Raw genomic sequence first — 144,179 nt, 5'->3', positions numbered from 1 at the left:
AGTTGAGAATAGCATCGATCTGAGTTACCAGATCCAGCCCGGATCCAAGAGCCTCTAGTTCGTTGATATAGCCCATCATCCGGAGACAATGGTCGTGAACTTGTTGGCCCCTGGTCATCTGCGCGGTCATGAACTATTTCAAGACCTTCTGCCGAGTAAAATGATTCTACTCTTCGTACATTGTCCTAAGACTGTCCAATACGTCCTTAGCAAGTTCGATCTAATCGAACTGCCTCTGAATTGGATTGTCTAAGGAGGCAATGATATAGCAGCGGGCAAGGGAGTTTTTCTCCTCCCATTCTTGGTATTCTCTTCTTCGGGCCTCAGAAGCCCTATCCCCCGGACGATCCGGGGCAGGATTCTTGGCTACCTTGTCCAATTTCTCAGAGGTTAAGACCAACATAAGGTTCCTGTACCAGTCAGCATAGTTTGGGCCTTTCAACTTGTTGTCATCAAGTAGCTTTGCAAATGATCCGTTTGCCATTTTCTGATAAAAAAGCAAACATCAGTCCACGACCTAATTCGATTCATGTTCATTTCATAGATATGGATTTTAATCTACGATCCATTTCCATTTATTCATCTCTGAGATTTCCCTCCTTTCTCAGTGACGGAGACTACGGGTTGTCTCTGGAAATGTGGGAAATCACATAGGGTGCATGAAGCCAACTGTTTCAGCTGCATAACCCCACCACCTTTCTGTGAAGGATCATATCCACTCATCATATGAGTTTTCCCTTTGGCCTCTGTCAGATAAGGTTCATAGCCGTTTTCAGGTAAACCTTTCTGTCCAGTGAGTGCTTACCCATCATATTCGTGAACGCCAAGGTACCGTGAGAGAGTTCCCATTTTCTAGTGAAGCCCCTCCCACATCGGTCTATGACGCCCCTATCATCTTATGAAACACTTAGACAAGCCCAACAGCAAATGGATAGCCCATTTTCTGGTGCGTTTCCTCATTACTGAAGGACCCATCCTCGTGCTAATGATGGAAGGCCTTTAGAGAGTTCATCATATGAATCTCCCTATCACATGCACTCATATCATCTGGAGGGAACAGATAATTACGCCCTAGTTCCATCTTTAGGTCAAACCAAAGTGGCTCCCACTGACTTTCATAAAGCCAGATTTTGGTGGGCCTAAATTGGCTAGGGTTCCGCACGAGACCTCATGATGAGGTGTGGGGCCCACCACTGAGGGAGGTCATCCAATGACCAAAAGGGACACCATGGCAATGATGTGCATTCAGCCATGGTGTGCGGAAGAGCCACTGTCGATTGAGCATGGGTCAAGTACTTATGGCCCATGTACGTAGTACATCACACATCCATACATCACATGCAGGGATAAATTGATCCAATCAATTAATTATCTGTAAAGCCCATTTGAAGCCCATTTTAAATCCATAATATTAACCATTAATATTATCTAGGTATATGGGCCGAACGGTTCAACCCATATAGCTTTATGTGTTAAGTGGGCTTTTAGCAGTTTTAACTGTTTAAAACTGGGCTTTTACAGATTGGGCCGAATTAACCATTTAATTAAATATCAATCCTTAGGCCCATCAGTGGGAAAATTAGGGCTGACTTTCAGCCTTGATTAAACCCTAGATTCGGTCCAAACAGTTTGAACCAATCTTGGTTCGAATGGGTCTAGGGTTTGATCTTTAATTAAATCTTTAATTCAAGAAAATAATCTGAAATTAATTACTGATAAAAGAAAAACAACTATCAGTAAATCAGGGTGGTTTGCACAATCCATCCTGCAAAACAGAGGTTAGATCACAGAATGCAGTTTCACAAACTGCAAATCGCAGATAGCGATTCTCCCATCTGCGAAATCTTCTTCTCTGCGAAATCTCCCTTTCTGCGCCGCCACCTTCGATCCAAAATTAAAATAAATAGAAATCCTATTTCTATTAATAATTACATCAGATCGAATACCTATACATTGAGTCTAGAAAAAATAAAAAAAAATTATTTACAGACCAAATGTAATAAATAAATCAAGAAACTGCAAATCTTGCAGGTTCCCTCCGCAAACCAAGATTTCGATCTCCTCTTGTACGAACAGCCCATAAATCAAGAAAATCATAAAGAATAATTCTAAATAATAATCAGATTTATATAAAATTAATTTCAGATTATTCGCCTATCAATTTTGGGAACAAATTTCCCAAAACCCATATCTGCGCAAATTGGGTAGAACACCTTCTGCCCAATTGCGCAGGTTCAGATCTGAAACAAACTGGTTCAAGATTTGAACCTGGCTCTGATACCACTAAAGGGATGAGAGATCCATCCTATGGACGCCCAAAGATTGCGGAATAAGGGGCGAATTTCAAAAATTTTTCTCTCCCTTCAACTGGGAATCGTATTCCCTATTTAGAAAATCATATTTTCAACGATCAATCTTGAACCATAAACTGAACCAGATCTGAACCAAAAAGGAGTGGGAAGGATTATACCTGATACGGAGAAGTAATATCTCCCAACGAAGGTGTTCACGCCCAAGGAAGGATCCAAAGACTACTCCCACTGAAGATGGCGCAGTGCAGGTGGAGCAGAATCAGCAGTGTTCTTCTCCAAGAACTCTTTCCTTCGCAAGAATCAGCAAGATGGTACGTGAGCACAGATTCCTTTCAATCCTTTCTCAAATTACTGATGTCAAGATCCAATCTTGACTTTTCCCACAAGTGGAGATCGAACTGGCAAACAGGGCGACAAGAACAGGGAGGCGGCAAGAGAGTATTTGCAGGGAGCAGAATTCTCTCTTCTTGATTTCAGCACTAAAGAAAACCTGATGATCTGTGTGTTGTGTGTCTAAAGGCTGCCGCCCCCTTCTTCTTTTATAATCTTAAAGGGATCAGCTCCTAATCAGATTAGGAGTTGCTAATCCAAATCATATTTGGGTTAGAAGTCCCTTTAAGTGATTAGGGATAATCCTTATCTTATCTGGAGATCAGATCAGCCATCTCCTAATCTGATTAGGAGGTTTCCAGATTTAAATCTTATTTAGATCTTGGACTCTCTAAGTGGATAGGGTCTAAGCCCAATCCTATTAGCTGATCCACTTCAGATTTCGCCCCTTTATTAACTAGATAAGCAGCCCAGTTCGAAATGGGCTTTTAGGCCCATTAAACTTATGTGCTCACTTAACCCTCTTAACTGCTGCCCAGTTGGGCTTCTTTGTATGAAGTGGGACCCAAGCATTGTTCTACACATCAGCCACATGGGTTCAGCCCAGCCTTTGTTACAAGGCCTGGCCGAATACACTGTTAAAGACAGTGCACCCCCTGAAACCCATCAAATGGGCTCTACGGGCCCAACACTTACCCTAAGAGGTCCCTGGGCCAAGCCACCTTGTAACACCCAGGGACTGTGGGCAGATGCAAGATTAGCCCATCAGGTATTATCCTCAATGGTCTTACACTTAACCTCTCAGCCCATAATGATCATACACTGCCCGACAAGAGAGGACCTCTCCCTCGGCTGCAAGGAACAGTGTTGCACTCTCCACTCATATGGATCCCGGGAATAAAAACCTTTTGCAAACATTTTAGAAACCATATATATACTTTTATATCTTATATAAAATATATTTTGCAAAACAAATCTCAACGGTTGAAATCGGTTGCCGGCAGTCTTGGTTTCCATCAGTGAGAGTGCATCCCCGATCATTACCTTTGTCCGACAAAGGGGCTGATCCTGTCACTATGATCACCCACTCAGATGAATTCTCGGACTGTCCCAACATACCCAGGTTTTGACCCCCGCTAAGGATCTCACTGATTGGTACATCAAAGATAGCCCAATCCGACACCTAGTGCAGTATCATAATCGAGTCTAGGGGTCGGGTGTAACTTTCCAGTTTTGCCCATCAATCTCCAAGGTCCAGGGCAATACTGGAAATCTGGTCCAGTTCAAAGATTCAATTAATCCTACACTGTATGTGCCTAGGGTCTCACCCTGGCAGCTGAGACAAGCCACCCCAACCGACTTGGTGGCACTACAGTGCCAGCCTTGTCAGGATAGGTCTCCCCAGACCGACCCACTGGCTGTGAACATTCTAAACTAACACGAGTCTCATTAAGTGTCCAGTTTAAGGGTATTACACAGAAACATACCAAGGGAACATGAATCAAATATGTATCTTTATTCATTTACAATAAACTCATAAAGTACATCATTCTGATTGAAGCTAAGGGCATACAAAACTGTCTAACACTCACTAAGTCCCCAGGACCCCTCGGCTTTGCGACTGGCTGAAGCACGCAACCTCTCCCGAGGACCATGCGCTCGTGCTAGACCGTCGCCAAGGCACATAGCTAGCAGTGAATACCCTAACTTAATGCCTCGCCAAACTAAAATACATCAAGACGGCCGAGACATCTCACCCCTCACTACCCGCCTCGGTGACGGATGGCCTCCTGGTCGTATATACTTAACGAATTAAATAAACAGCAGCTCCAACCAACTCGACGGTTCACCTCGGCTCGAGACCCCCGACCTCCCTAGAGCGCCACCTCGGCCTCGTCGAAGTAACCACTTGGGAAAGAGATCAGCCAAGTGAGCTACATCTCGGCCTCGGCCTCCCTCCCATAATTTGGCAGACCTCCTCGGCCTAGCCTAAGTAAACACTTGGGAGAAAAACAAACCAGGCAAGTTGCACCTTAGTTGCAAACCATTGCCTCGGCCTCGGCCCCCTCAACAATCTAAAGCGAGCGTACACCTAAAGTGAGCCATTATGATCCATTTTTTGAACTGTGATCTCCTCATTGGGAGGGGCAGAGACCTCTCGGTAAAGAGAGAGAGAGAGAGAAGAGAAAGAAGAAGGAGAGAACACCATACAAAAATTGCTCTAAGTTCATTCATTCATCATGTAAAGCATTTACAAAAAAAAATCTTTTCTACGGCCTCAACGGCAGAGCACATTTACATCATAAAAAAGAAAAAACAAAAACAAGAAGAGGAATCACCTTCAGCCCCTCGACGTCAAAATCGGGCGTCACCGGCAGGAGGGCCTTCTTGGTGTCCTCGGTGCCATCCAGGTACAATGTGGAGGCATATTCCGCAAGGCCCTACTGGTATTCGAGCGAATTCTTAAAGGCCTCCACCGCCTCAGCCGCTACCTTAGCTGCCCGCTTCTCCATCTAGGCCGCCTGCTTCTCGGCCTCGGTAGCCCACCCTTCGGCCTGGGTTGCTTGCCGTTGAGCCTCTATGACAATGCTGTCGTGGCAAACCATCTCCTCTTGCTCCTAGATGAGGTGGGCCCACGTCTCCTTCAAGTCGGCCTCCAGCTTTGTCCAGAGCAGCTACTCATCCTTGTAGGCCTTCCTGAACGTGTCCCACTTGCCCTCAACAGTGGCAACAACCGCCTGGAGCTTCTCCTACTCCTTCTCGAGCCTGCCCAGGTGCCCCAAAGTAAGGCTCGTCCAGTCTCCCAGACCGACGAAATGGAGATAGACCTACAACAAGAATCATCAGTAAGGACTACAACAAAGAAAGAACCAAAAGACGAAGTATGAGGACAAAAGCTTACCTTGGCCAAGTGATACAGCCCCTTGTCGTGGACAAATTGAGGCTCACTCTACATCATCCAAAAGCGATCCCTCGAGAGGATTTCCCCGCACACCAGGGCCTGCCTGACCCCTTCTTCAGTTATCGAGTCCCCCTCGTGAATCGACCACCGAGAAAGGAAAACTTTGGAGGGCGGCCCGGCTTCTCCAGCAAGCTCCTATGCAGATGCGGGGGCGGATGAGGGCCCCGCAGGGTACCCCTTGTCGCGGCACCCCCAGCAGGATGCTCACCGTGGGCCGCCTTCTTCAACGGCTGCTCTCTTAGGGACTCCTCGGCAGGCCACTTCTTACCCGCCTCAGCCACAACGCCAGGCTTCATCATCTAGGCCGGCTTCTTGGCCCCCTCGGCCGGCCTTGTTCCCTTGTCTTCTCAGCCAGTGGGTAGTTGTTGTTGAGTGGCCCCCTTGGCGGGGACTTGTTGTTAAGCAGCCCCCTTCGTGGGGACCGATGCCCGCTCATCCCTCAAGAGCACGACCTCAGCACACCTTCTCGGTGTCTGCCCTCCTGCTTTCTTGCTCGCCTGGGCCTTCTGCTTGGCACGAGCAATCTCCAACAACAACTTCTTGGTGTCCATCGGCACCTCTACAAAAGGAAGACAACGAATCAGTACCACCAGACGAGGACAAATGGAACGTGTAAAAAAGCTACGAAACCTCTCCTAACAAGGGGGGCAGAACTGAGCCCCGTGAACACCAAGGGGAGCTCCTCCTCCACCGAAGGCTTGGCCTTTACTGTCCCCAGCACGATTAGGTGAGCCACGGCTGCAGCCTCCTCATCCCAAAGTGGAGGGGGACACTTCTCGACTATCATGCAGGCCTCTCCCCACTTCGACCTAAACGACCAACCTTCGGGGCAAGAGATGAAAAAGAATTTGCCCTTCCAGTTGTGGACTGATGTGGGGTTATCGACAGGCCTCCCCCTCCGTGGCTGAAGATAATACATGTTGGCCTCGGAAGAGTGCTTCCTCTGCACAAACATGGCATGGAATAACTTTGAAGTCAACTCCACGTCCAGAAGCCGAGCCCACACCAACATGGCTACTATGGTCCTAATGGCGAGCTGACTGATCTTGATGCCATACCACTCCAGCAGCTCGGAGATTAAAGGATGAAGAGGGAACCTAAGGTCAAACTCATCAGGAGTCCACGGCCAGTCACCGACATCAGGAACCCTAAGCTGGTAGGACCGAGGTATATAAAACCTCCTAGCTAGGACCTTCACTTGGTCCACGTCCAGAGTGTTGTTGAACTCAAAATGTGGAAGGCCGGCCTTGGCCACCCTTCGAGCAGCACATTCGGCCACCGTCCCAGGGACGGGCTCCGGGACCCGCTCCCCCTCGGCTTGGGGGACCCCTTTGGCTCCCTCGGCGTCACAAATGCAGTGCTCTCACAGGGAGGGTCATCGCCTCAGTGGCTGCCCTTGGCACTCCCAGAGGCTACCCTCTCCCTCAGCACCATCACCTCTCACTGAAGGGGGAAGACAGCTAGTGGCCCTAAGGGAGAAAGGGGGGAAGGAGTGCAAGGAGAGATCCCTTTCGAACCAACTGGAAGGCCATAGCACTCAGGGCCAGAATCAGAGAAAGACATGGTTTGAAAAGTTTCCTAAAGACGAAGAAGAGAAGAATGAAGACAAGGTGTGTTGAAGAGTTGGAGGTCTGGGAGCAATGTTCACTCGACAACAAGGGCGCCTAGAGACAAATGACGAAGAAAAATCACCACTAAGGCCCCTGTTTATAGAAAAATGAATGGCTCAGATCCCACCGGATCCAATGGTCGTGAAGCCTTCGCTTTCGCTGACCATCCGCGATGTGACACTCGGCGCCCAGCCTCAGGGAAACAAAATGATGCCTAATGAACCAGCGTATGCTCAGCCTCAGGGAAACGAAACAACGCCTAGTGAACCAGCGCTTAGCCTTGGGAAGACGAAACGACGCCGAGCAAACCAACAGGCCCACTCGCCGCAACCCACCAGTTCGGGTGCACAAACCCAATGGATGCGTAGACCGGTTCGCCCAGAGCGCCCGTCCCCCCTACGGAAGGCTCTCCTCAGGCCAGACCCATATTAGGAATGACCCCGATGTGCCAGTCCGTGAATCCCATACCACGCACGGCCCTAGACCGTCACCGCGTGAGTACAAGGCACAAGCTCGGCTCAGCTGGGCCCCCTCCACCTTGGGCTCCCTAGCCAAAACGAGATGAAGGTGATGCCACTGCAAGTTACATTCCGCTAAACAAGCCCGATGGCACCAGCCAATATCAACACTCCCTTTCGCCGAAGCCGAGGCCCCTTCCGTACCCCCACCTCGGCCTCGGGAGTGGGGGGCAAGTGATGTAGGCACATTCGGCTGGCCTATACAAGGCTAACACAAGTCAAATAGAGGGCGCCAGCATAGGCTCACCATGAGGACGCTCAGGTTTACCCAATGCGGACCAGGTGGACCCAATCGCAAGGCACCGCGTGGCTCTAGTAGAACATCTCGCCAAGCCCTCGTACAGCTCGTATCTAGACCATCTGAGCCTAACTACCCCCTGGCAACTCTGACTATAAATGCAAAGCACCCCCCATAAGGTAGGGGATTCGAAACCTTTGTGATCTCTAGTGCTCTCTCTCTCCTCTAAGGACTTAGCGCTATCTGAGACCTCGTCTGGACCCCTCGGTTCCAGACTCATTTCTTACCTTGGGCACATAATAGCTTAACCTTCGGAGTCCTTACCTCAAGTTATCACCCGAGGCCTCTGACATCTTCTCCCTTGCAGATTCACTACTGCGGGGGCTGCACTTCGTCCTCCCTCGGATGCCCTTCTTAGTACTAGCACTCGGCTTCTACAGTATCCGAATGAGCGATTCGCCTCGACCTCCAACCCTTGGCCTCGACTTGTCTCCCCTGGACCTTCAAAGCCTCCGGCCTTCCTTTGAAGCTTGGGAGCAAATTTACTATGTTGCCCTCGACCAAACCGAGCATCAATAGTAAAAAACACAAATTGTATCTCAAAATTCTTTCATTTCTTGTTTTTCTCGTTAATTTTATTTCATTCTCTTTTCTTTTCTTTGCGTCTATCTTTCTATAGAAAACTGGTCCTCAATGCTTTTCTTAGGTTCATTTGATTGGAGACTCTAACCCACATCCATGGAAGAATGCGAATCGAAGAGAAATTCCAACATTAACAACTCCTATTTCAGCATCATAGCAACAACTTTAGCCATGTTTGATTCATTGCTCTGGGCCTCTTTTTTTTATTTTTGCTCATTTTAGGCAAGAATGAATAACATTAGAGTGTTTGGTTACAAAATTCTTGCCATGAGCCACATTCTTTTTAAAATGAAAAATCAGCCCCATAGCACAAAAAATTGAGTAGCTTGCAACATGAAAAATAATCATGTCCCATCTTGCTCATTTAATTCTTTGAGGAAACTCTACCTACAAAACTGTTTCCTAAATATTTACTTTTGTGAAAGCACTTTTACAAAACTACTTTTACGAAAGCACTTTTGTAAAAATAAATTTATGAAAAGTACTTTTACAAAAGCACTTTTACAAAAGTACTTTTACGAAAGCACTTTTGCATTAAATCACTTTTATGAAAGCATTTTTATAAAAGCATTTTTCTAAAAGTACTCATATAAAAGCACTTTTATGAAAGCACTTTAATAAAAACACTTACGAAAGTATTTTATAAAAGTACTTTTACGAAAGCACTTTTATAAAAGTATTTTTATGAAAGCACTTCTATGAAAGTACTTTTATAAATGTACTTTTATGAAAGTACTTTTATAAAGACACTTTTACAGAAGTACTTTTTATGAAAGCACTTTTATATAAGTACTTTTATAAAAGCACTTTTACAAAACATCTATGCCTATAGTTTTGGAGACCTAGGCTAGCGATTTATGAATACCAGCACAGTTTTTCTTTTTTTTTTTTTTTGAAGAATGAAAATGCACAACATAGGACACTAGTTAGTCTGAAAAGAATTCACTTTTAGGAAAAAAGTGTTTGGTTCATAACAATATTTTCTCATTCTGCCTATTTTTACCCATTCTTGTCCATTTTAGAATTTCATCTTAGGTAAGAATGAAAAGGAATGAGAATTGAACCAAACATGGCCTTTCTTTCCCCATTGGTTATCTCACTCTCTTCCTCTCTTCTGTTGTTGGAAGAAGAAGAAGAGAAATATTATCATCGAAAAATGATACAAAAAGAAGAAGAAAAATATCACTAACGAAGAATGATACAAAAGAGTATAGGAGGGTAAAATAAGAATTTAAACTTTTTAAGTCCCACGGGATCAGCCCATAAGGGGCTCAGATCTGCTACCACAAGTTGTTCCCATATACCTACTCACTGCACATAACAGCTGCTTATTGGGAATATCTCCCTTTTCATTCATAGGGAGATGTTCCCAGTACATGGCGGTGGTGTTCCATGGGTAGAGATGTGGGAACGTTTTGTGGTTAACAGATATGAAGTGGCCCATAAGGTATATTTAAGTCTATTTTAAAACCTTAAGGTATGTTTAAGTCAATTTCTGTAAAGTGAGGATATGTTTAAGTCTTTTACCCTCTTTTTTTTCGCTCATATAAAGTGGGGACCACATGATTTTGCTTCCTACCTTGCTCTTTCCAAGCAAATAACTTTGCCTCCATTCTTTTTCTTTTTTATTTTTTTAGCATACTTCCATTCTTTTTCATATATACTAGTAAACATGAACACACATTTGCACGTGACAGTATCTCTAAGACAAAACTATTTATAATTCATTGACAGTTTTTGAACAGTTATAAGTGGACATTTTCTAGACAGTTATAAATGAACAGTTTCTGGATAGTTATAAGTGGACAATTTCTAAAATGAGAGTAAAGGAAGGGGAGAGACATTGCAACTTAAAATTGCCCACTTCCATGTAACAGACATGGTACCCATTTTGGTCTTCTCAGATAAAAATATACTTAAAAAGACTTGCCAAACAACCCCTCTTGACCCTTCAAAAAGACAATTTCCAAAAAAAAAAAGACCATAAAATCTTGGTATGATTTGAGCCCAAAGCCCCAAACCCATTTAGTGAGAAGGAATGGATCCGAAATATGTCTAGACACGTTGCAACTTTGTAAGGTGCCAACTAGCTGGTTGGTAAGGTCTCCTACTGATCGTAGCGATGATTTGGGATCGAATCCCACCTGCACCTGGGTTGGGGGATGGGCTACCCCATTGTGTAGCCCTTCAGACGATATATATAAAAAAAAAAAAATTCTAGTTACATTATTTTGAGCGCATATAGGCTTAAATGTCACACTAGAGTTTGCATAGTTGTAATATTCAGGGTACACCACAAATTCACGAAACAATATGATGGCCTGAAGGCCTCATTTGCAGTGCGAATTTCATTTACACGGGCTTAATTTGGGAAGAGAATAAATACAAAAGTGTACATTGTAAAACCTTGTATCTTGTATTTTTAAACTTTGTATTTACACTATGCATATTTGCATTTGTATTCTGTTCAAATAGAAGTAGAAGGAAATTGGTGTACATTTTGCATTAGTTTTAGGATGCAAAACTTGTACAGCCAATAAATGCAAATTAGACAAAAGAGTAATTTTTGTATCAAGTAGGAGTGTAAATCATAATTACAAATAAACAAATGTAAAACTGAAGTGGAGGCTAAATTTGCACTGCAAACAGAGCAAAAATTAAGTCATTTGTGCTACAAAATATAGTCATTTTGGATTCATGAATCCTGAAGCAAGTGGGTGGTGTTTCTTATATTTATCCAGATGGTTCATACTTTATATAAGCTATTAAAATATATGCTTTTATCCTTAACTTATTTAAGCCGTACGACTCATGTGAGCTTTAGATTTAGTGTTATTGATGTATTAGTGGGATTTAAGGATGTCGAAGGATCGGGTTCCGTATGGATTTGCCTCAACCCTAACCCAACCTTCCAATGTTCCCACCAAACCTAACCTAACCTAACCCGACTAAGTAACATATAGTTTCCAAACCCACCCCAACCTTATAGGGCTATAGGGCTCAACCTGATACCAACTTGACTTAATCCACAGCCTTTCAATTGTACTTTTTATAACACATTTTGAAAATTTAAAATCCTTTAATTTAAGTTTGAATGTGGTTTATGGGCTCTAAGGTGTCATTTCATAGTGAAAGAATAAAGCATGAAAATAAATCCTAGACTTTTAAGGCTATAGAATAGAAGCCATAGAAAATTACAAGAATGCCCATATATATGTAAGCCTATAATGATCCAATGGGTCGGGTCAGCCAAACCTAGCCCAACTCAAACCCTTGGGTTAAAAAAATTAAATCCCTAACCTAATCCTGCATTTGAATAAACTTAAACCTAACCCAACTTTATAGGGTCTGGTCAAGCCGGGTTTACCATTTAACCCAATTAATTGACCTGGGATTAATGAATTTCTTTGATGTATCCATGCATATCTTGATCATTGTAGCAATTTCGAATATTCTTTAGTAATAACAATACTTCAAACTTTTACTTCCACTGTTGAGCTATTTTCCAAATTAAAGACTAAAGAGTGCGTATAACGCTCTCTTCCTCTAGACATGTCTAGGAAGTACAAGGCAAACTCTGCAATTCCCGAGTTAAATAGTTCTGGTAGTGACTAGTGAGATTTCCAACGACGAGCAGAATTGTAACTGATGTTCGGTTTATATACGAGTGTTTCTATCGTCGTTATAGTGTGCTGAACAGACTGAAGCAGGGCAACCACTTGGCATACTTACTGGGTTAATTCTTAATTGTCTTTCATCTAGCATGGAGAACGGACAACTGATTGCTCTACTCATATTGTTTGAACTTTGAAGGGCTTGAGAATGATTTCGATTTTCACTTTCTTCCAAATTTGTTTTTAAATTTTGGCTTAAACCAGTGGCAATGAACTTTTAGGCTGTGTTTGGTTTGAAAGAGTAGGTTTACCTTTTCTTTCAAACAAAACACAGCCATTACTGAAAGTGGGTATGAATTTGTGAGGAAAAGGGAGAAGCATATCTTCACCAAGAGAATGACTAGTGGAAAGATACTCTTATTGTTGAAATTCTTTGCAAGGTTGAGTGGACAGATTTTTCCAAAAAGTGGTATCAGAGGCTCAGAGCCTAACCCATTTGAAATTATGAAGAAGCAGATCTGCGGATGACCCATTTGAGATTCTAAACTGGAAACTTTAATTAACAAACATGAGAACAGAATAATAGGCCTTCCTCAACTAATCAACAAACGCAAACAAGCCTGAACATAGGGCTCAGATTTTCACGGAATGAACAAACAAGGTAATGAAATTGGCCATCTCACTATTTCATTTGAACTAATAAAACACCACATGAAGAGGCAGGCCACAAACGTCCACATACATTCATTCCTCGCCTTTAAATAGTACATCTAGACAGGCCCACCATGTTTCATCTACCTGGAGAAAAGGATTATGGTTTCTTACAAGTCTCATTGGATTTTCTATTCTCTGGCCCAAAATCAGCTCAATTTCAAAAAGAGTGAGGGGAGGGGGGTGAAAAGAAGAAAAACAAAAGCAAGAAAAGCTTCCTAGACTCAACAAAGATTACAAAATTTTTCAATGACCTTTTGCAGAAGGAATCACCCTGTAACCTCCTAAATAGCCCCCGTAAATGCTTTCTGTATAAATTTCAACGTGAACAGGGAGAAATTTTATCTAAACTATCAGCACCCAAACTTGAACCCCATTCTAAAGTGGTTGAACCTCCAACAGTGTCTCAACCTCTATATCCTAGAGCCTGGGCTTGAAGGTTCTGATTGTCCTCCAATAGGCGGTCATATTCAAGAAGTAGGTCCTCAGCTTGTTTCTGAAGTGCAGTGACATGAGCTTCTGCAGATTGTACTTGTTTATCCTTCTCTTCACATTCTAATTTTAGCTTCTTTATATTTTCTTTCAGACTAGAGATTTCCTCCTGAAGCAACTTTATTTCCTCGGAAGCTTTCACTTCTTTCTCTTTGAGCTGCAGGTGGTCTTTATGAAGCTTCTCAACTTCCTGTTTGGAATACCGAGCTGTGGTCCTCAACCCTCCGAGCTTTTGAAGATAGTGATGTAAGCGATCAATTACAAATCCAAGAAATAGGGAGTAGCCTACAAGATAAAAGTTCAGCATTTAGAGCTATATGATTTAGCTAAAACTTAAGAAAAATCTCAGCCAGCAAAGAATAGTTATGACCATCCATAGGCTTTAAAGATGGGTCTTCTGAGCTCTCCAGCTACATGCTTGCATGCAAATGTCTTGCAGGCTTTTTAACATTATCATATAGGCTAGACTAGACCCAGAATGAGGCTCATATGAATCACACAATCCTCATTAAAATTCTATGAAATAAAATACCATTATCTTTTTATACACAAAACAACAGGGAGCATAAAGAGAACATATTGAAACTGCAAAATCCCAAGACATGCTCACAGCATGAAAACAAGCAATACAGAGAGCCAGCTGATCAATAGCTAGAAGATGGTACCATGGAACCAAAGGAAATTAACCAACAGGACATAAAACTGGAATGCTCAGTGGGTCACGGTTTTACTGGTTAACAGGGTGGTTGGCCCATTCAAACCATAGTTAACCAGGATCCAGAGAGGTCACTGTTCAACCATCCAGTCCAGTCCAAGTCCTACAACACTGAAATTAAACTTCAACCTAATCAGCATTTGCTAATTTGTTTATGTACTTTGGTCTTTAAAAACAGTAGACTTTTTTTTTCAATATTTGCCCAAAGTCCATATGCATGGAAAAGTTTACATATTGAGGCATTGAGGATAAACAGATCTGGAGCACATCATCCCATCTAAGTAGTAGAGAATTCGTCATATGGTGCAAATTGGAGGGTAGATGAATCTAACACCAGTACTATAATGACTACCATTGGTGGTGCAATGCATACTAGCACATTCCGCTTCCTATATCTGAGTAAAACAGAAAATTTTATTTAAGAAACACAAAATAATGGCACCTTAACATATTTAGTTGCCACAAGTCAGCAGAACAAATTGTATTTATCATGGACAAAGAAAGGAGAGAAAAGTTTTCAAACAACATTCAGAAGTTATCTAGCAAAAGATTTTTTTTGATAATAAAGAAATTTTTTCATTAAAATAAAAAGAGAATACAACAAATAGTGATAACAAATCACCAGGGAGGGCAAAATATACTAGAACACTAACAATCCAATCCAAATAAGGAGTCATTCAGTAACACCAAATGGCCCTCTGAAGCTGAAAAGGTTAAATTCCAGCAGTTAAGGGCTGTTCGGCAAAGCCTCCCAATGCTACCCCCTCCCCCAATCACCAATATTTCCTCCGACTGATTCTGCGAAATGGATGCCTCTGAATTTGACTGGAGGTTTTTAATGAAAATTTTGGACATAAGTGCCTAAACATATTACAATATTCTTTCTGTTAGACCTTGTATATCAAACAATTAACACCCTTCTCCGTTATCTCTCCCCCTTCATACATTGGCAGTGAATGAACTCAAACCAGATCATCAGCAACCAAAAGTTTCTTTCTCTTTGAGTTAATATTTAAATCCCCCTCTCTTCCTCTTCTACTTTCTGCAGTTCCTAACTTCTTTAACATTTGAGAAAGAGGTCGGCCAGCCTCTTAACGCGGTCAGATGCATTTCAGACCGCATTAAAAGACAAAAATAGGTCTCAACTTCAAACGTCCTCCCTTGCAGGTGCGATTGCGGGAAGAGCAAACTGGTGTTGCTGGGATCGGCCGATAGAAGCAAACTGACTGGAGCTACCACCGCAACCATCTGTTCAGTGATAAGAGGAAGAAGACGAACAACAAATCTGGGCGTTTGGAAGAAGAAGAAGAAGAAGAAGAAGAAGAAGGGGAGAGAGGGGAAATAAAGAGAGTTTAGAGGGAGAATAACCGAAGAGAGGACAGCGGGAGAACCGCCACCCCTATTTGGCCTTCGCAACGAGAACGATGATCAACAATGCCCAAAACCGATCCGCCTCAGCTTAGAACGTCCTCCCTTGCAGGTGCGATTCCGGGAAGAGTAAACTGGTGTTGTTGGGATCGGCCGATAGAAGTAAACTGACTAGAACTACCGCCGCAGTTCCCCACCATTCTCTGTTCGGTGATAAGAGGAAGAAGACGAACAACAGATCTGGGCGTTTGGAGGAAGAACCAGAGAGAGAGAGAGAAAGAGAGTTTAGAGGGAAAATAACCAAAGAGAGGAGGAAGGAATAGGAATACCGCAACCCCTGTTCGGCCTTCGCAACAAGAACAATGATGAATAGTGCCCAAAAGGCCAAAACCAATTAATTATTTTTTATTATTCATTTGTTATCTTTATTAACCTTAATTGTGTTATTTTATAATTAGTAATTATTTTAAGTTTTATTTGTGTAAATTATTAATTATTAATTATTTTTATTACTTAATAACTATTTTTTGTCATTAATTATTTTTTTTTAATTTTAATTGTGTTATTTTTTAATTATTAATTATTTTAATTTTCATTAGTATTAATTACCTTAATAGTTTTTATTAGTCATCAATTATTTTTAATAATTTTAAATGTGTTATTTATTATTTATTAGTTTATTATTTTTTATTTGTATTATTTTGAATTTCATAAATTATTTAATATGAAATAGTACAAATTGAACTCAAAATTATCAGATAGTCTGTTTTGGGGGTAAAATAGTAAAAGCATTGAATTTCAGATGCTGAATGGTTCATCCAACACAAACAACCTTACCTATTCAGAACATCTAAAATGTAGAAAAGCATCATAGCTCTTTTCAGATTTCAGACACTTGTAATATCTTTTTAACTTTTCAGATTTGAGATATATCAAACGCCACCTTAATGTTATTTCTTCCACTACATGTTTGCCACCCAATACAGAAATATGATTTTAGCTTTTCTTTTTTCTTTACATCTGTCATCATGGCTTGCCTTTTGATAAACCAGATGCCCTCTTTAGTTCTTAATGATAAAATTCCTTGTTCGGTTCTCCATGATAGTCCTCTTTTTTTCCCACTCCGTGTGCATTTGGGTGTGTTTGTTTTGCCCATTTATTTGATTTCAAACTAGTTAAACTTGATCCTAGTGCTGTTAAATGTGTTTTTCTTGGTTACTCTCAAATTCAAAAAGGATACAAGCATTATAATCCTATTACTCATCAACATCATACCTTTGCAAATGTTACCTTTTTGAGTCTACCACTTACTTTTCATCATCTGCCCCAGGATCTCACTCATTTTTTTTTTTTTTGAGAAATGGTGAAATATATTAATAATATAAAGATAGAGATCTGCTGCTGAGGGAGAGATTTCCTCAGACAACAGTACAGAGAATAGCCATAAGGCTACAGCTTACAAAACAAAGTTTTCATCCCATATTACCGAATTCCAGTGTTCTACGAAAATCTTAAAATAACATCCCTTGAAGAGGCTGTTGATGGAGACCCATTTCACCAAAGTTTTCTCCACCATTGTGCATACTTTCTCAGGAGAATTTGCCGTGTCTTCAAAAATGCAGTGGTTTCTTTCTTTTCATAAGCACCAACATACTACCGACAGCAATGCTTTCCAATAACACTTTTCCTTTTTCCGAAAAAGCCTGAATTTGCCAATGAGACATAAGAGAATTCAGGTCTAGAGGTGTAACCCAATTCAGACCAAACAACTTTAGTACATGGGTCAAAATTCTGTGAGAGAAACTGCAAAGAATTAACAGGTGGTTAACTGTTTCCTCAACTGCCTCACACAAACAGCAACAGTTCACCAAAACCATTCCCTTTCTTCTTAGAACATCCATTTTTTTTTCTTGATGAATGTCTTCTTAAAACATCCATGGTGGGAATTTTTTCTTTTATAGCAACCCACACAAAAAAAAAAAACTGCACTTTTTGCGGAGTTGAAGTTTTCCACAGCCAGATCCAAGGAGGATTAGGTTCTTCAGTTGACAGTAAAGGATTCCAACATTGACTTCACAGTGAAAATCCCTGAATTTTCTTTATTCCATCTTATTTTGTCTGGATCCAAAGGATTTGCCTTGGATTTATCCAGTACATTCAGCAGGCCTATTGAGGATTCTAACTCCCAATCATTCACTTCCCTTCTAAGTCTTGGTACCCAGATTGGATGGTCATTGGAGTATCCAAGGTAGTCACACACCCTTGCACCTTTGTTGACTGCCAACTCAAAAGTAGAGGGGAATTCCAAATTAAGGGGTTGCTGCTACACCAACTGTCCTTCCAGAACCAAATCCTTTCACCTGACCCAGGTTCAAAGGATATGTGTTTGAAGAAAGCATCTCTATTCTGCATGATACTTCTCCAAACACTAGTCCCATAGGGGTCACTAGAACTTCCAGATTCCCATCCAAATGAGTCTTCCCCGTGTTTGTCCTTGACAACTATTTTCCAGAGATGATCCCTTTCTGTAGCAAATCTCCAAACCCACTTGGATAGCAAGGCTGTGTTTGTTTGAGAAAAAGGTTTGATACCTAAACCACCTTTCTTCTTCAGCTTACAGACTTCAGACCAGGATCTCACTCTAGCACACCCGTCCTATTCCTATCTTTAATGAGTCTCCATCTCCTAGACTACCTTCAAAACCACCCATTATGCAGATATACACTCAACAATCTCTAGCTCAGATTTGATAATCATCTACTGAGACATCTGATGGTTCTGGGGCCACCTCTGATCTTAACCCCCATCGCTCTAGGGTAAGCATTCTTGTACCACTCACCATATTGGTAATTTTATTTCTTACACCTCTTTATTTCTTTTTGTCCATTCCTTAATTTTAGCTTTATCTGCCATATCTATTCCTAAACCCATATAGTGGGCCATGACTAATTCTAGATGGACAGATATGGAAGAGAAAATTTCAACCCTATATTTAAATGATACTTGAGAGTTTGTACCTCTTCCTCTTGGTAAAAAAAAACCTAGTTTGGTGTAGATAGGTATATACAGTAAAGCATTTACCAGATTGTTCCATCGAAAGACTTGCAAATTCGACATGTGGAAAAGGGGTTTATTCAAACCTATGGTATGGATTTTACTAGTACATTCACCCTTGTAGCTAATATATCATCCCTTAGAATTATTATTTCTCTTGTTGCATAACTTCATTGGCCTCGTTTTTAGTAAGATGTAAAGAATGCATTCTTGCATGGTGACCTTCAGGAGGAGATTTACATGGAGTATCATCCAAGGTTTGTTGCTAAAGAGAGTGTGGGTTGGTGTGCACCCTAAAGAAAGCCTTGTATGGGCTTAAACAATCACCCTGAGAATGGTTTGGTAAGTTTAGCGAAGAGGTGCTAGAGTTTGGAATGCAACAATGTCAATCAAATTAATCTTTTTTTATTTTTTGTCTAACTCCTCGTTTGGACACATTATCCTAGTTGTATATGGCTATATGCTGTGATTATATTGTGCCCAGCGAAAGTGAGTTAAAAACCTTTCTACAGCAACACTTCCACACCAAAGATTTAGGAAAGCTACGACATTTTTTGGGTATTGAGGTGATACATTCTGAGACTGAAATATGCCTTTCTCAAAGAAAGTATGTGTTGGACTTGTTAAAAGAGATAGGGATGCTTGCATCCAAGCCAATATCTATTCAAATGGATCCAAATGTTAAGCTTCTTTCTAATCATGGAGAGCTTGTCAATGACCCAAGTTGATACAAGAGATTGGTTGGAAAACTAAATTACTTGACTATACACATCCACGCAAATTACTTGTAGTGACTGTGATTAGCCAATTTCCCAATTCCTAGAATCTCCCAAAATATCACTTAGGCACCGTTTTTAGAATATTGATATATCTTAAGGGATCTCAAAGTCTTGGTTGACAATAGGGGTGAGCATGGGTTGGCTTGCTCCGGTTCCATGGCAGAACCTGGAACCTACCTTGTAGGATCGGTTCTAACCTTGGTGATTCCAGGGTCGGTTCCATGGTCTACCCGTGGAACCTGTTCTTTCTTTACTCTCCCTTAAAAAAAGAAGCATGTTCTTTAAAAACTTGATTTTCAATAAATATAATATATAGTTTAAAACTTTTATCATCTTTATTGATTAAATTGAGCAACTTAATACGGAGATTATCATTATATGGTTCAAGTGAGACCATGGCCTTTGTAACCATGAATGCTTGGGTTCAGATCTTTACATCCCCAAAAGTATTTTTGGGTTTATTTCAAGGCAAGTTTCGTTCCAAAGCCGATTCATCGAGTCGGTTTGGGTTGGGTAAACCCCTAGACCCTGAAACCAGCCTAGGTGGGGGTTAGTTCCAAGAATTTAGAACCAGACCCTACCCTATAACAGATTGAATAGGGTCAGTTCAAGGCCGATTCGAGGTCGGTTCCATTTGGTTCCAGGTAGAACCTACCCATTTGCTCACCCCTAGTTGATAATATCAAGATCATGATCATTTGATTATATTTGGGTTTACTAATGCAAACTGGGCAGGTCCACCATCTGACTGTAGATCCACAATCAGGTACTGCACCTTTCTAGAAGGGAATCTTATTTTGTGGGAAAAATAAAAAGCAAAGTCAGATGCTGAAACTAAATATACAGCCATAAGCTGTATAAATGTCAATTGATATGGCTGAAGCTGTTACTATAAGAGTTAGGGTTTCCAATTATCCTTCCTATGCATCCTCCACTATGACAATCAAGCAGTAATACATAAAGCATCCAACCCAATGTTTCAGAAGAAAACAAAACACATTGAAATAGATTCTCACTTCATTAGAGAGAAGATCCAGAGTTGCCATGTAAACACTCATTGCATCAAGACAAAGGATCAACTATCTGATTTGTTTACTAAAGCACTGTTTTTTACTTGACCAACATGTCAAAAGCCTTTAAGACTGTGGGAACACATCAAACCAAGCTGTTTAACCTTTTAGGACTGTTACAGACCACCATTGTAAATCACACCTGTAATAAATCTCAAAATAAACCAGAAGAAAAGAAAAGAAGCTGGAAGAATAGAGAATTCAGAAGAAAGAATGAGAATGAAAGAAGAGGAAGAAAGAAGAGAGCAGTTCAATTCTCTCTTCAGTCCCCTAGAAGACTTTTATTAAACCTGATTGTACTTTAGGTACAATTATGAGGGTGCCCTCAGGGGCATCTACTCAATAAAGATAAAAAAACAAAAAAAACAAAACCGGTCCATAAACTAAGGCCCACTAACTAAACAAAACACATTATCAACAACACAAATAAAATAAAAAGATTAAGGTCCATTCTGCCCATCATCTCTATACTCCCCTTCAAGTTGAGCATAGGTATCAATCATGCCCGACTTGCTTACACATGCTGTAACTTTGCCTTAAGGACACCCTTGGTCAAAACATCTGCTAATTAATGCTTTGAAGCAATGAAAGGAAGGCAAACTTCTCTTGATGCCACTCTTTCTCTTATGTTTATCTACTTCAATGTGTTTTATTCTATCATGTAGATTTAGGTTATGAGCAATGTTGATAGCCACTTGATTATCGTAGTACAACATTAGGGGCTTATCATAAGTGATGCCCATTTCTTCTAAAAGGGACCTAAGCCACAACTCTGAAACTCTATGGGCCATGGCCCTATATTCCACATCAGCTAAGGATCTAGCTACCACAAACTACTTTTTGCTTCTCCATGAGACAACATTTCCCGCTACCACAGCACAATAACCAAACATGGATCTCTCATCATCTATACTACCAGCCCAATCAGTAGCTATATAAGCCTCCAGCATCATATGACCATGCTTAGCAAAAAATAATGCCCTTTCCTGGGGTCCCCTTTAAGTAGGACAAAACCTTCTCTGCAACTGCCATATGTGTGTCACTAGGAGCATGTATAAACTGACTGATTACACTCACTGCATATGTAATGTTTGGCCATGTCATACAAAGATATAGCAAAAACTTCCACAAAAGTCTCTAGAACACTCTCCCCTGTTGGCCAAGGGCTCACCATCCCTAGCAACAAACCTATAATTTGTATCAATAAGAGTAGAAGTAGGTTTGCACCAAGTTTCCTTGTCTCTATGAGAAAATGTTTTTGAGAAGATCCAACAACTTCCTTTAGGAGATCAAGATGCCCTCCTTAGACCAAGCAACTTAAATCCCCAAGAAATATCTCAATTCCCTTGGATCCTTAATCTCAAACTCCAAATTAAGGAACCTCTTGAGGGCATGAACTTCTTGTGTAGAACTATCAGTCACAACAATATCATCAACATGCACAATGAAGGTGACCCAGACTCTCTCCTCTTCATATAGTTGGTATGATCTGACTTTGTCTAAATATAACCAAACAATACAAGGGCGCCCAGAATCTATTAAACCATGCCTATGGAAAATGTTTGAGGCCATGGAGTGATTTGATTTCTTCAGTTCATGCACCTTGCCTTTCATCTCTTCACCATACATGCCTAGAGGAAGTGACATATGCACTTCTTCAGTCAAGTCACCATTCAAAAGCACATTCTTAACATCAAACTGATATAAGGTCCAATCATAACTCACTACCAAAGATAAGAGAACCTACACAAAAGTCATCTTTGTCACTAGTGAAAAGGTCTCCAAATAATCTATCACATGTACCTGCATATAGCCCTTGGCAACTAGGCGAACCTTATACTTTTTTTCAGTTGTCCTATTAACATGTACTTAATGGTATACACCCACTTACACCCCACAAGCTCCTTCCCAACAATTAAATCTACAATATCCCAAGTATTGTTCTTATGAAGTGCCTCTATCTCAATCCTCATAGCATCCCTCCTTTCTAGTTTAGATAAGGCTTCTATTACAAACTTGGGAATGGGTTGAGATGAAATAGAGGCTAGGAAGGAAAAATAGGAAGAGGACAACAGGTTGTAAGAAAGGTGTTTAGAAATGCAATGAATTGTACATTTCCTCTTATGCTTTCTATAGCAATAGGTAGGTCAAGGTCTATGAAGGGAGGTGCTAGAGAAGACTGTGTAATACACGTCCTCTCCTCAGGAGTTAGAAGTGCCTTAAACTCAATTGAGGATGGGGGAACAACCTATTCATGCCTTAGCCTTTGCCTCCACTACACCTCTAAACAATAGGAAGAGTAGTGAAATTTGGGGGATGAATATGTGGAGGAGGAGCATGAATAGGTGAGCTAGAAGGACAAGGTTCAACGAGAACCGAAGAAACCACAAACAACTCTATACAAATACAACAGGAATTGGCAAAGTAAGTGGAGAAGCAAACAACTCAATGGAGCGTTTCCCCTCAAAAGAATGACCATAAAAGGGAATTTATTCAACAAAAGTGACATCCATAAAAACAAAATGGGTGCCACTGATGGGATCAAAGCAAAAGTAACCCTTCTATGTGAAGGCATAACTAAGAAAAATACACTTCCAAGGTTTGGGTTCAAATTTGTGTCTCTGAGAGCTAGGAATGTGAACATAATAGGTACAACCAAAGACACACAGTGGAATGGAAAAGACATCTACATCTGGAAAGAGAACACCAAAGGGAGATTTGAACCCCAATACCCAATAAGGCATATGGTTAATGTGATAGTTGTCATAACGGCACCACCCCAAAATTTTATAGGAACATGGGAGGCAAAAAGGATATTCCTAGCTGCTTCCACAACAAGGCAATTTTTCCTCAACTACTCCATTTTGTTCTAGAATACGAGCACAAGAACTCTAATGAACAACCCCAAAATTCTCAAGATAAACAATAAGGTCTTTCTTAAAATATTCCTTAGCATTACCTAAGCGAAATATTTTGATGCAAGTGCCAAACTATGTGAGTACAAATTCATGGAAATGTTGTACAAGTTTTGGTACTTCAGCACGAGAACACATAAGATAAAGCCAAGTATAACGAGAGAAATCATCAATAAACAAAACAAAATATTTATAGCCACCCCTGCAAGGTAAATGGAAAGGCTCCTACACATCAAAGTGAACAATATGAAATGGAGTAGATCTTTTATTGCTTTGACAACTCACAAGACTCACAATGTAAACTAGACAAATTTATTCCTTTAAATAATATTGGAAACAAGAGATTCAATAAAGAAAATGAAAGATGACCCAAACGATAATGACACATCATGACTCAACAAACTAACTCTAAAACATGTGACCCAAAGGCAACTTTCTAAGGTGGTACTTGACTTTGCTCAATCATGTCCAACAAGTATATTCCATTTGCCTCATGGCCACTCCTAATCACCTTCTAAGATTTCATTTCTTGAAAAACACAATATAAAGGGAAAAAGGTCACACTGCAATTCAAAGATGTTGTCAAATTACCAAATGAGAGAAGATTGGTATTAAGCTTAGGTACATGGAAGAACTGAAGATAAGGTAAGGGAATTTGAGGCTTTGATGTCTCCCTTAACTGAGATGGGAGCAAGAGATCCATTAGTGGGAAATTTTATCTCAACCAAATAAAAGCTAATAGGTAGTAAATAACCGGGACATACTGGTCATATAGTCAAAAGCACCAAAATCTATTATCCAAGGGATCCTATGATTACCTGAGACAAGCATGATTCACAATGGCATGAATACCTGAGTGTGCATAGGCTAAAGAACCATTGCCTGAGGGAGTAGAAGTTGTAGTAGCAAACTCAAGTGGCTAATGATATGACCACACTTCTCATACTCTACTCTAGCAGTTGTAGCCTACAAGTTGTTCCCCCACAAACTTCTCATCACAAGGCCCTTTCTCAATCTCAGATGAGGTGGCTACATTAGCATTGCCACTTTTCCCACTCCTATTCTTCTTGCCATTATTATTATTCTTTAGTCAGGGAGGCCAAAGCTCTAGATGTAACTCCCAACAAGTGTCCTTCCTTAAGCTTCTAACAATACTCACACGCAACATCTTTCTTCTCAATGGAACTCTTTGGCTTCATCCCGACATTGGCAAAGTCATCGACCAAGACTTCTGCAATCTGGACCTACCTCCTACTCTCCTCACTACTAACCATAGCATAAGCTTGAGATAGGGCCACCTCATCCTTTGCTAGAATGTTTTGTCTAATAATATTGTATTTGGGGCTGAGTGCAGTAAGGAACTCAAAGACCCAATTCCTCTCCACCAACTTCCTATGAGTCTCAGCATCTTTAGTGCATCCCTACACAATAGTCTTCATCAAATCAATCTCTTGCCAAAGAGATTTCAGCATTGAAAAGCATATGTCTAAGGTCTTCCCCCTGTCTTAAATTATTCACATCATTCTTTAGTTTGTAGGCCCTACACCCTAGCAACATTCAACTTCTTAGAACAAGACTCCGTAACTATCCCACACTTTCTTTGCAATATCCATCCACATGTAGTGTTAGCTTATATGAGGTAGCATGGAATTTACTAACCAATTTACAACTATGTAGTTTTCCTACATCCATCTCTCATAGGCAGGGCCATCCTCTGTGGGTTGCTTCTTACTCCCAATGATGTACCCCCATTTCCCTCTACTACAGACATGGATCCTAATTGACTAAGACCATGCCAGACAATTGGTTCAATCTAACTTCATTGTGGTTTCTACCCCTAACAGAGCCTCCACAGAACCTCCCTAGCCAAACCCAAGAGTCTGTAGGTTGTTTTGTCTCACCTCTAGTTTGCTTCATTACCTAAACGAAAACAAACAAAACCTAGGGTTTCACAAAATCTAACCACCTAGGAGAAAGGGAGAAAGTCTAGTCACTCCTACTAGGAACTCCAGAATCCTTCCCAACTTAAATAGATCTCAATAGAGATCAAGGAACTTCTCTTCAAGCCCCAAGTACCAGCTCCAAACTGTCTCTAGAACCTTTAATTCAACTTCTCCAATTAGCTAGAATTTTTGGGAAAATCTTTAAGAACCCATCTTGAGCCTCAAACTTTGATTGTATTCTTCTCCAAAAGCCTCCTCCAACTGGACTGTATAAACTATCAATCAATCAGCCAATCAATTCTCCATACACACTATGTATGGGCCTAAAGGAAGAAACCTAAGAAGGTGGGACCTTGCTCCAATACCAAGTTGTAAATCACACCTGTAATGAATTTAAAAATAAACCAGAAGAAAAGAAGGTGGAAAAAGAGAGAGTTCATAAGGAGAAGAGAATGGATGAGGAAGAACGAAGACAGCAGATCAATCCTCTCCTCAGTCCCCTAAAAGACTTCTATTAAACCCAATTGTAATTCAGGTACAATTACAAGGGTGGCCTCAGTGGGGCAACTCAATAAGATAATAAAAGAAAACAAACTGGCCCATAAACCAAGGCCCACTAACTAAACAAAACACATTATTAAATACACAAATAAAATAAAAATATTAAGACCCATTTAGCCCATTATCTCTACAACCACCATGCTTCCATAGCATGTCTCGCAGCTTCACACTAGGCAGCTCTCACTCTAATAGCAGGAAGCCCTCTCCACAAAGGCTCATACTTTGGTGGCAAGTAGCCCTTTCTGTGACAGCTTTAACTCTGCACCAGATAGCCCTCTCTGTTATTTGAACTTGAGAGTTGAGACATTGTGGTAGGCTTTGATACCATTTGTTACGTACTTGACCAATACACCAAAAGTCTTAAGACTATTTAAACACATTAAACTAAGTCATTTAACCTTTTAGGACTGTAACAGACACTAAGCAGACCAAGGTTGGAGTTTATAGCAAGCATGCTAGAATTATAGGATATATACTTTCCAGCTTGAGGGGGAGTGTTAAGAGTGGTTGATTGGCAGTCGATATGTCTTCTCTATTTTATGTTTATTACCTTTTTCTTTATTTACCCTTTATGTATTAGTTCTATGTATCCTCTTTGGTAAGTGTACCTTCAGGACATGGACAATTAAGTCGTTTATTATTGTAACATAGGTAAGGGTTAGATTAGTCAATTTATGTAATATCACTAAAGTAGGGTACAAATGTAATTCATGTCGAAGAATTCAGAAACAATTGATCAGAGAAAAACAAAATCTAAAGAAAAGAGTGAAGAGAAAATCAAATCACGGTGCTAATGATGAGACCCCCCCCCCCAACCCCCCTCTTACATAGTTGTTGGAAATATGTTAAAGTTACAAAAGTGCCCTACTAAGGCCGCAGTAACAAAAGACCTATAAAAAAACTAAAATAGGCCCATGGCCCAACAACTAACTAAGAAACATAAGAAAGACAAAACAACTAAAACAGCCAATAATCCAATTTCTATTACTACTTCGAACACTCCCCCTCAAGCTAGAATTGCCTGAAAAGAAACTTGTAGCCTTTCAGAAATTTGTTTGATATACTTTTTTTTATCAGAAAAAGAGAATTTAGCTTTTTATTAAACTGAAAAACAGATTACAGTTTCTTTATCTACTCTGCACTCCAGAGTATTACAATATACATAAACCCAGATTATGTAGCTCAACATCCCACTGTTGCAATACAGCCAGCTACAATTTAGCCCAAAATAGAGTAGATCTATCAACTCCCTGCTTTGCTAGAGTATCTGCCAGTCCATTCCCTGTCCTTTTAACCCATCCAAAAGTAGAGCTATATCTCTTAGCAAGAGAATCGATCTTCCTGAATGCAAATCTGTACTTCCATTGTTCTGCTAATTTCTCTGGCTTCTATTTGATCTGCTAATTTCAGGCCTTGTAGAAGTGCCACTGTCTCTGCCTGAACCGAATCTCCATACCCAATTGGTCCTGAGAACAAAGCCACAATTGCCTCATTGTGACTTTGGAACACTCCCCCTATTCCTGCTCTCCCAGGGTTTCCTAGGGAGCTGCCATCAAAGTTCAGCTTCAGTTTATGTGGTTTTGGAGGTTTCCAACCCATCCTAGTAACCTCTTTATGTATTCCCATCTGTGTCACTTCCATCCATTTTCTCATTATATCATTTATTGACATATCTTTGAATATGTCAATAGTTTTTACCCAGTGTGCAGATCTGATTTTGATTGTTTACTTCCTCTCTTGACCAGTTCTTCTCATTGAAAATCCTTTCATTTCTTTCTTCCCAGATGGTCCAAACTACAGCTGCTCTTGTTACCTTCCATAAGCATTTCACCCTTTTTTTCTGCAGCCGCATAGAGTTAGAGTTGAATAAGCTAACCACATCTTGTGGGGGTTCCCATCAACAGCCAAAGAGTGAGGAAAAATAGTCCCAAATGCAAGATACAAAAGAGCAAGAGATTAGTAGATGAGGTAGGGTCTCACCACTAGCCAAACGAGGATACAAACATGAGTAGAGAGGCACTTAACTGGCCTTCTTTTCTGTAGCAAGTCACAGGTACCAACCTTTCCAAGGAACACTTCCCAACACAAGGTTTGCACTTTAAGAGGGATTGGCTTGCACCAAATTTCTCTTACTGGGAAAGTCTCCCCCAAGAGATCTGAATGGGTAAGGGTGTTGAAAAAGGAGGCACAAGAGAAGTGACCATCTTCGGATGGAGACCAAACTCTCATGTCCATAGAATTTTGATCCAAGAAGATTTGTTCCAAATTTGAAAGCAGAAGAACTAGGGATTCACATTTGTTGTCCCTCAAACCCCTTCTAAAGTAGAGGTGTAAAGCGAGTCGGACCGTGTCGCCCGTGGCCCACAAGCTAGCACGGCCCATATCTATCTATCTATATAATATTATATATATATATATATAAACAATTATATACATCAAAATTCATATATCATAAAAATTTTAAGATTTTTTTCAATTTTTTTAAATAAATAGCTTTGGCCCGGTCCACGACCTGGTCGGGCCTAAAGGCTTGGCCCACAGACCAGCCCGGCCTGTGGCACGGCACAGCACGGGCCCACGTAGGCTCGGGCCAGGCTAACCCCCCAAAATATCCCAGATGAGGGAGGCACAGCCTGAGATGGCCCGCAGGCTGGGCCATGCCGGCCCAGCACAACCCATTTTACACCTCTATTCTAAAGCCAAAATCCCAGTTTAAACCAATCTCTAAGAGTAGTCCAAACATAGCAACAGCTCAGTCTTATAGCCTGACAAAGTATAGAGAGAAAGGAATTGTTGTTTAAGGGGTGAGTCCCCCAACCAAAGGTCTTCCCAAAAAAGGACTTTGTTTCCACACCCCACATCATACCGAATATAATTAAGGAAAGAAGGAAGTACCTAAAAAATTGTTTTCCAAGGGAAAAAAGTTGTCTGAGGTGCTAGTTTTGCATCCCAGCCATTGTTCGCTACACCATGGATGCTTTCAATGACCTAGTGCCACAACCTTTAACTTTCTAGGAGAAATTTTCAAAGCCATTTTCCCAAGAGAGTTGTATTCCTCTTAACCAGATTTCCTACGCCAAGTCCTCCTTGGTCCTTGCCTTTACATACTTGTTCCCACTTTACCCGATGGTCTTTCTTTTCATCTCTTGGCTCCCACAAATAATCTCTCATTATTTTTTTCAATTGCTTTACGATTTTTACCGGGATTCTAAAGGTGGATCTGTAATTGGTGGGTAGGTTGGCTAGAGTGAAATTTGTTTGATATGTTTTGAAGGGCTATACAAGGGGGGATAGCCCATCCCCCAACCCAAGTGCAGGCAGGATTTTATCCCAAGTCTCCGCTATAATTAGCAGGAGACCTTACCGACTAGTTGGTTGGCACCTTGCATAGCCTTTCGAAAATTTCATCGAACACATGTAATGTACAAATCATCTTCATGTTGTAAACACTTGAACAAGTCCACAATATGCACCATTAAGTATCTTCAACTGAAACAAATCAATTTATGATGAAAGAATCACTCTCACTTCCCCTGTCTTGTAATTGTTGGATCTGATGCTCCTCCAGCCATCAACTAAATGTATGAACTCTTACCAATAAAAGGAAAAAACAATATTGTCCTCGCAAACACTCCAAAGGCTCAGGAAACTTCATGATTCAATATCCCTCATTCTAAAATGGTTGGAGCAGACCAGAAATACCTATGCACCACAGCAGATTCCACCCAATAAATTGAACAAAAAACTCTTTGATTCTCCTTGATTTTTTTAGCAAAGTTTCAAGACTTCTCTCTTGAGACTAACCAACCTTCAATTAGTTTTCCAAATGTTTTAATGGTTCAGACAAGTTCTGTTCTGAGAGAGAGAAGAAGAAGAAGAAGAAGAAGAAGAAGTTGTCGAACTAGAGAGATTAACTCTACTAGTCGACCATAATCTCTATTATATTATAATTAGGGTACAAGGTCAAATATGCCCCTACTTAAGTATGGGACAAGTAAACTAAAAGAGCTAAAACAGAATTTGCCACATCATCACATAACTTAAAACATAATGAAAAGACTAATCTAACCTTACTCAACCAACTCTAATACTCACCCTCAAGCTGGAGAATATATGTCATATAATCCAGCTTGTTACATATATAGTTCACTCTCCCTGAACTCAAAAACAAATCTGCCCATTGATCACCTGAACTCACGTGTTCTGTGCTTATCTCTCCAGAAAGAACTTTCTCCCTCACAAAATGGCAATCAACCTCTATGTGTTTTGTTCTTCAATGGAAAACTGGATTAGATAAGATGTGGATTGCAGCTTGGTTGTCACAATACAATCTCATAGGTTTGCTCATTGAGAATCCAACCTCTTGCAGAAGATTTTTCAGCCATACTACCTCACATGTAGTGTGTGTCATGGCCCTGTATTCAGCTTCAACACTACTCCTTGCCACAACAGTCTGCTTCTTACTCTTCCATGTCACCAGATTTCCACCAAGAAACGTGCAACCTATAGTAGATCTCATGTCAGACACCGAGCCTACCCAATCTGCATCTGTATACCCAACTATCTCAAGTCTTCCTCATGGTTTGTACAATAACCCACGACCTGGAGCTCCCTTCAGGTACCGTACAATTCTAAGAATTGCATCCCAGTGAAGTACTCGGGGATTTTGCATAAACTAGCTCACCACACTAATAGCAAAGGAGATGTCTGGTCTTGTAATGGTTAAGTAGTTCAACTTCCCCACTAACCGTCTATATCTTCCAAGGTCATCAAATATTTCACCTGCATCACTGCTCAACTTAGCATTTGGTTCCATGGATGTTTCAATTGGTTTTGCACCTACCAGTCCCGTTTCATCCAACAGATCAAGAACATATTTTCTTTGGCACAAGTTAACACCTTGTTTTGACTTGGCAACTTCAATGCCCAAGAAATACTTTAACTTCCCAAGATCTTTTGTTTGAAAATGGTCTTGCAAAAAGGCCTTTAGTCTGTCAATCCCTAATCTGTCATTGTCAGTTATGACTATATCATCCACATAAACCACTAATAAAATCTTTCCGGTTTCAGAATCATAGTTGAATACTGAGCGATCGACCCGACATTGTTTCATTCGAAAATTTTTCACCATTTCACTAAACTTCCCAAACCAAGCACAAGGAAATTGTTTCAACCCATAAATTGCCTTTTTCAGACTACACACCTTATCATCTTCCCCCTGAGCAACAAACCCTAGTGATTGCTCCATATATACCTCCTCCACAAGGTCACCATGGAGGAAGGCATTTTTAATGTCAAGCTGAAACAGAGACCAATCATACATAACTGCCAAGGAAATTAAGACACGAACTGAACCAATCTTAGCCAAAGGGGAGAAGGTTTCCATATAGTCCACCCCATATAACTGAGAATAACCTTTAGCAACTAGTCGAGCCTTCAACCACTTCACACTACCATTTGGTAAATATTTAACAGTATACACCCATTTACAACCTACAACATACTTACCTGGAGGAAGAGTGGTGAGCTCCCACATGTGATTGTGTTGAAGAGCAGAGAGTTCCTCCTCCATTGCATGACACCACCCGGGTGAAGTAAGGGCCTCCTGGACATCCTTGGGTATAGATATAGAGGACAACAGAGAAACAAACTGGCGATGTGAAGTGGAAAGGTGAGAGACAAAAACATAATTGGAAATGGGATGTAGAGTACAACTACATTTACCTTTCCGTAAAGCAATGGGAAGATCAAGTTCAAAAGGTTCTAAGACAGGAGCAAAAGGTTAGGCTCTAGACCAATAGAGAAACCCATTGAGCCTAATCATAAATTAAATTCAAATGAAAGTGAATTATTAGAAGGCAAATGAAAGTTTCAAAGGCAAGTGGGGAAACTGTTGTAACTATCACTAACCAGGCTGGGTATAACTTATGTAGTAATGCAACCAGCCAGTATATGCATGCTTGACACCATCCACATCTTGAAGCTACTAAGAGGATGTTGAGGTACAAGAAATCTTCGCCTAGAAAAGGCCTACTCTTTGCCAATCATGGTAAGTTTCGGGTATAAGTATATATGGATGTAGATTGGGCAGGTGTTAGATGATAGAAGATCAATCATCAATATTTGGTTATTGTATCAATTTTTGGTCACATGAAGTAAGAAGCAGATTATTGTAGCCAAATCTAGTGCTGAGGCAAAATCTAGGGCTTTAGCACATTGAGTATCAAAATTACTTTGAAGATTTTGTTGGCAAAGATGGAAGTATTTATGGATGTCGAATGAGATTATACTGTGACAAAAAGACAGAGATCAATATAGCACATAACCCAGTCCAACATAATTGTACCAAGCATGTTGAGGCATATATGGGTGTCAATCCCAAGATAAATCATCGCACACACAACTTTCAGTCTCCCTTTCTCTTCTCTGTTCATTTTTTTTCCATCGTTTCCTTCTTTTTACTCTCAAATCTAATCATTGCAATTGGCAGTCCAGTATTCATTTTCTTGTATAAACTGCAAGCAGATGGGTGGCCAGCTCCCAGTTTCCTAAGTCAACTTACATGGCCAGACTGATTTTTATAACCATGGGTCAACAGCCTTGAGTAGATAACGCATCACACAAATAGGCGCAGAACAGACATGCCACTTGGAAATTTGTGCATGTGTGTATGTGGAGGCAGGATAGGAGGGAAGGAAAGAAAATGACTCTGACTTCCAGAACCTCCTTCTGATTCAGCACCAACTACATCTGCCACCAGCAAAACAGATCACCCTCAACCACTTGATACAAGAAATGTAGGTTCCTGGAACTAAGCCAAGTTTTCATTGCACATTGATTCATTGGACCCCCTTCAAGACAAATTATCTCAACTAGCAGAAAGATAGATGTATTGCTTGCCTATCCATAAAACTGTGACTCACAATGGACTTCAACCACATATTGTTAGAGATTATGCCTTGATGTTACCCAAGATTTGATCTTTAAGTTCGAAGCACAGATCATTCTTTTATATTCATGTTTCTGTTTTTTTTACGTTTCTTTTATATTCGCATTGCTGTGTTATTCAAAAAAAAATGCTGCTTTTGACATTTGGTTTACTAATACAGGCTTGATGGAGCAAACCTGTTCAGCTGATCTTTGAGGACACAGCATGTTTATTCCCAGCAGTGATTACTCAATGTAAAGGATATTCCATTTCTTGGATCAATAACAGATCAACACTAGCCTCATTAAGATATTGAAAAACAGATAATACAAAGAAGCTTCAGTGGATATTGCATCACCAAAAATAGGACCAGAGCTGACATGTCACTTAAAGTGGAAGGGGGAAGAAAGAAAAGAAGAGAATGATTCTAACTTCCAAAACCTCCTTTCAATTCAGCACCAGCTTCCACCAGCAAGCAAGATCAGCTTTAGCAGCTTTTCTTTCAAGTTTATAAGATGAATTATCCTAACTAACAAAACTATAGATGCATTGCGCACCACAGTATCCTTAAAATCATGACTTACAATGGACTTCAACTGAAAATTACTCAGTTGTTATAACTTGACTTACCAAAGAAAGATGTCATAACTTGATGATATCCAAGATATTGATGTTTAAGACAATTCCAAGGTGCCTTTGTACAACGAAGACAAATCATAGACCAAATTATGATTGCTAATTAGTGTGTAGAGAAGAGTAGTAAGAAAGGATTGGTGTGTAAGCTACACTTAGAGACAGCTTATGGTATGGTGGATTGGTTGGTTCTAGTGGAGAGGTATTAAGTTAGTTTGGGTTTGGTGTGAGATGGTGTAGATGGATAGCAGGATGTATCAAGAGTTGTCATTATTCAATTTTGGTGAATGGAGTTATAAGATATTTTTTTCCAGCTATAAGACGATTGCGGCAAGGGGACCCTCTGTCCCCTTTCTTGCTTACCCTGATAGCAAATGTGCTCAGTAGTTTTTTTTTTTTTTTTTGATAAATATGTTCAGTAGGTTATTCAACAAAACGAATAGTGGTAACTTGATCGGAGGGAGGGTAGGTAGGCAAGAGGTGGTTATAACACATTTACAATTTGCGTATGACAATCCTTTTCTGGGAAGGGGGAAGTGAGGAGGAAATACCAAACTTCATAGGAGTTAATCAAAAGCTTCGAGCAGATGACTCTTTTGAAAGTAATTTTAGGGAAGAGTTGTATGGCTGGGGTTCATATAAATGAAGGTGATTTGAGATAAATTGCAGGCTTGTTAGGGTTTGAGATAAAAGGGTAGCCAATGACATATTTGGGGCTCCCCTTGGGGAGCAATCCCAATGCTGATGACTTTTGGAAACCTGTTTTGGACAGATTTACTAAATTTTAGTTAGCCATATGGAAGAGAAGTTATATTTTATTAGAGGGAGGACTACACTAATTAGATCCACAATTGCTAATTTGCCAATTTACTCTCTCAACTTTTCATATTCTTGTGAAGATTGCAATAAGTATCAAAAAAAATCATGAGGGGCTTTTTTGTGGGAGCCAAGAGAATCCAAAAATGATCACTTAGGAGTAAGGACATGTGTGAGATAGGAATTGGAAATCTTTTTTTTTTTTTTTATCAGCATAGGAATTGGAAACCTTATCCAAAGAAATACTGCTTTGTTGGGAAAATGGCTTTGGAAATTGTTAACAGAAGTGTTATGTTCTCGGGGCCAGTTGGAGAAGGAGACTCCCTGAGAGCAGAAGTGTTAACAGCAGTGGAAGGCATTCAAAAGGCAAAGCTAATGAACATTCAAAAGCTATTTGTGGAAGGAGACTCCAAACTGGTGATTAGCTGGTTACAAGATTGGGGGGGGTCAAAACAGTGGCTTTTCAACAATGAAAAGAAAAAGATCAGGTGGCTAACCAGAGATATGGAAATAATTGTGTTAGGTGGGTTAAGAGATCTACTAATTCTGTAGCAGATGCCTTAGCTAAACAAGGGGTGGAGAGAGATTCATTATTCTGGGCACAACTGTAAGGGATCTGATTGTATGGGGGAGAGATAAGAGGTTTTATCTCTCACAGTCTGACTGTATTTAATGTATTGTACCATCTTTCTTAATAAAATGTTGAGTTATTGATAAAAAAAATGGCTTTGGAAATTGCCTCAGAAACAGGATAGGTTATAGCACAAGGTGTCAGAGCAGGGGTGGGGCCCAATTGGAGTTGGGAAAGAAATTCATTTTACCCTCTCTGACCCAACCGACCTAAAATTGGACCAGTCAGGGTTGAACCAAAAGGTGACCCATTCTGAATTAAACGAGTCATGTGACTCTTTAAGTGGTCACGTGGGTCGGGTATCAAAGGGTCCTTTGGGAGACTATTTCGATGGTCTATCATCTTCCCCACAGGTTCAGAAAACCTGTGAAAGCCGAAAGTCTCCAGTAGTTCAGAACTCCCTGAAACAAGACTTACGATGGATCCCAGTAGCCAAATCAAAAGATGGGAACCAAAGGAGATTGGGAGAAGATCGCCCAAACCCAAGATATTCTAAGAGCAGAAGAGAGGAGGTTGAAGAGGAAGACGATGGATGGGTTAACTACGACTCCTCAGAAGACGACTTTGATTCAGGGTCGGAAACAGAGGAGAATCTTGGGGAGGATACAGAGCTAAAGGGGGAGACGGAAGACACTTTCGATGCTGCCTTTCTTTTTTTTGAGGATCCGAAAGAGGTTACTTCTGTGCCAAGACCCTCTTTTGAGAGCGGATTGCTAAATGAGGCTCAACGCTTGGATGATAAGGGGGAAAACTGAACCTTGGAAAGAGGAGCACCAAGCCAGAACTTGAACATTGGGCATGGGATCAATGTGACGAAAGTGGTCGATCACCAGTCTCCAAACCAGGATACTTTAGGCAGGGAAAAACGACAGAGCTCCGGAAGTATTAGTGAGTGTGAATCAAGCCTAGGTTGCTCCTTGCAAAACCCCACTCTATTGTCGAATTGTGAAACCCAGCTATTTGTCGAGTCTCCTTCTTCTTCAGTTCCAGGTACGCTTGTGCTTTCAGGTTTTGGTACTAACCTTTGCTCTGCCCCTGATGTTTGTCTTCCAGGTCCTAGACCTACATTCTCGCTGCTTGCCCATGTTCCTGAAGGTGACAGAGTAGGTAGTACAAGAGAATTACAGGAGGAAATTGAGAGAGAGGAAAGGGTATGGAAGATAATAATGGAAGAGTGGAATGAGCTGACTGGAGTGGAACTAGAGAAGGAAAAGGAGAATCAGAACAAGGAAAGCTGGTTTAAAGTAGCTGAAGAAGAGGTGGAACATGAGATGTTGAAGGAAAAGCCCGGAGAGGAGAACAGAGAGAGAACCGGAGAGGAAAATAGAGAGGAAACAGAAGTAGGAGAAGAAAAAGAAGAATCTCTAGCTGAGTTTGTAGGAAAGCTAGGGTATAAATTAAAAAATCCAAATGAGCTGAATTAGAACAAGGAAAGCTGGTTTAAAGTAGCAGAAGAAGAGGTGGAACATGAGATGTTGAAGGAGAAGCCCGGAGAGGAGAACAGAGAGAGAACCGGAGAGAAAAATAGAGAGGAAACAGAAGTAGGAGAAGAAAAAGAAGAATTTCTAGCTGAGTTTGTAGGAAATCTAGGGTGTAAATTAAAAAAATCCAAATGAGCTGAAGGGGTACTTCAAGACTAAAAAAGAAGAGGGGAAGATGAGAAAAAGAAAGTTAAGTGAAGCTGAGAGGTTGAAACTGGATGTAGAAGGGGACAAAGAGTTTAGTGAAAGGAAGGGTAGGGGAAGAAGAGGAGGAAGATAGGGTAGAAGATCTTAGGGGGATGGGGGCAACTTAATTTGAAGTAATGAAGATTGTAAGTTGGAATGTGAGAGGCTTGGGGAATGCAAAAAAGAGAGCGTTAATAAGGAGGTACTAAGGAGAGAAAATCCAGATATTTTCTTAATCCATGAATCTAAGCTCATGACCTTTGATAGGAGGGGGGCTAGAAATGTGTGGAGAGCAAATGGCCTTAGATGGGCAATGAGGCCCTCTTGGGGCTCCTCCGGAGGGATAGTTACTCTATGGAAGGATGAAGTTGCGGAGGGGTTGAAGAATTAATCGGTTGATTCTCAGTTTCTGTCAAATTCAAACAAGTGGAAGATGGGTTTGAATGGGTCCTAATTAATGTTCATAGCCCTAACGGTTACAGACAGAGAACTGAGTTATGAGAAGAACTGTGAGCCATTAGAGGACTGTGGGAAGGGCCCTGGTGTGTAGTGAAGGGATGAGAGATTCATCATATGGATGGTCGAACCCTGCAGGAAGGTTGGGCGAAATTTCAAAAAGTTCTCTCTCTCCCATCTGGGAATCACATTTCCTATTTTAGAAAACTGCATTTTCAATGATCAATCTTGAACCAAACCGGACCAGATCTGAAACCAAAAGGGAGGAGAAGGATATACCTGATACGGAGTAACAGTAACTCACAATGAAGGTGTTCACGCCCAAGGAGAAAACCAAAAACTGCTCCCACTGAAGATGACATAGTGTGAGGTGAAGCAGAATCAACAGGAAGATGGCTTTTCAGCAAGAATGTAGTGGAGGGCTAGTGAGCACAACTTCAGATTGCCTCTTCTAGCAAGAAGCAATATCAAGAACGGTTCTTGATCACTCCCACAAGTGGAGATCGAACTGGGCAGGGGCGGCAAGAGCAGGGGAGAAAAGAGCAGAAGACAAAAGCAGTTAAACTGTGTAGTCTTCTCTCTATATTCAGCAAACTGTATGTCTGGAGGTCCCCCCTGCTCTCCAAATTATAGCCTTAAAGAGAGAATCTCCTAATCCCATTAGGAGTTTCTTAATCCAAATCTTTTATTTGGATCTTGACTCTCTTTAACAGATAGGGATAATCCCTTATCTTATCTGCAGATAAAGATCAACCTTCCTAATCAAATTAGGAGTTCCTTTGATCCAAATCTTTATTTGGATCTGGACTCTTTAAGTGGATAAAGATAACTCCTTATCTTATCTGTTGATCCAAATCCCAGATCCTCCCCTATTTAATTAATCTTATTAACCCAGTTCGAATTGAGCTTTAGGCCCATTAAGTTTATGTGCTCACTTAACCTCTTAACCTGCTGCCCAGTTGGCTCTCCTTGTATGGTGTGGGACCCAAACATTGATCTACACATCAGCCACATGGGTTCAGCCCAGCCTTTGTTACAAGGCCTGGCCGAATTCACTGTAGAAGACAGTGAACCCCTGAGTCCATCACCTTGGGCTCTTAATGGGTCCAACATTTACACTAAATGGTCCTTGGGTCCAGCCACCTTATGAAAACCCAAGGATTGTGGGCAGATGCAAGATTAGCCCATCAGGTATTACCCTCAATGGTCTTACACTTAACCTCTCAACCCATAATGATCAAACACTGCCCGACAAGAGATGACATCTCCCTCAGTTACAAGGTGCAGTGTTGCACTCTCTACTCAAATGGATCCCGGGAATTAAAACCTTTTGCAAACATTTTGAAACCATAATATATATGTATATCTTTATATAAATATATTTTGCAAAACAAATTTCAACGATTGAAATCAACTGCCGGCAGTTTAGGTTTCCATCAAAGGAAGTGCATCCCCGATCATTCACTTTGTCTGACAAAGGGGCTGATCCTGTCACTATGATCACCCACTCAGATGAATTCTTGGACTGTCCCAACATACCCAGATTTTGACCCCCTCTAAGGATCTCACTGATTGGCATATCAAAGACAGCCCAATCTGACACCCAATGCAGTACCATAACCGAGTCTAGGGGTCAGGTGTAACATTTCAGTTTTGCCCATCTATCTCCAAGGTCTAGGGCAATACTGGAATTTTGGTCCGGTTAAGGGTTTCAAGAAAACTCACACTACATGTACCTTAAGTCTCACCCTTGCAGCTAAGACAAGCCACCCCAACCAACTTGGCGGTACATCAGTGTCAGCCTTGGCAGGATAAATCTCCCCAGATCTATCCAACGGCTATGAAGATTCTAAACTAACATGAGTCTCATAAGTGTCCAGTTTAAGGGTATTACACAGAAACACACTACAATGACATGAATAAATTATGTACTTTATTCATTTACAATAAATGTCAAAAGGTACATCAATCTGATTGGAGCAAAGGGCATAACTGTCTAACAGCTCCCACTTGCACTTAGGTCCAATTGGGTACACGCCGGAGTCCCAGACTTTCCACGTGCTTCTTAAACACTTTCTGTGTTAGTGGTTTAGTCAATGGGTTTGCCACATTCTCCGCTAATGCTACCTTTTAACATCAATCTCCCGTAGATCCAGCGTTGTCACACAACAGTGGAATGGGTGATGTGCTGAATTTCAAATTCTAGAATGAACACCTTCATTCATTAGGCAGTCTCACTTACGACAATGTGCTCGGCTTGGGTTGTGGAATCTGCTATTTTTACTACTCAGGACCCCATCGCAAAGATGTAAACAGATGTAGACATTCTACCATCTGGATCTGACTGGCAGCCGGTATCAGTACACCCGACGATCTGTAGTGAACTACCATCGAATACCAGACAAAACTCTTTTGTCCTTCGAAGGTATTTTAGTATGTTTTTCACAGCGGTCCAATGCTCCTACCCTGTGTTAGATTGGTATCTGCTTACTACACTCACTGCTTGAGAAATGTCAGGACGAGTACACAACATGGCATACATGATGCTCCCTACGGCTGAGGCATAGGGAACCTCTTTCATGCCCTCAATCTCTTCGGGAGTCTTGGGAGACATACCCTTGGAGAGAGTGACTCCATGCCTGAAAGGAACATTTCCTTTCTTGGAGTTCTCCATGCTGTATCTCTTGACTATATTGTCTATGTAAGCAGACTGGGATAATCCTATTATCCTTTTCGATCTATCTCTATAGAATCGAAAACCCAGTATGTAGGAGGCTTCTCCAAGATCTTTCATGGAGAATTGCTGTGAAAGTCATACTTTCACCGTAGTTAACATTCCTACATCATTCCCAATGAGTAGAATATCATATACATCAAGAACGTAACCTTATCCCCACTTGGTCTTCCTGTAAACACAAGGCTCATCCGGATTTTACTCAAAGTCAAACTGTTTGACGGTAGAGTCAAACCAGATGTTCCAACTCCTAGAAGCTTGCTTAAGTCCATATATGGATCAATTGAGTTTACATACCATGTGTTCCTGACCTACAGCTATGAAACCTTGCAGTTGCTGCATATAGATATCTTCAGTAAGATCTCCATTCAGGAACACAGTTTTGACATCCATTTGCCAAATCTCGTAGTCATGGTAAGCTGCTACAGCTAGCAGAATCCTAATGGATTTAAGCATGGCCACAGGCGAAAAGTTTCCTCATAATCGATTCCCTCTTTCAAAGTGTACCCTTTCGCCACAAGACGAGCCTTGTAGGTCTCAACTTTACCATCGAGGCCCTTCTTCCTCTTATAGATCCATTTGCAACCAATTGCCTTTACCCCAGGGGGCGAATCTACTAGAGTCCAGACTCCATTGGTCTCCATTGAGCCCATCTCGGCTCTCATAGCATCTACCCACTTCAAGGAATCTATGTCCAACATAGCTTCCGTATAAGTCACGGAATCCTCCTCACTGGTCGTGGCTTCCACCAAGTAACTTTCTTGGTCATAGCCGAAACGAACTGGAGGCCTGAAAACCCGGGTAGATCTCCTAGGTTGGTTATTTTCTGGAGCTGGTGGGACATCTCCCACTACCCCTGGGCTCTCCTCATCAAGAACAACTTCCTGATGATGATTATCCAGGATGTAAACTTCTTCTAAAAAGTTGACATTTCGACTGCAAAACACATTTTGCTCTTTTGAATTATAGAATAAGTAACCCACAGAGCCTTTGGGGTAGCCTATAAATAGGTTGGTGGTTGATGGTGCAACTCTAACTCAGTAGATTGAGATTGAAGGGGCTTTTGTGGAACACTTCAAGTCTATTTTTAGAAGACCCTTGAATAACACAGGCTACAAATTGAAGGTTTGAATTGGCCTAGGCTCCCTAAAGAGTTGAAGGTGGGGTTGGAAAGAGAGTTTGAGTTGAAAGAAATAAGGGCTGCCATCTTTGTTATGGATAGATCTAAAGCTCCGGGTCCCGATGGTTTTACGATGGCCTTTTATCAAGATTGTTGAGAGATACTTAAGGAGGATATCCAAAGAGTTTTCTCCGAATTTTTTGATAGAGGGGTGATTAATCCAGGTCTGAATTCTACTTTTCTTGCATTAATTCCAAAAAAGGAAGGAGTCTGCCACGCAAAAGAGTTTAGACCCATCAGTTTTGTGAATAGTCTCTATAAAATCATCACCAAGGTCTTATCTTGAAGAATTAGAGAGGTTCTCCCCGCAATCATTTCTCCTAATCAAGGTTCTTTTGTGAAGAATAGACAAATTGTGGACCAAATCTTAATAGAAAATGAGAGTGTGGAAGATTTAAAAAGAAGCAAGAAGAAAGGGTTGGTGTGTAAATTGGATCTAGAAAAGGCTTATGACTTGGTAGATTAGTCATGTTTATTGAAAGTCCTTGAGTGCTTTGGTTTTGGACAAAGGTGGTGTAAGTGGGTGAAAGGGTGTATAAGGACTTGCCTTTACTCCATTCTGGTGAATGGTAAGGTGATAGACCACCTTCCAACTACTAGGAACATTAGGCAAGGGGACCCCCTTCCCCCTTCCTATTTACCTTGATTGCTGAAGTCCTGGGAAGACTTATTGAAAGGGCAGATTCTCGGAGCTTGGTGAGAAGTTGGAGAATTGGAAGGGATGACGTGCCAAACACACACTTACAATTTGCAGATGATACAATTCTTTTTTGTGGTGGGGACGACATTAGGTGGGTCAATAATCTCAAGCAGGTGATCAAGGTGTTTGAACAAGTGACTAACCTTATAGTGAATCTTGATAAAAGTTGTGATTGGTATCAATATGAATTTGAGAGAAGTGGAAGAAAGGGCTCAACTTTTGGGGTGTGAGATCGCACAATGGCCATTGAAGTATTTGGGGCTTCCACTAGGGGATAATCCAACCAAAAGGAGCTTTTGGAATCCGATGATTGTAGATTCACAAAAAGGTTAGCGTCTTGGAAGAAAAACTACCTATCTTTGGGTGATAGGATAACTCTGATTAAGTCCACATTGGCTAATCTCCCAGCTTACTTCCTGTCTGTGTTTAAATATCCTATGGGAGTGTGCGAAGTTTTGGAAAAATTAATGAGGGACTTCCTATGGGGACCAGGGGAGGAAAAAAGGGACCATAGAGTTAGGTGGGATATTGTTACCAAAGCCAAAAGTGATGGAGGGCTCGGATTGGGTAATTTACAAAAAAAATAATGAAGCTTTATTGGGGAAATGGCTATGAAGATTGACAAACAAAAGGGATAATATGCGGGCTCAAGTAATTCTAAGTATCCATGGGCAAGCAGTGGACGGATGGGATGCGGGAGTCTCATCTAGGGCTACAAGAGCTTCCCCTTGGAAGTCCATTCATGCTATTTTACCTTCATTCCTTCCACTCATCAGGTATGACGTTTGTTGTAGTAATTATGTGAAATTTTGGGAACATACTTGGGTAGGAAACTCACCTTCCGAAAGAGCAATTTCCAGCTTTGTTCTCCCTATCGAATTTTAAAAATGAGCTTGTTTCCACCTTTCTATCCCCTACTTTGTATGCTCCTGATTGGAACCTGGGTTTTAGAAGGGCTCTTAGAGATTCCGAGTTGAACACCATTTCTGATTTGCTTAAGATCCTAGACGAGGTGGTTATTGATCCCTCTAGAAGGGATAATAGGATTTGGGTTCCTTCCTCCTCGAGCGTATTTACTTGCTCTTCCTTTTTCAAAGAATTAACCCAGTTTCAACTGCCTTTCGAACACCCTTTCCCAGTCTTGGAAATTTGGGGTAGACCAATTCCTCCTAGAGTGGGTGCTTTCTGCTAGGAAGCATTCTTGGAAAAGTGTAACACTTGCAACTTACTTCAAAGGAAAAGGCCAAATTGGTGTTTGTCCCCACACTGGTGTATCCTATGTAAGGAGAATGGTGAGAGCTGCTATCACTTAATGGTTTTCTGTCCTTTTGTATCAGAAATCTGGTGCTGGTTTTTTCTCTCTTAGGTTGCAGGTGGTCCTCTCCTCTAAGTGTGCAAAGCTTATTTAACATTTAGTTAGTGAGAGGGTTAAAAAAGAGAGGAAGTTTCTATGGAGATGTGTAAGAGCAGCAATATGTTGAACAGGGTAGGAGGAAAGAAATCAAAGAATCTTCCTTGAAAAAGAAGGAAAAAAGGACGCTATCATTAAGGTAGTTTCCATTAGGGTGGCTCATTAGGTTAAGACCTTGAAACTCTTTAAAGATTACACTGAAGGAGATATCATTAAGAACTGGAAGGAAGTAGCTTGGTTAGCTCCCTTGAGAACTGCCCCTTCTCCAGTTTGGGTTCCTCCACCCTTGGGTTACACTAAGTTGAGTTGAACTTTGATGGAAGCAGCGAAGGAAACCCAGGTCCTTCAGGTATAGCCTTTAGGGATGAAGAAGGTCAAATTATTGCAATGTATTCAGAGCCTATTGGATGAGGGGATTCTCTGAGGGCTGAAATACTGGCAGTCTTGGAAGGGATTAAAAGAGCATGGCAGCTGAATATCAGAAAACTGGTGGTGGAAGGTGATTCGAGCCTGGTTATTAGGTGGTTGCAGAAGGAAGACTTCAGTTTGTGGAAATACCTAAATGAGAAAAAGAGAATTAAACATTTGATTCAAAACATGGAAGTTCAGTTTCAGTGGACTAAAAGGTGTGCCAATTCCTTGGCAGACTCTTTGGCTAAGCAAGGGGTGGGAAGAGCTATTATTTTCTGGGCATCTTTGTAATCTGAAGTAAACTTTTAGGGAGGGTTAAGAGATTTTACCCCTCCCTCCTGTTGTATCCTCCTTTTTAATCTCTTTATTAATAAAAGTTTCTGTTATCTATCAAAAAAAAAAGCACAAGGTGGTTGTGAGCATTCATGGACTCGCAAGAAATGTGTGGGATGCCAAAGTCTCACCTTATGTGTGTCTTGCTTCACCTTGGAAGTTCATCAGTAGCATCCTTCCTTTCTTAGTCATATTAGATATGATGTGGGTAAATGGCCAAAGAACTTTTTTGGGAGGATTTGTGGCTTGGGGATGCTTCTTTGAAAGACATTCATTCTCTTTTTTTGCATTCTCTTCCTATAAGTTGAAACCTACTCCAAATTCTGGGTTAAGTCTTCCAGTGGGGTGCAGGGATTTTAGGTTTAGGAGAGGCCTTAGGGAGGGAGAGTGCATTGAGTTGGTGGACCTTCTTGCTGCTCTGGAGTCAGTCATTCAGTCTGGATAACTCTTGTTTAGATGATCAGCTGGGTTGCATCATCCACAGGGTTGTTCTGTTGTTCCTCCTTTTTCAACTTGTTATTACATTCTGCTTCCTCTTCAGCTGCTCCTTTTCCTGGAAAGAGGTGTGGTGCAAGCCAATTCCCCTAAGATTCAAGCCATTTGTTGGGAGGTTGTGCATGATAAGATTAATACATGTGCATACTCCAAAAAAGGAGACCCAGCAGCTGCCTTTCTCCCCATATATGCATCATGTGCAATGCTAATGATGAGACGGTTCCCCATCTACTAATCCCCTGCTCATTTTTGTCTTGTGTTTGGATGCACTTTCACTCTCTTTGGCTGCAGATGGAATCCTCGTATGGAAATATCAAATAGCTAATCTCTTCAGCCCAAGTTTCATAATTGTACCTAAAAGAAGATGAAAGATGATCTGGAAAGCAACAAGAGACTGTTTATAATAAACAGTAAAGTTAAACTTTGCAAAATCTAATAGAAGGAATTAAATTGAAGGTGATTCATTGGATGAAGACATTGGAGACCTTTAATGACTTTCAATTGGATGATTTCATGAGAGGTTAGGAGGTGATAGAAGCCTCATCCACATTGAAAATGATGATGCAAGAACAGCAGACTCCTCCAGGAAATAATAGAATTAAACTGAATTTAAGGTTTAAGACTAGCTAAGCAGCTCGATCATAGACATTGAAGTTTGAGACTAGCTAAGCAGCAATAGAAGTCGAAGCCACCTTCAGATGGGTCAACAGATCTGAAAATTCTTTGGCAGACTCACTGTAGCCGAAAACAGACTTACCAGCAGCCCCAAGATAATAGTATAATAGTTAACTAATTTTAAAATACCCCCAGTAGATGAATGTAAAGGAGATTCCTTGAGCATTGTTATACTTCATAATTTGTTTTTTTGACCATCAACTAACCAAAAAAGCTGATTCAAGCGTACCATTTTTAGTGCATAAGTTGGACTCAACAGTCTTATCCCATCTATTTGGGTAGGTTTGTTAATAAGTTGTACTACAACACATATTTCCATTATAACAAATACTTCCCAGTCACTTCCTAAATTGCTAGGTGACAGGTGAATGACGAATTAGTTCCCACTGAAATGCTTCACTAATGAATTCCCTTTGGTACAATGAACACAGAAACTTCAAAAATCCTATTCAACCAATTACAGTTAGTAACATGTGGGTTTATTCATAATGAGCTTTTATTAAAACTGCTCCATATAAAGAATCTTAACATAAATATAATCATGTAAATTTTTACCAATGCATAAAAAGTAAACAAAATAATAATAAGGGTGTATTAATATTATAAGATATGTTATACATATTTTATATTCCATCACACACATAAAGCAGCAACTAAGACTCACTACTATCTTATCATTGATAAAGCAATATATATGAACTAAAACAACCAGAATTATTGACTAGAAAATCCTTCCATTGATTGTTGAGTCAGAATCCAACTAAACCAAACATGGAATGGAATTAGGTAACCATGTTCTTAACGTTATCATTTCCTAATTTGACGTCCAAATCCAAGCTTACACCATATTCTGCTGCATGTTACTCCTTCCCTCTTACAGGGTAACAAGAACTTACTAGATTAATTCCAAAGCTATAACTAGTTCTAGAGAAGTTCTCACCTTTACAAGTTTACATCTTTGATAATTCAAGGGAATGAACCTACTAAAGAACATCTTGTCACCCTCACCTGCAAACCTAGTAACTAGTAATCCCCACTTATCCAGCACAAAAGCTATGAACCTTCCACACAAGATGTCTCCCCACTCCACATGTGGTAATGTTTATAAGGCAATTGCAAATTATAAAATATAACAGAATACGCAAACAATATTTACCTAAAACCAACAAATATCAAGACAATACTGAAATACCATCAACAAGCCGGTTATATTATTAAACTCTACTACATATTATGTTGGAGTTTTGTATAAGCCTATACGAGCTCCATTGGCCTGCCTTATGTCAAACCTGATACTCCTCGCAATCACAATTGATACTTCCCCATTCTACTTAATGCACCAGCTACACCATTAAAGCAGTAGCAGATGCTGCTTACCTTAGAAAGAGAAATAAAATACCCATTAACGTCAATTTCCAAGACAAATAATTAATTGGAATAACTTTATCTACGATACGTCGATAAGATCATTCTTATTGCATAAAATACCAAGACCAAAAAGCCCTATTGAATGAATGATGGTATAGGATTTTGCACTCTTAACCAAAGTAAAAATGTCTTGTGCCTTTATGCTTCTGAAATACAATTTAGCAGCTGTTAAATACTACTGGCCACTGGGAAGTAGCAAGGTTTTGCATCCAGAGTGACACCATGAAAACTGATAAAAGCGAAAAGAAGAAGAAGCCCCTATCAGATGAGCGAGACCATACCCATGAGCGAAGCCTCTAATAGGTGAGTTCTCCAAAGGACCTGATCCATAGGTGTCACTGTACCGAGCTTTGTTCCCCTGTTCTGGATCTTAAGGAGGCTGGTAATGCTAGATGCAAGGATGACCGACATCGTGCCAGCAATGGTTTTTACAGTGGCTGGGCCCTTTCCTGTCTTCAGCTGGTCGAGGGCCTTCATTACCAACTCTCTCAACGGCCCGATCTTCACCATGAGAAGAAATGCCACAATGCCTTCGGCAAAAAGAACCAGGAACAGTAACTGAATCATCTCTGCGCGAAACGAACTTCACTACCAGCAGTAAAAGTTCTGAAGTCTCCTAGGAATGGAGCTCAATCGTCATTGTTCCCACGCAGAGACAATAAAGAAATAAAGAAGACCCACTTCTCAAAACTCACTTTTACTTCTAAATATAAGGATTAAGGACAAAGATAGGCAGATTTAGCAACAAATCAAAAGCTACAAGCTTTTCTACAGAAAACCCATTTCTCCTTTTCATAGGCTTTCTCTAAGTACCTTGGAGTTTTCTGGGCAGACAGATAAATTTGCAGGTGGGTTCAAAAGCAGGAAAATGGCTCAAGGACAGAAGGGTGTGAGTGAAAGTATGAAAGAGATTACGGTGTGCTTATCGATGCATTAATCGAGTGTGGCAAGTGGGAGAGATGATGACTGAAGTAGAGAACAGCAACAGTCTCCTTTTTCTCTTCCTAAAATTGGCTTTTGCTTTGCCCTTTTCTACCCTTGAAATTAATTTAATATCTGCTAGTACTAAATCAATGCCCCTGAATCCCTGATGAAATAGTACTTCCTTATTCCCTGTATTATTTGTGGGGAAGCGTGGACAAGCATTGATGGTACTAATGCAAATTTCCTATTTGGAGAGGAGAAAGTAATTTGCAATGTAGGGTCACTTGGACCATTGATGGGATCTTCTTTATATTGTACATAATCATCATCAAAGCGGCAAAGATAAAAGATTAAGGGATAAGTATACTGCACTCCACACATCAATTCCCAGTTGGCGCCTCCCTCAATTATACAGTAAATATAAGATTTGTTGGATGGGCTGTACAATAAAAAACCCAAAAAATTAATTGATAGGATATATTATCTTGTCACCTAATTGCTTAAATTGGCATTTAGGGTTCAAAATAATTTTTTTTATAAATAAGCTAATAATATAATAATATATTTGGCATGAGTCATATTGATGTGCACCATTATATTTAAATTCTTCTTGGTTAATAATTGGATTTACAAGTTTGATTACATAAATCTTTTCATATATATGCGTTTGTGATTGGTTGTAAGTGACGCAAGCCGAGACGAGTCATAAGTTAGGTAAGGGTGCAAGTCAGGTTGGGTGTCGGTTGGATCAATTTCTCTATTTATTTTTTTCAAAATATTTTTATTTTTCGTATTTAAGATCAGTGGATTAAGCTCAACTCACATCCCCATTATTATATACTAGAAGGGACCCAAGGTATAATACTTAGCATATTTTGCAATGCCAATGATATTGTTTTTATGTGCCATTTGTGAGAGAACATTGCTAATCTTAAAAAAAAAAAAAAAGAAAAAAAGTATTCATTAATTAGTGACAAGAAGTGCCAACTTTTTGTAGGGAAATCAATAAAGTTGCTAATAACTTTAGCATGGTTCACAAGTAACCCTCCGTACACTTGGTTGATTGGTATATTAGTTGGAAAATTTGATTTTTGCAACCATGGACTTTGGGGAGGGGTCGTGTGGTGTTGTGTTATTCAAACGGCCCCTATGGGGGATTTGGGCATATCACCAAAAATACCCAAAAAACTGTATGGATCCCGGTAGATATATAGCTCAAACTCTAATTAAAAACAGCCTTTTCAATCATGATATTTAATGAATGAATGAAATTTGACAATATAAAGCTTTAAAGTTTTAGAACCTAATGGCATTCATAATTTTCAAGTTCTTTTGGGATGTGTAAAGAATGATATTGTGGATTATGTCAAGGGTTTTGTTGTTTATAAGAAATTCTTTAGGAGATTTCATCGTACTTTTATCATGTTAATTACTAAAAAGAATAATTGTTAATAAGTTGAGATTTTACACCTATTAGTTTATGTAATGTTGCTTATAAAGTTTTTTTTTTTCAAAAATTTAACTAATCGCTTGAAAAGCCTCTTTTGGATAAGTATATTTCACACTTTCAAAATGTGTTTGTTTCCTAATAGGCAAATGACAAATAATGCTATTATTCATGAAATTTTGCATTTTATGAAGCATGGCAGAGAGGGAGTGGTCAGGTAGTAGCAATAAAAGTTGATATGGGATATGGATAGATGTTCTAATTGAATAGATACCAATTCATATTTCTTATTGTTGTTTTATTCATAGTTTGGCCTTGATTCTATTGGTGTTTAAGAAATTTTAGTGTTTTAAAGAGGCAATGACAAATAGCCCATATCAGCCTTTCTTTTGGTCTCAAAACATTTTTTATTCATAAACAAAGTTTTTTTTCTTAGGAAGTGTTCTATAACATAAATGTTTTTTTTTTTGTTTGCATTTGTTTTTGAAATTGCCAAATTAGGAAAAAACATGTTTTTGTTTTGAAAATCAGAAAAATAAGTTCATGTGGTTTGAAAAAACAATTCATATTTTTGAAACCATCATTAAAACAAAAACAAATATATGGACATGGTATTAGAATAAGTGAGAACATGTTCTTTAAATTAGAAAATCAAGAATATGTTTTTAGTTCCAGTTTTGAAAATGGAAAAAGAAAAAAAAAAACTCATTTGTTACAAATAATTTTTTCTATGTTTTTATTTTAGGCATTGATATGACTAAAAAAATATATCAAAACTAGATATAGAACTAATTTTGTTTATAATATGGTATATATTTGATCAATTAGGTATACTAAATATGCTCATTTTGCAAACTTTAAGACACCTCAAGGAAACCCAGTTTTGGTGTAGTTAATGAAGAGACAACTTACAACTCCATAGCAACAGTCTTATGTGATGCAAATTTGGTACTGAAAAAACAACTTACAATTCATAGCAACTCATATCCTAGTTATGAAGACTAGTAGATAAAAGGAAAAGAAGAAAACTAGAAAATTTACCCTCCAAAGTCTTTTCATTTATCTTCTATATAAGAATAATGTGAGTCTGGCCATTTCAAACGATCTCAATCTATTATGATTGATATTGTAAGAACAATTTGATCTAAATCCTCTCTTTGTATCTATCTTTCTACCATATCTTTTTCCAATATCCATTAAAAGGGTAAGATTGTGCTTTTTTATTAATAGAAAATATTCTAACATATAATTTTGATGTCTTTGATGTATTCTAATTAAAAAGGTTCAATTATATCTCTTATGTTTCCATTAATAAATTTCATTTACTACATTTTGGTGATATTTCATTTAATATAATAGCTTCCTTTTATGTACTTATTCACTTTTTTTATTGAGATAATTAATTAATTCATTAAGTTTCTATCACAATTGAGCATAAATAAGGAAAACATCAACATTGACAAATCTTTAATATAATTTTAGTAAAATTTAAATTTAAAATGTCATCCAATGTTCTGCAACACAAATTATATGCTCATTGATAAAGGTTAACTCAACATGGACAGCATCAATTTTCAACTATTAATAAAATTCCTACATATATAAAATAAATAAATAAATAGCAAAAGGAATGCAAGAAGCTAATGGTTTGAATGGTACTTGACCACTCCCTGCAAGAATTAATGAACAAAAATGTATTAGTTTAGAATGTCATCTATTATAATGGCAATTGGCAAGTTTACAAGCGCCTTCCAATCAATGATCTACATAATTAAAGATAAACTAGAAAATATTTTGTCAAATATAAGAATTTGAATATGATATATAATCAATAGTTTCTTGATACGTATCATTATTTAAAAGAAAAATAATAACAACAACCAAGAAAAGAGAATGTAATGTAGGATGAATATCTATTACTCAATGGTGACCCTTTTAGAGTCTATCAAAACAAATATTCAATATGATTAGAAGAACTCCACTAAGTAATAATTTATTGTAATTATATGGACAAAAAAAAGTGTTACAATTCTAAAATTACATTACAGCTAGATGCTTGAAAAATATTCATTTATAAGTTGGTTTTTGACACATTCAATCTTCTAGTGTGACCCATTAAATTAGGGTCTTAACCCTTGATAACATGGTTCGTAGATTGAGTATTTTAAAAATATTATTTTTTGTTAACCAACATTTTAGAAAATACAACTCCAATTTTGACACTAAAAGACAACCTTTATGATCATTGGATAAGATTTTGCATCATATTTCATTTTTATTGTTTGTTGTTTTGGTTTTGGGTACATGTAACAATGTTAATTTCTTAATGGTCATAACTTTTTTAATCTAAAATGATATATATCTAAATATAATTTATCTTATAAAAGCACTTGTTGCTAATAACAACTATCAATCTCTTACATGCATGTGTAGGTGCCATTCTACAAAGAAACCAACCTAGATCATTGAACCAAATAGCACATACAAATGGAGTTAAATCCCAACTTCACCACTAGACTCTTATGCCTCATTATCTTTTCCATTTCCTGCACTTCTTTGGCCAATGCCTTTGTCTTCCCAAAAAAGCCATTCCCACCAAAAGTGAATACCTATGAATCAATCTGAAGTCAAGTTCTGGCATGTACTATGCATTTTATAAAGTGCAAAGTCCAATTTTAATTTTGTCTTAGACACCTCTATGCATTTGGATCCAAGGTGGCTCAAGTTGCACTTCCTTGCTTGGCAACTTTTATGAAATCGACCCTTGGATCATGGACTTTGAACACCCAAGTGAGGAAGACTTCTTGCAATTTAACCTAAATTTGAAACCAAATCCTGGTGCTTGGAAATTGTAAATTTGGCTTACATTTTCTTGGCAATACAATTGGGATTAGTTATAGTATTGCTTCAACACCTAAAAAAATACCAAGGATATGGATACTATTGTCAACCATCTTTTCATTGCATTCAATGCATTTATGTCATTAAACCCATTTAAGTCACCCATTTTATATCACCGGTGAGAGCTATGTTGGAAAGTATATTCCTACAATTGGGTCTAATATTCTATGACAAAATTCTCTTGTATCTATTCTCCACAAATTGAATTTAAAGGGAGTTGCAATTGGTAATGGGTGTTCTAACTTTATAACCCAATTGGCTACAATTCCCACAATTGTATATTTCTCGAGTTTAATTAATGAAAAACAAAAGGTCAAGCTTGAAAAACTTCAAGTTGAGGCTACAAGACAAGCCCAAGAGCGAAAATATAGCAACTAAGGCAAATAAGGATTTCATGCACCAGTTAAAGGAAAAGAAAGGTTTAGCTACTCTTTTTTACCTTAGGAGGAAATATCGCTATTTAACTGAATGGGTTGATGAATTTCTTGTTGAATAAGAGGTAATGACGGCTTTGGGCGCAAAGAGTTTGATTCAAAAAGCATGCAATAATGATGTAAGTAAAGCTTTGATAGAAGATCATATGAAGAACGGAAGATCCATGATGGAGGAACTGGTAAATAGGTCTTGCAATACCAAGAACAATTTGATTTAAAAGCTAGAGTGGTTGACAATAAAACATGGATAAATCAATTGAAATGGGATGATCAAGAGAAATTCCTAATGGCTAGGAGAAAGGTTTGGAATGTAAATAGATCATTCACGGGTCACGTGCAGCAATGGGCGAGCTTGACTCATGTTGTTGTTTTAAATGTTGGGCACATGGTTCCTACTAATCAACATGTGAGTGCTCAATAAATTATTAGAGTGCAGTATTTTCGCAAATTAGAATCTAGCATAAAGAAGTCCAAATTTGGAGGATTCTCATTAAATTATAGTCATGTTTGTTTGTATGCAAATTGTACTATATGAAGAAATATTTTATAATCTTCTATCATAAAAGCACTATATGTTATAAATATTGTACACCTTGTGTGTGTGATGATAGTGGTCTTAGCTTGCAGTATAATCTATAAACTCATTATGTAAGTTTTATAATTTCTAGTTCTTTATAAAAAAATTAAAGAAATGTTTAGATAGGTACTAGCATGACAAAAAATTACCTATGTCATATATTAGGGAGACATTGATCATATACCGATTTTATAGTTCCACGATTAATGAGTTAAGATGATTGTTTTTGTGTAGTTTTTGAGATGGTTATCACTCATGAATGGTAGCTAGGACTTGAAAGCCAACTTGCTTTTTAAATCAATTTTATCGCATTGGATGCTCGCAATTTTTTTCCATTTTGCAATAATAATAGGGATAAATTACTTACATATACACTAAGGTTTGTGCTAAATGCTTTCATATAACTTGTGTTTATGTATATAACCTATCAAAACCTTATACTATTAAATATTGGTTGAACAAGTTAAAGGACAAAAATGCCCTTAATTATTCTTTAAAAATTCGAAATAGTTGTAATGCTTAAAAAATTCAAAGAACTAGATCCCATTTTTAAATATTCAGTTCTTCATCCCCTCCCCCATAAAAGAGACAAAAAATAATAATTAATAAAATTTAAATAATGAATAATGTGCAACATTGGCTAGGAGGTGGTTGTTTCATGAAGATGTGCTAGCTGATAATGCCTAAGTATTGTCATAATATGCCTTGTTATATGGATGCTTGTATTGCCTGAGTGTGATCTTGATTATGAGTGGTAGAGAATGGAGGTTTGCCTTGGTGATGGTGGCCCTAGGTATTGACTAGGTGTTTAAGGAATAGGAACTTTCCTTATTAGTTGCTTTGTTAGGTGAACAAATTTATTAAGAAATGCTAAAAATGACCTTTGATTCAAAATCTAAATTATTTTTATGGAGATTATTCAAAAAGTTTAAAGGAGTTAAGATCTATTATGAGGGAGAGAAGGTTTGATGTTGATGTTAGTTGTGTCTTTTGTGAGAGTAATGATGAATCTATTGAACATATATTCTTATATTATAAGTTCGCTAGGGTTGTTTGATTTGGTTCACCTTGGGGTTTATGTGGTTAGCTAAACGGAAGTTCTTTTCTTGATTTTGTATCAAGAACGTTAGATAGCTTAAGTAATAAACTTGATAGATCTATTCTTTTTATTGTTTAGTTAGTTGTGAGAAAAATTGAGCTTATTAGACTTGACATTATAATTTATAATGTTGTTAAAGGTATGCTCTCTAATATTGTTGATTTGCCATGTTCCAAAAAGTTATTCTTATCAGTAGACCTGTTCATGGGCCAGGTAGCCCAATGAGCCATCCCATTACAAGATAGGCTTGGACATGAATTTAGGCCCTTGGGCTTGGGCTTAGGGCCAAAACACCTAGCCCAACTTTTTTCAGGCTAGGCTCAGGATTTCTCAAAAAAGCCTAGCCTGAGCTCGACCTCGACTTGATAACATATTATATAACAAAAAATGTATTATATATATATATACATATAATATGTCTTTTCTTTGTTCCTCATCTATTTTTCAATTCATAGTGAGATCTTTAATTATTTTTGGTCTTGAGTTCTTTTAATATAAATAAAATAAATTTTCTTGAAAAAAAATCCCAATTTTCTAGTCAGATTTTAGGCTTAAGCTCAAGACCTAGGTCCAATGGTTAGATTGGGCTTAGGCCCGGGCTTGAATGTGTTATATTAATACAGAGACAAGCCCAATCCAAACCCAACCCAGCTTGACCCACGAACAAGTCTATTTATGAGATGAGTTGTGATATAGTTTAAAATTGTGCTATAATTTTCAACTATGATAATGGAATGATGACTGATAGATTAGTAATTATGCATTTGTATGTTCAAGTATGACTTTCAATTTCTGGCTATTGCAAAGAGGTCATGTCCTACTAGGGAAGGAGTATTTGAATCAATTTAAACATTTAGTTGTGCTCATCAAACCTTTTCACTCAAATCTGAACTTAAATGAATATTGCTTGTTGTTGTTGGAGTTGAGAGAGATAAGTTAGAAGAGATGAAGATATCAAGATTTATACAAGTTCTATTATTCCAAAGCCTACATCCTGTTCTTAAGGCTAACTCATTAAGAGTTTCAATCCACTACTTAATTGGTTTTCATGATGCCAACAAAACCATATTCATCATAATGGATAGCCTTTATAGGTTCTACCCAAACCCTTTCTCTCACAACCAAGCCTTTGCCTTTCCACCAAGATGACTTGATGCCTTGTCTTTTCTTTCAACTTAAAATACTTGACATACGGTTTTTTTTGTTCCCCCTTTTTTCAACTTTCTTGATTGTTGATGAAATTTTATACATGCATGAGATGTCCCCATTGGATAGAATACACCAATACAACTCAAAACTAATAAACTCAAAGATGAAGATAGACTCTACTTGCTTGCAACATGCATGGGGTGACCTTACTTAACCAGGGGATTACAGTTATGTGAGAAAAAGATTTATTATTAATGAGATGCCAATTTGAGTCTTCTCTTCTCTTCCAAAAGTTTTCTTCACTTTTCCCCCTTTTTTTTTAATTTTAATACATCAATGTAAGCTCTTAACTTTTTGCTTTGAGAGACAACTCAATGTTCAACCTTTTTGGCATTTCCCTAATGATTAAGAGAGAAGTCTCTTTCTCTCTATGTCTATAATGCCTTGGGAATTCTTATTTCCTTGTCTTCTTTAGACTAGACAAAGTTATATGATTTAGGAGTCTAACAATTGTTTTAGGAGTTACTTTTGTTCTTTCACAAAAATGGTAAATAGCTTGATGCTTGAACTCCAAACTTTCCCAATAATAGAATATTTACTTTTTACCTTGGAGGATATTCATACCACTTTTTTCATACAAGACAAAAAGGTTAGACCTTTTCAACATTTTCTTGTTGGAGAAAGGCAACTTTTTATTTTTTTTTTCAGGTAAGAAAAATAAAAAGTAAGATCATTTTAACCTTTCACAAAAATGGCAATAGGGCTGCAAATGAATCAAATCAAATTGGATATTGGTAATATACAAATTTGATTTGTAAGCAATCAAAATTGAATTGGATCATATTCATCTAATTCAGATCATAATTGGATATAATAGTATAAATAAATTAAACTAAAAAATATCAAAGTATTATATATTATTAATAACATGACTGATATTATACTTTATGAACAAAATTAATTGAAAATTACTTGTCCAAAAACTACAGTTTAGTGAAAAATATAGCATTCAGACAAACTTTATTGATAGATACAATATGAATTTTAAGTATATATGAGCACATATATTTTAGTTGAATCAAAATAGTTTATATCAAATCAAATAGGGTGGATCCATATTTGATCCAGTTACAATGGATCAAATTTGAATCACCCATAATAGGATCGGATTTTAATGCAAATTCTAACAATTGGATATCATTTGTAGCCCCAAATGGCAACCTTGCCTTTTTCTTCCATTCATTGGTCTTAAATATTAATTAGTTTATATTTATGTAACATAAATAATTTATACTATTCTCAAGTGAACCTAGATTAATTAATTAAATTATAGTTTTTATATTCTTTAACCTAATTAATTTAACAATTTTATTAATTTTCTTATATTTTCATTATTTTTGTACTTTTAATATTTTACTAACAACCTTCCTTAGAATATATTTATTTTCATTTTTAAGATTTTTACTATTTTTGATATGCAACTTTTATGATTTTTTTATTTACAAAAATGTTATTTTAATGTAAGCAAAAGAACAATAATAAGAAAACCTTATATTTTCAAAATACTATAATAATACCAACAAAAGTAATCATTACTCTCTTTCATTTTCATTTATTACTATCTTTTGTCATTCTCTTCCCCTTTCACTCTCTCTCCCTCTCTCTCTCTCTCCGCCAAGTTTTAATGTTGGAATATTTTTCGTCTAAAAGCTTTCCCTCTCTCTTGTCAAGATATATGATGACAACTTATTTAATTAATATCAACCAACTAATTTATATTTATGTAACATAATTAATTTATACTTTTTAATATTATACCAAAGTGAAAATAGATCAGTTAATTAATTTGTAGTTTTAATATTCTTTAACATAATTAATGTAATAACTTTATATTTATTTTGTTCTTCTATTTTTTATTATACCAACAACCTTATTTATTACTTTAATTTTACTTTAAATTAAAATTATAAATATTGTTATTAAAAAATACTGTTAATAAATTTAGTAACCCAATTTTAATAATTACTGATTATTACAGTAATTTAATAAATATATAATTAGTGATTATAATTAATAATTACTGTTATTATAAATATTGTTAATAACTAGATATTTACTTAAATTTTACTTTAAATTAAAATTATAAATACTGTTATTAATAAATACTTTAATAAATATAGTAATTATTGTTATATTCAAAATAATTAAAAATGTTATTAAAAGTATTGTTATTGATTATTTAATAAAATATTATAATTACTCACTATTGCTAATAAATACTGTTAATTTAATTTTGGTAATTATTAACTTAATGAATATTGTTAATAAATCCTATTCATAAATTTAATAATTATTGTTATATTAAAAATAACTAAATAATATTATTAAAACTACCATTAATGATTATTTAATTAAATAGTATAATTACTTATTATTATTGATAAATGTTGTTAAGAATGCTCTGACAACCGACTCTTCGACCGTTTAGTTCAAACGGATGACCCAATCTAACAACAAAAATTACAAGCAAAAAATTACGGAACCATTATGACCACCGATTTCCGGGTCGACGGTTCAATCATCCAGTTCCAACGGACAGTCCGTTCTGACAACAAAAATTATAGGAAAAAAATTGAGTTTGAGAGGTCCATTAAGTAGTATCATACGTGTTATGTCATTTGAGTGTGTGACTCATACGACTCAAAAACAGAACCGTTTTTGCCACCGGTTTTTGGATCGACGGTTCGGTCGTTCGGTTCGAATAGATGGCCTGTTCTGACAACAAAATTATGAGCAAAAATTTACAGAACCGTTTTGGTCACCGGTTTTCAGGTCAGCGGTTCGATCGTCTGGTTTGAATGGATAGTCCATTATGACAACAAAAATTACAAGCAAAAAATTGAGTGTGTGAGGTCCATTGAGCAATATCATACATGTTATGTCATTCGAGCGTGTGGGACTCATACGACCCAAAAATGGAACCATTCTGGCCACCGGTTTTTTGGTCGATGATTTGACCGTTCGGTTCAAAAGGACGACCCATTCTAACAACAAAATTTGAAAAAAAAAAACAGCCAAAAACCATTGAGCGGGTCAACAAGTTGACGGTTCGACCACTCAGGTCAATGGGTTGTTGACCGATTCAATGGTTTTTGGCCAGGGACCAGGACTGAGGTAAAATGGAACTGGTTGCCTTGACAGTTTCCAATTAAGAAAAAAAAAACGGACAACCCATTCTGACAACAAAAATTACATGCAAAAAATTGAGTGTGTGAGGTCCATTAAGCATTACCATACGTGTTATGCAATTCGAGAGTGTGACTTATACAACCTGAAAACAGAACCATTCTGGCCACCGTTTTTTGGGTCAACAGTTCGATTGTTCAGTTCGAACGGATGGCCCGTTCTGATAATAACAATTAAAAAAGTAAAAAACGACCAAAAACCATTGAACGGGTCAATGGTTCAACCGCCCAGGTCAATGGGTCATTGATTGATTCAACGATTTTTGGCTATGGATCGAGATTAGGATAAAACAGAACCGATTGCCTAGATGGCTGATTAAAAAAATAAAAAACTGCCAAAAACCATTGAACAGGTCAACGGGTCAATAATTCGACTACTTAGATCATTGGGCTATTGACTGATTCAACGATTTTTTGCCAAAAGACCGGGTCAACGGGTTGACAGATCAACGGTTCCATTCCAACCCTTACGAAGCAAGACCCCTCTACTACTATATCTATTAAAGGGATAGGGGTGGTCTCCCCTTTCACCAAATGGCAACCCTTTTGACAGCAAATGACTCATTTTGACAACAAAAATTACAAGCAAAAAATTACGGATCCAATTTGGCCATTGATTTTTGGGTCGATGGTTCGACCAGACGACTCGTTTTGACCACAAAAATTATAGGGAAAAATTGAGTGTGTGAGGTCCATTAAGCAGTATCATACGTGCTATGTCATTCGAGTACGTGACTCATACGACCCAAAAAATGGAACTGTTCTGGCCATCGCTTTTTGGGTCGACGGTTTGATTCTCCGGTTCAAACGAACGGACGACCCAATCTGACAACAACAATTTAAAAAATAAATAAATGGCAAAAAACCATTGAACGGCTCGGCAGTTCGACTGCTCGAGTCAATGGGTCGTTGACCTATTCAACGGTTTTTCGCCAACGAACATTCGAGTACGTGACTCATACGGCCCAAAAAATGGAACTGTTCTGGCCATCGCTTTTTGGGTCGACGGTTTGATTGTCTGGTTCAAACGAACGGACGACCCAATCTGACAACAACAATTTAAAAAATAAATAAATGGCAAAAAACCATTGAACGGCTCGGCAGTTCGACTACTCGAGTCAATGGGTCGTTGACCGATTCAACGGTTTTTCGCCAACGATCGGGATTGGGGGTAAAATGGAACCGATTCCCTAAACGATTCCCAATTAAAAAAATAAAAAATGGTGGTTCTACCGTCAAGTTAAAATAGACGGCCCATTCTGACAACAAAAATTACAGGCAAAAAATTGAGTGTGTGAGGTCCATTAAGCAGTATCATACGTGTTATGTCATTCGAGCGCGTGACTCATACAACCCGAAAACATAACCGTTCTGGCCACCAATTTTCGGGTTGACAGTTCAACTGTCTGATTCAAACAAGCAGCCCATTCTAACAACAAAAAAACGGCCAAAAACCATTGATAGGATCAATGGGTCGACCGTTCGACTGCCCAGGTCAATGGGTCATTGACCGATTCAATGGTTTTTGGCCAAGGACCAGGATTGGGATAAAATGGAATCGGTTGCCTGGATGGTTCCCTATTAAAAAATAAAAAAAATGGTAAAAAACCATTGAACAGGTCAATGGGTCGACAGTTTGATCGCCCGGGTCAATGGGTCATTGATCGATTCAACGGTTTTTGGCCAAGGACTAGGATTGGGGTAAAACGGAACTGGTTGCCTGGACAATTCTCAGGCCAAAATGTCCATCCATTCGGGTCAATGGCGGTTTGAAAACCATGGTTTTTTGTGCTTTTGGATTTTCACTATTCAAAGGTTTCTTATACTGTTGGCTTTATTTGAGCGTATGTAGTATGTTCCATTTTTTTTCATTTTCTGCTTTTATTTTTTTTTTTTGTGCTTGGTTTTCTTCTTCTTCAAGATCCTCTAAAACGGTCTAGGGTTTACCACAATTTTATTTCTTCCCTTTTGTTTTTTCTTTGGGTTTTCTTGTGCAATTTTTTTTTATTTTCTTACAAGACGATATGCTTTGTCTCTTTCTTTGATTGCATATATGTTTTTCTCCGTATTTTTTTTTTATTTTTTTCCTTGGTTTTTCCAGTTTGGTTGATTTACTGCCTTTTTTCTGTGTTTAAGGTCACTTTGGATTTTATCTTTTAAGGTTTTGGAATCCTTTGCAATGTCCACCCTTCCCATGACTATGACTACAAAGTTATTTCGTCTAATTATTGACATCTAGAAAAAATGACCCAAAAATGGAACCGTTCTGGCCACCGATTTCCAGGTCGATAGTTTGACCATCCGGTTCAAATGGATGGCCTGTTTTGACAACAAAAATTAAAAAATAAAAAATGGCCAAAACTGTTGAACAGGTTGACCGCCTGGGTCAATGGGTCGTTGACTGATTCAACGGTTTTTTGCCAGGGACCAGGTTTGGGGTAAAACGGAACCAGTTGCCTAGACAGTTCTCGGGCTGAACGGTCCTACTGTCCGGGTCAACCAGGAGTTCTCAATGTGAAACAAAGGACAACTATGGAGTATAACTTAGAACTATCAATGTATGATCATATTCTTTTATATGAGATGCTTTGATAAAACAATATTTAAAAAATGAGCACATGATGATCTCTTTTAAGTCTTTATATGAGTTTCAATACTTGGGTACTTATAATTGCAAATTTCTTATTAAAAAACCATAATCTTTTTTAATATAGCAAATAGCAATGTTCGAAGGGGCCCTCCGCTAGTTTAGACTTTAATGCCAAAGGTCCATTCTAGTTGGGCGAAACATGGATAAGAAGGGAGAAAGAGAGAGAGAGAGAGAGAGAGAGAGAGAGAGAGAGAGGAGTTATGCTAGACCTTGTGGGGCTCAATGTCATGAGAGGGAGAGGTTGTGTGGGACTCTGATAGAATTGGGGTGGAGAGAGGGGATTATGTGAAACCTGGTGGAGCTGAGTAGGGGTGATCAAGAAAACCGAATCAAAACGAGGGTATTGAATCAATTAATTTGGTTTTCGTTTGCTATTTTCAAAAAAACCGAAACTATTGGTTTGGTTTCGGATCACCAATATAAAAAACTACGAATTAACCGAACGAACCAGTATATATATAAATTTTACAAATGAATATATGCATATATATATTTATAATATATTTTATAAAACCAAAAACTCGATGAACCAAACCAACAGTTAACCGAACCGATCAATCAATTAATAGTCGGTTTCAACACTGGTTTTCCAAAAACTTGTACTTCCAGTTTAGTTTGGAAATTTGGCCCACAATTCAATTAAACAAACCGTTGCCACCCCTGGGCTAAGTGGAGAGAGAGAGAGAGAGAGAGAGAGAGAGAGAGAGTGAGAGAAACAAGTTGTGTGGGACCTAATGTCATAGTTGGGGGGAGAAAGGAGAGGTGAGAGAAAGGAGGTTGTGCAGGGCTTGATTGGGCTGGTGTTAGGGGGGAGAGAGAGAGAGAGTTGTGTAGGACCAGGTGAGGGACCTAATAGGGCCCCAATATTACAAGAGAGAGAGAGGTTGTTGGGATTTTATTTTTAAAAATTTCAATATCTTAATTTTAAATAAGACAACTTATTTTATTTTTTCTAACAAAATCTATTAAATAAACAATTCAAGTAACCAATATTATCATTATTTCTATTTATAGCAGGGTCTCCTACTATTATTATTACTAAAAAGAAGTAATCCACATTCATATTTATCTAGTTAAAATGTTAAGAGTGAAAATTAAATTAGTTCCTTAATGAGTATCTTCCTTAGTAGAGATACTCTCTATATAATGGTCTTTAGGTTTTGTATTTTCCTTTCTAATAAATGTTCTTTGTTATCAATTAAAGGGAAAAGAAAAGAACCAAAGGAAAGCTAATCTTTACAAAAATAACAAAGCTTGAATGATTTGGTAGATGGATAATTAGAGAAGATAAAGATGCCCATGTTGCATAACTAAGTAAAACTTTACATTTTTATTTTTCAAATGTTTGATAATTTTTTTTAATCTCACTGGACAATATTTATAAAATAAAGGGTAAAATACAAAAACCTCCCCTATAGTTTAACTTTAGCAAAAACCTCCCTTCTATTTTCAAAAAAATCATTAAAAGCCTCCCTTCCGTTAATGACCAAGATAGAAAACGTTAAAATGATGATAATTTTTTTTAAATACCTATTTTAGCCCTATATGAGTTATTTTATACCTATTTTTACTAAAATACCCTTTGCCCTCTGTATTGATTGTAAAACTATGTTCCTGCGGTTGCTTGAAAATGACAATGTGCTGGCTTGAGTGCGAGAGCCAGCAAGTGCAATAGCCAAACCGCCTTCGTTAGGCTTAATAACTCTCCATAGAAATTGGTTCTCGGGTGGATTCCAGCCATAATTGGGGTGAACAATAAAGAGGTACTTCTTAGAGCAAAACTTGCTGAACTGGCAAGTAGGCTCAGCAGGGTCCATGGCTTTCATATCTCGAAACTGGGAGAAGCAGTCTCGTCGGAATTGGTCGGGGTTGAGAAGCAAGGAAAGGTTGCCATCCATGTAGAATGTCTCGTTGTCGAATCCATGGAAGATTTTCCTGCACATATAAGACTCCAGTGCGTACTGGGTGTGGAGCTCCAACAATAGCGCTGGTATAGTCTTCGATGGCATTGGGAATGGTGGTGGCTTCAATGGATCGCACGACAGTGGTGATGTCCCAGTGAGCAGATCGCATTAGCGAGAGAGAAGCAGAGCTATGAAAGACTTACTGGTTTCTTTGACCTGATTCATCATTTTTTTGAACAGTTCCGGTGCAAGCGTTGTCGCAACTGGATAATGGGTTGCTAGCGGATGTGTGTCAGTCATCGAGAGTCGAGACCAACCCCACCTCTTTCGCTTTCACCTCTTTCTTAAGCTCCCCTATTGCCGCCTCGTACGACACCACCGCATCCCTCAGCGAGACCAACCCCAGTGATTATCCTTTTCCGGCTGCTATAAACCTCCTCCAGAACTTGTCTTTCAGATAGACCAGTTGCCTCAACTCTGTCACCACCGCAACGTCGGCAGCACTCATCTTCTCCGAATCCCAAGAACAATGTGTTTTGATATGTATATTGTATATGATGTACCTTATCTTAGCCTAGTAGAGCTCATAGTTAGTTAGAGAGTTAGTTTTTAGCTAATGAGCTGTCCATATTCTAGAATTATTCCCTGCATGAGCTGGCAGGTTAGTTACAATAGTTTTCTGTATATAAGGATTTGTACAGCAGAAATATTCGATGAATGAGAATGAAGTTTCTTCTCATCTTCAACCTTTCTTATTTGGCTTGGTTTTAATCCAAGTTTGTTCATGGTATCAAAGTGCTCGATCTAATATTGATTTCTTTTTTTTTTACTTACTGGTGGTAAAGAACGATGGAAGAGGAGCAAGAAATTACTCTTACTCTTGCGGCTTGGGTCACAAATACTACTACTAGAGCTACAAGGGAGCTCTTATATGGCAACAATGGAGATCCACTTGTGTTGCAGAGTTTGGATCATCCAGGAATGGTCCTGGTAACTGCTTTGTTAAATGGAAATAATTATCTTGCATGGAACAGGTCGATGAAGATAGCATTGGGTGCAAAGCTTAAATTCGGTTTTATAACAGGGAAATGTGCTAAACCTGAAGAAGGAGCACCAGAATTAGCTTAGTGGAACAGAGTGAACTGCATGGTGACTTCATGGATACTTAATTCCATCTCTAAATAAATTGTTGAAGCCTTCTTATACACCACAATAGCAAAGGAACTTTGGGAAATAATCGAAGAGAGATTTGGAGAATCAAATGGCCCATTATCAGATTCAAAGGGAAATCAACACAATCTCTCAAGGTACTATGTCTATCGTGAAATATTATACTAAGTTACATAAGATATGGGATGAATTAGCATGCCTTATGCCCTTTCCTAGATGCACCTGTGGAGCTGCAAGATCTGTTTCTGATATTAATGATTTTAATAAACTGATGCAATTCTTAATGGGTTTAAACGATACCTATGATAATATCAGAAATCAGATTTTAGTTATGGATCCACTTCCTTCTAGTAAGTAACAAAGCTTATTCAATGGTCTTACGTGTTGAAAAACAAAGAGAAGTTCATGGTTCTTATAATGACAATATTGAATAAAATGCTTTATTGGCTAAAACTCAATTCTACAAGAAAGAAGGGATGAAATCTGTTAAGAAAGAAGAGGGCAATGGGAGAGGGAACAATAAAAGAGTAGACAAGGCCAATAAGCATTGCAGTCACTGTAACGTGAATGGTCATGTTAAGGAGACTTGTTTTAAATTACATGACTATCCGGATTGGTATAAGGATTTGAAAGGAGGGAAAGGGTCAGGTAGAAATGTGGCTAACATGGTGGATACTCCACTGGATATTGAGGATGACAGTGAGGATGAAAAATCAGACAAACAGATTTCTATTGCTAATCTGGTACAACAAGAACTAATGAAATTACTGAATGGCAAAATGACAACAAAAAGTGGAGTATGTGTCAATTTTGCTCATCTCAATGATTTTGCAGGTAACACTTTTTCTTATGAATTTGCCTTGGCTTCTGCTTTTAATGCTAATTTACTATTGAAATTTGGAACCTAGATTATAGACACAAGTGCTTCAAACCACATGTGCACTAATATCAATTTGATTGAAAACCCCTAACCAGTAAAACAAATCATACATGTTTACTTACCAGATGGAACCATTCAATTTGTTAAACATATTGGAAATGTGCCTTTGAATTCCATATTGAACTTAAAAGAAGTTTTACATATTCCAACCTTCAAGTTCAACTTGCTTTCTGTTAACAAGCTTGCTAAATCAGCAAATATCAAATTCATCTTTAAGCTTAACCAGTGTATATTGCAGGACCAATGGACTGAGAAGATTCTGATTGTAGGCAAACTAGTAGGAAACCTATATATTCTAGACAAGTTTTGTTTTAATCATTTTGAAGATCATTGTAAACCAAAGGCAATTTCTGTTTTGCAGACTGAAACTAAGATTCCTAAACATGATGTATTTGACAATTCTGGTTCTTTATTTGCTAATACATCATCTTGTTTACCTTTATCTCTTTGGCACAAAAGGCTTGGGCATGCATCATTTGTTGCTTTAAAACATCTAGATTAGTGTAAAAAAATCATGAATCATCATTTACCTATGTGTGATATTTGCTACAAATCAAAGCAACATAGACTTCCTTTTAATCTTAGCAGTATTCACACATCAACACCTTTTGATTTAATACACTTGGATTTATGGGGACCTTACAGACAACCTTCCTTATCTGGTGCACAGTATGTGCTAACGATTGTAGATGATTTCAGCAGGGCAATATGGACCTATTTACTGCCAAATAAAATGCACACACTCACTGTTTTTATTAATTTTCATACTATGGTTACCACTCAATTTGAGAAAAGAATAAAGTCTGTAAGGACAGACAATGGCACAGAATTTGTCAACAAAGAATTTCAAAAGGTTTTACTTGATAATGGGATTTTGCATCAAAAGAGTTGTGCATATACACCCCAACAGAATGGGATAATAGAAAGAAAGCACAAACATTTACTTCAAGTGGCACGCTCTTTGATGTTTCAATCAAATTTGCCCTAGAAATTTTGGGGCCATTCAATTTTAATGGCTACATACATCATAAATAGACTTCCTAGTTCTATTTTAGGATGGAAAACACCTTTTCAGATTTTACATAACAAGAAACCGGATTATAAACACTTAAGAGTGTTTGGATGTTTGTGTTATGTAGAAAATACTTCTCCTCATAACGATAAGTTTGAAACAAGGAGTTTCAAATGTATTTTTATTGGCTACAGTCAAGGTCAAAAGGCTTTTCAAGCATATGATGTTGAATCACATAAAGTCTATGTTACTAGGGACATTGTCTTTCATGAATCTGTATTCCCTTTTAGCAAGTCTTTAGAACACACAGATGCATTACCCATTCCAATTGTGACAGAAACAGAAGATATACTTAATATTCCTCAGCTTGATCAACCCACAAAACCAGAAATTCAACTAAATGATATCACTCCTAAAAATCAAGAACAAAATGACATTGAGCCAATTCCACCTTCTCCTATTGCACCAGATCAAAGCCCTACCCAATCAACCTTGGTTCCTAGGCGTAGCACTAGGCCTAAACAGAAACCAATTTGGCTCAATGACTTTGTAACAAATATGGCTACTGCTAACACATTGCCTACTGCCATAATTTTTGATCAGTTTCAAAGGTCTCAGAAATCACACGACCGTGCCCAATTTTCACCTCCAACTTTTCCTTTTATTAAATCTTCTTGTTTCAACACTGCATATTTATCCTTTTTAGCTAATGTGTCTAGCATCCAAGAGCCAATATCATATAGGGAAGCTAGTATAAATGCAGATTGGGTTAAGGCAATGAATAGGGAATTGCAAGCTCTTGAGCAAAATCAAACTTGGGAAATAACAGAACTACCAACAGGAAAGAAGACTATAGGATCCAAATGGGTTTACAAAACTAAATTGAATGCTGATGGAAGTGTTGAGAGGTTTAAAGCTAGGCTAGTTGCAAAGGGATATGATCAAGTGGAAGGGATTGACTATTTTGACTATTTTTCACCAGTAGCTAAACTGGTTACTGCTAGAATTTTTCTTCCTATTGCTACAATAAAGAATTGGCTAATTCATCAGTTGGATATTAACAACGCATTCCTACATGGGCATCTTGATGAAGAAGTATATATGGTGCCTCCTCAAGGATATTCTAAAGCTGCAAATGGGAAGGTTTGTAAGCTTAAAAGATCTCTATACGGGTTAAAACAGGCATCAAGACAGTGGAATTCAGAGTTTTGTGCTCATTTGAAACGGTATGGTTTTGTTCAATCAACCTTTGATCACTGTTTGTTTATTCTATTTACTGATTCTTATTTCCTGGCACTCATTGTTTATGTGGACGATGTCCTTATTACTGGAACATGTGAAGATAAAATTCTTGGTGTCAAAAGTTTCCTAGATGCTGCTCTTACCATAAAGGACTTGGGACATGCCAAGTATTTCCTTGGACTTGAAATTGAAACAGGAAATACTGGCACTTACATCTGTCAACGAAAAAATATTTTGGATATCATAACCGATGCAGAATTACTTAGGGCAAAGCCAACTTCCACTCCATTTCCTAAAGGCCAAAAATTATTTGCTGATAAAGGGACACCACTTGCTGAACCTGACAAGTATTGAAGACTAGTTGGTCGACTACTTTATTTAAGCCTCAGTAGGCCAGACATCACCTTTGATGTACAACAACTCGGTCAACACATTAATTCTCCATGTCAACCTCACTGGGATGCTGCCATTCATCTTATTCGATACTTAAAGGGATGTCCATCAATAGGTATTTTTTATCCAGCAAATAACACTCTTGTTGTGGAAGCATATTCAGATTCAGATTGGGCTTCTTGTCCACAAAGCAGAAGATCACTTACTGGATACTGCATCTATCTAGGTTCTGCCTTAATATCGTGGAAAACAAAGAAGCAAACCATGGTATCTTGATCATCAGCAGAGGCAGAGTATCGCAGATTGGCCTCCACTATCTGCGAATTGCTTTGGATTTCATACATTCTTGTTGATTTTCGTATTTCTCTTCAACTGCCAATCACTCTCTGGTGTGATAACCAAGCTGCCATGCATATTGCAGCAAACCCTGTCTTCCACGAACGCACCAAACATCTCGATATTGACTGTCACTTAGTTCGAGATAACTTCAAGAAGGGTTTTATCAGTTTTCAACATGTTTCAACAAAGCACCAGGTGGCTGACATCTTTACTAAAGGCCTCTCCAGTCCACAATTTTCTTATTTGCTATCCAAGTTGGGCTTGGTTGATTTTCACCAAGTACCAACTTGAGAGCGGGATGTTATGATATGTATATTGTATATGATGTACCTTATCTTTGCCTAGCATAGCTCATAGTTAGTTAGAGAGTTAGTTTTTAGCTAATGAGCTATCCATATTCTAGAATTATTCCCTGCATGAGCTGTTGCATGAGCTGGCAGGTTAGTTACAACTGTTTTCTGTATATAAGGATTTGTACAGCAGAAATATTCAACGAATGAGAATGAAGTTTCTTCTCATCTTCAACCTTTCTTATTTGGCTTGGTTTTAATCCAAGTTTGTTCACAATGCACCTCCTGCAAGCCAACATGTGCCCTCTTCACCACCGACACAGCTTCAAATACCTCCCCCATTAACACCACCGTTTCCCTCACCTTCTCCACGCTCACCAGCTTTTTCTTCTCTTCCCAAACCTTGTATCCCTCTTCTTCATCCTTGTACTCTTCGCCGAACTGTTCAACCTTGGCATCTTCATATTTGGTTCGATCTTCCAAGTTTTCTCTTGTATCACGCCTTCTTGAGAGTGGATACAACAAGCAAGAAGTTGTTACTCATTGAATTAGATGGGAGAAATTGGAGACCCTAGTGGCCATTTCAAGTTTCCTTTTGAGTTTGATCTCTTCATTTCAGTGAAAAGAAAATTAAGCAAAAAGAAGATGCATAAAATATAAAAATAATTTTATTCATTTTCAGTTAATAACAATAAGATCCGATAGTATATATATGCTATTCTGTAACTTAGCTTGTGCTTAGATCGTAACGAGAATCTGGATGGGTTGTCCGTCGACTTTCTGTAAAAGGGAATTGAATGTAGAAGTTGTTGATCTTTGATTTCCATTTTGGGTTTCCTCTAGTCGACCTTCTTTTTCCTGTAAAAACAGAAAACCACCATTACAGGAAGTCGATCGACCTTGTCATTTTCAGGCAATCGGAGGAACATAGTTTCACTCTCAGTAAAGAGGGCAAAGGGTATTTTAGTAAAAATAAGTATACAATAACTTATACAGAGGTAAAATAGGTATTTAAAAAAATTATCATCGGTTTAACGTTTTCTATCTTGGTCATTGATGGAAGGGAGGTTTTTGTTGTTGTTGTTTTTTTAATAAAAGGGAGGTTTTTGTTGTTTTTTTTAATAAAAGGGAGGTTTTTGCTAAAGCTAAACTACAGGGGAGGTTCAATCGGGCACGAACCAGCCACAACATGACCTATGGGTGCATCAAAAGTCCCCCAAACCTCATATTGCGAGATTTTTCCCCTAGAAGTTTTCCTCCTTCCACCAAACCCTCCCTCCATTAGCAACGACAAGGATAGCTCTGGTGGCAAGGAAGTTTTCATCTTGATGGAAAATTTCCTTCATTATTCACTATCATGAAAACCCACAATGAAAATCTCTCCCTCTCTCTAAATTTTCATCACGATCCCTTCAATTAAAGAAAATTTCAAAAGAAATAAGAGAAAAAGAGATAGAGCACTTCTTTGCAAAAAGAAGTTATTCTGCGAAAGAGACCTCAACCATGTATATGATTTGTTTAAGTTGTAGACTATGTGTTAATTACATGCTTAGTACTCTTCACTCTTGACTTGATGCAGTCACATTGTATCATAATCTTGATTCATCTTTCATCTTTCAAACCAATGTCATGAGGCTGAGTTTTTAAGCAAAGAAGACCCTGAAATCCTTATGAGTGTGCTAATTGAAAGACAAAGAGAAAAGACAAGGAACACTTGGAAACCCACAATAAATAGCAATGAGAACTGTGAATACCTGGAAGGAAAACAATAGAAAAAAGAGGGATGGAAGGTGGTTGCAACACTGACATGACCAAACCAACAACTAAGAGGGAATAATTTCTGAAAGAGAGAATAGAAATAACTGCAATCATAGATTCAAACAAAAACTGAGGAAATCTTGAGATGAGGTGGAAGGCCACGACAGGACTTCAGGGGGGATCTGACAATTCAAAGGATTTGGAGCTACAACACTATAAATAGACATGGACATGCTACTTGTGCAAGAATCGCTTCCACCCACCATGCTACCAGCTTTAACGTCCTTTCTTTCTTTGTCTTCACCAGGAAAACAGTGGAAAGTAGGGTTAATAAAAGATGGTACAACTAGAACTACAATGCTCCAAATGATGAGTGACCCTACAACAATCCCTCCAAACACCTACCCATGACCTCTTGCAAGTGAGATAGTAAATGGAGACGATTTCGCAGAGGAAGATGAAACAGTGACCTCCTATGACAGTCCCTCCAAACATGGCTGGGTTTGTTCTTCGACCCAGGTGGTCGGCCTTTCGGTTTTTGAACAAGTTCCACCATCGACCCAACATCTCCCTCGGTTGAACTACCGAACCCATGTTAATGTGCATTTGACCGTTAACGTTTGGATGGATGACGTGGTAGAAGACGATTGGCGGGTTCACACGTCCAGTGCACCCATGGATGCACAAAACGAGTTCAGATCTGCACCCCATGAGGGGGCACCCCACAACGTCCCACAACACATCCCCGCCCTGTATTGGGAACATCTCCCGATGATGACATCATTGGGTCTGGTAGTACCATTGGGAGATGTTCCCAATACACGGTAGGGATGCATTGTGAGACATTGTGGGGTGCACCCTTGTGGGGCGCAAATGTGAATTCTCACAGAATGCGGACTGCTATTTAGTGATTCCTACCATATTTTATATCTCAACCAGCAATAAAGTGCATTTAACGAGATATTTGATTAAAAAATATATAGCTTAAATGGTAGTGATATCAAGTATGAAGTTATTGATTTAGGGCTACTATGTCAACCATTGTTCTATTATTTTTAGAAAATAAATGATTTTGGATGGATGAAGAATAGAGTTTTCAACTAAGTAATATATTTATAAAAGAACTTTGTTAGGACTAAAAGATTGAGAATTTGGAAAATTTAGGAGCCTTTTGATATTCTTAGACAATGAGAACATTATTTCTATGTAATAATATAATTTAATGATAAAAATATTATTTCAATCTTTATTTACTGGGGTTTTTATTGTTTAGTCCACCCTAGAAATCTAAGCCCCACCGTACAGGTGGGATGAATCCTGAGCATGGGTACATGCCAAATCCACGGCCAGGATGCGATTTATAGGGGGGCTACTAGTAGACTAGGAGGGGGCTATAATTTCAGATTTCTGAGGTGGACTGCGGTCTACTTATCCCTTATTTATTTGGTTTGATACCCGTATCATATATTTAATTGTTTGGTGCTGCTATTGATTAGTTGTTTTTTGGTACAAGATATATATTATTAAATAGAATTTAGGTTATAATATATGATGTGAAAATCTAGTATTATGGGAAAACCTCTATAGGTTACAGACGTTTTAGCACAATTTGATTATGATTCTTTTTATAATTCAATTGTACTATTTTAAAAGATGAATTTATCTCGTTTCTTGGTAAAATATTACTTTTTAATATACTATTAAATATAGATCCATGGTACATAAATTAATGCATCAAACAATAATATTTATCAAATTTTAATCACTTAGAGCCATGCAAGATAAAAGTCCCATGCATGGTTTTAAATGTGAGAAATAAGTTAGGAATCTTCTTTTCATCTCTCACTCTCCCAATCTAGTCATTGCTTTTCTTTCTGTTTTCGAAAATAGATGTTATAGCTTTGATCACTCAAATTTTCAATATTCTTTTTTATTTCTCATCAAATGAATGTCATATTCTTCTCCAAATCTTAGCTATTCTTACCATGATATTGGAGAATCTCGTTGCTATTACTTAAACAAGCATGAAATACATCCTTGCATATTCATCCATAGGTCAAATCAGATATGTAATTATTGGAATAATTGTTGAAAACTCAAATTATGGATATGCAAGCATGATAACTTGTATGATGTTCTACATCTCTATGAATCTAGGAATTTTTTGCTTGCATTATATCATTTCGTATTTAAAAAGTTGGTTGTACAATTCTAAAACATGAAGAGTTACCTAATGAAGAATAGTATTTTTTTAATATTGAAGAGGATTTTTTAAAGTCTATGAGAAAATCAAAGAGCTCCATTTTTTCTTTAATCTTAAAGAAGCTTGTCTACAATCCACAAATAAGAAAACTAGATAACTTTTTTGTGATCAACGATATGAATGTTGACTAAAAGCAAGGTACTTTTAGCACATTTGGGTTTTTAGCAGAGAGGAGAGAATGGGTGGGAATGTGTGTTTTGTGGGTGATTGAAAATAGGGATAAAAATTAGATATTTTGTTTTGGAAAAGGGTCATTTACTAAAACACCCCTTTATAGTTTTATGGATTTACTAAAATCTGTCTTTACAGTTTGTGTTTTACTAAAACATCCACTATTGTTTGCAAGCAACTTACTTAATCGACCTTCCATTAGATAAATGTGGAAAGTGGCAGTTTTATCCCTAGCATCCATTCAAATAAATTTAATCAAAAGAAAGTAAAAAATAAAATACCATTTTTTGCCCAAACTAAGACATGGTTGTGCTTTGGTCAATTTGTTTTCTATACAAAAAAAAAAATGTTATGAGTACTTTTGGAATAAACAACCATGAATTCATACCCTTGAACATTTTTCACTCAGTTCATGAGTACTTTTGGAATAAACAACCATGGGTCCATGCCTTTGAACATTTTCTACTTAGTTTTGGTAATCATGTTAACATTTTTTAGATGGAAAAACAAATAATTATTAATAAAAGATCAATTAAGTAAATAGGTTGCAAACTATAAGAGGGGTTTTAGTAGAATAAAAACTATAGGGTAAGTTTAAGTAAATCCGTGAAACTATAAGGCATGTTTCCTTGAACATTTTCTACTTAGTTTCAGTGATCATGTTATCATTTTTAGATGGAAAAACAAATAATTCTTAATGAAAGATCGATAAAGTAAATAGGTTGCAAAATATAAGGGAGGTTATAGTAAGATAAAAACTATAGGGTAGATTTGAGTAAATCCATGAAACTACAAGGTGTGTTTTAGTAAATGACCCTTGGAAAAATAACATGTAACTCAAGTTAAAGTGTTGGATTATTGAAAAAAGTTAAATCTCTTGTAACATGGGTATGGACAAATGGAGTAGTTCAATTTGGTTAATAGTGCTTTCAAAATAAATTAGGTTAATAGGAAATCCGATTTGCCATTCATGAGGGTGGTTTGACCAAAATCAGATTTGGTCCTCACAAGAGCATCCACACACCATCCTTAGTCTTTTGAAGCTGTACTTGGGAACATCTACTTACTCGTATGTTTATTTCCATGAGGAGATATTTCCAATGCATGGTTGCAAGGACTATGTATCTGATTTCATTTAATTGGTCAAAACTCTTACCATACCATGTCTTTTTGGCATCCTACTTGCGAGTTCACATCGTCTGCATCTTAGTTGCAGAAAAAACTCAGCAACCACCAATGAAAATTTGACACGTCATTGGTTAGTAAAGGAGGTGTGGAAGGCTGAAACTAATGACCATTTTTTATTTTATTATCTTTACTATGTTTTAAAAAACCCGCTAGTCTTTTTTTAGTGCTTCCTTTCTGCCCCCTCTTTCTTTCTCCTGCCCTTCCTCCTACTCAAGAGTTCACATCGTCTGCTCAGCACTCCTTTCTCTCGCCCTTCCTGTTCCACACCTACCACCAGCGACGGTTGCACCACCGGACACTGACCACGATGACGGTTACTCCTCTCTCTCTCTCTCTCTCCCCTAGTTTTCTTGTTTCCTCTTCTTCTCTCTTCCTCCGAATCAACAACCCAACACCACGTTCAGGCCACCGTTGCAGTCCCCGACGCTACTGCAACCACCGGGCATCGGACAAAGCACGAACAACATCTTAAAATGTTAACCTTTAATGATTTTGAACCATAAAACCCTAGCTAATGTCTATTGTTTCTAATGTTAGTTATTTGCTACAATAATTAAGGGATCAAGATTTTTTGCTTTTTTCTAACAGTTTTTACTTCTCTATATTGAACCATTATACCTGAACAATATCTTTTTTTTTTTTTTTACTTCACTATATGCATACCTGATTTTAGTTGTTCAATGTTCATCCCAATCGTCTTTCCACTAATGTGTTACATCAAACCCTTTTTCCTTCTCATTTCACTCATACCAATAATATTTCTCTATGATTTTTAAAAGAATTCCAGTAAAAGAAGTTGGTTGAAATATGGGGTTTGGGAGGGTTGCTTCATGCTGGGGTTTGGGTTGAATGATGGTTGAGTGCACCCATCTTATTCTTTCTTTAGTTTCATACTTATGACATGTTATATATTCCTCTAATTTCAACTGTAAATTCATTTTTGTTGAATCCTTTATAGAGGTAGTTGAATTCAAGGGAAACAATAATCTTTGATTTGTTTTTTTCTAAAGTTTCCATTACCTTTTAATTTGTACCTAATTTTGGTGTACAGAGTATAAAGCAATGTATTAATATCTATGGAAAGGGATCTCAATATATATTGAAGCATCATGATTGGTTTGTGCATCCATGCAGCCATGGGATTGTGGTCAATACACATGGGAGTGAAAGATTATTAAATATCTCCTTTGGGTTGTCCTTGGTCAATTCACAACCTTGACGATTATGTCAAGACGTTGAAGAACCTGTAATATACAAACCAATTCTAAAAGAATAACAGATTTTGATTTTTTTTTTTAATTTTTTTGGTACTTTGACCTATAAATTTGAAAACATGATTCCAACAGTATAGATAGGAACTTCAAAATGTGTGTATATCCGAAACTTCAAAACATGATTCCAACAGTATAGCCATTTTTCAAAGGTTGCAACATTTAGGTACCTGGACAATAACTTTACATTTAGAGATCCAAAAAATTAGAAAAGCAAATTTCATGAATAAAGGAACAAAGTAGAACTATAAATTGGGTGGGCTGGGGTTGAACATTTGTTAATAGGTGGAACATAACAAAGGAAGGTAAAAGAAGGGAATAATTCCTTTTTCTCATATCCATAGCAGCATAAATGATTGCAGCGGTGGCCCGGACAGAGTGTTGGGTTGCCGATTGTGAGAGGAGGGAAGAAGAAACAAGAAAATTGTGGGGGGGGGGGGGGGGGAGAAAGAGAGAGAGAAAGTAACCGTCATCGACGATCGATGTCTGGTGGCGCAACCATCATTGATGGTCATTGTAGAATAGGGAGGGCGAGAGAAGGGAGTGCTGAGTAGACGATGTGAACTCTTGGGCAAGAGGGAGGGTGAGAGAAATAAAGAGGGGGTAGAGAGAGGAAGCACTGAAAAAAGACTGGCGGGATTTTCAAAATATAGTAAAAACAATAAATTAAAAAATGGTTGTTACTTTCAGCCTTCCACACCTCTGTTACGAACCAATGACATGTTAAATTTGCATTGGTGGTTGTAGAGTTTTTTCTGCAACCACGATGCAGACGATGTGAACTCCCTGCTTGCTGCTTGGTTTAGGAGAATTGGGATTTGCTCCTCACATAGTGCATCTTATACCAACCTCACGAGCACATCAACCCGTGTATTGAAAACATCTCCCATAAATAATAACACATAAGTACAGGAGATATTCCCGATACATGGGCAATTTGCCTGTGAGGTGCTTTCTATGTGAGGAACATATCCTATCTAGAAGATTTAAAATACTTCTATGCAAATACAAGTACAACTAGATGAACCAACTGAGGGCTGATTTGTTGTTGTGTTAACTGGTTTGTTCTAGCCTCGTGGAATCAACCACAACCATTACTTTGGAGAAAATGGGTTAGGGGAAGTTATTAATGGTGCATAGTGCCGAATACAAAAAAAAAGTACATTTATATTTACAATGAACATATTTGTATTTGTGCTCTTCCTAAACGGGGCCTTCAGATGATCTAATTGATCTCTTCTTGCCTACTGCTTAACATTCTTTAGAGTTTAGATGTTGTAGTCATACTGAATTTGATTCATGAATTGTAGGGATGGCAGTTTTCCCCGACCAAGACTTGACTTCCCTGACCCGATGGGGATTGTTTTGGCAAGGTGGGGACGGGGATTAATAGGAATCCCCGATCGGGGTCGGGGTCGGGGATGGAGTTTGAGGTCCCCACCCCGACCCTGATTATGTATATATATTATTTATATTATATATATAAATATATTTAAAAAAATATTTATAATGTAAAATTTTTATTTATTTTAAGTAAATTTATTTTTTAAATAAATACTATTATCTGAAAAAATTATGGGGATTCAGGTCCCTGCGAGGAACCCATCCCCGTCAGGGACCGGGGATGGAGGACAAATTTTATCCCCGGTGAGAATCAGGGATAGGGATAGGGTTAATTTCATAATCGGGGTCGGGGACGGGGAATATGATCCTCGCCCTGTTGCCATTCCTAAATTCATCTCTTATATATCTTATCTTATCTTATATATATATTAAATTTTGCCACCCGTTTAATATATATATATATATTAAATATATATAATATGAATTTAATATATGCCTCTAGTTTCGAGTCGACGGTTCAACCGTTTGGTTTAAAAGAATGGCTTATTTTGACAACAAAAATTACAAGTAAAAAATTATGGAACTGTTCTGGCCACCGGTTTTGGGTTGATAGTTCGAATGTTCGGTTCGAACGGAGGACCCATTTTGACAACAAAAATTACAAGAAAAAATTGTGTGTGAGGTCTATTAAGCAGTACCATACGTGTTATGTCATTCGAGTGTGTGACTCATATGACTCGAAAAGGAAACTGTTTTGGCCACCGTTTTTTTTTGTCGACGGTTCAACCATCCGGCTCGAACGGGTCAATGGTTCGACTGCTTGGTTCAATGGGTCATTAACCAATTCAATGGTTTTTTGACAGGGACCGGAATTGGGGTAAAATGAAACCGGTTGCCTAGACGGTTTCCAATTAAACAAAATGGTTGTTCAACCGTATGGTTCGGACGAACGACCCATTTTAACAACAAAAATTATAGGAAAAAATTGAGTGTGTGAAGTCAATTAAGCAATATCATACATGTTATGTCATTCGAGTCTGTGACTCATACGACTCGAAAACGGAACTTTTTTGGCCACCGGTTTTGGGGTCAACAGTTCAACCACCTGGTTCGAATGAACGGCATGTTCTGACAAAAAAAAATAAAAAATAAATAAATAATGGCCAAAAATGATTGAATGGGTCAACAGGTTGATGGTTTGACCGCTCGGGTCAATGGTTCATTGACCGACTCAACGGTTTTTTGCCAGGGATCGGGATTGGGATAAAATGGAACCAGTTGCCTGGACGGTTCCCAATAAAAAATGGTAGAAAACCATTGAACAGGTCAATAGGTCGATAGTTCAACCACCCGGGTCAATGGGTCGTAGATCGGTTCAACGGTTTTTGTCGCGGGATTGAGATTGGGGTAAAACGGAACCGGTTGCCTGGATGGTTCCTAGGCCAAAATATCCGTCCATTTGGGTCCATGGAGGTTCAAAAACCATGGTTTTTTATGCTTTTGGATTTTCACTATTCAAAGGTTTCTTCTACTGTTGTCTTTATTCGAGTATGTGTGGTATGTTCTTTTATTTTTCTTTTTTTTTTCATTTTCTTCTTTTGTTTTGTTTTGTTTTGTTTTTTTTTTTGCATTTGGTCTTCTTCTTCAAGATCCTCCAAAATGGGGGTTTACCATCATTTTATTTATTCCCTTATGTTTAGCTCCGTCTCAAAGCGGAAATTTGAACTCAATTTTTTGATTTTTTTCATTGGTTTTTTCTAGTTTGGTGGCTTTACCACTATTTTTTTTATGTGTTTAAGATCATTTTGGATTTATCTTTTAAGGTTTTGAAATCTCTTGCAATATCCACCATTCCCATGACTATAACTACAAAGTTATTTCGTCTAATTATTAATTAGCATAGAAAAAACAACCCAGAAAATGGAACTGTTATGGTCATCGGTTTTAGAACGGATGACCCGTTCTGACAACAAAAATAAAAAAATAAAAAAGTAAAAGTAATTAAAAAATAAAAAATTGCCTAAAATCGTTGATCAAGTTGACAACCTGGGTCAACGGGTCATTGACTGATTCAACGATTTTTGACTAGAGACCGAGTTTGGGGTAAAACAAAACTAGTTGCCTGGATGAAGTTGAACGAGTACAACACATAATCATATTCTTTTAAATGAGATGTTTTGTTAAAATAATATTTAAATGATATTTTTTTAAACCTTTATATGAATTTTACGATGTGAATGTCTTTTTTGATATAGCCAATAACAATATTACAATTCCATTCCATTTTGTGTATTAAAAAAAAACTCCATTCCATTTCGCATAGGCACTCCGCTGGTCCCTCTTTACACGCGAACCGGATTTCGGACGTTTGTATGACGCAACGCCACTTTGTATTAATCGAAGTTAAATGATTTAATCCAACGATTAAAAGTTTAAAACCCTTTCAAAACCCTTGGGACAAGGGGGAAGAACCAGAAGGGAGAAGGGAGAGATGGAAAGGAAGCACGGAGCAGATGAGTTACTCAACACTCTAGGAGACTTCACGAGCAAAGAGAACTGGGACAAATTCTTCAGTATCAGAGGGAGTGATGACTCCTTCGAGTGGTACGCCGAGTGGCCATGTCTCCGGTATCCTCTCATTTCGGAGCTCTCCAGCTTCGACGCCCAAACACAAGATGTTGCCGGAACTCCATCGGCGGCGACTGCAGCATCTTCGCTGCAGATATTGGTTCCCGGGTGTGGCAACTCTCGGCTTTCGGAACACTTATATGATGCCGGGTTCCGTGGCATCACCAACATTGATTTCTCGAAAGTTGTCATCTCCGACATGTTGCGTCGTAATGTTCGGTCTCGGCCCGATATGCGGTGGCGCGTCACGGACATGACCCAGATGCAGGTTCCTTTGCAAACCATACAATCCAGCTATTTTCTGGTTTCCCTTTATTTGTTTGCCATTTCATTTTATCTCTTTTAGTTTTTGGGTGGTGAAGAACCTTAGCGTGGTCTGTAAGGGTAAGGTCAATTTGGGTACAGACTTATTGGTTCCTCTTTGGAATTCGGAGTCCAATTGTGAGTTTGAGTGCAGCTAAGGTGCTGTTGCTCATTTGTCCAGGTTCTTGGGTCCAAGCTGCGTAATGAGTTGCAATTGCATGACCAGATAAAATCTGTTATTGAATTAGGCTTGTATAAGAAGTTCTTTAAGAAAATATTAATGCTACTTCTTAGGTTTTTTTTTGTCTATTCGAAATTTATGCAAGCTATAGATGGAGTATCCGGAAAAGGGATGCCAATGGCTGTCTCAACTTGGTGAGAAGTGCAAGGGCCTCTAGTGTCCAGTAGTGAACTTTTCTGGGCTGTATTGTAACAATGGCTATGTTTTTGGGATCAATATTCTGGCTTTGTTTAGCCCTACTGTGTTGAGGAGGAGTAGGATCCTATGGAGATGTACATGAACAACAGTGGTCTGGACGGGTTCGGAAAAAAGAAATACTAGAATCTTTGGGGAGAAAGGAGAGGAGACGGTGAATAGAGACCATTGCCCTTAGAATTGCTCACTTCATTGGGTTAAGACCTTGAAACTCTTCTCGGATTTCAAGGTGAACTTTTTTAGGAGTTGGTTGGCTATAGCTAACTCTTCCTCCAGGAAACAAAAAATATTAGAGGTTTGGCCACCTCCAGGAGAAGGATGGTTGAAACTGAATATGGTAGCGGTGTGGATAGCCTAGGTCCCTCAGGAATTTTTTGGAATACTTAGAGATGAGGGTGGTGCTATTTGTGCCTTGTTGTCAGGCCCAATTGAGCAGGTGATTCAGCAGGAGCAGATTTCCTAGCAACACTCTTTGGGATTGAGAAAGCTAAGGAAATGGGAGTTGGTAGGCTGATCATTGAAGGTGCATTGATTTAAAAGGCACGCCTAAGGCGCTCAAGTGAGGTGCATTTTAAGGTATGTGCCTTGCCGAGGCCCCAAGGTCAACACTTTCAAAAGGTGTGCTCCTGGTGCGCCTTGCGCTTCAGCCCATGCGTGTTTCTTTTTTTTTTTATTTTATTTTTTGTGCTTTTTGTTCTTTTTTGAACCTAGCGGCTGGGCTAGGGGCTCCGCCCCTAGGACCCTGGCCAAGCCCCCTTGAGGCAAGCCCAAACAAGTCCATGTTAGGATCTCAAATTCTTAATCATTACACAAAAAAATTATTTTATAATTTTAATTGCCTTTTAAGAAGATATTTTATTAAAATGAATGAATCAACAACATTAGCAAATAGGGGGTTGTACTCCCCTTGGGTGCAAATTGCCCCTTGCGTTTTTTTTTGCACATTGTACTTTTAAAACACTGTGAAGGTGGCTTGAAGATTGTAGTGGGTTGGCTGAAAAAAGGTGTAGGGGTGACTTGGCAGTTGAGAAATGAGTTCCAGCACTTTAAATGGCTTTCAGAAGATATGAATGTTCAAATTAGATGGATAAGAAGATCAGCTAATGGCTTGCAGACAGTCTTGCTAAGCAGGGGTGTTCAGAGACAGCAGTTGTTTTGGGCACTTGTAATTCAGTTGGGGGGTTGATTCTGTAAAGGGTTTGCCTTTTCTCACTTTTTGTTGTATTCTGTTGTTTGTTATCCTTAATAAAATTCAGTTTTTGTGTTGCTGATAAAAAAGACACCCCTTGTAGTTTTACGTATTTACTGAAACATACCCTACAGTTTGCATATAACTAAATCGCTCCCTATAGTTTGCAACTGCTTTACTGAATTGACTTTCTATAAAAAATGATTGGATTTCCATCTGGTAATGGTTAGATGGCTGATGGTCTCATAAAAGGAGTGGAAAATGTGAAAAAGGCATGGGTTCAGGATTTTTTTATTCCAAAAATACCCCTAGCAAATTCTCATATCACATTGTTAGTGGAATTTTTTAGTATAATTTCTCACATAACATAATTCACCCAATTAGACTAATAATTGGGTTTTTTTTTGTTATTTGGGTAAGCCCCATTTAGGAAATCACATAAATATTCCCTTAATTACATCTCTGCTAGGGGCAGAGAAAACCTTTTGATTCTGATTCAGAAGTACAAACGAATAGACTAAACTAAGTATCATTTTTGTACAGAATTTTCCTTGAAAATTCTGGTATATATTCCCTCTTTGTTTGAGAGAAAACTAACAAATAAATAAATAAACGTTTTATACATAACAAGTAAATAGGTATCATAAATAGTCATGTTTCATCAATAAGGCTGCAAATGGTCTTTAAATTGTAATTATGTGCATTTATCATGGTGTGAGGAATCATAATCAACCAAGTTTCATGAACAAGGTTGTAGATGGTTTTCCCCCTCATAATAGGTTAATAGGTTGTGAGGAACCATAACCAATCAAGTTTCATGAATAAGGCTGTAGATGGTTGTCTCCCTCACATATGATTAAAATGAGACAAGGAGAAGAAAAAAAGGAAATAATAACAACAAAGAAGGAAAGTGTGTGAAAGGAGTAGAAGGAAAGACATAAGTCTAATAAAGGAAGTTGTAGGAGTATCATAATGAAGAGGTGGAGGAGGAATACTGCAACCCCTACATTCTTCTTTCTCCTCTTCTCCCTTTTCTTCCACACCACAATCTTTTCTTCTTCCTCCTTTGGTTTGTCTCTTATTGCTGTAAATTCTATCAGCTGAATAGAATTAGCCAACAAAGAGGCATTAACCCCTTCTCCTTGTAGGAGGGGGGTTTATATAGAGGAGGGAGGTGGTTAAGTAACTTCCCACTCCTCTCTTCTTAGAGTGCGAAGTGCCACCCCACTTAAAAATGGGTTAAGGAGGGAAAATAAAACTCTTCCTTCCTAAGGTGACAAGTGTCCCCCCCACTTAAAGTGGGTAAAGGAGGGAGAAGAAAACTCTCTCCCCTAGGATGACATGTGTCCCCCCACTTCAAGTGGTTAAAGGAGGGAAAATAAATCCTTTTTCCTAGGGTGACATGTGTCCACCCATTTAAAGTGGTTAGAGGAGGCAAAATAACTCTCTCCCCTAGGGTGACATGTGTTCCCCCACTTCAAGTGGTTAAATGAGGAAAAATAGCCTTCTTGTTAGAATAGGACAAGTGGCATCCCCTTATAAATAAATGGGACACCTCACAATTAATTAATTAATGTGGATTTATTTTTTTAGGGCTTGTTGTTCCATTAAATGGGCTTTACTGCAGGCCCATTAAATGCTTATTGCATTACAAACAAGCCCAATTAACTTGAGGCCTGTTGTTCATTAAACTAGACTACAGGCCCCTTTCTTTATTAAAATGTTTCAGCCCACCAATAGGACTGACTGGGCTTATAAGAAAGCCCTTTTTCTTCTTTATTATTATTTTTTTAAGCTGTGTCTGGGAGTATCTTAATAACCTGTTCCCAATCCAACAAACTCAAGGACTTAACACACGTGTACTCCAAGTTCTTCAGACCAAGGGTTTTGTTTCTAAAATGTTGATGTGAGAACTACTAGGGGTATTTTTGAAATAAGAAACCCTGAACCCATGCCCTTTCACATTTCCACTTGTTTTAAAAGGTCATTTGACCATTTCTATATGAAATATAAATAGTTCCTTATAGAAGGTCAAATAAGTTAAGGGGTTGCACACTATATGGATGTTTTAATAATATGCAAACTAGAGGATAGGTTTTAGTAAATACGTGAAACTATAGGGGGTGTCTAAGTAAATGAACCTAAAATAGAAGATTATTAAAAGAAAAAAAAAGTGGATGTGTACAAGGAATATACAGGCTTTGTGGCCCAAGTGCCTTACATAGAGCACCCATAAATTCCATTAACACTACAGTAGGAAGGAGCTAAAGGACATAAAAAATCAGAGAAACAGAGTAAAAACATAAAACAGAAGACTGAAAACAGCACTTGTCATGGATGATCCCTAATTTCTGGTCTTTCCCCTCTAGTGTTACCTCCTTGAAAAGTAGGCTTAATTCTTTGGATTCATTTAAAAAGTGTTTTTTTGGCACTTTTACCTCTATCTTTTCAAATTTGTATTTATCCCTTGTTTATAACTTACTTGAATAAGTACTACTGCTTTAGTAATGGTGAAAAGAAGATAAATATAATGGTGATCCCAATATCATAAAAATCAGGAACAATGATGTTAATATTATTCCAGAATTTGTAATTTCAACCTTGCTATTATTATCACTGTCTTCATCATTATTGCCATAATCAGGTATCAACCCTCAAGTAGGACAGTGGTTTCAACTTTTAGGCTGTGTTTGGTTTGAAGGAAAAAGTAGGGAAAGGAAGGGAAAGGCAGGGAAAACTATACAAGGTTTGTAAAGGTTTCCCTACATTTCCCTAACTTTTCCTTCAAACCAAACATAGCCTTAAGGAAAGTTTTATTTTAGTATTGCAGTCTAGGATACCCCCTGCCAAACACACAAAAACAACAACAACAACGAAAAAAAAGAAGACCTCTTGCTTTATTAAACACTTAAACTTGATTTTAATTAGAATTAGGTGATATATCCTACTTGGCGAAGGGCAAATGTGAATGGCTCTATTTTTAGCTTAGGCTCATTATACAATGGTTGCTTTCTTGCAAGTCATACTCTTTTCCCTTACAGGGACTTGTGTCTTTCTAGGCAATTAGCTAGTTATTTATTTTTTGGAAGATCTGATCTCCTTTTTTCTTTTTATTTGATCAGTAAGTAAATTCCTTTAATTAATTATAAGTTACTCTGAAAGTATAAAGCAAATCATCTTTAAATGACCCAGGTTACAACATATTACAAAGTTGCCCAAAATAAATTCGGTCTATCAGCTGCTTTGCTAGAGTATCTGCCAAGCTATTTGCTTCCCTTTTAACCAACTAAAACTGGAATTGATTTTTTTTTTTTTGCAAGTAGGTTAATTTGTCTGAAGATCTCCTTTTTTCATCTCTTCTTCCTTGGACGGTGTACCAGTGTGGTGAAAGTGGTTTCAAGGTTTCTATCATTACACACTGATTGACAAATACAGAATTTGCCATCTGGATGTCTCAAGAAGTTTTTGTTTTCAATAGTGATATTTAGCAGTTCATTCTTTTCATGTAGAACTGTATATCTATTATCTATTTCATTTATGCCAAATGATTCATAGTTGGATAAGTGCTGTAGCTTTTTTGTACTTATGACTTCTTCTGTTTTCCTATCTTCCAATAGATAAAGAATGGGCAGATAGATTAGTATAGTAAGAGAAAAGGTGAGCTAGCTTCTAACATGCTTAGTTGTGAAGAAAAGGGTGGTTTATAGGTTCCTGCATTTCCCCGTCTTTTCTTAATGTCTAATGTCATGCTTTTGTTCTATACCTTTTTTGAATAGTGTTTCTGTGTACAATATCTTTTTTTCTCTCACCACTTTTACTGTACCAGTTCTTAGATGGGAGTTTTGATGCTGTTCTTGATAAAGGAGGCTTGGATGCTCTAATGGAGCCGGAGCTTGGGACTAAGCTCGGGAGTCGATATTTATCAGAGGTCCCTTGGACTTGAATCTTGAGTATATGCATTTATCTTATTGATAAAAAAAAAAGTATATGCATTTATCTTTTTCATGTTCTCATAAAATGAATTCAAGACCTTACAGTGTCTACAATTATTTCTGTTGGATTCATATGGTGGACTACACTTTTGCCAGGTGAAGAGAGTTTTGAAATCAGGAGGGAAGTTTGTTTGTCTCACCTTGGCAGAATCTCATGTTTTAGGTATTGTTTTGCCTCCTTTATTTGAACCATGGAACTCAACATCATCTGTATGTTGTTTGTCTCACCTCACTTTGGTAGAATCTCATGTTTTAGGTATTGTTTCCCTCCTTTACTTGAACCATGGGACTCAACATAATCTATATTTTATGTACAATGCCTATCGTTTTTCAGCAATCTTATGTTAGGAACATAGTTTTCAAGGCGCCAAGGCGAGGCTAGGCGACCATGGGACGCCCAGGTGCCTAGGTGGGTGCCTAGCCCTCGCCTAGGCGATGGAATTTAAAACTAAGGCTTGCCGATGATTTCTACCTCTTTTGAACTAGTTTTTATTGGTTTTATGAGTTGCAACTTACAAGTTAAAAGTTAGAACTTGAAAGAACTGAAGGGGGTAGAGCTCCTATTTTAGATCAACAATACATAGGGAACAAATACTAAAATAAAAGAAGAAAATGAAAAAGAAAAGTAGGGGGCAGAGCCCTTGTTCTAGACCCAGCAAATCTTGTGAAAAATTATTAAAACAAAAGAAGAAATATGACGAAGAAAAGAAGGGATGGAGCCCCTGTTTCAGAAACCAATGATGAGGACAAAAAAAAGATGAAAAAAATGGAAGAAATTAAGAACAAAAGAAGGGGGCGGAGCCCCTGTTCTAGACCCAGAAAAGCTGGTGAAAAATACAAAATGGGGCGTAACCACTGTTAATCAGGAAACTGATTAACTCACCTTGACTTTAGAGTACTGTATGGGAATGATGGAGGCTGTTGTTCTCTCATCTTCCTCGGTTCGATACTTCGATTCTATTGTCAATGTGAAAGTATGAAACCCTCGAAGATTAACCTTTTTTTTACTTTCCTCAAAACAAAAGCATGATAACATTGCAATAGGTTCTATTATAAAAACTAAAACAACCAATAAAATATTATATATTTTATATTTTTTTATTTAATAAATATTTATATAATATATATTTGCTTCAGCCCACTAAGCATGTGCCTAACATAGTTGGCGTTTGGGCGAGGCGTTCTTTGAAAAGCGCCTAGTCGCCTAGGCGACGCCTCACCTTGACAGCTATGATTAGGAAATAATGAACTATAGTTATCTTGTTTCTGATGAAGATAGTATACAAATGAAACAGTATCCTTTCGATTTCTTTTGGTGCCTGCGCCTAGTATACCTAGGGTCAATTGCTTTGTGATTAAGTGAAGATGGATGGGTTATGACCTTTTATGTTACTTCACAGGTTTGCTTTTCTCCAAGTTCAGATTTGGGTGGAAGGCAAATCTTCATGCTATACCACTTGAACAACCTAGCAAGTGTAGCTTTCGGACCTTCATGGTGGTTTTTGAGAAAGAAAAATCTACTAACTCTTATCAGATTATATCATCATTTGATCATTCTTCTCTTGATTGTAATGAGAATCAGGTAGTAAAATTCTCCTTGTTGCTTTAGATAGATTTCCTTTTGACAGTCGATTCATAGAATTTCTTTAACATACATCCCTATGAGGGCTGTTTGAAGCACTTGAGTCATTAATTGCAGAGTCGAGGGCTGTTTGAAACACTTGAGGAAGAGAACAAATTGCGAAGTGAATGCTCCAATGGTGTTGATGTTCTGTACACTCTTGAAGATCTGCAGCTAGGAGCTAAAGGAGATTTGAAGGAACTTCTCCCAGGTCGCAGAATCCAGCTTACTTTGGGTGAAGTGGGAAATTCTCATTTCAGTTATAAAGCTGTGCTTTTGGATGCTAAACAACAGTATGATCCATTCTTATATCACTGTGGTGTTTTTCTTGTGCCTAAGGTCAGTATGCTTTATTTTTCCCTATCTTTATTGAACGTCCCTTTTGCTTTTCTGCACGAACCATGCAGTCCAACAATCTGATCCATTCTTGTATGACTCTGATCTTGATATGGTTTTGAAGCTTCAGTTTGGAAGTATTATCTTCAATTGCTTGGGGCAAGGATGTATGGATTCCTAGAACTTTTTTTTTGATCAGTACATTTCTAGAATAAAATTAAGCTAGATTTCACCTTGTTATTCTTTGTCGTTGATTATTATATTTCTTGGGAAGATGGATGGGAAGACAGACCCCCCATTCCAGAACGCGTTGGATTGTCCTGACTACTCCCATCAAAGTTCATCTTTAGTGAGCCTTCAGGCGGTCGAGTCCATCTTGTAACTGCCTTGGTCTTCCTAGACGAGCACCTTGCTACTGTTGACCAATTTCTCCATATATCTGAATAGGAGAAATGATGGAATAATTCTAAGGTCTTTAACCAATGAATTACCCTATTCAACACACACTCCTTTACATCTTGGCTACTCTTCTCTTTCTCTTTGAAAATTCTGGTGTTCCTTTCTTCCCAGATTGTCCATAGCAAGGCTGCTCTAGCACATCTCCACATAATTCTCTGTCTTTTTTTTGGGCCAACTGAAGGTAGAAAGGTTAAAGATCATGCACACTTCTGCTGGCATGTTCCACCTGCACCCAACCGACAAAAAAAGCCAATCCCATTATTCTGCAGAAAAAAGGACAAGACATCAATATGGGTGAAATACAAAGGAAAGGTCTTCTCTTTTGTAGGTTTATCTAAAGTGTTCACTTTCCCATGATACACTTCCCAACAAAAAGCCATTATCTTTTAGGGGGAACTGGCCTGCACCAAATTTTGCTTTGAAGGGAAAATTGACAAAGGGACTTAAGAAAAGAAGCATAAGTGAAGGTCCATTTGGGCCTGGGAACCCAAATCTTGTTGTCTGGCTTAGAAGGATCTAAAACAAAGCAAATCAGAGAGAGAATCAATTTCCTCATCCCTTAACCCCTTGCGAAAGCCAAAATCCCAATTTGGAGCCAAGGGAGTTCCCTTAAGTGAGAGAAGGTTTGAAATAAGCTCATTCTTATACAAAGAGATAGAGAAAAGTGAGGGGAAAAGTTCATTCCTGACATACCTGAGAAACTGAGGAAGAACACTGTGAATGGTTTTTCAAGGTGTAAGTAGCCCACCTTGATACACTAACATCCCACCCATTCTCTGAATTGCCATGAATGCTTCTGACCACTTCATGCCATAACCTCTCTCTCCAAAGGCTACTGTCATAACCACTTCCCCACTATGCTAGATTTTTCTGAATCACCTTTCCTGAAGTAAAAAAACTGCAGGAATAGAAGGGAAAGCATTTAAAGAAAAGGGGAATGAAACAGAGAAGGGGGAATTGCTCTGCTGGATAGAAGCTAAAGGACAACGCCTCAGAACTTTAACCGACAAAATCACATACCAAAAATACATATACAAACAGCATTATGTCCTACTGGGATTTTTAAATTTTAAATACTAAAAATTCTTCAAAATTTTAAATACAAAGTCAGAAGTACTCTGATTGTGTATATTTTTATTGTGGCTTGAAGTCATCATCCTCAAATTGGTTATCTATCTTATGGCCATCTGCTTGAGATATGTAACTCAACTATTAATTGCAGAACCGGGCTCATGAATGGCTCTTCTCTTCCGAAGAAGGACAATGGGTGGTAGTTGAAAGCTCAAAATCTGCTCGTCTTATCATGGTATCTCTTATACAGCTGAACTATAAGATATGCTCTGAAGTTTCTCTGTTATGATATTATGCATTGCAGCACTTGAGTAACTTTTCTAATTTTTAATCAAGGTTTTGTTAGATGCCAGGCACTCTAATGCCAGCATGGATGATATCCAGGTGATGTTTTTCTTCTGCATAAAAGCACAAATCTTGTATCTACTGCCATTATTATAGAGACTATTCTGATTTGTTGAGCTTAACTTTTTGTTCAGAAGGATCTATCTCCACTGATTAAAATCTTGGCACCTAGAACACAAGACAATGGAGCTCAAATTCCGTAAATTTACTTTTCCTCTGTAGTTTTTGTTTCTCTGCCTTTCCTTCCATTCCCCCATGATTGGTCATATTAGATGTTTCATGAATATTTCAAAATAGTGAGTTTGTATCTTGCACCTTTTAGCTACTAAAATATCTGTATGCCAAAAGTTAGCGGCATCTCTCATTCTCCTCTATTTGACATATATACAGTACCGTGTATATATGATTAAACAATAATAAAAGGTATAAGCCTATCCTATTAAAGTTTTTGTGAGAGGTAGCACCTTGTGCCTCTCCATGGGAAGCTTGTAATGCCTGTTCTCATTGAGATTCAATAAATACTTTGTTTACTTATCTAAAAAAAAAGAATAAGCTGTGATCATTCTCAACACTCCCACTCAAGCTGGGCATATATGTCTATTGTGCTCCAAACTACTAGCCTTGTACAAGAGGCATACTACAAACTACTCCTAACTTTTCAAGTAGTGAGCACAACCACAATGGTTCTAAAAGACCATGTGTCATAGCCAATGATTAAAGTATCAGTATTGGGTATCATATCTGACAACTTGGATACGGATATGCTTGGGAAACGCATGGATACACATGAAAAATATGGAAACGCTTGGATACAGTAGGAAAATGCATACAAATTCCATAAATATTATTAACAATAAGTTTAATATTAAAATAACTATAGATACATAGGAATGGTATATATGAAAAAATATATTACAATTAATACAACGTGATGCATAGATATTATGTAATTTTATTGATAATGCATCAATCAAGAGTCCAAGGCACAAATTATATGGAGTTTTACAAATTAATACATGTAAAAATTCATTATTACTTTATTTTCTATTAAAGCCCAAGGCACAAAACATATGCAACTATTACATTTGAATTATTATATCTATTTTTTTTCTATTTTACTATTTTTAATTTTTAACATTAACAAAAAATCAACTCAAAAATTAATTCTCAAATGTTTGGTAAACAATATTTTCATTTTTGTAAACAATAAATATGTTATTATAAAATGTAAATTAAATTATCAATTAATAATTTATAAAAACAAATAATCTTAACTTAAAATATATCAAACCTATTAAAATTTTGAAGATGCATATGATATGAAAGTTCATAAATTTTAATTACTAAAATAATTATTCCATTATTAATATTTTTATTTTTATAGATTTTATAAAATAAAAAAATATTTTTCTATATAAATGTAGATTAGTGGTTTTGACAGATTCAATTTATATTATATTCTCAAATACTTTGTAAATAATATTTTTATTTTTGTAAATAATAAATACAATGTTATTTAATGCAAATTAAAATATTTATTAATAATTTATAAACATATCATGTGCCAATTTATAACATTTAATTATTAAAATAATTATTTTATTATTAATGTTTTTATTTGTATAAATTTCAAGTTAAAAATCATTTTTTGATATACGTGGATTTGATAAATTATTTATTATATTGATTTGTAAAATACTAATTTTAAATATTTTTTCTTTTAGTTTGTAATTGGAGTTATTGAATATAAGTGTATGTTACATGTTTAGATTGCATATTTGCATGTAGACATTAATGTTAATAAATATTAATTTATTTCTATCATTGACATGAAGTAAAAGATGGCTTAATGGTTTAGGAGCATGTTCTTGTAGGTGATGCCGTGTTGGACAACCAGTGTTCAAATCACGCGAGGTGCTTATTTTTTATAATGATTCACTGTTACCTTTGTTGTTAAAGTCTGGTTCGATACGCTTTCATATCGGACCGCATAGGCCGATACTATACGATACGTGCTGATACGGTGGCGTATCGGACCGATACGCACGAGTAGAAGGATACGCCTCTAGTTGTAGCGTATACTGTATCGGTTTGGTTCGACACCGATACGATACACAGTACGCCCTGTATTGGGCGTATCGTGTCGATATTTTAATCCTTGGTCATAGTCTTGTACCATGCCTTAACACTAGAATGTGCAACAACAAACTGTTCATTACTCTTCCAAGAGACAATATTACCTCCAACAAAAGTACAAATCTCAGAAATAGATCTCCTTTTATCTAATGATCTTGCCCAATCCTGTAAAGACCTTCACTTTCATCTTATCATGCTTAGAATATACAAGGAGGCAACCCTTCAAGTAGACAGGAACCCTGTGAGCAGTGGCACGAGGGGAGTGCATATATTAGCTGACAACACTTACTGAGTATGTGATGCTTTATATACATGTATGTATGTATGGAAGCCTTCCAACTAGCCTTCGATACATTCTGTGATCCTGAAGAGGCTCCTGCTCAATGGCACTAGTATTGAGATTTGGGTAAATAGGAGTATCTATAGGTTTCACTCATAACTAACTTGTGTCCTGAAGAAGTTTGGAATATACTTCCTTTGAGAAATATATATACCATGTTGAGATTGAGCTACCTCTATCCCTAGAAAACATCTAATTTCCTCAAGATCCTTGATCTCAAATTTTGCCCTTACTTCTTTTTATTGACAGTTTCCATGCATCATTACCTGTGAGTGCAATATAATGTACATAGACTATAAGAATGGTAGTTAGCTCTCTCTTCCTCTTGACAAACAATGTGCAAATAGACTGGGATTAAACAAATCCCTTGCATTCACAAAATGATCAAACCAAGCACAAAGAGATTGTTTTAGCTCATTTAAAGATTCCTTGAGCTTACACACTCTCCCCCTCAATACATCAATGTGAAAACCAGGTGGTAGTGCGATATAAACTTTGTGTAGTTCACCATTTAGGATTCACATTGAGGCAATAAAGTAGCCAAGAGTAATGAGAGGCAAATAACAACAACACTTTGACCAAGGTCATCTTTGCTATAGGGGAGGTCTCCTTGTAGTCTATGCTACAAGTTAGAGTGTAGAGCATGGCAACCTGCCTTGCCTTGTATCTTTCTAGGATTTCATTGCTTTGTACTTGCATGCTCTTTTTTTATCATTAACTTTAAATCTCTCTTTGATTTTTGAAAAAGAATAAATCATATACAAACATGTCACGTGACCCATACAAAAGTAGGCTTGGCCTCCCCGCCCAACATAACTATTATCATTACGTTTGTGCCCAAAACAACCGATTGTCTTTCACCCATTGCTTAGCTTATGCATCAGCCAGGCTGTTGGCTGACCTTGGCACCCAAACAAAGCTAGCTTCCAACTCTGACGCTAGTTGTTGTATCTCCTTCAAAACATGTCTATACTCTATACTGCTATAGTCCTTGGCTGTTGCCTTTTATCCATCACACCACTATTTTTGAATGATTGAGTCCTCTTCCACTATCACATTTTTATACCCCATGGACTTGTGCAAACACAATCCATATAGCGATGTTATCAATTCAACTCTAAGGGAGTCTTCATAATTGACTACCACATTTTTATACCCCACGGTCCTGAGTACTTTTTTCTCTTTTGATTGGTAACTGTTACTCTTTATCTATTTTCTAAAGAGAATAATATATATTTCTACAGCATGCCTAGCATCCCTTGACATAGGCTGGGAAACAACCTGATGCAGTTACATAGCACATGACATAGATACCCAAAAAATTGTTCCCTATTGATCGTTGTTTGACTAAAGTATTAGTTAATCTATTTGCCATCCTTTTCACCCACATAAAGGTTTTTTCCAGCCCCCTTGCTAATCTTTTGATTTCCCTTAAAGTTTGTCTATAGACCCTAACTTTTTGAGTGTTGTTTTTCAATCAGCTGACAAGATGCTTGGCTAGTCTCATGCCATGCTGATATTTCTGTACTTAATGAGTCTCCAACTCTAATTGGTCTTGAATAGAATGCTAATGTAATACCATTATTATCTCTAAACACCCCCAATCCCTGAAGGCCTTGGATTGTCAAGGGAGCTTTCATGAAAGTTTAGTTTGACTGTATTATAATCTGGTGGGACCCATCTCTAAGCTGCTTGAAGATGCTGCTGTCACATTCCAGCCACAATATCATCCACTAAGAATGAAAGTTCAAAGTGTTGATATGATATGCTCTGTATCAGGTGCATTACAGCGTATTGATGGGTCACCAAAACGCCATATTTTGAGATTTCACATGCTTTATTTGTTTATCATGATAAAGCATGATAAGGCGTGTCTACTGACAAGCTGAATAAAAAAAGGACTTGTCTACTGACAAGAGATCAGAAAAAAAGAGTTTCAGTAGAATGGATCTCTCGATATGTAAATTTCATTCTGCTCACATGTTTCATTCATAAAAAAAACTCTTGATACGCAAATTTTGTATATCAAAAGTATCAATTCAATACTTCTTAAGTGATTTAATGGATAAAGTAAAAGAAGAAGAGAGAGGAAGAAGAAAGAAAGAAGAGAAATGGATGAGAGGCTAAAACTTGGGGCTGATGCCAACCTCCTTAGGCTTTGATTTTTTATAAAGAATGAAATTACAAAAAACGTCCCTGATTAGTGAATGGCAAATAAACCCCTCTAGAAACACCTGAATATCTCAACAAAAATTTTTGCATGCTTTTGTCAAACTTCCTTTTAATTTTCTTGGTTTAGCATTCAGAGGCAACCATCTAACAAAAGAATTTGCAAGTTTACTTAGTTTACACACTTCTCCATGTTAAGCACTCAAATTTGTTTTTATGGACTCCAAGAAAACTCTTACTAAATGTTATTTTTCCCATGATGGCACTATATAATTTTAGTGATTTAATGGTACTTCTTCTCATTTTTGGGTTTCTATGTGCAGTTTCATGATGGCCAATGATGGTGTCAAGCAACGGCACATTGTTCAACAGGTTCAGTAATCAAAGATACTACTTTTGTTTTCAACTGCTGACATTGACGTTATGGCTGTCCATGAAACTTGATCACTTTTCTAGTTCTTCACTTACTAGCCTTTTATGCCATATAGGTCACATCCACCCTAACTGGACCAATAGTTGTTGAAGATGTAATTTATGAAAATGGTGATGGTGATGGAAATGGCCCCATTGCATCAAAACATTCAGTGTTTCGTCGTCTTACCTTCCAAAGAAGCCTGGGTTTAGTGCAATCTGAAGCTTTGATAACAAGAGGACACTCCCAGAAAATTCCAGCTGAAGCAGAGAGGAAGAAAGTCAGCTCATCCAAATCTCGGAAAAAAGGGAGCCTGAGAAAAAATGATTGCCGTATGTCATTAATTGATGGTAACTAGTTCACTCCTTATTACCATTTTATGTTTTAAGGCATTGCTGCACAAAGGTGTGATTCTTTTCTCTTTTCCTACATGAAGGTGTAAACTTCTCTCTTTCTTTCTCTCCCCCCTCACTCTCACATCCTAGCTGGCTCTGTCTCTCTCTCTCTCTCTCTCTCTCTCTCTCTCTCTCTCTTTTGTTCTTCTATTTATTTATTTATTTTTTGATAACTTTTGTTCTTTTATTTTGGGAAGTGCAACTTAGGATAATTTAGGATTTTGGAGAAATTTTGGGGGGGGGGATTTCATTGGTTTTGATGCGACTTTTATGAATTTTGGACGAATTGGTTTCATATTTTGTGGATTCTGAAATGACTTCTACAATTTGATTTTCTGAAGTTCACATCTTCATTAATATCTTTTGTTGTAGGAAACCCAGGAAATTCCAGAACTGGAGGGTTTTTAGAAATAATGAGGTTGAATATTTGATGGTGTATTCTAGGAGTTATTATTGTTGCAAGGAGCGATACCATGTTTCTACTTGGGACAAATGAATCTTGAATTGGAAAGGACTCCAAAGTGGTGGTAGAGTGGATGGAAGCTAGGTAAGGCCTGTAAGATGTAGACAATTGGTTAGGGAGGTGATATCTCTTGCCTCTAGGCTGAGGCTGAGCACTTGGGTAAGAAGATTTGAACCAGGGACCAGGTCCTTTGGGCACAGGTTAATGGTATATGTTTATGTTTACTGGATTCAGGGCTTAGTTTCTCCTCGATGAGGGAGTGTATGTCTGTATCCAACCTTTTACCTCATTTGATAAATGCTATCTAATCCAATGTTCTAAAAAGGTGCGTCTCAGGTGTTCTTAGGGACACAAGTGAGCACATTTTAAGGCATTCATCTCACTTCAGTGCAGACACAACCCCTTTCAGGCATGTGCCTTGTCCTAGGGGACCTTTTATAAATTATTTTTGGTTATTTTTTTAGTACATTCTTATGTGTTTTACATGTTTATGATAGTCTATTAACTTCTAAATTACCTTTTATTGGTGCTTGTGCACTAGTAATGGTCTATTAACTTAAAAAAAAAAAAACAAAAATCAAAGAGCTATTGAATACCTGAAGCCCTACTTGTTGTGGATAAGATCTCAGATAGCAAAATTTCAACTAAGGAAGCAACAATGGTAGAACTGATCTTTGATCCCTAAACTTCAAATTGAATGAACTCTGTCCAAAATCATAAAACCAACCCCTTGTATATACAAGCTAAAGGTTCTGGTCGGTAGACTTGGGATTGTTTGGAGTTTACTAGAAGATAGGCAAACACATTGGGAGTTTACATGCTTGAATTGTTGAATGCTTGAAGCACTTTGCTAAACTACTAAACCCCCCATGTGTGTTTTCTTTTACTTTTACTCTGAAATGTTTTCAGGAGAAAGAGAGAGAAAGAGGAAGAAAAGAGAGGAGAGCAGAGCTTAATCATCTCTTTCTCTCTCTCTCTCTATATATATATATCCCTCAATCAATTTATATATGCTGAATATTAAAAGGTGTAGAATTACATGGGTGCCCCTAGTTAGGTGGTTGACCCAAAGAACATAAGAAACATTAAGTATTGTGGCCCATAAAGAAGGCCCACTATAGCTGAAATAAAAACTATTGAATAGATAAACAAAACTAAGGCCCATTTGGCCCAACCTCTCTACACTCACCCTCAAGCTGAGCATAGATGTCAATAATGCCCATTTTGCTTACATAGTGTTGGAACTTTGCCTTAGGAACTCCCTTGGTCAAAATATCTACTAACTTTTCCTCTGAAGAAATGAAAGGAAGACGCATTTCCCCTGGGGCCACTTTCTCATATGAAGTGTTTGTCTACCTCAATGTGCTTAGTTTTATCATGTTGAACCGGTTTATGAGCAATGTTAATAGCGGCCTAATTATCACAATACGACATCAGTGGCCTATCATAAGCAATGCCTATCTCTTCTAGGAGAGATTTAAATCATAACAACTCAGAAACCCCATGGGCAATAGCCCTATACTCTGCCTCAACTGAAGATCGAGCAACCATAGATTGTTTCTTACTCCTCCAGGAAACAATATTTTCAGGTACCATGGTACAATAACCCGATGTGGATCTTCTGTCATCTATACTACTTGCCCAATCAACATTTGTGTAGGCCTGGAACTTCATATGGCCATTCTTGGCAAAGTGTATACCCTTCCCAAGAGTTCCTTTAAGATAACATAGCACCCTTTCTGCTGCAGCCATATGTGTGTCTCTAGGGGCATCCTTCAATTGGCCAACACTCACAACATAAGAAATGTCTGGCCGTGTCATACAAAGGTATTGAAGCTTCTCCAACAATCTTGGAAACACTCACCTGTCAATTAAGAGCTCTTCATCATCAGCCAAGAGCTTATGATTCACATCAATAGGAGTGGAGACTTGTTTGGCACCAAGCTTCCTAGTCTCAATGAGAAGATCCAACACATACTCAGAGTTAAGGAAGAATTTGAGGTCATGAATTTCCTGTGTATCACTACCTATAGCAACAATGTCATCTACATATACAATGAGGAAGATGACTTGAGAAGCTTTTCTCTTCATAAACAGAGTATGGTCAGACTGAGTTTGAGTATAACCAAATCGAATAAGAGCAGTCTGGAATCTATCAAACCAAGCACGAGGGGATTGTTTAAGTCCATAGAGTTTTCTTCAATTTACATACCTTATCTTACATCTCCTTATCATACATTCTAGGTAGAAGGGACATATACACCTCTTCAGTCAAATCACCATTCAAGAAGGCATTATTGACATCAAATTGATAAAGGGGTCAGTCCTAGCTCACTATTAAAGACAAGAAAAATCTCATAGATGTCATCTTAATCTTTATTCTTCTCTAGAAATCTCCCCCAACTGGGCAACATCAATTTTCAGTTGATCAGCAACTTAATTTTCCATACACACTGTGTATGGGCCTAAAAAGAGAAAAGCAAGAAGTGGGAGCTTGCTTTGATACCAAGAAGAAATATAATCCAGCAATAATCCTGATTTTAGAGAAGAAAATAAAGAAGAAAAAGAAGGAAGAAAATGATGTTCAGGAGAGAGAGAAAGAGTATAAAAAGAGAGGAGAGGGGATCTGAATTGCGTCGCTCTCTATCCCAAAATCAATTTTTATATGGTGAATATTAAAGGGTGCAGAATTACATGGGTGCCCCTAGTTAGGTGGCTGAACCAAAGAACATAAGAAACATTAAGTATTCTGGCCCATAAGGAAGACCCACTACGGCTGCAATAAAAATTACTGACTAGATAAACAAAACTAAGGCCCATTCAGCCAACCTCTCTACATTATTTATTTTTTAAAATTTTAAAAACTCATGCCTTGCTTTGTCTGTGCATGTCTTGCCTTGTGCCTTCGGTGTTAGAAGGTCCTTGTGCTTTTCTTTCACCTCCTGGTTTTAAAACACTGATCTAACCCTATAGTGACCAAAACTGCAGAATGTAAAGAGTTTCTGGTTGTCAATGATTGTGGAAGCATATGCAAATGTCTTCCCTGTCATAGAGATAGGGGTTCCTCCTGTTAGGTGACACTCATATATTGACAATTTCAACTTGTATGTCTGACAAAATCATAGATTAATGTAAATCAAGAAGGTTACCTATGAAAGGAAGAAGATGCCAACAATTAATATTATGTTTGGGTCAAATTGAACTGGCGGTGCAAAATTACAAAGACAAATTGGACATAAGGAACAATAGTTATTGCGGAACGGGACCAAATCTTATTAATGGCATATGAAAATGGAACTACCCTTCACCCTCAAGCTTTTCAGGTCATGTGATTTGGTGAATGACAAAGGACAGGCTATATGAATCTTCTTCCAACTGTTGAACTCTATCAAAAGTCATGTTATCAATCAAGTTTTGGCTTTACATCCTTCACATCATTTTTCACTAGCCTGACCATGTACTTTTGGCCTTCCCCTTGCTCTCTTAGAGACTTGTATTTGCGTCAAGTCATTTCTCTAGGTGCAGTTGTTGGCCCCTCTTTACACATTTTTTTTTTTGATCAATAACACTTTCATTAATTCATCAGTAGAAAATTTATAAGTGGAAGACAAACACACTTATCTTCCAAGAGTCACAAAGAACTTCAAGAAAGGAAAGAAGAAAATACAAAGATACAAGGACACTAACATTACAACTTAGCCCAAAACAAGGAATCCCTTTCTGCCCCTTGTTTTGCTAAACCGTCAGCTAGGGAATTAGCTGATCTCTTAATCCAACATGTCTTAACTTCCATCTCCCGCACCAGCCATTTGAATTTCCTCTTCTCATTGTTATACTTCCAAAGATCATTTTGTTCTTTGGTCAGCCACCCTATCATCACCTCTGAATCCCCTTCAATTATAAGTTTCTCGATGTTCAATTCCTTAGCTTTTCGGGCTCCTTCCATAACTGCACATATCTCAGCTCTAAGGGAGTCACCCACTCCAATTGGGCCTGAGAACATAGCAGAGATGATCCCATTTTCATCTCTAAAAACACCCCCGATCCCTGATTGTCCCGGGTTTCCCCTACTGCATCCATTTAATTTCAAGAATCCACTAGGTGGGGGGGTCCAAGCCACACTCATTACTGACTTGGTCTGTGTGCAACTTGCAATTTCACCCTACTTCCTCAACATGTCATCCACAGTGTAATCTGTGAATATTTCCAGAGATTTCAGCCACTGTACCGCCCTAAACTGTATGATAGTCCTCAAATCTGCTGTCCCTCTCTGAGTTCCTGAGAATATCCTGGAGTTCCTTTCTTCCCATAGTGTCCAACATACTACAGCCCTTAGTCCTCTCCACATTGTCCTTCCCCTTTTTAACCGCCACCTGAAGAAGGAGGGGGTGAAAAGGCCCTGCATGTCTGAAGGGGGATTCCAGCTGCATCCAAACAAGGAGAAAGCCCAATCCCACAACGACCTCGCGAAGTGGCACAACACCATTAGGTGAAAACCAGTCTCCCCATCTGCTTTGCACAGAACACACCACTGAGGTGACAAGCAAGTATTAGCCCTCTTTACACATGGACAAACCCTTTCAGTTGATTTTCCCTCAGATGCATTTGTTTAATTTACACACACACACACACACACCAATCTTGCCCCTCCAAATTGGCATCCTCATCTTTCTGTTTTTTTAGAGAATGGTAAAGTATTTCATTAAATAAATTAAACCTGTATACAGACCTTGCCCAGTAAGGCACTGGACAAGGCAAGTATTAAATTTGTACATCACAAAAACAAAAAACCACTATTCCCCAAATCATACAAAAATACTGCTATGATCAGAAAAAAGAGCTAAAAGGAAGATTTTTGAATGACTTGTGTGTTGCCACCCATGAATATATCCTACCTCAATTGCCTTTTAGAACTATCTCTTCTGAACTAAACTTGTCTTCAAAAAGGCTCCTGTTTTTCTCTTTCAAATTGTCCACAGCACTGCTGCTGGTACAACTTTCCAAACAATCCTTCCTTTCCTTGACAAGCCACCCACCTTCCAGCTCTCTAGCAAAGCCATCAAATCCCTTGGTAAACACTGCTGAGTTCCAATCCCTTGCTGGTACAGTGCAAAAAAAATGCTCCACCTCCTCATAGTTGTTGCCACTCAGCACACATCTACTGGGTTCTACCATGAAACTTCTCTTTGATAATTTGTCATCTGTTAGGCACTTCCTCAAAACTGTCACCCACACAGATTTTGAGGGGAGCAGCTGATCTCCCGACTTTATCTTCAGTGAAAGAATCCTCCTCACCATTACACAGTCTGTTATAAAAAAGATTTGACTGAAATTTCCTGACTTCTCCCCTAACCAAATTCTCTTATCCCTCCTTGGACTGTCCACCCTAACTGTATTAAGGATCTGCATCAATTCTTCCCATTGCTCCACTTCCCAATCGTTTAGGTTCCTTCAAAAAATTGGATTCCAAATTCTCACACCTCCTTCCTGTGAGAACACCTCTGATACCAAGCATTCCTTGTTGAGAGAAACTAAAATTCCAAACTTTCCTTGTTGATAAAGTTGGAAATCTGTCCTTGAGAGGGCTACCCCCACACCATATCTCTTGCCAGAAACTAACTCTTGACCCATCCACACCATACTCCCACACCTCCTTCCTGAGAAATTCTCCAGTCAAAAGCTGGTGAATTTTGATTGGATATCAATGAAATTTGGGATTCAAGGAATGGAGATTGGGTGGAATTGGGATTTGAGAGATTGTCAGGGGGCATTTTGACTTTATGGCTTGTGGGATATAGGGCAAGGTTGGTTTTACAAGGGAGTTGCTTAATTCCAGTGGTGCTGGAGCATGTAGGTTCAAAGACAAAAGTGAGGCTTCATCCTGGATCATCAAAATAAAATTCTTAGGAGCTGCATTCCTTTTGCTATTTGTTGGGAGTTATGGAAGGAAAGAAATAGAAGAATTTTTTAAGGGAAGGTGAAGAGCAAGGTAAAAATAGTGGTGGTCATCAGCTCAAGGCTTGTGGATTTGGTTTTTTCTTCCAAAATTTTTGGCTGCAAATTGGAAGATTTTGGTTCAAAATTTTGGTCTTCTCTATCGGTTTATCGTGTGGGGTTTGAGTTTTACGGATTTTAGTTTGGTTCTTTTTTTTTTTTTTTGGAGTTTTATCTTTTGTATGGCTGGGTGGTGACTCCTTGTCACCCTTGACAATTGAACCTTTTTTTCATTAATAATTTTTCTTTCTAATTTATCTTCAAAAAAAATAAAAAAGAAACCACTCTTGACCCATCGCCTACTTCCAGCTTTATCCCCTGTTTGAAATCCCTTGCTGCTTTCTGTATGCCCCTCCACACTGCACATCCATAAATTGTGTTCCATATTTTATTTGATCTTTGCTACTTATTTTCTAGATGTATTGCTTCCTGATGGCCCAAGACTGTGTTTCATATTTTATTTCTGGTCATTTGATGTAATGACCATAATTTTTATACCAGTAACTGTGATCATTGTTCTATTAAAGTATTACCAATAGAAATAAAGAAGGCACAGAGATAACATTACATGTAGATATCAGTGGGTGGGTAGGGAGGCAAAAGCTTTGGCTGATTATCTTGCTCAAAAGGGGTCTACTAGGGATTGTTTATTATGGGCAGCCTTGTAATCTTTATTTCGGATCACTTGTAATGTTTAGGGGAGGCTGCATCTCGTGCCTCTCCAAGGGATCCTTGTAAAGCTTTAGTCCTCTTGATTAATGAAATCATTTTCAATTATCCAAAAAAAAAAAAGAGCTAGCCCATTGCTAATCTCCCTACATTTTCTATCAGAACAAAGTACAAAAGAAAAACCTTAACCCAGAAGATAAGTACCCCAGTTAGAGTATTTCTTCTGACTCCCTCTGTCTAGGGAATTGGCAAGAGAGTTTATGCTGATTGTTCGGTCCAGAAGAATCTTGCTTCAGGTGAATGCCAAGGTTTAGCCTCCCTGATCTGATGTTTTAGATATCAGGGAACTGTAGATCCATCTCTCAGCCAACTAAATATTGTCTTTGAGTACCTTTTCATTGTCAGATTCTCATACCTATGGACCTTTGCAATCATATGCCTAGTATAGTAGTATTGCTTCCCTTATTGAGTTATTTGAGTCTTCAATACCTATGGAGCCTGAGAAAATCACTCAAAACCAGAATAGGTAGAAAACCACTGTTTAGGAACCAGTGTTTAGGAAATAGGACCAGGCCCAGCAGTTGAACAAGTTGAACTGTGACTGGTCATATGTCTGGTTCGGTTGCACCCTAGAAACCGGAATAGGTAGAAAACCACTCAAAACCAGTTGACTGGCCGGTTTAACTGGAAAACTGGTGAACCGGTCCCTGTTTCCTAAAACCGCTTGGGTGTCAAATGTATGGAATTTTCAAAATGTAAATAACAAGATATGGTTGCATGTTGGGGGACATCTCAGGTGTAACTTTTCTGTTCCTTCATGTTGGGGACATGGTGAGTTCCTCCAAAGTCTTTTCCCAATGAATGGTTAATGGAGATAAGTAAAGTCTAGGGACTTAGATTTAATGGAGAATGCTCTTGTATTCTGCTATTCCTAAATTGTCCTAAAAGTGGCTGCTCTTGTGCATTTCCAAAATATCTTTGTCCTTTTTTTCTTGGGATTTGGGAAAAAGGATGGTCAGCATAGTGTGTCTATACATTGACTAGTAAAACACCTAACACCAAACAGCAAAAAGAAAGAAGGAAATGTACCCAATGCTAACAACAAATGGATAGGCGATTAGCAAATGATGGTGGTCTCACAGCTTCCCTTGTAAAAAAGCACAAATGGGGTGAGACGGTTCAAGGACTTCTTCCTTGGAATGGACCTCAAAGAATTATATTCTACTCCATTATATCTTATTAGCATAGATTTCAGTTGTTTCCTTCCATTCATGCATATACTGTGGCACATGTTAATTATTTCCTTATAATGGTGGGGAAGTTTGCCATGGTATTTGGTTTCATTTCCTATCCATATAGCTTCTCTCTCTCTCTCTTGTGGCATTTGGTGTATTTGCAAAATTTTGATTGGTCTTGTGATGCTGTTACTCAGTTTTCCAATGTTTTAGAATCCAGGAGCAATCTCAAAGTTGATCATAACTACCTGGCTAGCTCTTATCATATTGGGATCATTTCTGGGTTTACGTTGATTGCATCAAATCTGGAAAGTGCAATATCATCGGGAAAAATGGTAAGTTGTATTGTTGATTTTTACTTGTTTTTTTGTGGTGTTTGGAATTCTTTTGCAGTGGGAATATTTTTAGTTACGTTTGCTTTATGAATCTTGATTGCAGTGATGGGTTGGTTTGTTCTCTGAATCTTTTAACCTCTTCTGACATTTAGCTTTCATTTTACATTTATTGGTACGCCTAAAATGTTTAGTATTTCACAGGTTAAAGCAGTTATTATTGGTCTAGGAGCTGGCCTTCTTCCCATGTTTCTGCGAGCATGCATGCCGTTTCTGGAAATTGAGGTAATACTGAGTCTGCATTTTATTTTTCCACAAGTATTTTTCACAATTGTTTAGTATTTGGAACTCATCTGATCCATTCATACAGGTGGTGGAATTAGATCCTGTAATTTCAGATCTAGCAAGGGACCATTTTGGCTTCACTGAGGATAAGCAGTTGAAGGTGGTACCTGAAATTCCTTCAATGGTTTCTTTTAGTTAACGTATCAGTCAACTATCCTTGTCTTTTCTTATCAGTGACTAACCATTGTATTAACTATCTTGGAAATTGTTTCTATGGCTCAGTTTGGAAAGAGTACAAATACAAGTATGTACAGTGCAAATACATACAAAATAATACAAAATGGAGGGTTTTGCACTGTCCATATTTGTATTTGTACTCTTCCAAACTGAGCCTATGTTCCATCATTATTTTGCTCGAGGTTATATGTAGATTTTGAGAAAGAATTAAATGTATCTTTACAAGATTGTTAATGTGCCAAGCCCCCAAGTGGTGTCTTAACTCCTTTTTATCAGTCCTCCCAAGCTTTGAAACCATGTTATAATCATGATCCATGGGAAATTAATCCCCAAAACAGTTGGTTTCTGTGCACCCCTTGCCTAACTAGTGCATTAGATATCCCATTGGTAGATCTCTTCACCCAATTGAAACTTGTATACATTTCTCCAGCCAGCTGTGTAGCCTCTCTTTTAATGCATCTGTACATCCAAGAGCATTCCTTGGTGTTCTCCTTCCAGCTCACCGCTCCCTACCACCTTAGAGTCACCTTCCACCACTAGATTTTTAAAGTTCAATGATCTGACCAACCTCAATCCTTGCAGTAATGCATGTGGTTCAGTCCTAGTGAGGTCTCCATCCCCTATGGGTCCTGAAAACATCTTGAGTATACCGTTCAACTGTCTCTAGTTCAGTCCTACAACCATCAAAATTCAACTTTATGTGCCCTCTTGTCAGTGGTATCCAGTTGAAAGTCACTCTTGGCCGAGGAAGATGATGCAATCTTGTTCCAGCACCTAAAAAAAGTTAAATGAGAAGTGCACTAATGGTGGCCTAATTTTTACTGATTTCAATTTATGACTTCGATGGAGATGCTTTCAATGACTTGCCTCTTTTGAATGATATTTGTGTCGAAATATTCTTAAGTTTCTTTCTTCCCAAATTGTTCAAAGCACTGCAGCCCTAGTACATCTCCACAAAGTTTTTCCTCTGTCTTTTTGGTGCAGACAAAAAAGGAGGTCTTGGAAATCTCTTCCAAACACAATGGAGGATAGGGGTGCTCACGGTTCGGTTAATCAAACTGTTGGCTACTTTTTAAAATTTAACTGATACTACCGGTTTTTGCAATTCCTCGAACCAAAACCGAACTGGTACCACCAGTTAATCACAATTTCAGTTCGGGTTTTCGGTTTTTTTTGAGCACCCGTAATGGGGGAATCCACTTGCATCAAAAGAGAGAAGAAAAATCCTCAAATACCTAGCACAAAAGAACAGGAGATTAACAAATAGTAAGGGGACTCACAACTAGCTTTGAATAGAAAAGCACATATTAGGTGGAAGGCACCAATAAGGTTTCCTTTGGAGAGAGTCACAAATATTGATCTTCGCATGAAAAGTCTCCTAGTAAAAGGCCCTTTTTTAGGCCGTACCTGACCTCTCCATATAGTCTTTACTGGAAACTTCCAAAGAGACCTAGGACTCCTCAACAAATCCATGAAGAAAGCTACAAGAAAAGGAACCAAAGGGCACAAGTATAAAAAAAAAGGAGCCAGAAGGGCATGCAGTCCAACTCTTGGAGTCTAGGACAAAACCCTCTAGCAAGGAAATGAGTGATAAGATATTGGCCACTTTGTCATCCCTCAGCCCTTCTCAGACCAAGGTCCCAAACAAGTCCATTGATGGAAAGACACAAAGGGCAATAAAACAAAACTTTTTCAAGAATAAAGAGAATAATCTAGGAAACTTGTCTCTTAAAAGTTTGCTCCCCCCCACCATAAGTCGGTCTAAAACAAATTCTAGAACCACAGCAAGCATCATTCCTAATGTATCACAAGAAAAGTATAGCAAATTGCTTTCCAAGGAAGGGAAAAGGAGGTTCTTGCATGTAAGCTCGCATCCCAACCACTTAACAACAACCTATGGATACTTATAATGGAGTTCCACAAACTACTACTATCGTTAGGAAAGCTACCCAACCTGGACCCTCTTCTACCTTAGATTTACAGTCTCCCACTTAATCATTATGCCTGCTTTTTTTATAAACAAGTACATGCACCTGCAACCCACTTTGGGCCATCATGATTGTATATAGAGCTAAAATAAGGCTCTTAAACCCTGTGCTTGCATGTGGTTGAACCATGGAGGTCATAAATATTTGTCATTTAAGTTGTATTTAAATAATTTCTTGATTTATTATGTGGTTTAGTAGTTTCTAATTAAAATGTAGCTACATAATATTTTGGAATTAATTATTTATAAATACATTGTACATGTATATATTACATATCTGGGATAGACATTGTTAATGACCTTTTTATTGTAATATATGTATTTGGTTATTTATTTTTATTACCTAAACAACACCGGTTGTTGCAGAGCAATTGGCTTGCTTTGCTAGGGTAAAGCATCTAGATGTTGCCTGGCTGTTGCAACTACACTTATTTCTTATCAGGGGTTGCTTCTGGAAGAACATTAAAGTCAGGAGGGTTTAGACCACTTCCCAGTTTATCTCCTGGGAGATAGTCTGATCTTTGAGTGCTCTTGTACTATATTGGTCTTATCCTAAATTAGAAAAAATAGATGCAAGGGGTGCAGACAGGTTTATGGATCAATATATCAGATCATTAAGATCATTTGACTTGGCTGATATTTTTTGACTTATTAAATAGTGGTGTATCCCAAAATCCACCTGCTAGAATGTCCCCTAGGTGATTAGTTTGATTGTTGATAGATTTTGTGCAAATTTCTTTTATCCTAAACATATTAAAAAAAAGATGTGTGGGATCCAGACAAGTATATGGATCAGATGATTAAGATAATTTGACAAGGTTGTTCTTTTTTGACATATTAACTAATGGTGAATCCCAATGTCCTTATCATATTGCATGTCAACCATTTTATCACAGTGCTGGGGAACATTTTATATGAATACATTCAATCTTCTAAATCCTTCTGAATTGTTATAGGTACTAATTGCTGATGGAGTCGAGTTTGTTAGAAAGGTGGCAATTGGGGCATCTTCTAAGGTGAATGCTGATCTTGAAAATTTTGATGCTCTTTCAAAAGAACGTCCTACTGTTCCTAATGGGAGTCCAACTAAGTCACCTGCATGTGGCAAGAGCAGTCGTAAAATTGACATTCTAGTTGTTGATGCCGACTCTTCAGACTCAAGGTAATAGTTGTTGTTGAACGTATTTTCAAATCACTTTCTCAATCAAGAAGCAATTGTTTTTGATGTGCTATTTCTTGTTTTCTTATGTGCAGCTCTGGAATAACCTGTCCCCCTGCTGATTTTGTGGAAGAGTCTTTTCTTTTATCTGTGAAGGAATCCCTTTCTGAAGGAGGTCTCTTTGTTATTAATTTGGTTTCAAGGTCCCCGACCATTAGGGAGATGGTTGTTTCAAGGATGAAAGTGGTAAGAATAGAACTAATCCCCAACAATAAGGTATCAACAATTTGAGCAACCAGCTCAATTGGGTAGTACACACCATGACTTTAAGTATTTTTCTCCTACTTGTCCACCCAAGGAAAGAAAAGGGAGGGAGGGAATCATTGTGCCATTTTTCCTAAAATATTTCCTTTGCCAAATTATAATCAGTTGAGATTTTGTACCCAACTGATAGAGCTTTTGCTAGCTGACTATAATGTTTTCCATCTGTCTGGAAGAATATATATAGAGCTTTGTTTTTAATTTTATTTATTTATTATTGAAGATCCACATGAAACCTCTACCACTTGATGGGTTGCACCTTGTTTTTGGGCATGGATGGTTAATACCTAATTGGTTAGGGTGGGCTTTACAGGACCTCTTGTTATGAAGAAAAATCCTGTGTGAGGACTGAGGTAGTGATGATGCTTCAGACCCGAACAATAAGTTTCCTTAAGTTGCTGGCTAAGTTATAAGTTAGCCAAGTGGTCAGCTACTTATTTATTCTCTTTATGTATATTTGAACCAACAACATAATTCTACCCATTCATTTTTGATTCTCCAATTGAACTCTGTAGTGTTAAAGTGATTTTACAAAACAGTTGAAAATTACACCTACAGTAATTCAGATAATGCAAGAAAAGAGAGAAAGAGAAAGAAGAAAATAAGTTTCAGCAATAGGTTGTGGAAGAAGAAAAGAAGGGAAGAGAGAAAAGAAGAATTCAAACCTCTCTCTCTAGCCCCCTTTCATCACTTTTATTAATAGTTCTAAGTCTGAGTACAATTACTTGGATGCCCACACTAAAAAAGTAATTAAAGAAGGTCCATAACTAAGAAACATAACTTTTAAACACTACTTAAAGGAAATAAAGAACACTAGGGTCCATTCGGCCCATTCTCACACTCACTACACTCCCCCTCAAGCTGAGCATAGATATCAATCATGCCCAACTTGCTTACATAATGTTGAAGCTTTGCCTTTGGGACGCCCTTAGTTAGAAGATTTTCTAGATGCTCTTTTGATGCAATTGAAGGTAGGCACACCTCTCCTGAAGCCACTCTCTCCCATATAAAGTGTCTGTCTACCTCAATGTGCTTAGTTCTATCGTGTTGAGCTGGGTTGTGAGCAATGTTAATAGCAACTTGGTTATCACAATACAACATTAGTGGCTCGTCACATGAAACACTCATCTCATTAAGGAGAGATCTAAGCCATAACAACTCAGAAATACCATGGGCCATAAGCTCTATACTCAGCCTCAGTTGAAGATCTAACAACCACTGACTGCTTTTTACTTCTCCAGGAAACAATATTTCCGGCTACATAGCACAATATCCTAATGTGGATCTCCTGTCATCCACATTTCCTGCCCAATTAGCATCTGTATATGCTTCTACCTTCATGTGTCCATGTTTAGCAAATAATATACCCTTCCCGGGGTTTCCCTTAAGGTAGCATAACACCCTTTTTGCAACAGCCATATATATGTCTCTGGGAAGCATGCATGAACTGGCTGATGACACTCACAGCATATGAAATGTCTGGATGAGTCATACATAGATAAAGAAGTTTCCCCAGTAATCTCTGAAACACTCTCCTGTTAGTTAAAAGTTCTCCATCATTAGCTGAGAGTTTATGATTCACATCAATAGGGGTAGAGGCAGGTTTAGCATCAAGTTTTCTAGTCTCAGTAAGAAGGTCTAGCATATACTTCTGTTGAGAAATAAAGATACCTTCCTTGGACCTAGCAACCTCAATGCCTAGAAAATACCGCAACTTCCCTAAATATTTAATTTCAAATTCAGAATTGAGAAACTTCTTGAGAGCACTAACTTCTTCTATATCACTGCTAGTAACCACAATATCATCTACATAAACTATAATGAATGTCACTAGAGTGCCTTTTCTCTTAATAAAAAGAGGGTATGATTTGATTGAGTCTGAGTGTAGTCGAATTGAACAAGAGCAGTCCTAAACCTGTCTAACCAAGCACATGGAGATTGTTTCAGGCCATAAAGTGATTTCTTCAATCTACACACCTTACCTTGCATTTCCTTGCCATAGATGCCAAGAGGAAGGAACATATATACCTCTTCAGTGAGATCACCATTTAGGAATGCATTCTCAACATCAAATTGATACCAAGGCCAATCAGGATAAAAGAACTCTTACTGAAGTCATCTTAGTAACTGGAGAAAAGGTCTCAGTGTAGTCTATCCCATATACCTGGGTATATCCCTTGGCAACAAGCTGAGCCTTATACCTCTCAATTATCCCATCTACACGATACTTGGTAGTGAAAGCCCACTTGCACCCAATAGGTTCCTTCCCAGCTGGCAAGTCAACAATATCCCAGGTATTGTTTTTATGAAGGGCTTCTATTTCAGTACTCATAGCATCCCTGGCTAAGGCTTTTGAAATAGACTTTGGGATGGATTGAGAGGAAATGGAGGGTAGAAAAGCATAGTAGGATGGGGACAACAAGCTGTAGGAAAGGTGTTTGGAAATACAATGAGTTGTACATTTCCTCTTACCTTTTCTCAAAGCAATGGGTAGGTCAAGGTCTGGAAACGAGGGTGCTGGTGGAGGAGGTGATGGACATGTCCTCTCTTTAGTAATCGGGAGCGCTTGAGTCTCAACTGGAGGTGTGGGATCAACCTGTGTTTGCCTTAGCTTTTGCCGTTGGTACCACCTCTGGAGAATATGATGAATGGAAACAATTGGAGGACTAGCAGGAGGAGGGGGAGGAGCAGGAGTGGAAGACCTCAAAAGAGAGGATCTCTCCACGGGAATGGGGGTAACTGTGGAGGGCTCAACACAAGACTCAACTGGAGTTGGCAAAGGAAGGGATGAAGAAAACAACTCGAGATATCTCTCCCCCTTAGAAGGATGGCTATAGAAAAGAACCGACTCTACAAAGGTGACATCCATGGAAACAAATCGGGTGCCACTAATGGGATCAAAACAACCGTACCCTTTCTGTGTGGAGGCATCACCAAGGAAGATACACTTCTGAGCTTGGGGTCAAACTTGTGTCTTTTGGAGCTGGGAATGTGGACATAACAAGTGCAACCAAAGACCCTCAAAGGAATGGAGGAAATATCAACATTAGGAAAGAGGTTTGCAAAGGGAGATTTTGATCCCAAGACTCAAGAAGGCATGCAATTAATAAGGTAGGTAGCTGTTAAAACTGCATCACCCAAACTTCATAGGAACATGGGTAGCAAAAAGAATGCTCCTTGCAACTTCCACAATGTGTCTGTTTTTCCTTTTCGCTACTCCATTTTGTTGTGGAGTGCGTTACAAGAATTTTGATGAATAACCCCAAACTTCTCAAGATAGGAGGTAGTAAGGTCTTTCTCAAAATATTCCTTAGCATTGTCTGACCAGAATATTTTGATGTGGGTATTAAACTGAGTGAGCATGTGTTCATGGAACTGTTGCATAAGTTTAGGTACTTCAGCCCATGAGCGCATAAGGTAAATCCAAGTACATCGTGAAAAGTCATCAATAAATAGGATGAAATATTTATACCCACCCATACATGGTAAATGGTAAGGCCCCCACACATCAGAGTGAACAATATTAAAATGAATAGTTGATCTTTTATTACTTGAAGGATAAGTGTTCTTACAATGCTTTGAGAACTCACAAGACTCACAATGAAGACTCGATAGACTAATTCCTTTAAATATTTCTGGAAACAACTTAATCAATGAAGAAAAGGACAAATGACCCAAACAACTATGACATAACATAATACGACTAGTGGACTCTGAAACAAATGCAGTTCTCTTAGGTTGTACTTGGCTCTGCTCAGGCATGTCTATTAGATAAATCCCATTTGCCTCATGGCCACTCCTAATCACCTTCTGAGATTCCATGTCCTGAAAAACACAACATGAAGGAAAAAGGGTCACACTGCAATTAAGGGATTTAGTCAAATTACTAACTGAAAGCAAATTGGTAATAAGTTTCCGTACACGAAAAACAAATGATAAGGTTAGGGCATTAAAGGTTTTAATGTCTCCCTTTCCCATGATAGGGGCTAGAGAGTCATCGACAAGGGATATCTTATCTCGACCAAAAAGAAGTTGGTAAGAGGTGAATAGTTGTGAAACACTGGTCATATGGTTAGAAGCACCAGAATCAATTGTGCAAGGGGTTTTATGAGTACCTGAGATAGAAGCATGATGTGCAGTGGCATGAATGCCTAAGTGGGCATATGTAGAGGAAGGAACAGTCTTTGAAGGAGCTATAGCAGTGGACTCCAAGTGACTGATGATTCGGCCATACTTCTCATATTCAGCTGACTTCTCTCCACCCTGTCCTTGTTCACCTTGCGAAGAGGTGGCTGCATTTGCATTTTCACCTTTTCCAGTTTCAACCCTTTTCCCACCTTTTTCTTTCTTGAATCTTGTAGGAATGAGATTTGGATGCAACTTCTAATATGTGTCTTTAGTATGTTTAGGCATTTTGCAGTATTCACAGGTAACATCTTTCTTCCCAGTGCTAACCTTCGGCTTCATCCCCGCATTAGCATCGTGATCAACCTGCGGCTCAACAGACTGATCTTCTGCTCTCCTCACTACTCACCATAGCATATGCCTAAGATAAAGTCACCCCATCCTTTGCTAAAACATTCTGCCTCACAATATCATACTCCAAGTTGAGTCCGGTGAGGAACTCAAAGGCCCGATTTCTCTCCACCAACCTCCTATATGTTTCTGCATCCTTTGTGCAACTCCAAACAATTTGTGCAACCCCAAAGAGATTTCAGCATGGAGAAGTAGATTGCTAAGGGCTTCTCCCCTTGTCTAAGATTATTCACATCATGCTTCAATTTGTAGGCCCAAGCAACATTAAGCTTTTGGGAATAGGTCTTTGTGACACTTCCACACTTCTTTTGTAGTTGCCATCCACAGGTAATGTTAACTAATATGTGGTTGCATAGAATTCACTAACCATCTCACAACTGTGCAGTTTTCCTGCATCCACCTTTCATAGGTAGGATCATCCTCCTCCGGTTTCTTCTTGCTCCCGGTAATATAACCCCATTTTCCTCTATTACACACATGTATCTTAATAGATTGACTCCAAGCTAGATAATTGGTTCCATCTAGCTTCACAGTAGTCACAACTCCAAAAAGATTCTCCAATGACCCCCATGTCCAAACCCAGAATTTGTGGAATATTTGGTCGCTCCTCCAGTTTGCTCCATTGAGTAAACAGATGCAAACGAAAATCAAATTATGGTTTTACTAGGCTAGATTTACTGTTCTAAGCAAAGAACAACCTCTCAACCTCCAAAATTAGGGTTTCACAGGGTCCTACGGGATGGAGAGAAAGGTAGAAACTTCAACTGCCCCTTCCAGAGGTTCCATAATTCAATCCAACCAAAACCACCCCTAATAGAAATCAAAAGGCTTACCTCTGATCCCCAAGTGCTTGGTTCAAACTGTCTCTATGACTTGTAACAAGGTTTCTCCAATTATTTAGGGCTTTTGGGAAAAATCTCCAAGAACCTACCTTGGGCTTCAACTAAGGATGAAAAACCTCCACAAAACTCTCCAAAAGCCTTCCTAACTGGGCTGCATAAGTAGCTGATTGATCAACCGATCAATTCTCCATGCACACTATGTATGGGCAAAGGATGGAAAAAAAGTTGAAAGTGAGAACCCGCTCTGACACCAAGTTGAAAATTACACCTACAATAATTCAGATAATGCAAGAAAAGAAGAAAAGAAGAAAAGAGAGAAAGAGAAAGAAGAGGAAAAGAAGTTTCAGCAATAGGTTGTGGAAGAAGAAAAGAAGGGAAGAGAGAAAAGAAGAATTCCAACCTCTCTCTCTAGCCCCCTTTCATCACTTTTATTAATAATTCTAAGTCAAAGTACAATTACTTGGATGCACTTAATGGGGTGGCCAACACTAAAGAAATAATTAAAGAAAATAAAAGAAGGCTCATAAGGCCCATAACTAAGAAACATAACTTTTAAACACTACTTAAAGGAAATAAAGAACACTAGGTATCATTCGGCCCATTCTCACTACAAAAACAATCACTTTGGAATGAATGATATTAAGTTTTTGACCCATTGACAACAGCTTTGAATTCCACAGCGGAGTTCTCTTATGACCTTGGAAGCAATGTTTTAAAAGCGTAAGGCACAAAAAAGGCATAGGGGTCAATTTGTGCCTGAGGCGCAAGGTGCAAGGCGAGGCACGTGCTATTTTGAAGCAAGGCACAAAATTATAAAAAAAAAAGAATGTTAGAAAATTCAAAAAATGCCAAAAAATTCAAAAAAAAGAAAAATATTAAACATAGTATTAATAAAAAAATATAAACTTAAATTTTAAAATATTGTTTTAAAAAACCTATTATCTAAAATTAAAATACATAAACATAAGATGTAAAGCATATTCAAATGAGAATTTAAAAATAAAATCAAACATATAAAACATTTTTCAAGCATTTAAAACCTCTAATCTCTTTTTTCATTCAATTGCATTACTTCACGTAGCTAATGTAATGTAAAACATATTACATTCCTGATTCTACGAGTCGCCTTTGTGCCACACCCCTCGAGGCAAGGCCAAACAAGTCCATGTTAGGTCTTAAATTCTTAGTTTTCACACAAAAAATAATGATTTTATAGTTTTAATTGCTTTTTAAGAAGATGTTTTATTAGGATGAATGAATGAACAACATTACCAAATTGGGGGTTCTCGAGGGGTGTGGCATGGGGTCTGGGGGTAGAGCCCCCGGCCCAACCACTATGTTCAAAAAAAGCAAAAAAGCTTTAAATTTTTAAAAGGTGCACGCCTGGGCTGAGGCGCAAGGGCGTGCGCCTTTTGAAAGGGCTGCGCCTAGGAAGGGCGCCTTTTAAATCATTGCTTGGAAGCTACCCAAATCACATATGATGTACCCATTTGCATCCCTTATTGCACCTCCACCATCCCACAACCACTGATGCCTAGTTTTTTTTTTTTGATCAATAACAAGAAACTTTATTAAAGATATGAAACTATGTGAAGCTTAGGTACAAAGGGGAGGTAAAAAGACTTAACTCCCCATCAAAGAGTACAAGGAAAAAAATAAAAAATTAGCCCAAAAAATCGAATCCCTATTCACCCCTTGTTTTGCTAACCCATCAACAAAGGAATTAGCAGTCCTCTTCACCCAGTTGTAATGAACCACCATATCCCTAGTCAGCCATTTAAATTTATTCTTCTCATTGCTATAACTCCATAAGCCGCTGTCTCCCCCTTTTAGCCACCTAATCACCATCTCCGAGTCACTTTCAAGGACCAAACATCTGATGTTCAGCTCCCTTGCTCTTTGGATGCCTTCCAGGGCTGCGAGGATCTCAGCCCTAAGAGAGTCTCCTTCCCCAATTGGACCTGAAAATATAGCAATAATAGCCCCCACCTCATTCCTGAAAACTCCCCCAATCCCAGAAAGCCATGGATTCCTTAAACAACTATCCTCAAAATTCAGTTTTATGAACCCAGAAGGAGGGGACCAAAAAGGACTACAGCTTCTCTTACAGAGGGTAGAGGAAGCTATCTCCTTCCAATTTCTCACCAAATCAGCCACAGAATAATCTGAGAACAGTTCCATAGTTTTCAACCAATGTGCCACCCTTAACAGAATTAGATCTAATAAGTTTCCGATGGTTCTTTCCTTATCTGAAAATATTCGTGAGTTTCTTTCTTCCCATAGAGTCCAACACACTGCAGCCTTGATGCTTCTCCACATAGTCTTCCCTCTCTTCTTCGGCCATTTGAAAAAGGAGGGAGAGAACAAGCTTTGGACACTCCCAGGGGGTATCCAAACACACCCCAAAAGGGAAAAGACCCACTCCCAAACTGATTTAGCAACCAAACAAGTAACCATAAGGTGGTAACCAGTTTCCCCATCAGCTTTATAGAGAGTACATCTATTAGGAAGTAAACAAGAGTTGGGTCTCTTCTTCTGAAGTAGGTCATTTGTGTTAATTCTTTCTAGAAAAGATTCCCAACAAAAACTACCAACCCGAGGAGGAATGGGTTTACTCCAAATTTCTTTAACCGGGAAAGACAACCCAATGGGATCAGAAGGTTGAGTTAAAGTCTCAAAAAATGAGGCACAAGAGAAAACACCTGAAGAGGAGGGAACCCAAAATCTTGTGTCGTCCTTATTGGGATCCAAGAAAACATTTTCAAGGATAGATAACAAAGACAAAAGGTGGTCCAAGTTTGCATCCCTAATTGCCCTTCTCAGACCTAGGTTCCACCCAAACCTTGAAGGAGAGTCTGAGGGGCTTAAGAAGGAAGAAATGGGTTCATTTTTCAAATCAGAAAAAGGTTACAAAGAGGGAAATTGGTCCATCAGAGGTGAGTCCCCGACCCAAAGTTGTTCCCAAAATTTTATTTTTTTACCGGAGTTAAGACCATACCTAATACAAGGGGAAAAAACTTGAAGCAGATTGTGTATGGTTGACGAAGGAGAGGCGGCTGTAGTCCTTGCCAAGATTCTAGGTTCCCAACCATTGTTTTCCAACCCATGTATGCTAGCCACAATCTTTGTCCACAACTTGTCTCTTTCCAACGGAAATCTCCATAACCATTTCCCCAACAAAGCCCTGTTCCTCTTCCTAACATTCCCAATCCCTAGACCTCCTAGCTTTTTACCTCTAGTTACCACCTCCCAACTCACCCTTTGGTCCCACTTCTCCTCTCCAGGCTCCCACAAGAAATCCCTCATAAGCTTTTCAAAGTGTTAGAGACCTTTGTGGGGATCTTAAACACTGATAGGAAATACACAGGAAGATTAGCTAGGGTTAATCTAATCAAAGTGATTCTCCCCCTCCAAGGAAAGATAATTTTTCCTCCAAGAAGCAAGCCTTTTCCCAAATCTCTCTACTACCAGGTTCCAAAAGCTTACCTTCTTAGGGTTATCCCCTAAGGGGAGTCCTAAGTAAGCCATCGGGCATTCCAAGGTTGCACACCCTAACACACTTGCATACTCTCTAAGCTCCCTCTCCTCCAAATTCACACCCACCAAACTACTGTTATCCAAATTCACCTTGAGATTAGATACCCGCTCAAAGAGTTGTATTGCCAATTTTAGGTTCCGGATCCACTCAATGTCCCCACCTTCGTAGAAAAGGATTGTGTCATCTGCGAACTGCAGATGAGTAAGAGGTATCTCCCCCCTTCCTACTCTCCAATCATTTTATTAAATTCCTTGAATCTGCTCTCTGAATCAATCTCCCAAGTACATCAGCAGTCAGAGTGAAGAGGAAAGGGGATGGTGAACCACCTTGTCTTATTCCTCTTGAGGTGGGGAAGAAATCCACCACAGTTCCATTCACCAAGATAGAGTAGTGGCAGCTTCTAATACAACCCCAAATCCACTTACACCAACTGTCTCCAAAGCCAAAACTTTTCAACACCTCCAACAAAAAAGACCAATCAACCATGTCATAAGCCTTCTCCAAGTCCAGTTTGCACACCACTCCCTTCTTCTTGGATTTCCTAAAGCTCTCCAGACTCTCATTAGCAATCAAGATTTGATCGGTAATTTGTCTTCCCATCACAAAAGCACCTTGGTTAGGTGCAATTATGGAAGGAAGAACCTTCTTTAATCTTAAAGACAACACTTTTGCGATTGTTTTGTACAAACTGTTCACCAAACTAATAGGTCTGAAGTCCCTTGGTTGTGATGCCTCTTTCTTCTTAGGAACCAGAGCAATGAAAGTGAAGTTCAAGCCCGGGTTGATTATTCCCCTTCTGTGGAACTCCTCAAACACTGACCCAATATCTTTCTCCACAATACCCCAACATTCTTGATAAAAAGCCATTGTGAACCCATCCGAACCTGGAGCTTTTGTTCTATTGATTGAAAAGATTGCTTCCTTTATCTCCTCCAATTCAAATCTCCTTTCTAACCACTCTCTATTTTCTGGACTTAGAGTCGGCCAATCCAAACCCTCCAACCAGATCCTTTCATTTAAAGGTCTTTTGAAAATAGATTTGAAATGGCTAACGAAGGCTTTTGCTATTTCTACCGAGTGGGAAATGACTGTTCCTTCAACTTCCAATTTTGAAATGAAATTCTTCCTTCTTCTACCATTTGCCACTGAGTGAAAGAATCCGGTGTTTCTATCCCCTCCTTCAACCACTTGCACCTAGATTTCTGCCTCCAACTTATTTCCTCCATAATCAATAGATCCTCCAATTGCTTCCTTAAGCTCCATCTCTTTTCTTTGTCTTTTTCTCCAACAATACCCCTTCCTTCCTTCATATCCAACTCTTCTATCTGCTCTACCAACACCTGTTTCCTTTCCTCTACTCTCCCAAACTCCAACCTGTTCCACTCCTTTATTTGGGATTTTAAGAACTGAAGCTTTTTATGGAACCTCATTCCTTCCCACTGTACTGGCGGATTATAATGCTGCCACCATTCCTTGACTTTCTCAATGAATCCCGGGTGGATCAATCACATGTTTTCAAACCTAAACGGGGCAGGACCATCGCCTCTCAATTCCTCCTTACACATTACTATAGGCCATTGGCCTGAGGTAAGCCTCAGAAGCACCCTAGATTTTTAGTTACTCCGATGTTCCTCCCAATCTATTGAAAAGGGAAACCTGTCCAACTTAGAGCAAATTGGGCTTGATTGGAGGTTGGACCGGGTGAAGGTATTGTTAAACATTTGAAGTTCTTTGAGCTCAAACGTATCCACAAACTGATTGAAGATCCTCATACTTGTTGTCACTCTCTGTCTAGGGTTGTTGGTTTCCTCTGTGAATCTCACTACATTAAAATCCCCTCCTAGACACCATGGTCCTTCCCAAAGGCCCCTAATAGCACTCAACTCTTCCCATAGTTTCTTTCTCTGCCTATAGTCATTTGGGGCCATAAACATTTGTTAGTACCCATTTGAAACCATCTTCCACCTGCCTGAACTTCAAAGAAACAAAATGATCACCTATCAACTCCTCTAATCCTATAAGCATATATTCTTTCCACAAAGTCACAATACCACCTGAGGATCCCCACGACGGAGCAGCCGCCCACTTAATCCCCTTAGCTCTCTAGACACTTCTTGCCCATCTACAGTCAAAATCCATTCTTTTGGATTCTTGAAGTAATACTACATCCGGATTGAACTTCTTAATCACCTCTTTGATTGTTGATATCTTTCTAGCACTACCTAGCCCCCTCACATTCCAACTTAGGATTCTCATTATAATTTTGCAAGAATCTGCCCTATCACTACCAAAATCTACTTGGGCTCTTTCATTCTGTCCCCTCTGGCCCTAAACTTCTTATCCCCCTCAATATCTCTTTTTAATCTCTCAACCTCGCTCAATTTTCTTTTATTGACCTTTCTATCCTCTTTTTTTTTTGTAGAAATGCTTTTAAATCATTTGGGTTCTTCAGTTTACACCCTAGCTTTCCCACAAATTTTGCCACTGAATCTTCCCTACAAATCTCCTTTTTGTCTACCTTTTCGAGTTCTCCACATCTAAACTTCTTATCCCCCTCAATATCTCTTTTTAATCTCTCAACCTCGCTCAATTTTCTTTTATTGACCTTTCTATCCTCCTTTTTTTTGTAGAAATGCTTTTAAATCATTTGGGTTCTTCAGTTTACACCCTAGCTTTCCCACAAATTTTGCCACTGAATCTTCCCTACAAATCTCCTTTTTGTCTACCTTTCCGAGTTCTCCACATCTAACCCTTTCCTGATTCCTTTTCTCTTTCACTCCACTAGGCACTCTTTCTGCCCCATTTATACTCTCCCTTTGCAGTTCATTCCTCTCCACTTCACCCAATATCCTCTCAATTATCCCCCAAATCCTTTTATCCCTGCCATGTATTCCCATTACTGTCTCCCCTTCCTCCCCTTGTAATCTCATTGTGGCTTCCTGTCCATGGGCCTTTGACTCCAGGTTGGAAAAGTAATCTAGAACAATGGACACAAAACACTCATCAGTAGCAAAAACTGAATTGACAGAGTTGTCAGAGTTACCTGGTTTCAACTGAGGGTTGTAGGAAAGGGGCAGAGGAGGGTGGTTGGTTTTCAAACCCTGTGAAGAACAATTGGAGCTTTCTGTCTCCTCAGGTTGGAGGGAAATATTCCCCGTTACATGGTTTACACAAATGCCTTTTTCTTTACCCGGTTGTCCACCTCTCCATGATGTACCCTATTGAGCAAAAGAAGAAGAAGAAGAAAGGAAGGAAGAAGAAGAAGAAGAGAGAAGAGGCTGCAGACTTAAGGCCTCAAAAGAACTTCTTCATGCGAGTGAAGCATTTGTATTTATACTATATTGGCCGTACAACACAAGAGGCCTACAAAATTACAAAAATACCCCTACGGCCACTAAACCTGTGTACAGTACATATAATACACCTGTCAACACTCCCCCTCAAGTTGGGGCATAGATATCAATCATGCCCAACTTGTCACAGAGACCTTGGTGTCTGGAATGGTTTAGCCCTTTTGTAAAGATGTCTGCTTGTTGGTCTTCAGAGCTGATGTATGGAGTGCATACTTCGCCTGTGATGATTTTTTTCTCTGATAAAGTGCTTGTCAACTTCAATGTGCTTTGTTCTATCATGTAGTACCGGGGTTGGTAGCGATACTTATAGTTGCCTTGTTGTCACAGAGTAGAGTCATGGGTTTGTCAACTGGAAAACCCAACTCCCCCAATAGATTCTTTATCCACGTACCTTCGGCCACTCCGTGTGCCATTGCATGGTACTCAGCTTCAGCACTGGATCTAGCTACCACGGTTTGCTTCTTACTCCTCCAAGTAACAAGGTTCCCTCCTACAAAGGTGCAGTAACCACTAGTAGACTTTCTGTCACTTTGAGATCCAACCCAATCCGCATCCGTGTAAATTTCAACTCTCAAATGTCCATGTTTATGGAATAATAAGCCAGCACCCGGGAACTTCTTAAGATACCGCAGTATTCTCTCCGCTGCTTCAAGATGAGTGGACCTAGGTGCATTCATGATGGCTGAGGACACCAATAGCATATGCTATGTCTGGATGAGTCATAGAGAGGTATAACAATCTTCCTACAAGCCTCTGAAATTGCTTCACATCCTTAAGAGGTTCACCTTGGCTGTCACTTAACTTATGGTTGGGGTCAATGGGAGAGTCAGCTGGTTTAACCCCAATCTTTCCAGTGTCCTTAAGCAGGTCTAGGACATATCTCCTTTGGGAGATGAAAATACCCTTTTTTGATCGGGCAACCTCAATTCCAAGGAAGTATTTGGTGGGTCCTAGATCTTTCACTTCGAACTAAGTGGCAAGGAAGCCCTTCAAACTTTGAATTTCATCCTTCCAGTCACCAGTAACAATTATGTCATCCACATATACTATTAGGGCAGCCATTTTACCTTCTACCCTTTTTACAAACAGTGTGTGATCTGACTGACATTGCTTGTATCCCCTCTTCTGAACTGCAATATGAAATCTGCTAAACAAGCTCTTGGTGATTGCTTCAGCCCATATAAAGACTTCTTTAACTTGCACACTTTCTGTTCACTTCCTTGAGCCAAAAAACCGGGGGGTTGAACCATATAAACTTCCTCTTCCAGGTCACCATTCAAGAAGGCATTCTTGATGTCGAGCTGATGTAGATCCCAATTCAGATTTGCAGCAAGAGAGAAAAGTACTCTAATAGAGTTCATTTTGGCAACAGGGGCAAAGGTATCTGCATAATCAACTCCATATACTTGAGTAAAACCCTTTGCCACTAAACGAGCTTTATACCTCTCCACAGTTCCATCAGCCCCATGCTTAACAGTGAACACCCATTTACATCCAACTGGATCCTTTCCCTTAGGGAGATCAACAAGTTCCCACGTGCCATTCTTATGAAGAGCATCAATTTCTTCCTTCATGGCATTTGTCCATTCTAGTACTGAGAGAGCTTCTGCCACATTCTTGGGAATAGGGATACTGTCAATGGAGGTAAGGAAGGCACGAAATGAAGGTGAGATGTTCTCATAGGAAACAAAGTTGGAAATGGGGTGTTTAGTGGTGCACAACCTAACACCTTTCCTGTGGGCAATTGGAAGGTCAAGATCATTAGCAACAGGGAGGTCGGGACCATCATTGGGAGTCAAGTTACCTGAGTGAGTATGATCTTCCCCCGAGGAGTTTGATGGCACTTGAGGTACAACTTCTGGATTCTCCACAGCTCTTGAACTTGGTTGGCCTTTATGACGACGAGAAAAAACACAGAAAGGTGGAGGATCAGGAAGAGAAGGGGGAGAAGGAGAAGGATTAGGAAGAGGAGGAAGATGAACCAGTTTCTCCTCATGCCAACACTCCCCCTGAGGAGAAATAGGAAAGAAGGGCTCATCTTCAAAGAAGGTAACATCCATGGAGACATAGAATCTCCGAAAAACAGGATCAAAGCAACGATACCCTTTCTGAGAGAATGAGTAGCCAAGAAATATGCATGGGATAGCACGGGAGTCCAATTTCCCCGGGTGGGAGATAGGTTTTGGACAAAGCATCGACAACCAAAAACACGAGGAGGGATAGAAAGAAGAGGGGCCTTAGGAAAGAGAAGCTGATGTGGGGCTTTGTACTCTAACCAACGAAAGGGCATTCGGTTAATGAGGTATGTAGAACAAAGGACAACCTCAACCCAAAATCGTTTGGGAACATTCATGTGGAGTAGTAAACCCCGTGCCACTTCAAGGAGATGTTGGTTCTTCTTTTCAACCACAACATTTTGTTGTGGCGTACGGGCACAAGAGCTCCGATGAAGAGAGCCATGTGAAGCAAAGAACTCCGTGAGGTCACTATGAAAAAACTCTTTTGCATTGTCTGACTGAAATATTTGAATCTCGGTCTGAAATTGGGTGAAGACCATCCGCTGAAAATCTTGGATAATTTTTGGTACTTCCTCACGGGTTCGCATTGGATATACCCAAGTGTATCTGGAATAATTGTCAATGAAGGTACTGAAGTACTTGTAGCCACTCTTAGAAGGTAAAGTAATACGGCCCCACACATCAGAATGCACAATGTGAAAAGGAAACTCAGATTTACTATTTCTTTGAGAAAATTGAGTTCTACAATGCTTGCTTAACTGACATGTTTGACAAGAAAAATTAGAAACAGACATTGACTTACACAGTTCTGGGAAAACAACTTTCAAGGTCTCAAAAGACAAATGACCCAGACGACAGTGCCACAAATACATTTTACTCTTTTTGAACTGACTCATAGACTTTGTAACATGAAGGCCAGCCGTATTCTCCAGCATGTAGAGTCCATCAACCATACGTCCCTTACCAATCGTCCTCCCCGAGACCAAATCCTGAATCACACAATAGGTAGGGAAAAAAGTCACAGAACAGTTTAAGGAATTTATAACACTACTGACTGAGAACAAATTCATATGGAATTTTGGAACATGAAGAACATCAGAAAGAGTAAGGCCGAGGGGAAGAGAGAGAGTTCCTTGACCAGCTATGAAAGTGTATGATCCATCAACTAGTCTCACTTTATCTCTTCCGGAAAGAGGGTGATAAGTTTGAAAGTAAGAGGACATACTAGTCATGTGTTTTGATGCTCCAGAATCAATGATCCATGGAGAGTCAAGGTTGTGAGAAGCAACATGGAAAGCTGTGGCAGGATTACCTGATGTGGATGCAAAAGAGGTGGTGGGAGGAGCATCCATTTGGCGAATTGCTCTACCATCTAGCTCCAAATGGTCATGGAAGGAGTTTACAATATCCTCCCTTGGGTCAGATCCAGAGTAGCTATGTTGGCCATGTGGTGTTTGAGTCACAGTAGAAGTGGAGGGCTGATTCTCCCGAGTAACCATGTTGGCCATGTGGTGTTTCTTGGTACCTTGTTGCCCAGGCCTTCTCATTACATCTGAGCTTTGCTTCTTAGGTAGATCCTGAGCCCACTTTGGTTTCCCATGGAGATCCCAACAAGTATCTTTGGTGTGCCGGGGCTTCTGACAATTAGTGCACCACAATTTTTCCTTATTCATGATTCTAGGTTTAGAAGTACTCAAAACCAAAGGCACACTGCCTTACAGAGCTGCTACAATCCACAACTAGGCTCTTGCTGATTTTTGGTTTCACAAAGAACCAAACACAAACACTGCAGCTGTAGTACTAGATTGTATGACCTACCCTTTGTAGGAGTCCACAGAACAATATACGAACACTGCACTTGCAGTGTAACCAGGTCTAAATGACCTACAATTTTACAACTTTCATGCAGCTTCTCAGTAAGAACAGCAATACAAGTGGTGGTTCACCACACCTAATCGGCTGATATCCACTTTCCAGGGCAGCCGAACAGTCACTTAGGGTTTAGGGTTCAACAACAGTCCCTTAGAGAGCTGAATAGAGCAACACACAATCGGAGGAGGGGAAAAAAATAGCTGAACAGTCCCTACTCAGATTTTAGGACATTAACAGTCCATCGAAAGAGTGCAAGAAGAGAACCATAAACAGAGAAACTTCAGTTCAGTACCCAGGTCACCCGAACTGTGAATAGGCAGTACACTCATGGACCCAATCTTCTCTGCAGGCCAGAACCCTTCTTCGTACATCTGGGATGGTTTTCTACAGTCTTCTTAGCCGAGCAACCCCAGAAAACATGTAGCAGAACCCTTTTCTGCGCTAGGAAGTTGAACAGTCAGCTATCTTGTAGCAGAACCCAACTCGGCAGTGGAGACCAACAGTCAGCTTTCTTCCTTGTCTTCGAGCATCAAGACTATAGCTTCTACGCAGCAGTGGAGAGAGACCTCAGCTGGTTGTTTTCCAGGCTTAGTCGGTCCTGCTTTGATACGATATTGAGCAAGAGAAGAAGAAGAAGAAAGGAAGGAAGAAGAAGAAGAAGAGAGAAGAGGCTGCAGACTTAAGGCCTCAAAAGAACTTCTTCTTGCGAGTGAAGCATTTGTATTTATACTATACTGGCCGTACAACACAAGAGGCCTACAAAATTACAAAAATACCCCTGCGGGCACTAAACCTGCGTACAGTACATATAATACACCTGTCAACATACTCTTGTTCAGATCTGGGTTAGCGTGATCAAACACCTTAACGGCTATTTGCAAGGGGCTAAACCTTGGTAAAGGCTTGTCCGAAATTTAGCTTTGGTCTACCCTGTAAAAGTTTACTGGAGTCTCCAAATCTGTCTTCTGTACGCCCATCGGATTTTCAAGAAAGAGCTGCTCTAGATTTAACTCCTCTCTGATCTGTCCTGCCTGGGGACCTTCTTCTGCCGAGCCATCCAAACTTGCAGTCTTCTGAACTCCCCTATTCATCACTCTCCGTGCTGCAACTTATCCATCCTTTGTCCTCCTCCTCTCTCTCTTCTAATTTACCCCTACAGTAACATGGGTTTGGGCGATCATCAACACTGGAAATCTGCTTGCCACAGTCCGGACGAAAGTTCCAGCGAAGGGGACGCTTTCCTCCACCTGTTTGCGCTTTCTGATAGCCATGAGAACCAAACTGATCAGCCTCCTCTTTTTTGGAAGAAGATACACGGACATTTCCGTCTACAAACGTTTTGAGCTTGTCCCGCCCCACGTGACGACTCGTCACGTGGCCCACTAACGGTGGTGAGTGGACCAAAAATTGGTTTGGCCATTCTAACACCCGGTTCAGAAGTGGTGGCCCTGTTAAGACGCGCCGAGTTGCAAACTCTTTTGGCCACATCAGCATAGGAATGGCCATCTAAAACTCTTGAATTAATTAAAAAAAAATGAATTAATTGCTTTTTAAAGGAGGGCTTCAAGAGGTGGAAAAATCCTGCGACTGTTCATTTTCTCCATTTACTCTGTCATGCGCAGCAGGTTGCTTCTCTAATCCTTGGGTGCCATGTGTGATCCAGCCAACTGCCACACCATCATCCCCTACCTCTGGTCGTTTCTCCCAAAGAGATGCCTCAACTTCCGTCGCCAGCCAAACCTTATACCAGGCTCCCTCTGAAAGAATTTCGAGAGCACGAGGCAAGTTCTCAGGCTTCAACCCTGCAACTCTGATCTCCTCTGCACGCAAACTTCTCAAGTTCAGCTCCAGAAGTAACCCCCCTAGGGCTCTAACATTTCTTCCTAAGGTCTGTTCATTCCAGAGATTAAAAGGTAGTCCGAGGAGTTTGGTCCAGAAGCTGCAGTCCTTTAGCACAACTTCGTTGCACAACGGAACCCAGTTTTGTATTTGTATCAGTCCTCCATCTACTTGGACTGTATTGAAACTCAGTTTTTCGTCACTTGTATTGAGGATGGCTTTCTTCTCATCAAACGGCAGAACTACTGCATCACCTTCTAAGCCCAGTCTTTCAGCAACTGCATCTAAAACTTTCGTCCAATCCCTTACAGCCCTATCAGCCATTAACACCATTCTGTGTTCCCATTTGCCTCTCCCTTCTTCAAGTGCTAACTTTTGGATTCCAAATGAACTTGCTATCAGTCTCTTGACAGCAGGAACTTTGCTTCTTGCTCTGCTCCGGGGTGCCACAGCTTGTTGGAGCATCTTCAACTGTTTTGTTATCCAATCTTTCTACCGCCTTCCTTTCAATTTCCAAGAGAAAGGCCTGGATATTATTGGCGAATGAAGTCCAGCCTTGACCCCTCAGTCCTTCCGGTATCCATAATACTTGTTTCTTGTTAGTACCAAAGTATTCTGTTACCATGATAAACTATCCTCTGCCATTCCTTCTCAGAACCGTTTCAAACCTTTTCCCACAACACCCCACTGCATTTTCCACCCTTCTTCCTTGATAGTGTTTACTGTTCCATCAACAAAGCCTTTCAGCCAGTAGCAAGCCTCCTCTGGTAATAGTAACGTAGCCCTACTACCTTCCCTGATTTTCAGATAAGCCTTGCCTCTTGTCCTTCCCTGTTCGAACAGGAAGTGTTTAGCTTCAATACCCAGCTCCAACCTCCACTGATGCCTAGGTTTCCCCACTTGCATCCCTTCATGGTCACAAGGATTGTATGAATAAGTACCAAAAGATGGTGCTTGAATCTTGGCTTCATCAGTATTAACCGTGCAATGGAGGACCTACCTTCCAAAACCCATTTTGTCAGGCTTGGATCAGACCATAGAGAGGGAATCAAAGTTGAAGTTGTTCTTGAGGTACCCAGTTCTTAGAAATGCTGACATGGTCAAAGTTCACTCAAAGTACCTCTATTTCAAAGTGTTAAACCTCACAATTTTTAATTTTTAAGCTACTTATCAAAAAAATATTTAATTTTAAGCTTGTTTTGATGTAAATATGTTTGGGTGAGGATATGGAGTTTTTACTATTTTCTTTTCTGCTTTGACTTTTTTTTTCACATTTTTCATTTGAGTAAGGTGTTTGAACTGGATGGTCAAACCATTTGACCCATGACACTGTGGCCAAAACAAGCCAACAGCCAAGTTTGACGAGTGTCCAAAATAATGAAAATGAGAAAAGAAGTGAAAATTATTAATTATTAATACAGAATGTGCTTTCATTTTCAGGTCTTTGGTCATCTATTTTCTCTTCAGCTTGAGGAGGATGTCAATGAGGTTCTTTTTGCCCTTCCTAGAGAGACATGTATTGAAGAGAACTCCTTGCTCAAAGCTGCTCCTCAACTCGAGAAGCTGTTAAAATTCACACAGACAGAAACTGGTCAAAATATCCTAGATACAGCAAGGAAGATCACATCTTTGAAATAAGATGCTGCTACTTTTGAGCAAGATACACATGGAGACAGTGAGACAGCTAGCCTTGGACTTTGTTCAGTGGAGGCCTCATTTTGTAGATTTGCCATGGTTTGTCTGTAACATTCGGGTATCAAGAGGGAACGGTTGGGACTCTGCATCCATTATTAAGTTGATACTTAATTAGTTCCACTAGAAGAAAGGGCTGGTTGAACTTCACCTTAGGAATGATCAAATGAGGATTTCAGACAACTTCTCCAGTGATATGAATGATGGCACTGGGTGGACAGGACTAATGAGCTCAAACTCAAATCTTTGTCATCCTTCCGGCTCTCTAACGCAAGTCCACTTACATTCCGTGTATACACTTGTGGGTTTGAAGGTAGTATCATTGAACAATTGTGCAGTGAGTGGTCTCAGGCTGTCAGTGTTGTGGTTTAAGTTAAAAGGTATTAGTCTTTTGCAAGAAATAACTGAAAATTTCATGGCCAGAAACAAAAGAAAAAGGTCCATAGGGATGTTTGTTACTTGCACTGAATGCTGAACTTTCTAAACGGCCCGTTCTAGGTAAGTTTTGGTTCACCTTTATTTTCTAAGGTTGGTCAGGGAGCTTTTTCTAATTGGGTGTTTAACCAGCAAATTTTATTGTCTTGTAGTTAGCTTGTCATACAGCTTGTTGGAAGTCTTCTATTTCTGATGTTCATCCAGCTGAGAAAGGATTAGCTGAATGCAATAGCTATTCAGCAGGCTGTCAAACCAATGATAAGTCTCCACGCCAATAATAAAATACATGGGAGTCCACACCTCTCACAGTGGGACCCATTAATTTATTACAAGCGTGGAGTAAACATTTTGGTTCCACAGCTCGCTGAACAACCATAGCATTAATAATCCGAATTACATCCAGCTAGATTTGATTTTAGCACTCAAAATGCTGAAGGTTTAGCCGACTAAGGATAAGTTTGCCAGATTTAGCTTATTTCCAGGGCTCGAAATCTGTGCCACAGACAGTTCTAGAATGCAGTTGTAATAGAACTAATCAGAAAAGCATCTCAAATAAACAAATGGAAAATTTCTTAAACTACCCTTATGGTTTAGTTAATTGACCGACTTTATCCTTGTTGTTACTTTTACTGTTTTTGACAATTGTCTAAATCTCTCTTACCATTAACCCACACTTCATTCACATGTTACATCACATGACTAATATTTTTTTAAATTCCTAAAATACCCTTCCTGTGAACTGTTCATTGTAGAGTGGTAGTGCGACTCGGGAGGGGCAACCTTAGATAATAGAGAATAATACGAAGAAGAGAGGAGGGAATCACAAATCGGTATCTAATCTTACTACAATGATGTGGAGAAGGGTTCTTCTCAGTTGCAGACTCTGGTTTCATGGAAAGCCGCTGTGAAACTTGATCGATTTGTCATCAACGGAGAGATCTTAAGAAATCGGGCCCTCAGTTCACCGTTGTCATCTGCACCATATCCGTTACAGAGACTTAGTGTTTTAATTACTAAGAATTGAGAAATATAGGATGAGCCCAAATAATTGGAAGCTGTACCTTTTTATCCGCGATGGTTGGTTGGGTGGCGGGGTGGCTATCGATGTCAAAATCCAAGGATCTTGATCCCTTGCTTTTGTTACTGTGGTGGCCGTAAGTTTTTTTATTTGAAAGATAACCAACGTTTTAAAAAACGACTTAGAAATGGAACCATTCTGGTCATTGGTTTTCAGGTCAACAGTCCGACTGTCCAAATTGATTGGATGGCCTGTTTTGACAAATAAATTAAAAAAATAAAAAAACAATTAAAAAATAAAAAAGGTCAAAGACCACTGAACGGGTTGACTGCCCGGATCAATGGGTTGTTGACTTTTTCAACGGTTTTTGGCCAAAGATTGGGTTTGGGGTAAAATAGAACCGGTTGCCTAGATGGTTTTTGAGCCGAATGGTCCGATCGTCCGGGTCAATGGCGGTTTGAAAACCTTGTAGATAACACAATTTAAAACTTTGTAAAGTAGTTTTTAGCTTTTACAACCAAGGGTCAAAGTATTGGTATCGGGTGTCATATCGGATAAATCGGATATGGATACACTTTGGAAACACATGGATACGAACGAAAGATACAGAAACACTTGGATACGCTAGTGAAATGCATGCAAATCACATAAACACATTAATCATACTAAACCAAAAGCTGAATTATCTATGAATAAGATATAAACACATGAGAAATGTATACTTCAATAGGTTATATAAAGAGAAATATTACAATAAACAATACCGGGACTCTAGAACATTCAAACATTGTACAATATTCAATTTTAGAATTATAATTTTCAATTTTTATTAATTTTTGGGAATATTTATTAATTTAGTATTTTATTTAAATAACAACTATTTTTTAAATAATAAATATGGTTTCATTTTTAGCATATAATGTTTTTATTTTACACATAATTGTAAAATAAAACAAATAAATCTTTTAAGATAGATAAAATAAATTATATTTAATTTTCAGTTTTTATTAATTTTTTTGGAAAAATTAAATCTTAAATTATTCGTTTCAGTTTTTATAATTATAGTTTTCTGTTTTCCATTAATTTTTTTGGGAAAATTTATTTATTTAGTATTTTTATATAATAACTCTATTTTTCAAATAATAAGTATGTTTTCATTTTTAACATATAATTATGTGTAAAATAAAATATATAAATCGTCTAAGGTAGATGAAATATATTACTTTTATAATTTTTAGTTTTTATTAATTTTTTTGGAAAAATTAAATCCTAAATAAAGTATTCAATGTGCAATGTTGTTAAACTAGACATAGATACACCTCCATATCAGTATGTATTAAACCGTATCCATCGATACAATACGATACAGCCCGATACGGAGGTATATCATACTAATATGTACGACTCGTAGGATACATATATATCCAGTCATAGCATATCATATATCTATGATCATGGATACGAATATTGATACCTTAATCCTTGTTTACAACATATACAATAGTAATGATTGTAACCTTCCAGAGTAACCACCTCATTACACTAATGATGGTCCTGCTGGGATAAGTTTCTCCAATTAATCTCAATTCTCAGTTCTCAAATCCAGGTATTCTTGTAAATGAAGGAGAGGGGAGCGCACAAGAGGACAAAGAGACAAAACGGAAACAGTAGAGCTTGAATAACTTGCCTCTTCAATGAATCAACGTTATTGCATCTGCCTTGCATTCTACATGAACCAAACTCAAATCAGTGATCAAGTCATTCAAAAGATCTTAAAAACTTGGATAGTTTCTATGAGAAATTCCTAACTTTCATGACTTCAAAAGATCTGAAAAACTTGGATAGTTTCTACGAAACAGATTCCTGATTTTCATGACTTGGTTCTGCATCATCATTTCTGTTGTCATCGTCATCATCATCATCTTCTACCACCAGATGACTACCATATTTCTTCAATTCAAGGCCCTTAATAAATGGTGGATTACGCACTTCTACCAGTATCCTATCACCATATTCTATAAAAGAAAGTAGAGGATAGAGTTAGATAATTGTCAGAAACATTATGGGATAGAGTTTTTTTTTTATGAATTTGGTTTTATTTTGAAAAATTTGAGGAATAGTAGAGGGCAAATTTGACATTTCTTTTCTTTTCGTTAATATTTAATGGCGATGTCAATTTTTAGAAATAGTAGTGGTACTTTAAAACAATATGTAAACAGTAAGGGTAGAGTTAATCGATTAGCTAGACCATAAGGGTAGTTTAAGAAATTTGCCCTAAAATAAAAGCTTCCTGCTTTGGATATGTCTACATAGGGGTGGCCACGAGCCGAGCTCTTCACGAGGTATTCGAACTCGGTTCAGCTCGGCTTGTGAGGCTCGCGAGCCGACTCGAATAGCTATATAATAATAATAATAATAATAATAATAATAATAATATACATATACATATAATTTTATATATGTATAAGTTAAAAAAATAGTTAACTTTTTATTTTTTCTTTATTTTATGAATAATGGGTTAAATCTGAATCCGACCCATTTACCGCCCGAGATAGTGCAAAGTGAAATTTAGTACAAAGAAAACCTTGTATGTACCTTTAACTTAGATGGTGATTGTATGATTGTATCCGTATGATGTTCCTATTATGACATGGAAAATTATTTAAAATATACATTTTTTCATTTAGGGTTTTTAACTTTTTATTACTAAATGTTTTAAGCAATGTTTTTAAAACTGATCCGGAGGTCGACCTGGTTTTCCCACTGGGTCGTGGGCCATCGGTTCGACCAGGCGGGTTGAATGGTTCAGTCCGATGATGTCATAATTAAAATATTAAAACTCATATATTATATACCTGTGATGTTGTGCCATCCACTGCTCGCTGACGAGCCTGGGATAGTTGATACATAGTCGCCGCTCTGAACTCTGATTATGGAGGTTTGATAGTTGATACAGTCGCCGCTCGCCGGCGAGAAACAAAGCTGTGAAGCCTATGATGTTGTGTCGCCTAAACTAGTGTCACCCAAAGCCCCAAACTCGGTGGTTTGGTGTTGCCCAAACAGAGAAGAATAGCTGATAGCATCACCCAAACTCGGCGGTTCTGCCGATCTTCTTTAGCCGTCCGTCCTCTTCGTGTGTTCATCCTCTGGTGTTCTAAATCTTGCATAAACCCTAGATCTAGAACAGAGAAAGTGATGGAAAATGTAAAAAGAGAAGGGGGGCTCGAGTTGGGACTTTTGGGGGATTTTACAAATTTTTAAACCCAAAAAGTGTACAAAGAGAAGAGGGTCGACAATCAAACCGTTGCCTGCTTATCGGGTCGCTGGTTTGATGGTTCAACCGTTTGAGTCGTCCGGTTCACTAACTTATCAACGGTTTTTACAAAAATATCAGATTTTATGAGAACCAGACCCAAAAAATCGATCAAGTCACGGTTCAAACGGTTTGGCCGTCTGGGTCAACGGTGGATTAAAAACCTTGGTTTTAAGTGGGGGAGGCTGAAGCGCCTTTCGTAGGTCCAAGGTCAATGGTCAATGATCATTTGCGTCAATGGGTCTGGGTCAACCGGTGATGTTATAACCTGTTAAATGGGTGAGACGGATCAATGGTTCAACGATCCAGATTGATGGGTCGATGACCAATTCAATGTTTTTTTCTAATATGACGGGTTAGAGGTTGACCCGGCTTGAATTTTGACCAGACGACCAGTCCAACCAATATGCTAGAGGTTGACAAATTTTAAAAAATTTGGGATATATTTTATTATTTAACAGATCATACACACATTAATATAATTAAAACCCAAATTATTTCTTAATTTTCATATTTGTAAATAGAAAAAACATATAAAAAAATTATGTAGGGCCTTAATCTGATAAGTTGGCTCATATCATGAGGACCACTTGATTGGAATAAGTGTAATTAGTGGGTCCCTCTGCTCTCATGGTGTTGCTATCTCCATAAAATTAAACCAAGATTCTGAGAGTGGTCTCACAAAGGTGGAGACATTAATGGTGATTCATTGAAGCATTATCAACCTTGGACTTTGACTCTACAAACTTGATTCTTGACCATTTCTATTCACAAGTGTTGAGAAAGATGCAGACAGATTCTGTGTTGGGCTGTAGACTAATTTGAACAAGATTGAATAAATCAGCAAAACCCTTCCTACACGAGACTTAGAAGTCAAATTTCAAACCTATCTTCGTAACTTTCTTTCTAAACTCTGAAATATCTGATCACCATTCATCGCCTAACTATCAAAAATAAAAATATTTGAGAGAGAGAGAGAGAAAGAACCAAATACTGAGAAATAGTGCAGCCTAGGAATTTTGAAACCCTTAAAATATGCAGAAATGATGAACCAAAAACAATTCAGAAGTGAAGGCATAAAAACTGGTTTTATTTATTATTATTATTATTATTATTTTTAATTGGGCTCGTCACTTGTTAATAACTGGACTAATAATAAGAATTAAATCAATTAATCAATCTAAATCCAATGCATTTAAGCCAGATATGAATTTCCCATGGTAAATCTGTTCATAATTACATTGAACTGGGATTAAACCTACTCCTATAAATACTAATCCTATAAATCAATATGGTTGTATAAATTAATTTCTTAATTATATTGGTTTGAGGCTTTGGTATTATAATCAGAAACGAGGTGATTCTGTGAATGAGAGCTAAGCAATTGGGTCAGTTATAGGCACTGAAGATTGTAGCTACAACATTTTTAGAAGGCAAGGTTTAATCCCAGTTGCTACAATCTTCAGTGCCTACTACTATAAATCAATCTTTGCTTCTTCTACTTGTTTTCATTTCTCTTCAATCAAAGTTGATTTTTTTTTCTTTTTTTCTTAAGCTCTATTCTACTATACACTTCCATTGCATCAACAAATTTTGGTATTAGAGTATAAAATCCAACCACCCATCTAGATCTAAAACCCTTCATAGCAACAGGTTCCAATAGCTCATCTTTTGTTTCTTCCAAAATCTTATACTTCTTATTTTTTATATATGAAAAAATCTATGATTTTTAGAGTATACAGGTGAAAACCTTCTTTATATTAAAATATTTATGAATGGTTTAAAAAAAGGAGCTCCAGAACACCAGAAAGGTAATTTCTATAAGACTTCAAACTTTATGAAAAGAGTTTGATAATGTTGTGATGAAAGAAAATGAATCTATCCATGTTTTTTTTTTCTATAATTGCTAGAATTATAAACTAAATTAGAACATAAGGAGATGCTACTTCAGATGAAAAAATTATAGAAAAAGGTTTTGAGATGTTTACCAATTAAATTTGATCATGTACTGACTGTCATTAGAAAAAGTTAATTAAAGATTTCTTTATACTATTATCATTAGTATCAATGATCTATACTATTATCATTAGTACATGCGTGACATGTTAACTTGACAACTGTTAATAAAGTAGTCCATTTGGAAACAAGGTACATAAACCCAACCCAAAAAAAGGGGGACATGGGATCTGTTCCTCACAAATGGGCGCCTCACAGGCACATCCACCGTGCATTGAGAATATCTCCCGTGGATAATAATTAATAAGTACGGGAGATGTTCCCAATGCATGGTAGGCTGTGCATGTGAGGCGCCAGGTGTGAGGAGCAGATCTGGTCTGCAGGTATCATGAATGTGGATTTTGATCATAAATTCATAACAATGAAATGGGATTTGACATCTGGAAAATTTGTTTTTCATGGATTGAATTTTATTTATTTTTTTGAATCTGAATCATAACTTTAAAAAAGTAATAATAGGTTTGATTTAGTAAAATAAAACATGCCCATACTTAAGTTCTATCAAACCAAGGCATAGTCACATAGGTGAAGAGATAGCCAATGAGTTTCCTCTTTTGATCTAAGGCTGTCATTGATTCGGGTCAACCCATCAGATCCAATCTGGGTCTGGGTGTACATGTTGATTTCCATTATAAATAGGGTCGATGCTGGGTCAGACCCTATCAACCAGGTTAAGAAATAATAATAGAATCAGTTCTGAATGTTCTTACTCGAAATTATCTGATGGCTGAAAATCTTTTGATTGTCTTGATTTTGTGGTAACTTCTTCTGTAAATGGGACCCATCAAATGGTGGGCCATGGCCCTTTCATTGTCCAATCAAGAGGGTCCAGACCAAATAGGGCCGGGGTCTTATGCCCCACAAAGCCAAGAAAGCTATTTCTTTGAGAATTGAAATTGGGAGACATACAAGGCCATGGACTTGATAGGCAGGATTAATTCCTCCATGCATTTCTATGTTGACTTGGTCAGTGTCCTCTTGGGGACCAGAAATCCACTGGTTCTGTGCTGCCATGTATGTTACGAAAGCCCCATGTGGGAGAAATATTTAGGGTTCATTTGGGAGGGCTGAGCTGAATTAATATTCAGCTAAGTTAAGTTAGTTCAGCTCAACTGCTTTAAGCTTTCTGAATAAGCTATTCAAAGAAGTTGAAGCAAACACCCCACTAAATGACTGACTGATAATCAATTTCGTCTCTCCGGGTTTTTCATCAAACATAGTTGATAGGCTGTTTAATGTGTGTTACTCAAAAAGCCAAGTTCCTGTTTGGAACGGCCGACAGAAAGCCTTCTCTCTCTCGGACTGAAGGATAGTAAATTTGGGCTTTCCAGGCTTACATCAAATATTGCTTATAAGCTGTCTGGGTGGAACCCACTTCACAAACCAAAAGCCGCTATGATGCTTTTCAAATGCACACTTGAATTTAGTTTAAAAGAGTACAAATACATACAAAATACAAAATTTTGCACTCTACATATTCATATTTATACTCCTTCCAAACTGAGCTTTAAGGACTGTTGGAGACTTGTAATGAGACCCATTTAGTAGTGCAGGATGATCAACTCTGCAACTGCAAGCATGGAAATCCTGTCGCCCCTTATTGCTCTTATTTTTTAAGCATAATCAGATGTGATGTGTTGGATGAGAACCATTCAATTCTTAATCCTGATAAGTTATTTATAACCTATGCTTTTTCTTATTTAGTATTTGGCGTGTTTTCAAGATGATAATTAATATTTTATTTTTTTAAGTATATTTGATACTTTACAAACAAATATGTAATATGATGATTTTAATATTTAAACCCATTAAAAAACCTTAACCATCAGTATCTAACTTTTGTTGAATTCGAAAATCTATATGTATTAGTATAATAATCATAAAAACCTCCCCTGTGGTTTTACTTTGACAAAAGCTTCTTTTATATATAGAGTTTTACCAAAACCTGCAGTTAGCTCGCTTTCATCTTTTTTCAAGTAATGAAGACTTCAAAGTTACAAAATTACTCTTATAACTTAGTAGGACATCTTTTGATATAATTCAAAATATCAGATTTGCCCTTCTAAAGTAAATTACTTTAGAATTGCCCTTACACATTTTATAAATTAAATTACTTTATTCTTTTCAATCTAACTTGAAGATTTTTTTTTAATTAAAAGTGAAAAACCATTTAAAGCTATTTTAATAAATTTCCATATAAATTTATAGATATAGGGGTAAAATGGGTACTTATGAAAAAGTGAAAGTGAAATTTCAAGGTACAAAAGAGTGGTAACTACATGTTTTTTCAATATTATAGGGGAGATTTTACCCTAAAGAAAAAATGACTAGACCCAAGTTTGCACCCAACCTGACCATCAGACCTAGATATTGAGTCCTAGCCTGACCCTATATAAAGCCCAAAGCCTAGACCTGAACTAAACTAGGGTTTTACATGGGTTAATTCGATTCAATTGTATATAGTTTTGTCAACCAAATCGAACATCTCGAGTTAACTAATATAATGTTGTCAACCAAATTGATTGGTTTATACCGAACTGAGAACTCCTTGGTCCTAATTTGATTTGGGCCCAAGACCCAAGAAAATTAATCCATTTAGACTTAAGTCATCTTTTTAGAGTGAATATTTTACTCTATTTTTTATTAGTTTAGCTAGACATAGACTGGAGAGTACAATATGTATATCCCTAAAAAAGCCAATATTATTGCTTTATTATTATTATTATTATTATTATTATTTATGATTTAAATATTAGTTTCTCTCTCAAAACAATTTATTAATTTTATTATTATTATTATTACTATTATTATTATTATTATTATTATTATTATTATTATTATTATTATTATTATTATTATTATTATTATTATTAAACCTAAATCAAGAATAGGTATGAGATATCAGAGAACAATTAATAATAGGTTTGAATTGGGTTAGTTTAGTCGTTTTATCACTTGTGTGAATAGCCCTAATTTGGACAAATAATATTGATTATATAATATTCTATAGAGCTTGGGTTTTCAGGCCCATGGGCCGACATGATAATACAAGCCATGCTGGCACAGGCTCGTGGCACGGCACTGCATGGCCTGCCATAGCTTGCGACACAGTCCGACCCATAGCAGGCTAATATGAGCTGCCCGCATAATATAGCTGTTGGGGGACCCCCCCCCCCAATGACTAGTTTTTGCTTTTTGGGAGTTTTTTTTTAAGTAAATACCCCCAATCAAGGTTCAAAATATCGATACACCCAATACGTCGATAGAGGTGTATCAGGCGATATCGATACTGTTTTTTATACTTTTTTTTTTATTTTTTCGAAATTGGTTCATGGGGCCAGTTGAAGGCTCCTCCACCCCCTGAACCGGTCAGAACCCCGATACACCCACTGTAGGGGCATATCAGGGAGGTCCCGAAATGATACGTATCGGCCGATACGGGCTGATACGTGTTGATAATTTGAACCTTGCCCCCAGTAGTTATAAACAACTAGTTAGGGGGTATTTATGTATTTTCGTTTTGGGGGGAGAGCAAATGACAATAATGTCCCCAATAGCTATATAATAGCTAGTTTGGGGGCATTTGGGTAAAGTGATAATTAGCTTTATAATACCAATGTATCCCTCCCAATAACTAAAGAATGACTAGTTTTTCAGGGTATTTTGGGCAACTAAATTAATTCCAACTCCTATAAAGACCCTTATCCTCTACCATTCTCATCACACCAATTTTCATACTCTCTTATACTTTCACGTACTCTCATTTAATCTCTTATACACATTCTCATACTCTCTCTACTCTCTAATTCTCAACCTTATTCAAGTTTCAACAAGAAGAAGGCCCACTCAAGTATCTCAAGTTAGCAATTTGGGAAGCTTAGAGGCTTCAACAGTTGAAATCAAGTTAAAATTCCGAACCAGTAGACCAGGTAATTTGCAATTAAATTATTTTTAAATTTTTAGAGTTTTAATACTACAATTTTTATTTATTTTTAAATGGTTAGCTCCCAATATGTTCAACTTCAACGATGTTCAGTTACAATACGATAGTGTCAATACCGATATAGATGTTAGTGGTTCTATGGACGATGTTGCTGGAGTTCCCACCCCTAGTACTGCTACTAGGGGAAATAAAAAGGGCAATAAGTTAACTAGTCTAGTCTAGAAGTTTTTTAGCATAGAAGATATTGAGATAAAGGGAAAAAGAGTTGTTTGACAAAAACGTAGGAGTGATTTTAGTTATAGTAGCAAGGGTGGTACTGACCATTAGGGCCAACATGTGGTCACTCATGAGAAAAATGAAGAAGAAGATAAATAATCACAAACACAAATTGGGCGTGACTTTTTTTTTGGTAATTTTAGATATTCTCAAGAAAAAAAGTGAGACAAGAATTAGCAAAATATATTGTACATGTTGAACAACCATTATTATTAGATAAAGACACTAAGCTTGAAAGAATTTTTACAATATTCTATAAATCCCTAATTTAAAAAAGTTTTTAGAAATACTATTAGACCAGATGCTTTAAAAGTTTTTTTTATTTATATAAATAAAAATTATTTTTTACTTTATCAACATTTAATTCTAAAGTTGCATACTTTTGATATTTGGACTTCTAAATATAATATAAGTTATATTTGTGTTACTAGACATTTTATTGATGAAAATTGACTTTTACAAAAAAGAATTTTAAGTTTTACTAGACTTGAATGGACACATACTAACCCAACATTTGCTGCAACTTTTTTAAATACTTTGCACACTTATGGAATTGAAAATAAAGATGTTTTCTATTGGTTTTAATAATGCCAGTAATAATAATTCAACAATAAGTATTTTAAAATCTCAAATAAAACCATGTTTAAATGGTAAATTAATTATTTCACATTAGATGTGCATGTTACATATTAAATTTATGTGTTCAAGATGCTTTAAATATTATTTCTCAATATATTTCTAAAGTTATAAATTATTTATATTAGAAGCTTTGTAACAAGAAAACAAGAATTTAAATATTTATGTCAAAAATATGGTTTAAAATATAAAAATTTGTATTAGATGTTCAACATAGGTGGAATCCACCTATTCCATGTTAGAAAGTTGTATTTCATACAAAGATATGCTTACTAATTTTTATAATGAAAAAATGCCAAATGATTTTATAAGTGAAGATGATTGGAAAATTACAATTTGTATACAAGATTTTTTTATAAATTTTTTATGATACAACTAATGAATTTTTGGGTGCTTATTACCAAACTTATTGTATTTTAGTTAACAATTTATTTTTGATTAGTGAATATTTTGCAAATATAGAAGCAATTTAAAATTTCAAAGAACTATTGAAATAATGGAAGTTTAAATTTAAAAATATTGGGAAAAAAGTTTTCCTCTTTATTGCTTAGCTAAAATATTAGATCATAGGATTGGGAAAGATGGTTTGGATGTTTTACTTGAATCATATTATGAAAATATGAATACTGAAATTGGAAATACAAAAGAAAAATTTAATAATTTATTATTTGAAATGTATAATTTATATGAATCTAAATTATTAGGGCATAGGAAAACTTGTACAAATGCAATTTCCACTTTTGAAACATCTAGCTTTAGTAGTGGAAGAGAAAAATTTTGGTCTGTAATAAATAAAAGGCAGAAATCTACTGCCACTTCATCATCAAGTTCATTTATTGAACATAATTATTATTTATAAGCTAATTTTTATAATTTAAATGATTCTTTTGAGTCAAAGGGAATAAATAAATTTGATATTTTAGCTTGGTGGAATGAACATGAAAAAAATTATTTAGTTCTTTCCTCCATGGGATCTATTAACCCCTCTAGTGTCTATAGTTCCATTGGAGTCTTGTTTTAGTGCAAGTACTAAGGTACTGGATGACAAGAAAAGATGCATAAACGATGAAAGCTTGGAGGTGTGCATATACTTGAATGCAGCTGATGTAGATCATGATCAAGGAGATGGAGATAGAGGTGGAACTTGAAGAAAATGAAGTCAATATTTTTTTTTGTATACTTAATATTCATCCATTGTATTATTCAAATTCAAATGAAATACAATTTCTATTTTTTTTCTAATTTATTGTCTATTTGATATTTTGTTAAATTTTTATTTTTCCTAAAGTTTGTATCACTCTACTTAGAAAATAATGAAAAAAATAATAAAAATGTCAAAAAAACATAAAAAAGACTAGCCTAGTTTGGCCCAAAATGGAACAAGAACCAACGTATAATAGGAAGTCCCAGATTATCGGTTTAATCGGTTTACACCAAATCGAGAACTCCTTGGTCCTGATTTGATTTGGGCCCACGGCCCAAGAAAATTAATCCATTCAAACTTTAGTCATCCAATATTATTGCTTTGTTTTTATTTATTATTTAAATATTATTCACTCTCTTTCAAAATAATTTATTATTATTGTTGTTGTTGCTATTAAAACTAAATCAAGAGTAGATATGAGATATCAGAGAACAATTAATAATAGGTTTAAACTTTAGATGGAGAGAATAACTATGCTTAGGGACTAAGGGTCAGTCCCGCACACCGACCACTTCTCACTTGTACATTGTACAATGCCTAGGAACTATGATTACAAACTAATTACCTACCTTGTTGGGAATTAGGAATGGGAAACTAAGACATGGGAATTAACGAGCTAACAGAAGAGCTAAGGTTGCATACCCATTAATGTATACTCAGTTTGGTTCAGTTTTATTCAATTCACAAACTTATAACCTATAATCGAACCATTTATTCAAGTTAGGCGTATTTCAAACTCAAAACCAACCAACCTATTTGAGAATTAACAACAGTAGATCGAGTTGGGTTGGTTTGGTTGATTTTTTTCACTTGTGTGAATAACCCTAATTTGGACAAATTATATTAATTATATAATATTATATTATATATTATTTTATAGAGTTGTAGTATTTTGGGCAACTAAATTAATTCTAACTTCTATTAATACCCTTATCCTCCACCATTTTCATCAAACCAATTCTCATACTCTCTTATACTCTCTTACTAGTAGGGCCATGTGCGATGCACATGAAAAGTCACTATCCAATACAGTGAGAGAAGGGATAAAAATTGAAGCAAAAGAACAATCTAAGTAATGTTTTTGTTGTGTTGTTCTAGTTCAAGTCCAATGAAATTATTGTTTTTTGGATAGATGAGCTTTGTTAATTGTTATTGATTATTTAATAAAGTTAAAAATTTATTAATATTTTAAAACTTATTAAATTTTAAGATTTGAATTTATATTCATTACTTAATTGAATTTATATTTTATTAATGTAGTTATTTTTAATCAAATTTATTTGAAATAATTAAAAGTAATTTAATTTTACCCAAATTATAATTATTTAGAATTTTATAATATTATTAAGTGAATTTTGTTAATGTAATATGTGCTAAAGTTTTGTTAAATTTTGAATTTTATTAATGAATTTGTAAATTAATAATTATAATAGAATTATTTGGTGCCTACAAAGGATATGGTTTAACTCACACCCCATTGTGTAGCCTCATGAAGCAAAAAAATAAAAAATAAAAAAAGAAACATGAAAGAAAGAAAGAAAGAAAAAAAAAGAAACTTACACCCATATACCATATGAATAATTGAGTATTGTACAATACATTAAGTTATTACATTTAAGTTAATTAATTTATTAAGTAATTTTTCTTTGCTTAACCAAAAAGTAGTCATTAAGGTTCCATTCACATGTTTGGCATTGCTGAAGAAAATACCACCTTAATATAAATGTCTATTGAGTTCAATACATCTAGATATAACTACAACAAACAAAAAGGAGATTTTGCTTGACAAAGACCTCATCTCTTCCCTTCACCACCACCATGCTTTGGACCTTTTGAGCCTTGGCTGTCAACTTATTCTTCCTCTTATCCTTAATTTGTCTTCTTCAAATGGTGCAAACTTATAAAAACAATAATATTTGGCATTCATAATTAATAAAAATAAACAACATATGAAACAAAAATAAAATTTACCATAGAAAAATTTAAAACATTGAAGTCTGGTGTGTCCGGAAGCGTGTTGTTAACTACTTTGGAACACTAGTTTTAATATTTATAAGTTTTTCGATTCTCAAAATAACTACAAAATGCAGTTAGTGGTGAGAAAGGTGTCGTATCCATAGGGAAGCGAGGGAAAAATTGTTACGTATTTCAATTTGAACAAAATAACAAGATTTGAGATTGTAGAAACACAAAATTTAATTAACTGAACTGGAATCCATTAAAATAAAATTCTAACAATGCTGAAAGTAAAAATTGCAGAAAAATAAATAAATAACAGAAATAAAAAAACTAAACAAAAAATCTGCAACTCAGTTAGAGGTAGCAGTCTCCGGATCTATCCTTTGACCCTCAAACTCCTTGAGTTGGGCCTTCCGTCTTACCTGGACGAATTTCAGATCTGCAGAAAGGAAGACAAAAATTAAATTTGATAAAAATAAATTGTAGAAATAAAATAAAAACTAGAAATTAAAGAACAAAAAATAAAAATGCACGTAAAAAGTAAATCTAAAACTATGGGAAACTGGTTGGGATTCGGATCCAGAGGTGGCAGTAGTGGCTAGGTGAACTGCAAGTATGAACCCCTCCTCTTGCCTAGGCGTTCTCCTCTTCCTCTACCCTTGAACTTCTCAAGAACAGCCTTCCGTCTTACTTGGGGTAGAATCCAATCCCTTCTCAGGACCCCTTGGGTCCTTTTTATAGAGAAGGAATGATAAGTTTGGTATTAGAGAGAAAGAGAGGGGCGACAAATGGTTTTTTGTAGAAATATGGACACCCTAGGGTTGAGAATGGAGGGTTAGGATTTTTTTAAGGTGGTCCTAAGGCTAAGAAGAGAAGGAGAGGGCGCCCAGAATGGAGGGAGTAGATTTGGGCGCCTAGAGCTGGAGAAATGTGATTGGTTGGTGTGATGTGGCGCCCTAAGGTGATTGGTTGAGGTTTGAGGAGTGAAGTGTAAGGGTATGGGGGGCTGCTAAGGCTTGGTTGGTTGAGATTAGAGGTTAGGAGAGAGTGAGGGTGGAGATTTAGCTGTTAGGGGTGGCTAGGGTTTGTTAGAGGTGAAAAGAATGAGTAGGGAGGCGCCCTAGGGTTTGCTAAGGAGAGAGGAGTATGTTAATACAGTAGGAGGGGCGACTTTATAGGTTTAGTAGATAGGAGGTGCCCTCCTGTGCTCAGTTTTTCACAGAAACACCCCTCTCTTAGCTGGAATTCTCACCAGCTTCCCAAAATCTGCAGAAAACTCGGTAAATTTTCTAGTTTTTTACCCAAAATTTGCACAGGGACCCTTAGAGGTGACAATATTGAACTTAAATGGAAAAAGGGTATAGATTAGCCAGTCTAAGGTCTAAAATACCTCAACTTAACCATTGCTAGTCTCTTAGCAATGCAGTCTTAAAATTACATTGAATAGAGAGATTATTCCCATTGTAAGATCATCCCTAACAAAATTAGCTAAGTATCCTGATTCCAAAATTCTCAAACTTTGTATGGATCAGTATTGGGAGGCAAGGTGACGTGGCTATTGGTTAAGAGCTCGATGATGTTGCAAAATGAGGGGCCTAGGAAGGATGAAGGCAAACCTGTACTGATCTGAATTTGTTATGTTTATTTTTCAATATTTTAAAATTAAAATTAAAATTAATACTTTCTACTTTTATTAAATTTTAATCTTTTAATAAATTGTTATTGATTCGTAATTTAAGTAATGATATTATGCTTAGTCTATTATTGTTTAAAATCTTTGATAATGTTGGAATTTTTTATTATAAATTAATTACAATATTATTGGAATTAATTTTAACAATTGTTATTGTTAAAATTAAAAATAGTAACTTATTTTTGAATTTTCTATTATGTTAATCAGTTTAAATTTGAAATTAAATTCTATCACTTTATAATTATAAAATTATTATAATTAATTATTAGATTTTATTACTTTAGTTTTATTATTTGTCTTATTATCTTATCTTATTTATTTTTTCTCTTAATAGTATTTTATATATCTTTTACTCATCTTACTTTAATGTTTAAGTTAAACTGTTTAAAAAAAGCTTTTGACTTGAACATTAATATTTTAACATTGTAATGAAAAATTAAATGCATATCTTTGGAAGGTAGAGACTTCAACAATTGAAATCAAGTTGACATTCCGAACTAACAAATGAAGTAAGTTTGGTCATTTTTTTACATATGTGAACAACACTAATTTGGACAAATAATATTAATTATATAATATTAATAAAATATTATATATTATATAATATTTTATATAATATAATATGTGTTATGGTTAATCGCATCATGGCATAACATGATTTTCACTAATTTTCTAATATACAAAGATTTTTTTATCCCATTGTGGCATAAGACATTATTTTGATAGATGTGTTTTATTATTATTTTCAATTTGGCAACATTTTGTTTTTCATTGATTTCTCAAAACATAATGGATTGTGGATGGCGTCACGACATCAAACATTTTTTATTGATAGTTATCTTTTATTATTAATCGCATCATAGTATAATGTAATTTTTTCATAATATCTTGGAATCCAATGGGTTGTTGATTGCATAATGGCATTACTCATATTTTATCTACAGTTGTTTTTTATTGTTAATTGAATTATAACATAACATGACTTTCGATTTCTTAACATACATTGGATTGTTGATTACTCTGTGGCATATTTCATATTTTATTGGTAATTGTCTTTTATTCTTAATCGCATTATAGCATAACATGTTTTTATTAATTTCTTGACATATAGTTGATTATTGATCACATTACGTCTAATGATTTCCACTGATTTTTCCAATATAATAGATTGTTTATTGTATAACACATTTTATTGACACTTGTCTTTTATTGTTAATTGCATCATAGCATAACATGATATTAGCTGATTTGTTGGTACACAATAATTGTTGATTGCGTCGCGACGTAACGCATATTTTACCGATAATTTTCTTTTATTGTTATTCACATCATGAAATAACATAATTTTTGCTAATTTCTTGATTTATAGTAGATTGTTAATCGCTTGGTAGCATAACACATTTTATCAATAGTTATCCTCTATTATTTATCGTATAATA

The 144,179-nt window shown here is 37.8% G+C and overlaps 2 protein-coding genes and 2 pseudogenes across 5 annotated transcripts; 2 read left to right on the top strand and 2 right to left on the bottom strand.

The window, feature by feature from the left end:
• Positions 1-12,888: 12,888 nt before the first annotated feature.
• LOC104590315 (uncharacterized) lies at positions 12,889-47,341 on the bottom strand. Its single transcript, XM_010248932.3, has 2 exons — positions 46,614-47,341; positions 12,889-13,714 (listed from the first exon to the last, which is right to left on the bottom strand). Exons 1-2 carry the CDS (start codon positions 46,897-46,899, stop codon positions 13,344-13,346), a joined length of 657 nt encoding a protein of 218 aa, XP_010247234.1. The 5' UTR covers positions 46,900-47,341; the 3' UTR covers positions 12,889-13,343.
• Positions 47,342-51,190: 3,849 nt separating this feature from the next.
• Positions 51,191-52,573, top strand: LOC148803278 (serine carboxypeptidase-like 50; annotated as a pseudogene).
• Positions 52,574-62,328: 9,755 nt separating this feature from the next.
• LOC148803277 (protein GRAVITROPIC IN THE LIGHT 1 pseudogene) lies at positions 62,329-68,630 on the bottom strand (annotated as a pseudogene).
• A 9,843-nt stretch (positions 68,631-78,473) lies between these two features.
• LOC104590319 (S-adenosyl-L-methionine-dependent methyltransferases superfamily protein) lies at positions 78,474-126,774 on the top strand. 4 transcript variants are annotated; one of them, XM_088896782.1, is made up of 17 exons: positions 78,474-78,939; positions 83,923-84,000; positions 84,426-84,527; positions 84,688-84,847; positions 85,992-86,173; positions 86,291-86,551; positions 88,230-88,313; positions 88,415-88,462; positions 88,558-88,622; positions 93,392-93,440; positions 93,557-93,830; positions 102,450-102,571; positions 102,773-102,853; positions 102,939-103,013; positions 106,034-106,239; positions 106,332-106,482; positions 125,996-126,774. In XM_088896782.1, exons 1-17 carry the CDS (start codon positions 78,535-78,537, stop codon positions 126,191-126,193), a joined length of 2,541 nt encoding a protein of 846 aa, XP_088752908.1. In that variant the 5' UTR covers positions 78,474-78,534; the 3' UTR covers positions 126,194-126,774. The 4 variants fall into 4 exon arrangements, with proteins under 4 accessions (XP_088752908.1, XP_088752910.1, XP_088752911.1 ...); XM_088896784.1 differs by having other exon boundaries at positions 78,475-78,939; positions 84,688-84,754; XM_088896785.1 differs by lacking the exon at positions 83,923-84,000 and having other exon boundaries at positions 78,475-78,939; positions 84,688-84,754.
• The last annotated feature ends 17,405 nt before the right edge of the window (positions 126,775-144,179 follow it).

This window comes from Nelumbo nucifera, chromosome 1, assembly GCF_055504915.1.
Source record: "Nelumbo nucifera cultivar China Antique chromosome 1, China Antique-T2T, whole genome shotgun sequence".
Lineage (NCBI taxonomy): Eukaryota > Viridiplantae > Streptophyta > Magnoliopsida > Proteales > Nelumbonaceae > Nelumbo > Nelumbo nucifera.
The sequence above is the reverse complement of the archived record's forward strand: the minus strand, read 5'-3'. Positions and strand labels throughout refer to the sequence as shown.

Coding starts and splice junctions, on each gene's coding strand:
- LOC104590319 (XM_088896782.1), top strand. CDS start 78,535: ATGGAAAGGAAGCACGGAGCAGATGAGTTACTCAACACTCTAGGAGAC. Junction 78,940..83,922: donor CGGACATGACCCAGATGCAG/GTTCCTTTGCAA, acceptor TTTTGCAAGTAG/GTTAATTTGTCTGAAGATCT. Junction 102,854..102,938: donor TGCCGTTTCTGGAAATTGAG/GTAATACTGAGT, acceptor CCATTCATACAG/GTGGTGGAATTAGATCCTGT.
- LOC104590315 (XM_010248932.3), bottom strand. CDS start 46,899: ATGATTCAGTTACTGTTCCTGGTTCTTTTTGCCGAAGGCATTGTGGCA. Junction 13,715..46,613: donor ATTAGAGGCTTCGCTCATGG/GTATGGTCTCGC, acceptor TTTATCTTGTAG/GCTACTCCCTATTTCTTGGA.